Source organism: Arvicanthis niloticus, chromosome 10 (assembly GCF_011762505.2).
Source record: "Arvicanthis niloticus isolate mArvNil1 chromosome 10, mArvNil1.pat.X, whole genome shotgun sequence".
NCBI classification, from domain to species: Eukaryota; Metazoa; Chordata; class Mammalia; order Rodentia; family Muridae; genus Arvicanthis; species Arvicanthis niloticus.
This window is the reverse complement of record NC_047667.1, coordinates 40,558,597-40,671,451: the sequence shown is the minus strand read 5'-3', so window position 1 is coordinate 40,671,451 and position 112,855 is coordinate 40,558,597. Positions and strand designations below refer to the sequence as shown.

Sequence of the window (112,855 nt, the reverse complement as noted above, 5' to 3'; positions counted from 1 at the left end):
ACACCCTAGAGACTCCCCAGTTTATACATCCTGGGAGGGCTAATGTCTAGCCAGGGGGTTGTGTCTTCTGGGAACCAAGCACAGCCCTGAGATCTGTACAGGAGGAGCAGCCTCTGCTTGCAAAGCCAGCTCAGCAGTAACCCTGCTGGAGTGGGAGGTTAGGGAAGTCAGACATTCAAGAGTTCTTATTTCAACATCAGTGATCTTTGCCCTGTCAAGGATTGGAGTCTCAGCTGGCTCACCTCAGGCTCTTAACTGCAGAGTTGCTCTGCGTCGCTGGCTCGGCTGCTGGCCACAAAGAGTGGGCCCTACCACCATAAGTAGCCTTCACTACCAGAGCCAAGCTGTCCCTGAGCTACATCTGTCCACATTTGGTCTTTCCGTTCTGCCTCCTGAATATGTCTTCCACTGCAAGTCTGGCAGCTTGACCAGAGGCTCTAGCTCTTGTGAGTGTACCTTGAATCAGGCCCCAGGATTGCTCAGTTCTAGTTCCTTCTCAAGATCCTGGTCTTTGACAAAATGAACTTCTCTACTATGGCAGAGGCAAAGAAGTCACTATCTCACCAAAGTCCCAGTTAAACTTAATTTAAAAAAAAAAAAAAAACAATAAACCCTATACTGCTAACAATAGGATTCAACAGGGCATCTTGCCTTACTTTCTGTTTTAATTTTTTAAATTTCATTTATTTGTTTGTTTGTTTGTTTGTTGAGTGTATGTGGAAGTTGGAGAACAGCTTGGAGTAGTTGGTTCTCTCCTACCATATAGGTTCTGGGAATCCAACTCCGGTTGTCAGGCTTTGTGTAAGCACTTTAAACCACTAGCCATTTCACCTTCCTGTCATAGTTACTTTTGTATGGTTGTGATAAAACATCATGGCCAAGGCAACTTATCAAAGTAAGATTTTAATTTGGGGCTCATGGGTCCAGAGGGTTAGAACCCATGAACATCAAGGCGGGGAGCAAGACATGGCAGCAGGCAAGCAGACAGATACAGCACAGGAACCGAGAGCTTGCATCTGTTCCATAAACGTGAGACCGAGAGAAAACTAGAAATAGCTTGTGCTTTTGAAACTTCAAAACTCACCCCTAGTGACACACTTCTTCCAGTACGGCCACTTCTAATACTTCTGTCTTAGGGTTTTTTTTTCTATTGCTGTGAAGAGACACCATAACCGTGATAACTCTAATCAAGGAAAAGATTTAATTGGGACTGGCTTACAGTTTCCGGGGTTTAGTCCATTATCATCATGGTGGGAAGGTGGGAAGCATGGTGGCATGCAGGCAGATGTGGTGCCGGAGAAGAAGCTGAGAGTTCTACAATTTCTACAGGCAGCAGAAGGCGACTGTACCACACACACTTCCTTCAACAAGGCCACACCTCCTTATAGTGCCACTCCCTATGGGTCATGTATTCGAAGACATTAGTCTATGAGGGCCAAACCTATTCAAACCACCACAGCATCCCAAACAGTTGCACCAACTGGGACCAAGTATTCAAATACTTATTTATTCATATACTTTGCTTATGGGGCCATTCTCATTCAAACCACCACAGGCCCCCTGCCTTACCTTTGAGTGAGATTTTGCCTTTCCCTCTTCCAGTTAGTGTTGGGAGCCGACTTTAGCAGAAAGCGGCTAGATCAGCTTTGCAGCCATCTGGAACCATATACCCTGATGAAAGATTTGGTTTTCAATAGCCTACAACAGCTGAAGCACACTCTGATATCCCACATATTTTGTGTTGCTGTTTACTGCCCCCAGCTGCAAGGTGCACTTGGTGGCCACGCCTGCAAGGCATGCAGTTCACGTGCTGTCCACGTGCTATCTACACCATACATGCTTATAAGGCGCATGTGCTATCCACGCCTGCAAGGCATTGCGGTGCACGTGCTGTCCACGCTATAGACGCCTGTAAGGCTTACGTCATATCAACACCTGCAAGGCACGTGGTATCCACGCGCCTACAAGGCACGTGGCAAAAGCCTATAAATAGCTCAGAATTCCCTTCAATAAACGAGACTTGATCAGAATCTCTGTCTTGTCTCCATTCTTCGCGTCTCTTCCCCTTTATCCCCACTCTCTCTCTCGCTAGACCCTGACCCTCGGACCGGAACGGGCAGTACGGGCTGCAACAAGTTAGGACCTAGTGCTTACATTGCATGCTGTTTGGTTCTTACACTGTATTGCTTCTCTCTGTCCCTGCACATGTCAGCCGGCCTCACGTTTTCTGATGATCTTTCAATCTTTCTCTCAGGAAACAGTGTGCCTCTGCCTCCTGAGTGGTGGAAGTAAAGGTACGTGCCACTGTGTCCAATGTTTTAATTTTTTTTTTAAAAAAATTCTATTTTACTTTGTTTTATGTATATTGGTGTTTTGCCTGAATGCATGTCTATGTACTGTTTGCTTGCCTGGTGTCTATAGAAGCCAGAAGAGGGTATCAGATCCCCTGGAGTTGGAGTTATAGACAGTTGTGAGTTGCCATGTGGATGCTGGGGATTAAAATGGGATCCTCTGGAAGACCAGCTGTAGAGAGAATCTCTTGTATACTGTATGGGTGCATCACCTGTCAATTTAAAAAAAAAAAAAACCCTATGGCCTATAATAAGTAGAATAGAAAGTGGGGCATCAGTAGACAGAAAGGATTCTGGACTAGAGCCAAGTACCAGAGGATTGCCCTAGGACACGAAGGGAGATGGATACATGAAAGCTGAGACGTAAGCAGGCACGTATCAAACTTAGATTAGAATAAATGTGATATTAAGTTATAGCTAGTTGGAGAATGAGCCAAAGCTTGTGGCCAAGGTGTTCGTAAATATAATAAAGCCTCAGAGTTATTATTTCTGGGAACAAGGGTGCAGCTTACAATAAACGCCCAACAACAATCAGCCAATGCTCTTCACTGGCTGGGCCATTTCTCAGTCCCTACTTTGTTCTCTCTCTCTCTCTCTCTCTCTCTCTCTTTCTCTCTCTCTCTCTTTCCCTTCCTTCCTTCCTTTCTTCCCTTTTTTTTTTAAAAAATGTATTATATTATATGTATGAGTGTTTTGCCACATGTGTCTGGTGCCATGGAGTCAGAAGAAGGTGATGGATCACCTGAGGCAGATAGCTGTGACCCACCCTGTGGGCGCCAGGAATTGAACAAGAGTCTTCTACAAGAGCAACAAGTGCTTGTAACTGCTGAGCCAATTCCTCATTCCTTTCAGTTTGGTTTTGCTGTGGTAAAACACCAAGACCAAAAGCAACTCAGGGAAGAAAGGGCTTATTTGGCTTACAGGTTACAGCCCAGCATCGGGGGGGAAACAAAGGCAGGAACCAATGAAAAGACCATGCTTACTCATTTGCTCCCAGGGCTTGCTCACTTTGCTTCTTACATATCCCAGGACACCTTGTTTTTCCATATTAGCTATCAATCAAGAAAGTCCTCTACAGGGTTACCTACAGGACAATCCAATTTTCTCAATTGAGGATTCCCCTTTTTAAATGACTCTAGCTTGTGTTATGTTGACATAAAAGAGAAAAGAAAGAAGAAAATTATGTGTGGTGGTACAATAAAGAAACTGAGTACATGAATCTTCCATTATTGGGGAAGGTTTTTTTTTTTATTATTGTTACTAGAGGAAGAACAGTTCTAGAGGCATCTGGAAAAATCCGGAACAGAAGACTTGGCCAGGTCTAGGGAAGCAGGGAAGTGGGAGAGAGTAATGAGATCATGGGGCAGCAAGAGGTGGAGAAGAGAGCAAGAAAGAGAGAGTGCAAATTATAAAAAGGGTATACAGCTGGGGGAAGGTAGAAGACTAGGGGAGGGGCTTTGAAATGTGTGACAACAGCTGGAGAAATGGCTCGGTGGTTAAGAGCACTGACTACTCTTCCAGAGGTCCTGAGTTCAACTCCCATAAACCACATGGTGGCTCACAACCATCTGTAATGGGATCTGATGCCCTCTTCTGGTGTGTCTGAAGGGAGCAGTTATGTACTCATAGACATAAAATAAATAAATAAATCAAAAGAAAGAAAGAAAAGAAAGAGAGAGCCGGGCGGTGGTGGAGCATGCCTTTAATCCCAGCACTTGGGAGGCAGAGGCAGGCAGATTTCTGAGTTCAAGGCTAGCCTGGTTTACAGAGTGAGTTCCAGGACAGCCAGGGCTATACAGAGAAACCCTGTCTCGAAAAAACCAAAAAAAAAAAAAAAAAAAAAAAAAAAAAAAAACTGAAAAGAAAACTTTTCAACCAAGATTTGGAAAACAGTAGCTCCCAGGCCCAGCTAAAGGTGGAGCATCATTTCCTGTCACTACTCACTTGAGTAGTGATGTCTGCTAAATTGTGGTTTCTTTTGTCAATACGTTGGTGACATGAACCTATTTGAAACATGGACACTTTAGTATTTTAAGTTAGACAGACGAGAAAAATTTGAAGGATTATATGAAATCATAATTGCACAACTAGTAAGCATAAACCCACAGAACCCATATCCCATGAGACTATTCAGATCTGAGAGATGAACCACTAAGGAAACCATGGCTGATGTGTTTTCTGTGCCACAGCTGGACTATATATACCTCATAAATGTCAGTGTCCTACACTGGAGCCAGATGTTGGGTATAAACATACAGAAGTCCTTGTGAGACTCCTCAATCATCAGCAAGCACATTTTCTAGAGAAAAATACATCAGCATCTTAGGGGTTAAATCCAAGTCCTGTCTACCCCATGCAAGGTTATCCTGAGTATTACTTTTCCTGTAGCTTTGATAAAGGCTTCAACAGGAAACAAACAGAGAGGAAAGATTTATCTGAGGGCCCAGTCCACACAGAGAAGTGGGAGAAGCCTGAGGTAGCAGGTCACATTGCATCTGTGGTCATGAGCCTGATAGTGAGTAATGTCTGAGTTCAGCTCCTTTTCAGGGTTGTTTTATTTTGAGACAAGGTTTCGCTATGTACCTCTGATTAGCCTGAAACTCCCTTTGTAGACCAGGCTGCTGGGTTCACACAGATATCTGTCTGTCTTTGCTTCTTGAGTGTTGAGATTAAAGGCATGCACCCCTCACACTTGGCTAGGCCAACTTTCTTTGTGTGTGTTTTGTTGTTGTGTTGTTGTTTTGTTTTTTGAGACATGGTTTTTCTGTGTAGCCCTGGCTGTCCTGGAACTTCATCTGTACACCAGGCTGGCCTTGAACTTACAGATTCCCCCTGCCTCCCTAGTGTTGGAATTAAAGGCATGAGCCACCCTGACCCAGCTTAGGTTCACTTTCTTAAACAGACCAGGATCTCACTCCAGGAAACAGTGCCACCTACAATGGTTGGGTCTTACTGTCTCAATTAATATTAATTTGATTAATTAATTAACTGGAGTGACTTAAACAAGGCAAGCCAGTAAGATACAGAAGAGTAGCAGAAGATACACTCCAGGAAGAAGGCTCTATAGATTTGAGAGTTAGTGGCTAAAGACTCTGGAATTCAGAGAAATGAATAGAAGCCAGTAGATCTGAGCTCAGTCACCAGGGGAAGAGGTGAGCTTTAAAGGGCAAAGGGCTAGACATAGCTTAACAATAGAGGAGAGCACACTGAGGAGGTAAGGGGAGACAGATCTCTGAGGCCAGCCTGGTCTACACAGCGAGTTTCAGGACAGCTAAAGCTACATAGTGGGACCCTATTTTAAAAAGAAAAAAAAGGAGGAGGAAGAAGAAGAGGAGGAAAGAAAGAAAGAGCACTTGTTGTTCTTGCAAAGGAGCAGGTTCAGTTCCCAGCATCCACATGGTCTCTGGTGGCTCACAAACATCTGTAACTCAAGTTCCAGTACTGGCACACATGTGATGTGTGGTTCACAGGCATGCATGCAGCCAAAACACTCGTATACATTAAAAAAATATATATGTCTTTTAAAATCTTTTTAAGGGCTAGAAGAAGCCACATGATGTTGAGAGGCCAAACCTTTTAAGTTCAGACTCCATCTTAGAGAAACTGACCTGTGAACTCAGGTCAACTAATAGGCTGGTACCCAGCATTCATTTCCAAGTTGCCCCCCAACAATACCAGAGCCTAGCTCCAGTCTCTAGGCTAATCCCCAACAAGACCAGTGTCTCTATGTTGCAGCCTCAACAAAACCAGCCTCTCCAGGTTATTCCCCCAGCAAACCTTGCAGGTTACAAGCCCACCTCCTGCCTAACGACCACCAATGCAGAGGGGAACAGAAGTTAAGTTTATGATATGACTCCCAGTACCAGCCAATTATGTTAAAGGCCACAGTAGCTTTCCAATTAGATACTTGCACATGGACTCCCTGCTTGCTGCTTACCATAAAGCCTTGCCCGGATAGACATTTGGGGCTCTACCACCACCAAAACTGTCCTGCAAGTCTGTGGTGTGTTGGGGGGCGGGGGGGGGGGTGAGCTAGCTCAAATAGAATAAAGACCCTGCTGTGAGTTACATCAGATCGGCTCCTGTCTGTTTTTGGGGACCACTAACATTTCCCTGGCACTACAATGTAAATATAACTATCAACTTAAAAAAATGGAACAACTGATATGTAAATGGTACAGAAGAGAGAAAAGACAGTTTGCAATAAGCTTTCATTTTACTATGTAGTTCCGTGTCATATCAGTATGTCCAAAGGTATAAGGGAGGGTACAGCTAGAGGCATCTGGATGAGTCCAGAGCAGGGAGAGAGAGTGGCAGACTGAACTGGGCCATGGGGTGGAGGGGTGAGGGAAAAAAAGAGAGAAAAGGGAGTGTAAATAAACCACAAGAACTGAAAGAGAAGTACCAAGCGAAACAGCAGAGTCTCATAGGAAAGAGAAGCCCCTGGGCTGGAGAGGTTTAGGGTAGGGACTGTGTGAGAGGAGCCAAGGTGTCACAGGTACTGAGTGAGCCGAGCCCTGTGTGTGCTTTAGTATGCTAATAACACATTGTCCCAGGTTTCTTTGGGACCCGACACAAAGGAAACTCCAATCCTCCAAACCCCAAAAGGCAGTGAGGAGAACCAGAAAGGAGCTCAACCCAGAGTACAGGAGGGTTTCTGACAGCAAGATAAAATCTAGCACTCCTCAGGAATTCGTGAAGCCAGTTCCTCACACCAAAAGGAGTTACTTCCCTTACTTCTGGGAGAGGGACACATGGCCATCTGTGATGCCTAGGAGCCTATCAGAGTCCATGCCGGCCTCCAGGTTCAGTATCATGAATGCCTGTTACACAGTTCAGAGACTTTTATCACCTCCGCCCTACACGAACCCACTTCCTTCCCCCCAGCTTCTCATTGTCCTTATAACCCTGCTATTCTCACTGTGTGTGTGTGTGTTTCTCTCTCTCTCTCTCTCTCTCTCTCTCTCTCTCTCTCTCTCTCTCTCTCTCTCTCTCTCTCTCTCTCTCCAGTTTCTACTCCCTGCTGTTCCCCCCCCTCTCACAGATAGCCTTGACCAGGTCCAGTCTGCTGGCCATGTCTCAAGTGAGGGAATGAGGAGTGAAAAAAAAAATTAGACAAAATTATAACATGATTCCAGTATGTACTGAGGCTTAAACAGGTTTAGTCTTTCCTAGTCTGCTTTTATATGATTCTAGGTACATCCGAAACACATGGTCAGTTATTAGATCAAAGACAAACTGATCGAAGTCGTAAACAAGGAGATCACACAGGAAAGTAATCAAGCAGAGTAGTGAGCAAAAGGATCACACGGGGAATAATTAAGTAAAACAGTAAGCAAAGAGATCACCTAAGGTAGTAATTTAGAAAAGTAGTAAGCAAAGCCCCATGGTCACTGTTTCTAATATTCTTTTGTTGTTGTTGCTGTTTTGTTTTTCAAGACAGGGTTTCTCTGAGTAGCCCTGGCTGTCCTGGAACTCACTCTGTAGACCAGGCTGGCCTCAGACTCAGAAATCCACCTGCCTCTGCCTCCCAAGTGCTGGGATTAAAGGCTTGCGCCACCACTGTCCAGCTTTGTTTGTTTGTTTGTTTGTTTTTCAAGTCAGGGTTTCTCTGTATAGCCCTGGCTGTGTTTCTAATATTCTTATCTGAGCCTACTTCCTCGTCCGAGCCCAGTGAAAAATGCCAAATTCCTAGAAGCAGCACCAAAAGCTCCCAACAGAAAAGTTTTCAGGAATGGTATTATGGAGGGATACACATGTTTACATTATAAATCAGATAATTATAATATCTTTATAATATAATTATAACATTTACTAGTATGATTCTGATTCCTGGGGTTTGATTTTTATTTTAGTAGACAAGGTGTAAGATGGGTCTCCAACTCCCAAGTTCTGTGACTGCAGATGTACACCACCAAGCCCACACACCAAGCTTTTCTGTTGTTTTTGTTTGTTTGCTTGTTTTGAAATAGTAGCTCAGGCTCACCTGGAACTCACAATGATCCTCTGCTTCAGTGTCTACCTGCTGTGGTTGTTCTGTTTATTGGTTGTTTTTGTTTGTTTGGTTTGGTGTGTTTTTTTTTTTTTTTTTTCTTCTGAGACAAGTTCTCCTCTAACCAGACTGGCCCCTGATCAGCTGCCTCTGCTTCTGAGCACTGCAATTAGAGTGTGCACCAGCACAACAACCATTTTCTACTCACTGTAGTCTACAAAAAATAAAAGCCACTTGTAATGGCTAGTCCCCGTCGTCAACTTGACTATGTCTGGAATAAACTACAATCCAGAAATGGAGGGCACACCTGCGACCCAGATCTTGCCGCTGGAAGACACGCCTTTAATCCAGATCTTGAGGCACACCTTTGATCTGGGCCACACCTTCTGCTCAGGCCTACATAAGGACAGTGGAAGAAGGAAGGCTTCCTTCTTCACCTGCTTGCACTTACGTGCCAGCACATTGGAACCTGCTTCTTCAGGAGTCCAGCTTATACAGAAAGCCAGCTAAAACACCAGCTTCGCAGAACTGAGCCACTGTTAGGTTTTTGGACTTCCCATTCATAGCTGGTCATTGTTGGGTTAGTTGGACTGCAGACTGTAGGTCATTCCAATAAATTTCTTTCGTATATATGTATATGTGTATATATGTATATAGTATATATTCATTCTATAAGTTCTGTGACTCTAGAAACTCTAATATACCACTCAAATGTCAAAGTTATAATGAAATAAAAATAGGATTAAGTAACTGTAGTGCATGGTGTGGCGGCACACGCCTTTAATTCCTGCCCTTCAGAGGCAGGTGCGTCTCCGTGAGTTCCAGACCAGCCTGGTGTATATATCAAGTTCTAGGTTACACAGTGAGACCCTGTCTTTAAAAAAATGAAAAGAAAAAAGAAAGAACATAAGAAAAGAAAGAATGGAATGTGGTAAAGGATGTTTAAGTATCTCAACCAAGATCACATGATTATGTGATTTGTGACAGAGCCGGGATATGAATTTTAAGAGTTTTTTTTTTTGTTTGTTTGTGGTTTGTGGTTTTTGTTTTTTAGAGAGCATGTAATGTAGCCCAGGCTAGCCTCAAACTGGATCTAGTAACCTAGTAACCTTGAATTTCTGTTTTTCCTTTACCTCCTGAGTGTTGAGATTATAGGCATATGTCACTAGTTTATGTGGTACTGGGGATGGAACTCGGAGGTACATAACACTAGACAACAAAGAGTCTACTAAATGAGCTACGTACCTAACCAGAAAGTGGATCCATTTATTATTGACCTTTGGAAATAATAAATGGAATAAGAATAAGATCTTACTCTGTAGACCAGGCTGGCCTTGAATTGACAGAGATCTACCTTCCTTTGTCTCTCCAGTGCTGAGATTAAATGTATGCACTGCCACACATGGTATAAGATTTATTTTAGTTTTAGTTTATATGTATGGGTGTTTTGACTGCTTGTGTGTCTGCATGCCGCATGCATACACTAACTGAGGGAACCGGAAGATGCCTGGAACTGGAGTCACAGCTGTTAGTCACCATATGGGGGCTGGGAACTGAGTCTGCGTTCTCTGTAAGAACACCAGGTTCTCTTAACTGCTGGGCCACCATCTCTCCAGGCTCAGACAAATGGAGCTTAAGTGAATGACACCTAAGTGCACTACACACTGCAGACTTAAAAAGATGCCTTCCACTTGTAAGCCTATCTCTTAGCTAGAGTTATTCCTAAGATTTGAGACAGAATCTCATGTCACCTAAGTTGACTTTGAATTCATGCTTGAATCACCTCCTAAACATCACGATGGCAGGTGTTTACCTCCATACTAACTCTCTTTTGAGACATAGTCTCATGAAGTCCAGGCTGGCCTTGGGCACCCTAAATATCTGAGGATAACCTTGAACTTCTGATCTTCTGCTGTACTCTCCCCTCCATGAGCAGGACTGAGAGACCTTGGTTGCCACAAGCAAGGTCAAGTGGAGTTACCCACCTTGGCTGCCCGGAACACAGCAGAACTGCCCCTGGGCTTGCCCTGAGACATCTCCGGCCATGACCTGGAACTGACTATGGATTATCCCACCCATCTGAAACCAGGAGGGGTTGTGGGTTGGGTCTTCCCCTTTAAATTGAGAGCTGAACATTAAAGCTTTGGGCCTTGATCAGAGAACTTTGTCTTGGCCTCATCTCTTCTTGCCCTCCTTCCCCTTTCATTCCCAGCCCCCCTTTCAGGTGAATCCAGTTGACTTGTGGCCGCGGGCGGCTACATTCTGCTTCCTGAAGTCTGGGGTTATAGGCATGTGCCACTATGCTAGGTTCACACAACCAACTGAGCTATATCTCTTTTAGAAATTATTGCAGGTTCATAGAAAGACATAAAATAATTCCCTTTCAGGACAGGGCTGGGTAGCACATGCCTTTAATCCCAGCACTGAGGAGGCAGAGACAGGAGGATCTCTATGTATTTGAGTCTACATAGTGAGTTTCAGGATAACTATAACTATATGATAAATCCCTGGCTCAAATTATATTTTACAACACACACACAATCTTTGTGCTCACTCTGCATTCTTACACATACACACAATCTTTGTTCTCACTCTGCATTCTTTGTTTTCAGCTTTGGCAGCCTGAGGCTTGTAGCAGAACTAAGCCAAGATGCCGCCCTGAAGTGGGAGAGCATTAGGAGAGAGCAAGAAAACTTTAGGCAACAATAGAGGGCTGGGGAAAGAGGGAGAATCTTCAAACTCAGATGACAAAGGGTTCTTAGAGGTTTTCTCAAGGGGTGGGGTGGGTGGGGAAGAAAAAGTTACTTATGACCTAGCCTACGTGCCTCTGAAATGGAGGAGTAAGGCCCTAGACTAGAGAAGAAAGTTACAATTCAAAGTTATCTCAAGGCCTTGCTATCAGTGGGAGAGCTGAGTTTGGGTTTACAGCTAGCTGCAAGGGGGAGAGAGAATTCTGTGAGAACCTCAGGTTGCAGCACAAGGGGATAAGGGAAGAGAGGGAGAAAGTAGTCAGATCTATAACCTAACAGTACTCAGTCCAGGCACTCGCATGGCCCCTCCCCCCTCTTTTTCTCTCATCTACCTTTTAAACACTGAGGATTGAACATAGGGCTTCATAGATGCTAACCAATTGCTCTCCCACTGGGCTACATTCCCAGCCTCCTCACCCCCTATTTTATTTTGAGATGGAGTGTCAGAACAAGTTGCTCTGGTTGGTTTTGAGCTCATTCATTTTGTAGATCAAGCAGGTCTTGAACTTGTGGTCCTCCTGTGTCTGTCTTCCAAAGAGCTGGAATTATAGACTTGCTGTACTGGGCTTCACCTTTCGGACATTATGGATGTGCTGGAAGTTAGGGCCATAGGCATGCTAAGCCCAATCCTTACCAGTGAGCTACAACTCTAGTCTCATTAATTATCTTTAAAATGTTGTATCTACTTTAATATTTCACAGCTTGCATTTAACTATATATTTACACTTAATTGGTGTGTGTGTGTGTGTGTGTGTGCATGCGCGCATAAGCACAACACGACATGTGTGGAGGGCAGAGGACAATTTGGGGGACTAGATTTTTTTTTTTTTTTTTAATTTTACTATGTGGGTCCTAGGGATCAAACTGGGGTTCCTGGGCTTGTTAGCAAAGATCTTTTACTCACTTAGAAACCTCGCCTTTCTTAATTTTCTGGGTTTTGTTTGTTTTTTCTTGTTGTAGTGTAGAGTGAAAAATTATATATACAGGCTTTTCCTTTATCCTATACCTGAACAAGAATGTAAGTTCCAGAAAGAGGAACTGAATGTAAGATTTTCACTACCTCAGGACACTTGCTGGATAAATTACATTCCTCAAGCCTCAAGCAGTAGGTCCACCTATGGGTGGGAGAGGCCCAAGGCAGGAAGACACATTTCTGACCACAGATAAAAGATGCAGCCACCTAGGTGGGGCTATAGCAGGAAGAAGTAAAGATAGTTAATCTGAAATAGTTGATAAATGACAGGATGGGACACAGTGACATGGTAAACCATTCAGGGTGGGTTTCTCTGGAATGTTTCACTATTCTTATGTTATATATCCTTGGCAACCCCCTCACCCCCCCAACCCCACTCCCCTGGTTTGTGGTGTTTCTCTTTAAAACGCTCCACGGACTGGATGTGGGGGTCGAACCCCACTCCTGCACGAGTGCGTGGTGAGACCGCTGGCTGCCAGGCTTCTTCCCTAATAAACCTCTGCTGATTGCATCCAGGTATGGTTTCTTGTGATCTATGGTTGGTCGTGATTTCCTGAGACTTGAGGAAGGGTCTCCCGAGTATGGGGGTCTTCAGTAGTTGTTTTGTGGAAGGGTCTAAGTGTCGGAGGATTGTTGAGGGGTTCAGCAGAGAAGACTGCTCTGACGTAGGTTTAAGCCAATGGAAAGTCTCTGTTAGCCCGGTGGTGACTACTCTGCTGTTCAGGATGACTGTAGTCCCGAGCGAGCCTTGCTCAGGTGCGCTTTTAAACACAAAAACCATGTCCAGAGTTGATGTACTTCAGTCAAAAGCGCAGCTCTCCAGAAGGAGAACCACAGAAAAAGTTAGTACATTTAGTAACTTTTCCATATCTATGGACTTTGATGGAAGGAGACTTTTAGTTTTGACAGGCAGTGCTGTCTACAAGCTGAATTTTACAGCCTGGGTGGTACAATGAATGGTACTTTCATCATGGAGTCAATTGTGCTTGGAAGGTCTGGCACCCTTAAGAGGATGGCCTTAAACTTGTTTAATAAAGATGATGTCCTTGAATCCTGATCCCCTTGGTTCTATATTCTGAATGTAGAAATAACAGACCTGAGGCACCATGCCTAACTTCTTGTAATATTAGAGTTGGAACTCAGGATGTAAGGGACTCCAAGCAAGCACTCTCTCCACTGAGCCACAGCCCCCAGTGTTGTTCGTTTTTTGTTTTTGTTTTTTTCAATTTTCTTATTGGAACCAACAGTTTATACTGCTCTTCTTTCTACCAAATATCAAATATCCCAAGAGATAGAAATTAGGGGAGAAAATAGATTTATTGGAGGCTGTCCTTGGGGATTTGATTTTTTTTCTTTTTTCTTTGTTTTTTTTTTTTTTTTTTTTTTTTTTTTTTTGTCTCAAATCTCTTTCTTGGGGTAAGTTCCGGATGGGAAGGTCATGGAGAGGTCACAGTGAGACAATGGATAGGAAATCCTCTCAATGGCCCTAGTCTTTTTCTCTGCTGGCTTGGGGAAGTTTGGAAGCTTGGGTCAAGATCTGCATTTTTATCTTCAAAGTCACATGAGCTGAGAGGAAGAGGCCACCCCACAGGGCCCCTTTAGAATTTAGAACACCACGAGGAGACTGGTCCTTAAAATAGAGGAAGGGTTGGTGAAAGTGAGCAGAAGTGAAATTTCCCCTGTTCTGTCTCGGATCCCTAGTCTCTGCACACTAGGCAAGCTACCAGCAGAGAGCTGCACTCACCCTCTGGCCTGGGAAGTTTTAAAAACATTTTTTTTCCTTTTGAAGTTTTAATAATTCTGTTTACATGAGTGGAGATCAAATCAGGGCTTGAGGAATGCTAATTTAGCACAAAATAACAATAAACAGACAAACAGGTTGTGGCTGTTGGGTTTGAGGTGTAGCTTAGTAATAGGGTAACCTTGGGCTACTCTTTAGCACCTCAAAACTACAGCACCTCTCAAAACAAGTATTAAGCGCAAAAGAGCCTTCTCACTTGAAGCTAAAAAAAAAAAAAAAAAAACCAGTATTTTGAGATAATTGGGCGCTTGCCTTTAATCCCAGCCCTGGGGGTTGGGGGTGGGGCAGAGGCAGAGGCCGACAGATCTCTGTCCTAGGATAGCCTGATCTACAAATCCAGGACAGCCAGGGCTACACAAAGAAACCCTGTCTTGGGGGCGGGGGGGCGGGGGCAAGAGCTCCCCCACCCCCAGAGATACTTGGGAAGTGGAGTGGAGGAGCTGCATCTTGAGCTAGGGATTTGTTTTTTGTGAGGATTAACAGCGTATACCACCACCCCTGGCAATAAGCCAGGGTTCTCTAACCTCTTTTAGATTTATTGTACTTTATGAAGGTTTTGTTGCCCGTATGTAAGTGCACCTTGTTTGTTCCAGGATCCCTTGGAACTGAGGTTATGGATGGTTGTGAGCCACCATGTAGGTGGGAACTGAATCCAAGTCCTCGACAAGAGCAAGTGCTTTTAACCTCTAAGGTTTTTGTTTGTTGTTTTTTAAGACAGAGTCTTAGTATGTAGCCCTTGGTGTCCTGATACTTGCCACACAGACCAGGCTGTTTTGAACTTATGGAGGTCTGTCCGTCTCTGCTTCCTGGGTGCTGTGGATGAAGGCAAGTGCCACCATGCCGCACACTGCCTGTAGCATTTTGGAGAAGCCGAAATATTTCAGACCTTGTATCTTAAACATACTCATGGCCCCTGGAAATACATTTACTTTGGCATATTTTTAAATGGCCATTCTGATAAACTTCCGAAAGGATTAATCCTGCAACACTGCCCTTATGTAAAAAGACTATCAAAAAGGAGATCCGTGATGGTTATGTCTCTAAAATTTGCCCTCAGAGGTTGAGGCAAGGAGACTGAGTTAAGTTGCGGTCTAGCCTTCTCTACCAAGACAAAGGCAAGTAGACGTAACTTCCTGAAGTCAAGCCTTTTAGCGACTGACAGGAAATTGTAGGCCTAGGCCAGTGGATCTCGCGCGACCTCAGGTTTGGCGCCCGGAAGTGGTCGTAGCCCCGCCCCTCCGGGCGTGCGGGCTCAGGAGTTTGCCTACCGCGCAAGCGTGAGTCGCTGACTCCGCCCCCTCGGTCCCGCGGTCGGAGCCATTTCGCCGCTGCTTCCATGCGGGGTGAGGTGTGTTCCTTCGCCGTTCTTGTGGAAGGTTGGCGCCGCGAACTCGTTTAAGAGGGTCGTGCTCTTGGGCACGGAGAAGCGGAGGAGGGTAAGGAAGCAGCGTTGCGGCCCCAACGCGGGCTCGTTGCTGTGGGCCGACGCCGGCCTCCGCGGCTCCGCTGTGGCTTTGTTGTGAGGCGCGGGCGAGCGAGCGGGTGGGGGAGGGGCGGCGCGGCGGGTACCCGGATTACGGGCCGTGGGCGCGCCGGCCGTGGCGTTCTCGCGCGGCGTAACTGCCGGTAGCCCTAGGCCGTGGGTTTCCTCACACGGGTTGGCCGCTCTCGGCGGCCTCTTCCTCCCTCGGCCTGTCAGGCGGCGGGTGTCCGGCTAGACGCCACACGCGCGTGGGGTCCTCGGTTCTCTGATCCGGGCTACCTGGGCCCCGTCGCGGTGCCCCGCTCTGCGATATGAGGCTTGGTTGCAGTTCCTCCTACTCCACACTGGTTACAGGGGATGGATGGGTGGGGCGGGGTGAGGAGCAGGTGGTAGGAAAATGTTTGCATGATTTAGTGAGTGATGGCGGAATTACACGGCGCAACGGGATCGCCCTGCTTTAGGTAACGGTCGCCCGAAACGGCGCCTCCGAGTCTGAGGGGTACTCGAGCCTGAGCCTGGCTTTGAGGTGCACAATGTATCCTCTCTAAAGATGCAGAGAGAGACAGATCAATTACCCCTAAGGCCTATCTGGCCTGGAGGAAAAGAGGGCCGGTCACGTGACCTGAGGGTGAGGAAAGAATTTGTTTCAGGATGGAAAAAGACTGAAAACACGCCGGTCGGTGGTGGCGCACGCCTTTGATCCCAGCACTTGGGAGGCAGAGGCAGGCGGATTTCTGAGTTCGAGGCCAGCCTGGTCTACAGAGTGAGTTCCAGGACAGCCAGGGCTACACAGAGAAACCCTGTCTCGAAAAACAAACAAAAAAACACAAAATTCGAAGCCGGGACTCACGCCTTTAATCCCAGAACTCGGGTTGGTTGTGGAAGGTAGTCGAAGTTCAGGGCAGCCAGCTCTACTACTCAGAGAAAGCTTGCTTGGAAAACAAAGAAAAAAGGATTTTGAATTATTTCGAGTGAGTGATGTAGTATACCAGTGAGTGGTGGTATATTCTCACTTTATCTTAAATTCCCTCTGTTCAAAGTCATGAAAGTAAAACCAAACAGTACAGTGTGCAGTTTAAGGATTAAATAGTTCCTAAGCCACTAAGGCTAGCACCCAGCACACATTTAAGGATACAAGAGATAACAGTGAAAGATCTTTGGGGATCGGATTAGAATTCCCAATTGTGAAATTGGGTTGCATGGTGCCATTATTAGGGATAGGAATTTTTGGATAGGGTTTAGAATACAATTTAGGAGGTTTAAAATTCTTACTGAGGTGCCTGGTTAGTTTATAGATGGGAATATTCCTATTTTTGAGCCTGAAGGGCTGCATGTATCTGGACTTAATTAGCATGAATATTTACAATTAAATGGATTTTCTAGAGATAAAGCGATTTGATAGACCCTATATTTTATGTCACTCATTTACTTTGTGCATTTACTTATGTTGGCAGTTTTTTTGGTTTCGAGACAGGGTTTCTCTGTAGACCAGGTAGCCTCCAACTCAGATCTGCCCGTGTCTGCTCTCCAAGTGCTGGAATTAAATGCCTGGGCCAGGACACCCAGACTTGTGAAGGACTCTTTATTGTCTTTAGCTTCTGAGTTTGTACTATCTGGCTTTGTCATTTGTTTTACCAAATGACTGGCCAAAGTTTACTGGCCACAAGGTAAGGCTAATAAGTTTATATTAGGATCAAATTTGGTGGGAGTAGATTTAAGTTTTGTGTAGATGTCTAATTACAACTTGTCTACTGTAGTAATAGATCTCTCCCCTGTTCTATATTTGGTCTTTCTTGTTCTTAATTTTTATATGCATGAGTATTTTGTTGGCATGTATATGCACCATTTGCCAGAAGAGGGTGTTGGATCCCTTGGGACTAGAGTTATGAAGTTAGTTGTAAGTCACCTCGTGGTGCTGGGAATCAAACCTGTGTCCTCTGTAAGAGAAATGCTCTAAAACCACTGAGCCATTTCCAGCCCCAAGAGGTTTTTGAGATCCTCACTAACCATAGGTGGCCTAGAACTGGTTATGTACATCAGAGTGGCCTTAAAGAACTGCTGGCCTCTCCCTGGTTTTTGGTATTTTTTTAAAAAATAATTTTATGGAAGCTTTATGTTGGCAGGTTTTTTTGGTCAGTCTAGGCTATAGGTCAAATTAAAGGCTTTATTTAGATTTTTAGATTATATGCAAAATGATGGCCCTTTGGTGTTTTTTTTTTTTTTTTTTTAAAGTTTGTGGGGAGTGCTATATGTCATCCCAGGTAAGCTTTTGTTCATAGCCATCTTCCAGCTGAAGCTTACTGGGTGCTAAAGCTAAAGACATGAGTCCCAGCCTAGCTGGCTTGGTGTTTGTGATGGTGTTTCTTGATATAGTGAATTTGAGTTTGACTACACCATGCATGAGTCAGTCACATGGGACTTTTACTTAAATTTTCTTTAAAAAAAATGCTTTTTATTTTTGTGTGTATGAGTGTTTCTGCCTGTTTGTACCACTTGGATGCCAGGTGCCTTCAGAGGTCAGAACCCTTAGTATTCGAGCCATTGATGATTGCCAGTTGCAAGTGGCTGAATCTGTCATCTTCAAGATAAGCAAGTAATCCTAACCATTGATTGAGCCATCTTTTTCTACCATTTTTACTTAAAAATTTCTCTGAAAAAGAAAGTAATAGAATGTGACATGGTTTTCATTGCTGGGAGGGATAACTTTAAAGCATGTAAGATATTTGTTGTAGAGTGTAGGAAACTGCATACAATATTTGAAGTTAAAAATCAATCACTCCACAACGATAACCATTGTATTGTATAATTCAAATTATACAGCTTTTTATACTACATGCCATAGACTTCAGTCCTATTAAAATCTCTTAAGAGGTAAGCTCAATAGCGATGTGATAGAATGTATGAGGTTTTGCTATCATAATGTTTTTAATTTGTTTTCCTAGGTGTGAAGAAGACACCTGAATCATGGGTGACATCAAAAATTTTCTGTATGCCTGGTGTGGCAAAAGGAAGATGACACCAGCCTATGAAATTAGAGCAGTAGGAAACAAAAACAGACAGAAATTCATGTGTGAGGTATTAAAGAATACAGTTTATATACTTTGTGAAGTTCATCTGGGGTTAAAGGAATGTATTGTTTGGAAAGGCTGAATTGTTGCAGGTTGTGGGAGAGTTTATTTTGACTTAGCTGGTTTCATTATTTTCAAAGGAGCATTATTTTACAAAACTTGGTTAGGAAAATTATTCTGATGCTTCTAAAACTTCCTTGGTGCTAGTAAGTCAGAAGATAAATGCTTGTAATTTTACATTTTGGGGTGTATGGGTGGCTAGAGGCATGCACCTGTCACCCCTGATGGTATTTAAAAGAAAGGTAGAGTTTTCCCTTAGTTATCATAAAGTTATTATTAAATTGCATGGTTGTGTGTGCACAGAAGCATGTGAAAGCTAGAGCAGTTTGTGGGAGTTAATTTCTCTTGCTATACAAGTCTAGGAGAATTCAACTCCAGTTCATCAGGTTGGAGGCAAAGTGCCCTTGCTGAGTCCTCTTGCTGACCTGTCTCCCTCTAAACCTCACGCTTCAGTGGTGGTGGGAATTGGCCTGCCATTTGATAGGCAAGTACTGTCCACAGAGCTTAGTTAGATACCAAATCTTAAAAAATTAAAATCTTAAAAAAGTGTGGAAGCCTGAACCACATAAATTGATACTGTTGAACCAACATATCAATGAACATTTCAGTTCCGTGTGTTTAGTTAAACCACATGTTGCTTGGGTATATTAAAAGTGTATTTACTTATACAGAGAGTATGTCTAAAACAGTTGTTTTTTATCTTTACTTGGCCATTTAGTGATTTATTTTTTTAAATCCTAGAATTACCAAGCTTTAATTCAACTTTTTTTCCCCTTGAATCTTAAAGGTTCGAGTAGAAGGGTTTAATTATGCTGGTATGGGCAATTCCACCAATAAAAAAGATGCACAGAGTAATGCTGCCAGAGACTTTGTTAACTATTTGGTTCGAATAAATGAAGTAAAGAGTGAAGAAGTTCCAGCTGTTGGGGTAAGTATTTATGACCAAGAACTTGAGATACTGTTTGCTTTCACCTTTCTACCCTTGGGTTCAAGTTAACAGACAAATTTACAGGATGTGTACACAAATATACTGTGTGCAGGGGGATTATATGAAAGAATATAGTGGCTATACAAAAATGCAGTGAGTTTTAGAAACACAGCTGAGATTTTTTTTCTACCTGAAATGGTGTAGAACTGACATACTTGGTGTAAGCCATACTTTGAATTGTGAATTTGTCATTTCCTCAGGCTGTCAATAAGCACTAAAAACAGGGCCATTCAGACATGCCCCAAAAGAGTATGAACAGCCAGCAGTTAAAGTATATTGTGTACTGAGCTATGATGCTTAGAAGGGATAAGTACAGGAAATTAATTTTTGTTTCATATATTTTCAGATTATGTGTTTTATTGGGAAATAGCACCATTGTAAGTTGAGCTTTTGCTTCTCAAGAGTGTTCTTAACAATAGGTAATAGTGTATCTAGTCCTGGTGCTAACCTCAGTTTTTCCCTCCCTTCCTCCCTCCCTTTCTGACAGGGTCTCACTACATAGCTCTAGCTGTCCTTGGACTCACTATATAGAATAGGTTAGATCCACTTGCTTTGTCTTCAAGCAAGCCTGGGATTAAAGGCAGGTGCTACTACATACACCCTGCCAACCTTCCATTTCTTTAGTATATTGTGATCAGGTTGTGAGATGGGGAGGGGCAAGAGGGTTTGTTTTGGAAGAGATAGAAGACGTCAACCTTGTCTGTTGTCTAAAATACCCTAGCCTTGAACTAAAAAAAAACACTGTTTTTAGATGGCAGTTATTGAAATTTAATTGTAAGGCTGGGTATTCCCCCTTATAAAGATACGTGTTATGTATTCTAGACTGCCTAAATTTTTTCATGAAGATTGAAGGTTTGTTTTTTGTTTTTGTTTTTCCTTTTTTCTCTAGACTGGGTTTCTTTAGCTTTGGCTGTACTGGAACTAGTTCTTTGTAGAGCTCAGAAATCACCTGCTTCTGTTTCCTGAGTGCTGGGATTAAAGGCCTGTGCCACTACTGCCTGGCTAAGACCAAGGCTGGGTATCTGGATAGCCTAGGCTGCCCTTGATCTTAATCCCCTTGCTTGGGTCTTTAAGAGTAGAGTAGCTAGGATAATTCGTTGGGCCATGAAGTCTGGAGCTACTTTTTTTAAAAATAGATTTGTTTTATAACTTAAGTTAGAAGCATTTGAAAATTCAAAACAGGTGTCAGATACCCAAAGGCTTAAAATAGAGGTGTGTGGCATTTATCTAGTTCCCCCAATTTTTTTGTTGTTTTTTGTTTTGTTTTGTTTTGTTTTTTTGTTTTTGTTTTTCGAGACAGGGTTTCTCTGTGTAGTTCTGAATCACAAGATTCACTCCTCCTCTGCAGCCCCTCCCAGGAGTGGAAATACCATGAAAACAAAAGGCTGTGGCTATCCACAACACCCTTGTACTTAAAATATGTGTGCCCAGGTCTCAGGACAAACTAAAGGAATCAACTTTTCCTCCATTAGGTGAGGTCCAGGGATCAAACATGCAGATCATTAGACTTATAGCAAGTGCCCTTACCAAGTCATTTCATTGGCCCTTTCAATACTGTTGTGTAGTTAGGGGGGTTTTGACATTTGAGACAGGGTCTTAGTATATAGTCTAGCCTGGTTTGCTCTATAGATCAGGCTGGCCTTGAACTCAACAAAGGTCCATCTGCCAGTGTCTCCAAAGAAAGTGCTGGTGTTTAAGATGTGTGTTCTAACTACTAAGACTGGGGGGGGGGGGGGGAGACTATTTCTCAACCAGTTAAAATGTGGAAAGATAATTTGGGCTTGATGGTGCAAGCCTGTGTGGTCTTGGACATATAAGCCTGGAAACAAGATCTGGTTCTTGGCTATATGGCAAGTTCGAGGCTAAGTAGGCTATTGTATGACATCTTAGAAATATTGGGACATTACCTATTATTGAGATTTAAGCTCTCAATTGACTTGGACAGTGTACAGTAAAAGGAAAAGAAAAAAGGTATAATTAACTGTATAAACATTTAGAGATTTTAATACATAGTTCTATGTGAAATTATAAATTGCCTTTATTAATGGATAACTCATATTCCCAGAATTAGTAGACTCAGAAATCTGGGCAATCCTGAAACCATAGATCTTGCCTTAAAAAAATGGAGTTTTCAAAAGAACAGGCACTTATTCAGTATAAGTACTATAAATACTTTATGCTTCTATACAAATTCTTGCTTATATTTATCTTTGAGACAAGGTCTCACTATGTAGACTATAGTTCTGGCACACATGTAGACCAGCCTACCTCTGCTTCCTGTAGTGTTGACTGAAGGTGTATGTCACTATGTCCAATGCTTGTTTTTGAGCTAGTTTAACTAAACATTGCTGTCCTTTAACTTCTAAATTGGAATGGCTTTAAATTTACAGCTATTCTGCTGACCATGCCTTCTAGTTGCTAGAATTAAAGTGATGTACTATACTTGGCACAAAATTTATTTTTTTTTTTAAAGACAGTCTCAATATGTATTCTGCAAGAATTTGCCTCTTTGTCATTATTAGAGTTAAATATAAACATGTGCACTACTGCTTCCTGCTGCCATCTTACTCCTTTAAGATGATTCTATCAACTTTCTTAAAGTTGACTAAGAATTCACCTATAGTCCAGACAGGCTATTTATCAATTTTTGATTGTTTTCTAGTGTCCCAGGTGATGGGGTTCACTACTGTGCACTTGCAGGTCAAAACTGAAAAAGAATGAGGCAAAAAAATATGTGAAGATAAAACTAGAGATTGTAGAATTAGCAGAAATAAAAATAACTTTATGAAATATAACTATTGGGCTGGAGAGATGGCTCAGGGGTTGAGAGCACTGATTTCTCTTTCAGAGGTCCTGAGTTCAATTCCCAGTAACCACATGGTAGCTTACAACCATCTATAATGAGATCTGGTGCCCTCTTCTGACTTGCAGATATATATGCAGAACATTGTATATAATAAATAAAGTCTTTTAAAAATACATATAACTAGTTATGGAAAGATAGCTTAGCCAGGTTTGGTTCCTAGCATCCATGTGGTGGATCACAACCTTCTGTTATCAGCTTCAGGGGTATCTGATATGTCTAGCCTTTAAAGGGTTCCCACACCTCTTTTTACACAGCTTAGAATCTAAATTTTTATAAAGTTAAACCTATATTTACAAATTTGAGTTTCAGAATGTCAAGATTTCATTGGATCTGCTTACTAACCTCTAAAGAGCACAGTGTTAGTGTTTGTCTAGTGTGGGAGACCCTTAGATTCCATATCCAGCACCAGTTTTAAGTGTTACTGCTGGGTATAGTGGATTGTGTATATAATATGAAGTAATAAAAACAGGAAGATTTTTGTAAATTTGAGACATGTTGCCAAATATACCCTTGAAGATAGTATTATCTCCTGATTAGGATGTATGATATTTGGACATCCTTTAAAAAGATGTTCAAACACTAAGGAAACAAATCAAAATGCTACAAACCAGTGCTACATCCAGGCTGTAGAATGCACTTAGGATCCTAGCAAGTGGGGGTGGGTTACAATATCATTCTTTTTTTTTTTTTTTCTCTTTTGAGTAGCCCTGGCTGTCCTTTAACTCTGTAGACTAGGTTGCCCTTGAACTCAGAAATCCGCCTGCCTCTGCCTCCCAAGTGCTGGGATTAAAGGCGTGCGCCGCCACTGTCCAGCAATATTCTTAAGTTACCTGAACCTTTGTCTTCAAAGGAAGCTAGAGATGGGAAGATTGCTATGAGGAAGGATGTTTAACATATGGGAATCGTTGAGTAGTCTTGAAAGACTCTTAGGTGCTGCAAAAAACAAGTACTTACACTTGACTTTTCCTCTTGTAGATTGTACCACCCCCGCCCATACTTAGTGACACCTCTGATAGCACAGCAAGTACTGGAGAAGGCTTACCAGCACCCATGGGAGGACCACTTCCTCCTCATCTGGCTCTCAAAGCAGGTAAGGGACTTGAATATGTGTACTTAACTGAGGGCAACACAATCATGTTTGGTCAGCCCACCTTGTCATTTATAGAAAAATCAATAAACATGTTTATTAGGTGATCCCACTCAAGCAGCCACTGTTTGTTTAATCCCAGCACTTGGGAGGCAGAGGCAGGTGTATTTCTGAGTTCGAGGCCAGCCTGGTCTACAGAGTGAGCTTCAGGATAGCCAGGGCTACACAGAGAAACCCTGTCTCAAAAAAAAAGTATGGGTTAGGGGGTTGGAGTGATGGCTCAGTGGTTAAGAGCACTGACTGCTCTTCCAGAGGTCCTGAGTTCAATTCCCAGCAACCACATGGTGGCTCATAACCATCTGTGATGGGATCTGATGCCCTCTTTTGGTGTGTGAAGACAGCTACAGTGGACTCCTTTAAAAAAAAAAAAAGTACAGGTTAGTGCTGAAGAGAAAGAAAGAACCAAGTATGAATGAGGACTTGTTCTATATGTGCCAACATCCACAATGTGCAGACAGATGGGTCTGTGGGAAAGTTGGCCTACTTGGGAACTTAATGTACTGTTTCTGTGAAGAAAAAAAAGTAGCCCAGTGAAAGCTAGTCAAATGAAAAAGGGTTTATTCTGCTTTGTAGTCCATGACAAGATTCAAAGTTGCAGAAGCTTAAACCAGCTGATCACCTACAGAGAGCAGTGAACTTGTGCTGTTAATTGTTTTCTATTTTCACTATCTAAGCAATGGAGCACTTAGAGGGGACAGGTCATTCTTCTCTCATTAACCAAGACAATCTCTTTAACAGACCATACTACCAGGGGATTTAGAGTAAAGTTGCCAGTTAACTATCAGACTAACCTACTTGACTGTTTCCTGGAGGTTATACATTGGCCTCCACATGCATAGTCATAGATACTATAAAGAAATAGGCTGGCCAATATAGTTCTGATTACTTCAGATGTCCTTCCAGATTATTGAAAACATGTATCCAAACATGGAGTGTCAAATTGTCATTAGGGACATTCTTTAAAATATGTTGCTTTTCTACCCCAACTTGGTTAATTAAAAGAACAATCTCTCTCTTTTTTTAATAGCAGAAAATAATTCTGGAGTTGAGTCTTCATCTGGCTATGGTTCTCCTGGACCTACCTGGGACCGAGGAGCCAACTTAAAGGATTACTACTCAAGAAAGGAAGAACAAGAAGTGCAAGCGGTAAGGAATCTCACATAGTGTTAAGTCCCATTCTTGAAAATGGGATTTGGGATTTATTTCACAGCAGAGTTGAGTACCTACACAAGTTAATAGCACAGCGAGTTGTTGATTTGTTTGATTTCTTTTGAGACAGAGTCTTGAATCTCAGGCTAGCTTTCATTCCAGTGACCCTAGCTTAAAAGCCTATTTTACTGGTTGTTAGCCCTAGCCTGTTGGACATGCTTTTAGTCTCAGCATTAGGGAGAATCAGGAGAATGACTAGTTCAAGGCCAGCCTGGACTACAGGGTTCTAAGAACATAGTGATATTCTATCTCAATGTTCAAACCCCTGGATCTCAGCACTACAAAAATAAAATCTGGCTTTATATTGAAAAAAACTGCGTTATTATTGTTCCTTATGTACATAAAGGAGTGCAGCCAAATTAATCATCATTGATTCTACAGACTCTAGAGTCAGAAGAAGTGGATTTAAATGCTGGGCTTCATGGAAACTGGACATTGGAAAATGCTAAGGCTCGTCTGAACCAGTATTTCCAAAAAGAAAAGATCCAAGGAGAATATAAGTACACCCAAGTGGGTCCCGACCACAACAGGTTTGCTTGTTTCACTATTTTCCTTGTAAAAAGTTAAGGTGGTTTGACTTCATGCTTATTAACTGTTATTTAGTTAATTGTGTGCATCAGCAATGAATTATGAAAAAGATCTAAGAACTACTGACTTGTAGTTTACCTTAATTTTTGCTTAAGAATGCTATTATATAAGAAGTCCTGCAAATCTTTTGCTGGACTTTGACTGATGCCATGGTTTGCTCCTAGTTGACTTAGTTGGCCAGAGGTGATGACTCCCCAACCCCCCAGTAATTTTACTGGCGATAGCTTTAAAATACTTAAATGGTTCTGGTATGTTTTGTTGTCTTAGAAGTAGATTGTGTGTATTACCTATATCCAAATTTGATTTCAGTTTAATGTTGGCAGCTCTTTTAAGGATCCTGTTACTTGAGTACCATGAAGTTAAAGGATCGCGAATTTCTTAAATATGATTTAAATTAGAATGCCTTTTTTTTCTGTTAAGCTTTTAAAACAATGTAAGGGAAGATATGTGACCGTATGTTTCTCAGCCTGCTTGATGTTCTTCCTAAGAGCATTCCAGGGTGTAGTACTTATTACTCCCAGGAAGGCTCATACAGATTAGATTCTTCAGGGAAGCACTGTGTATTTTTATTGGAAGAGAAAAGGAAGTGCTTCTGGAAAATATTTTGATTCGATTTGCTGTCTTTAATTATACAAAATCAATTATCCAAAATAAATTTAAAACATTTTTTCTGAAATTAAAGTTCTCCCTTGGGTGCAAGTAGCAACCCTAAAATTATTATCCAAAACAAAACAAATTGACCACATACTCAAAATGATGAGAGCATGGCTCCTCCTGCTTCCTACTGCTTTGTTTAGTCCTGAATTCTCATATTATATACTTTTTAAGAGTGTTCTCTATTTTGGTGTCAGAATTTTAAAAACAAAACTCCCAGGCTATAAACAGACTTCATTTCCTTTAATAATACTTCGTCTATAATTTATTGCACTTGGCAGCTCCTGGTGGTTTTTCTTTAAGAATAATTAGAAAGGCTGGTGATGGAGTGCAGGGGTAAGACGTTTGCATAGCATGCATGAGGCCCTGAGCTCAAATTCCCAGCCAGCATCAATGTTATTACTGCTGCTATCACTATTTACCTAAGTATACCTAAACTCATTGAATTGCTGACCCCAACCCGCATCCCCCAAAATAAAACCACCAACATTTGATGTCAGTATCTTACTGATTTCTGATGTAAAACAAAGAATTCAGGACAAGACAATGTAAGAGGCAGACAGTTGGAGCTGGGACACATTGCTCCTGTATGTCCTTATTGAAAGGCATAACAGACAGCAACACCAGAGGTCTGTGTTCATATACACATGTGCTGATGCTTAGGCTGAACTAAGCAATCACATGGGAAACTATTGTAAACTGATTTCTGGTGTTGCTGTTCCCCCCTAGGTGGAGGAGAATGAGATTGAGTGCTGACTTTAAGCCTGGCTGAGAAACATACTGTCATCGGTGTCATTAATGAAAGGGTGGATGTTGTTCCCCTGAAAGCCAGTGGCCTTTGACCCCCTTGAAGCCCTTGTGCCTGAAGGTCAGTTGACAAGTTGAGGAAGGAAACTAACATTTTTCCCCTTAAGTCTCATCTAACCTTTTATTCACAGCACAGTCAAGTTTGAATGTGCCCGAGCAGTAAAGGACCTGCAAAAAAAAAAACCTAAAACCTATATTTACTCCTAGAGCCTGCTGCTAGCAGTTTTAGCTATCTATAATGTGGAAAATGACTTTTGTTCTCTAGGCCCTGGTTTAAGTATCTAGAAAAGTAGGCTAAATTTTTTTGTAACCAAGGACTTCTTCCAGCTTGAGATAAATTGGGACTCTGCCACAGGAGCTACTGGTATATAGTGTTTGCATGTATATAAACTACCCCAACAGGTTGCAGTTGTAAATATGTGTGTGTATATATACATTCACACACTTTTTGAAGAGTTTGGTGTTTTTCTTAGCTCTCCAAGATAAACAATTTTCTTTCATTGAAAGCATTCTCATTCAGACTCTAACCTTGGAATAAAAATAAGCAAATCTATAATCTAAAACCATAACATTTTCTTTTCATGAAAGAAAGCTCATCAGCTGATTTATATAACTAATGTCATATATTTGCAGTTTACATACTTTCTGTTCTAGGATTGGACAAAAATAAGTGTTCGAAATGGTTTTTACTATAATTGTCTAATGCAGTGGGAAACCTCCCTGAATAGGGAGATAATGGAGTGTTTTACAGTGGTAAATTCCTAACCTTTTTTGTATATGTTGTTACAGGAGCTTTATTGCAGAAATGACCATTTATATCAAGCAGCTGGGCAGAAGTAAGTGTAATTGCTTTTTGTAAATACTCAAATATTTTTGCAGAAATATTTTCACATTGAAGGCTTGGGCTACTATGATAGGACATGTAACAACAATGTAAAGAAGTTGTAATGTTTTCCATGAAAACAATTTTAGCCTATTACATAAATTGAAAAAAATATTAATGCAAAGGAACAATAAATTGAATACACATAGGGTCGTAGGAGTTATCAATACTGTCAAGCGAGAGAGGGGAGTTGTTAGACTAGGGAAAGTTGAGCCAAGGAGGTGCACAGTGGAAAGCTCTTTGTCCTAATAAGCAGCTGCCACCACCTGTGGTAAATAACTGGTCTAGGTCTTGAAATATGCCAAAGAAATGTACTGATAGCAAATTATAGGTCTTAATAGTACCTGCCACAAAATTAATATTTTAGAATATTTTGATCTTTAACACAGGCTTTATCTCCCCATCTGCATATGCAAAAGAAACTAATATAATATTTTAGTAATCAAATCATTAAGGCTTTTAGAGTTCAGGGTTAAAATAGGAAAATGGAATTTAACAAGGGTTGGATTGGATAATAGAATTAAATGCTTAAAGATAGCTATTTAACTACATGAGAGCGCAGTCAAACTTGGGCATGGTGATAAGTGACAGTATGCCCTGTATGGATTGTTAAGGTATAAGAAGGATAGCTCATAAATTTCAGTCTAGTCTGGGTTTCAGAGTGAAGCCTTGTTTTAAGAAACAAGATGCTTGACAGTGGTGGCACAAGCCCTTAATCCCAGTAGTCAGGAGGCAGAGGTGGCTCAGGCCTTTAATCCTAGTAGTCAGAAGGCAGAGGAAGGTGCATCTCTTGAGTTCAGGGGCCAGCCTAAAGAGTGAAATCCAGGACAGCCTGCACTACAAAGAGGAAAACCTGTCTCAAGGAACAAAAAAACCCCAAAAGGTTTAAGTGTAGTGTAAGAGTAAGTAAATAGGTAAGATTATGGATTTAGAATATTAGTAGACTGTTTACTTTTAAGGCTATGGAGTTTGGTCTCTTGCACCACAAAACAAGCTGAGGTGCTTGCCCACGATGAACAAGTTCCTGGGCTGTTTGTCAGTATAATGTACAAAAATTGTTCTTGTGTATTGGTTCTCAATGGTAGTGAGTTTAGATTTAGAAGACCCTGAAATACATCTTTACTATGAAACAAACCCAAAACCAACATTTAAGTGAGGGTTGGTGGCTTGCTTGTAGCTTAAGTTAGTTGGTGTAGAGTATTTGCATAAATTTGTGGGACTTGGGGTTTATCCCAAGTACCACACAAGCTATGTAAGGAGTTGCAGGTCTAGCACCATGCTGAAGAATCAGAAAAGTCTGTCTAGGCTTTGAGGGTAGCAATGCAGAATACAACAAAAAAAAAAATATCCCACTCTTTGGAGGCTATGCTGTGGCTACCTGAGACCCTCTCTCGAAACAACCAAACAAACTGAGATCATTAACCATGAGAAAGCAAAGTTATTCATGATAGATAGGCTAAGATGGTACCTATATTCTTTTTATTCTTGAGCACTAAGTTTAAGACCTATTATCAGGTATGTTAGGATAGATAGGGGGTATCTCTGTACCTGTTTTACTGACAGACTCTTAAGTAATTTTTACCGTATATAACAGTGGTTCAATTCATTTGATCAGGAGAGTTAGAAGAATGTCCTGAAAAGAATTCTGCAACTTACAAAAATACTTAAAATTCAGTCTATGGAAAACTTTGATGTATAACCTGTAGTCAGTTTTCACTTTTTTTTTTGAATCAAGTTCTTACCATGTAGCTCTCTCTGACTTGGGTAGAACTGACAGTTCATATTCAGTCTGTTTTTACTTTGATATTTTAAAGCATACTGACATAGTTGTGACAGGCTAATGGGCATAATGTTTTTTTGGAATCCTGGGCTCACATAATTTTAAACTTCAGAGCTTATTAAGTAGAAATATCTTGAGATCTAAGAAGACTGTATATTCAATTTTGTCTTAGACCTGTTTTCAATTCAGTAACATGCAAATAGACAGTTTAGGGGCTGGAGAGATGGCTCAGAGAGATGCTACTGGATGCTCTTCAAGAGGTCCTGAGTTAAATTCCCAGCAACTACATGGTTGCTCATAACCATCTATAATGTGATCTGGTACCCTCTTTCTTGGCCTACATGTATGCACAATAAATACATCTTTTTTTTTTAAATGACGATTTTGTGCCAGTCTTTATCAAAATGATTAGTTACTAGGTTGCAGATTGTATTTGGTTAGTGGATAGAATGAGAAGATCTAAGCTATAATTTGTATCAATGGTTCTTTAGTGCATAAATACCTAGTTGCTTCTGATGGTTTTTTACACAGCTCATTTCTGTCTTTGGTAATCTTTATAGGGATTTTTGCACGTGAACATGGATCAAATAAGAAATTAGCGGCACAGTCATGTGCCCTCTCCCTTGTCCGACAGCTCTATCATCTTGGAGTGATTGAAGCTTACTCTGGTCTTACAAAGAAGAAAGAAGGAGAGAGAGTAAGTTCTTAGGCATAAACATAGTATTTGGCTAAATGAGTTGAATTTATAGTTTGAGGAATGAGTTGGAACAGAGGTGTTAGAATAGGGGTGGAAATAGGGCTTTTAAATGTGAGACAAATAGTGCTTTACTTCTGAGCTATATTCTGAGCTCAAAACTTAGTAATGAAATTAAAATTAAAATCAGTACTCTATGAAGAACTTGTGTACAGTGCCCATTAAGTGAGTCATTGATGAAATTCTCACTTAAAGAGTTGTTGGTTTCTGGCAATCAATAATAGCCCTAATGTCAGCTATATATTAGTTTAGGTGAAATTGGTAGTTTTAAATTATATTTGTGAATATGTTGATTTTTTTTTTTCTTTACTCCTTTGTAGGTGGAGCCTTACAAAGTTTTCCTTTCTCCAGATTTGGAGCTTCAGCTGCAAAATGTGGTTCAAGAGCTAGATCTTGAAATTGTGCCCCCAGTAAGCATATAAACAGCTTTGTATTTTATCTTGTTTTAAAGTCTTTCCTTAGCATACCTTATTTTTATTTATTTTTGGTGTTTTTTAATAGCCTGTTGATCCTTCTATGCCCGTTATACTTAACATTGGGAAATTAGCTCATTTTGAACCATCTCAGAGGCAAAATGCAGTAGGAGTGGTTCCTTGGTCACCTCCACAGTCCAACTGGAATCCTTGGACAAGTAGCAACATTGATGAGGGGCCCCTCGCTTATGTAAGTACAATATGGGTTCTAAAATCAGTTCTATATTTTCCTATGTATCTTTTTTTAGGTCAGAGTTAAATAGATTTTGTTCAATTGTTTTCTTTTTACAGGCTTCTACAGAACAAATAAGCATGGACCTTAAGAATGAATTAACATACCAGATGGAACAGGATCATAATTTACAAAGTGTGAGTGTTGGAGAACTTACACATAATTTGTCTAGAGCTTAAATACATTGTAGTTAGATTTAAATTGAATGGCAGGTTTGTACCAAATTGCTAATTATAGTTAACTATGATAGTGGCTATTCAGGACCTATGAGTGAATTGTACTACTTTCTTGTCTATTCAATATTAAATAAGTGTTTTGAATACTTTACAGCAAATGTAAAGTGATAACATTTTTTGGCAAGTCATTATAAGATGGAAAGTACTTCTGTAATGTCTATGGAGACCTAAGAATGAACTGGGGTATGAAGACCCCAGGATACATTCTTTAGAAATTTTAGTGGGGATCATTTTATTAGATAATTTTTTTCAAGTACTAAGCCAGGCAGAAAGCAGTGCTTTTTATGGAAATGATTTATATGACTTAACTTTGCTGAACCAGGTGTTACAAGAGAGAGAGTTGCTTCCTGTGAAGAAATTTGAAGCTGAAATTCTGGAAGCCATTAGTCAAAATTCAGTTGTGATTATCCGAGGGGCTACTGGTTGTGGTAAAACCACACAAGTTCCACAGTACATTTTGGACGACTTTATCCAGAATGACAGAGCAGCCGAGTGCAATATTGTTGTGACTCAGGTAAGTCATTGTATGAGTTTGTCTTTGGGTTTACAGAATTCTGGCAATTGTTTGAGATGTGGTCAAGTACGTTTTCAAGAGTGTTACAACACATACTCTCCTCCCCACCTTCCCTTGGGGATTTGACCTAAAGCTTTGAACATGCTAGACATAAATCCTTAACCACTGAGCTGTAGCATTCACTTTTTAAAATTTTTCTTTTTTAAAGTTTATGTATGTGAGTAACACCAGACACACCAGAAGAGGGCATCAGACCTTGTTACAGGTGGTTGTGTTCTACCTTTTGGTTGCTGAGAATTGAACTCGGGATCTCTGGAAGAGCAGTCAGTGCTCTTAACCACTGAGTAATCTCTCCAGTCCTTTTTTTTTTTTCAAAGGAAGATTTCCTAGAGTTTGCTATATAATGGCTTTGAATTTATTCTATAGCCCCCACAGCCTTTGAACTCAAATCTCATGTATGTGGATTTATAGGCATTGGCCTGCTTTAGGTTCCCTAAAATTTAAATATGTAAACACCCTATAAGAACTTAAGAGGCTCAGGAATGGGGGTGAGGAACAGTAACTATTAGGGGTATCGATTATCAAGGTGAACTGTTGTAACCCTGGACAACCTCTATTTATGACTTGGCAGTAAGATCACTATCACTCCCACATTTCTGCATGGACTATCTATGTGCAAGGCAGACATTCTTGAGCATGCTCATTTATAGATCATTATTTAAACACATTAAAAAATGTTGGACTGGAATATCGTAGGAGAAGGAATCGACTGTTAGAATGATCAGAATTTTAAGTAGATTAATAAAGGGTCTGATCAGTCTTGACTGTATAGTTATGGTTTCTGTAGGGAAGCTATTATGAAACAGGGATTTTTTTTAGCAGCATGATTTAAAGTTTCTTAGCATTCTCAAGGTAAGTGTGGTTAAACCTATCATTTTTGTTGACAGCTAACTTTTAAAAAAAATTTGTGTATGTGAGTCCTTGAGGACAGTAAAGTGAACCATGTTTTGGCTCAAACTCAAATTAAGTATAGTATTTTTAAGAAACAGTTTCTTGTAGGTTTGTGCCTTTTCCTCTTAATCATTTTTAAAGCCATGAACTAGAAGTTAGAGGCAGTTAGTTACTCTTGCCTGAAAATAAAGCAGATATGTATATAATGGAAATAGTTATATATTCTTCATTTATTAAAATTTTTAAACTTGCTCATTTCTATTATTTCACTGTTAACTGAACTGTATAAGACTTGAATATATAATCAGACTGTTGAAAATTTTTTTATCCATATCACACAAACACTATTAAATAATTACAACTAATTTTGTAATTTCATATGATATTTGTGTTCTATTTCAGCCCAGAAGAATCAGTGCAGTTGCAGTGGCTGAGCGAGTTGCTTATGAGAGAGGAGAAGAACCTGGAAAAAGCTGTGGCTACAGTGTCCGATTTGAGTCTATTCTTCCACGCCCTCACGCCAGTATAATGTTTTGTACTGTAGGTCAGTGATATATTTTCATTTGTAGTTAATTGTCAACTTTTTTGAAAGAAAACTGTTGGTTTGGGGGTATACATTTCAATTCCAGGGCTCTCTGGAGGTAGAGAAAAGTGAGTTCAAAGCCTGTCTGGTTTATAGAGTGCCTTCCAGGACAGTCAGGATGTACAGAGAAACTCTAAAAAAGTAAACAAAAACGAAGATGTTTCTACTTGTACATTAGTTATTCAAGCAAGACCTTTTCTATATAATGCACTGATTGTGTTATGTAGTTTACCTCATTGGTTTGTTTTGAGATACAGTTCTCTGTGTAGCCTTATCTGATCCTTTGTAGACCATGATGACCTTGAGGGCAAAAGCCACAACCCTCAGCTAAAGGTTTGGTTTGTTGCTTAGTTGACTCTGTAACAAAGCAACGTAACTTAATGGTTTTGTTTCTTTTTCTCCCAAGGTGTGCTGCTAAGAAAACTAGAAGCAGGCATTCGAGGAATCAGTCACGTTATTGTGGATGAAATTCATGAAAGAGATATTAATGTAAGTAACCTATGCATGACTTTTTTCCTCCAACTGGAGAAATCAAATCTTTGCTTTCTTCCTTTCTCTTACTGATAAGTGATAACTTAGAGAATCATCAGTTAATAGGTTATTTATTCTGATGAGTAAGAGATTTTTCATAACTTAGTAACTGAGTTAGTAATGATATGACTTGTAGCTAGTGGGATTTTATTAGTTTTCCTTTCATAAAATCTATGCTTTTAGCAAAAATGGTGGTGGTTGTTGACAGCTCATTTCAGATGCTAGTGATAGACATGGAAAATGAGAAGAAAATTACAATTATTTCCCATTCTTACTCTTGGTTGCTTAGTAAACCAATATTCAGTTCTGGCATTTGAACTTTGATAATGTAAAACAACTTTTAATTTATTAGTATTTTTTTTCATTTGCCTTCTTTTAGTAAGATTTAATTTATTTTAAACTCAGATCCATCTGCCTCTGCCTCCTGGAGTGCTGGTATTAAATAAAGACTTGCCACCATCGCTTAGCTATAACAACTTTGTATGTTCCTAGTTACAGATTAAAATCATGGGTGGTCTCTTTAAAGTGATGTCATTGAAGCTGTCCCTAGGCTGCTATTACAATAAACCTTCTGACAAATGCTTTTCTGTATGCAAGGCATACACAGGTAGCACATTTTGTTTTACAAATAAGGATTTACATTGTCTTGAAAATCTTAAGTAGGATACTTATGCACACCTTTTAGTACTATTAAATGTATGTGTTTTAAAGCTGCTGGGTATCAAATATTTCCTTGCAATTAAGCAGATGCCCTATCATTTAGCAAAATGATCAATTCTAGCACTGGAATTTTCATTTAATAACTTCACTGTTTTAGAGAATAGCTTCATTCATACCCTATCCTTAGGTAGTTCTGTTCAAACTCTTTACTTACAAGTGTCATATATATATATACAACCTTTATATAGGAAAGAACCAGAAGTATAATTGAGGATAGTGGTTTAGCAGACATTTTAAACTTTTGAGTTGTTTTGACAGCTGATAGTACTAATTTTTATCATGTTTCTAATGAAAGTTGTGTTGTGCAATTAAACTTAATTTGCTGTAAAGTATATGTTATTCATATATCTTAAGATTTTTTTCCCTTAAGGATGCACATATACACACAGAAACAAATGAAGGGCTGGTGATGAAGCTCAGTTTATAGAATGCTTACCTTGGATACACAGAAGCCTGTGTTTGATTTCCCAGTAATGGTAGTACATGCTTTTGCATGATCAGCCCTTGGAATATATAGGCAGGAGATTTACAAGTTTAAGATCAAATGTGGCTGTATGAAGTTAGAACATCCCATCTTAAAAATGGAAATGTGTTTAAAATCTCTGTTGTACTTTTTATTGATTTTATTTCAATAGACTGACTTCCTTTTGGTAGTACTGCGTGATGTGGTTCTGGCTTATCCTGAAGTTCGAATTGTTCTTATGTCTGCAACTATTGATACCACCATGTTCTGTGAATATTTCTTCAATTGTCCCATCATTGAAGTTTATGGAAGGACTTTCCCAGTTCAAGGTAAATTCTGTGTGGGTGTGATAGGAAGGAAACACATTTTGTGCAGAATGGATTTTCAGTTGAAAAATACCTCATTCAGTGTGTGCCATGTAAGTACAGGGTCCTGAATTTAAAACCCCATCTAGCATCTGAGTACTGTGTGTCACATGGTTGGAGTGTTGGTGTGAGGATTTCTAGGATTTGCTGCATTATGAATGAGCTCAGGTTTGGTGAAAAGTAGTTTTGGAAGATAACCACACAAACATGAACATACAATATACACAAAAAGTTACATGTACCTCTGAAGTCGAAGCTAATGTATTTCTTTGTGTATGGGCTTTCAAGTTCTAGTATTTGCTGTGCTTTTCTTCACAAATTCATAAAGACCTCGAAATGGCAGTGGCACAGCCCATAAGGCGTCTGCCTGCCTGCAGAGGGCTCAGGGCCCTCTGCGCTCTCTCTCTCTCTGACCCGTGGGTTTGAATCCCGAGCGTCTCCTCCCTCGACTCATGGGGGAAAAAAAAAAAACCAAATTCATAAAGAGATTAATGGATGGTAGAGAGTAGTCACTAAGATTCTTACAGATTACAGTTGTATATAGTGTAGTTAACTTTTGTCTTGGCTGTGAAGAGACCATGACCAAGACATCAGAAGTGTTTAATTGAAGGATTGCTTATAGTTTTGAGTTAGTTCATGATTATGGTCTGAACAGCATGCGAGCAGTCAGGCATGAAAGTAGTATTAGTAGCTGAGAGCTCACATCCCAATTGGCAGGCAGAAGGCAGAGATGGGTACAATTTGAGTGAAAAGTTAGTGATGGTACTGGATTAAACCCAAAGAGATTTCTTACAGAAGCATTCTAAATAGTATGTATAGATGTTTTTTCTTATAGATGAAACTTGGTTCCCAAACTCAAATGAGTAAATTTGATAGTAATTGGTTCCTGACATGTGTAGCTCCAAGTGGCACAGGAGCACAACTTAACACTGAACACAATTGGTGAACATTAATTTAGGTGGAGGTGTATGTGCCTTTGGTTTGCAATCTTGGTAAGCCAGTTTGTGGTTGAAGATATGCAAGGTATAATTTGACATTGCTTGGCCTTTTAGAATTTCAGATACATTCTTCCAGTGTGTGCATTGCGATCTTTCTTATCCTGGTGGAAAGTATGACGGGAAATATCAGCTATTTTTGTAAGAATATATTCATGAATTACCTTTGTTTTATCCAGGATCCAAAGGGGGCATACTTAGTTTTTATTGTTGAAATTTAATTATGAAATTTCACTGCTGTAATTAGTTTGTGAAGACTCAAGTTGTTAAAGACTAAAGTAGTTTGAACTATGGATTAGCAAGTGAATTTACAGCTGTATCATTTGTAAATTATCGGGTACTTAACTAACTTGATTGTCCCTGACAGAATATTTTCTGGAAGACTGCATTCAGATGACCCAATTCATTCCCCCTCCAAAGGACAAGAAAAAGAAGGACAAAGAGGATGATGGTGGTGAAGATGATGATGTAAGTAGATTTCTCTTTATACCTACAGGACGGGAGAATTTTAATTATGAGGATATCTGATGGAGAACAGTGGTTTAGGTTGAAGTACAGCAGGAATAGTTGTTGCAGGGTTCTTAACAATTCCAGGTTCAGTGATGAGGCTGTCACAGCTATATAGTCTCTAGTATAAAATTCTTTGTGTTGTGTTTTTGTGTGTTAGTCTAATTTCATTTTTATTCATCACGTTTACATGGGATCCTTGGATTCAGTTCAGGACTCTTCATGTTGTGTATTTTATTTGAACCCAGGACTTATGTAAGCACATTACTAACTTATAAAGCTTAACTTTTAAAATTTGTTCATTTAAAGGAAAGCCCTATATTCATATTTATTTGGGATATTTGCCAAGGAGAGACATCAGAAGGCAGCTTTGAAAGGAGTATGTTCTCTCCTTTGCCTTTATTCTGGGAGCAAAGTCAATTTTCAGGCTTGTGTGGCAAGTGCTTTACCTGTATACTGTTTTCCATACTGTTCACTTTGGTTGAGACAGGGTTTCAGTTTCAGGCTCTTTGAACTAGTTGCTCCTCTGGCCTGCTACATAGCTGATGTTACAAGGACTCTACTGCCAGGTCTGCCTTATTATCTACCTTAAAGTTAAACGATAATGTTAGATGCCATGTGTGTAGAAAAAGTAATATAAGAGCTGTAATAATTATGGCAAATAAATCATGTTTCTTTTTCTTACAGGCAAATTGCAATCTAATATGTGGTGACGAATATGGGCCAGAAACAAAGTTGAGCATGTCTCAGTTGAATGAAAAGGAAACTCCTTTTGAGCTCATTGAAGCGCTCCTTAAATACATTGAAACCCTTAATGTTCCTGGAGCTGTGTTGGTATTTTTACCTGGCTGGAACTTGATTTATACTATGCAAAAGCATTTAGAAAATAATTCTCATTTCGGTATGAGTATTCTTGTTTTAAATTGCCTTTGAGTATTTTTGCTTTTGTCCTGGCTGATGTGTCTGATTGAAAGTTTGTGATGGAGAATATTTGTTTTAAACTTGCTTAGATTTTGTTCTATCCTTTGTGTATCGTAGGAAGTCATCGGTATCAGATTCTACCTCTTCATTCTCAGATTCCTCGGGAGGAACAGCGCAAAGTGTTTGATCCAGTACCGGATGGAGTAACAAAGGTAAACATGGCAGGCATCACAGTGAGATCAGATGTGATGCAGATATTAACTAGATACAGATGTTCTAAGAGCTACTAGGAAAATGCTGAAGGATCAAAAATTAAGTAGAAAAAAACCCTTCCCTTTGTATAGTTGGTTGATTTTTTTTTTTTTTTTTTTTTTTTTTTTTTTTTTTAAATCCTGTTGCTGTTTTAAGTTGGTTGAATGATTCTCTGGTGATGGTTCATGAGCAGAAAGTTTTTAGTGAAATTTTATACTGTTTTTTTTTTTTTTCAGGTTATTTTGTCCACAAACATTGCTGAAACAAGTATTACCATAAATGATGTTGTTTACGTCATTGACTCCTGCAAGTAAGTTCCCAGCACTTTCTTGTTATTTTCTTTTTAGTAAGATATGTGTATCAGTGTTTTGCCTGCATATATGTCTGTGCACTATTTGTGTTCATGGTTCTTAGTAACTTGGTGGGCGCTGGGAACTGAACCCATGTCTTCTGTAAGACAGCAATTAGTATTAGCCACTAAAGAAGGTGTTTCTTCAGCCCATAATTATATTTCTTTTGACTTAGTTCTTCAGATTTTTTGTGTTCAAATACTGGAGCTTCAGTTTTATACTGTTACTCCTAAATTTTAAATTTCATTGTCAAATTTTACTTTTTTATACCCATACAGATACCATGTGTTTGTATGCACTGATTTTAGATTTATAAATATTTATCAGGTTTAGTAGACAGCCAGAATTTACTTTTAGCTTCTCATCATAGATCTTTTATTTGCTCATCCCATTGGTTGTTTGCTCACTGAACTTTTCATGCTACTTTGTGTATAATCATTACTTAGCAGACAGTTGACTTGAGGGCACTATTCTCAGAAAACCCTACAACCTGGTGTTGTGAAATCTACTAGCCTTGATTATGTAGTGCAACTCAGCCTTGAATTAATGGACCTGTGTGAGATGAGCCTTGTCATTGTCTATAACTAAAATGAGTGAGTGCACAGTGATTTTGTAGAGGGGAAAATAAAGGCCTGGTTATAGCTGTTGTTGTACACATTTTCTGTATACTAGTATGTTGTGTTGATGGAATTTGATTTGCCAGCAGTTGTTTATCCAACAGTGGATAGCATTGTTTTAATATCAGTTTCATAGTAGTAATAAGTACCTATAGCTATTTTTAAGGTTATTTGTGAATTTTAAGTGTTCATGGAATCTATTGCTCTTGAGATGTCTGATTTGAACTCAATCCCCTCCACCCCCCAAAACCAGTCCTCACATATCAATTAGATCCCCAGTTGTTGAAATATAATCCCAACAGTGCTAAAGTAAAGATTTGGGGGTTGGGTTTATTTTGTTTTGTTTTCGAGACAGGGTTTCTCTGTATAGCCTTGGCTGTCCTGGAACTCACTCAACTCTGTAGACCAGGCTAGCCTTAGAAATCTGCCTCCCAAGTGCTAGGAATAAAGGTGTGTACCACCACTGCCCAGCTGGATTTACTTTGTTTTTAAGCTTACAGTTCTAGTGGGGCAGAGTTTTTTCTGTACATAAGACAACATCAAGGTTGTACAGTCTGTCCTAGAACTCAGTCTATAGATTACAAAGGCTGTTTTAGCTTGTGATCCTGTTGCTTCAGCCTTGCACCACTTGCACCACTAGGCTGGTCTTTTAAATTTAGTAAGCTGTGAATGCATGTAGCTATTAGGATATATTCTGTTTTATATGTTCACATTCATGCCAGCATATTTTCTGAGAAAGTTGTTCACTAAGCTTGGAACTTTCTGGCTGACCAGAGAGAACTTCTAGGATCCTGCTATCTCTTCCAGCATGTCATAATTTTGCTTAGTGAAAGTGGTATAATGTTGGGAAATCTTTGAATCGTATGGCAACTAAAATAATATGAAGTCATTACTGATTTATTAAACTGTCTTCAATAACTACTTTTTCTTAGACAAAAAGTGAAGCTATTTACTGCTCACAACAACATGACCAACTATGCTACTGTATGGGCATCAAAAACAAACCTTGAGCAGAGAAAAGGGCGAGCTGGCCGTGTACGACCTGGGTTCTGTTTCCACCTTTGTAGTCGAGCTCGTTTTGACAGGTAAATTTCTAAATAAATTACATTGGGTTATTGGGATTGGTCATATATACAGGTCAGTGAAGAACTTGGGGAAAGCTGTCATTTGGGTTCTTTCCATTAAGCCATCTTGATGGTTCAGTGAGATCACAGGTTGGTTTTTAAGTAAAGATGGAGTTTTCATCTCTTACACACATTGCATGCATTTCCTACTCTTATTCCCATGACCTACATTCATATCTTAGAGCCCTTAGTAAGGTCTACTTAATAGACCTTACTTGAAAAATGGGATTTTATATAAGTAAGATTAATAAAAGGGTTTGTGGACATTAGTTCTATTGCTTTATCAATTTGGAGTTACTGATGATATTGGAAAGCAAATCTTTTGAGCACTACAACTTAAAATTTCTATTCCTTTGCATTTAAAGACTTGATTTGGGCTTTATAGGCTCTCACCATGAACCTTTGGGAAATCTCTTAGTTCGAGGCCAGCCAGGACTGTACAGGAAAACTGGGTCTCAAAACAAACGAACAAACAACAACAACAACAAAAAAAACATCACCAAAGAAAGAAAACAGTTGATTGTTCTTGGAATTGAAGCAGCCATAGTTAGGGGGTGTGTGTGTTTGTTTTTTAATACAGTAAAATCATCCACTACTTTTTGAGCATTTTAGGTGAGCTTCAATATTGACTGGTTTGTCCCTGGTAGGGGAAGTAGAATATATTGGTAAATTGTTTTTGTTTCTGTTTTTTTGAGACAGGGTTTCTCTATGTATCCCTGGCTGTCCTGGAACTCACTCTGTAGACCAGGCTGGCCTCAAACTCAGAAATCCACCTGCCTATGCCTCCCAAGTGCTGGGATTAAAGGCGTGCGCCACCACTGCCCGGCTTTTTTAAGGTTTCTATTCATCCTATAGAATTGAATTCAAGTGAATTGAATTTAGGTAATGTGAGACTTTTCAGATTGGTCTAAAAATTAAGTTACCATGATATGCTCATAACAGCGCCTGTTCACTTTCCAGTAAATAGTATTAATAACTTGTACAATTTTTTTGTTGTTTCCAAAATGGTTGGCACTGGGGCATGTTGGAAATGGTGACTTGGTTTGTATTGTGCTGAACTTGGCACCAATTTTTTTTTTAGTCCATGCTTGTTAATAAGCAGGATCAGTAGTAGCCATAATTAGAAGTGACAACATTAACTTTCTATCCTCCTTATCAGTTAAACAGTGATCCTGGCTGTGAAGGTAAAGTCACGAGCCAGTTTTCAGTCAACTAGGGTTAGTTTTATAGTGAATAGGAAAAGTGTGATATAGACCAGGAAAGGTCCATTATATACACAGTTTCTCTACGCAAAGATTTTTGTTAAGTTGTCATGTTTGACTTTTCTACTTCTAAATTTTAGATTAGAGACCCACATGACACCGGAGATGTTTAGAACACCATTGCATGAAATTGCTTTGAGCATAAAACTTCTCCGTCTAGGAGGAATTGGCCAGTTCCTTGCAAAGGCAATTGAACCTCCACCTTTGGATGCTGTAATTGAAGCAGAGCATACTCTAAGAGGTAAGTGTTATTTTCTAAGTCTGTCTTTACCTGATTAATCCTGTTTAAGGAGTGAGTCAGATAAAAAAGGGGGGTCGGGGGGGCTGTATTAGGAAGAATGTGTAGCTATGCATCACAATTTCCACCAGGAACTTGATGGATGACGGGGCATAAATGGGTCTCATTTAGTAAATATTTAAGGTAATAGAGAATGCTAACCAGAACATGGATTCTTGCCTGTATTTAATATTTTAAATGTGTCCTTAGATTTTTTGTTTTGTTTTTTTGTTTTTAAATCTCAAATTTGTTATAAAAGTGGTATGGTGTAAGAAATAAGGCATTGAGTTCAGATGGTTTTGCATTGAATCTGGTACTCACCTGCTTCTCACCACAAATGTATGTGGGTCCTTAATGCTACTGTATCAATGGCTATAGTCCCAATTTGTGTAGAACATACTTTTTTTTTAATAGATTATTTTAGTTCAAGTCTCAATCATCCCCCTTCCCTTCTCTCTCTTGTTGCTTCGGTCCCTCTTTTAAGTACACTGTAGCTGTCTTCAGACACCCACAAAAGGGCATCAGATCTTATTACAGATGGTTGTGAGATAGTGCTCTTAACTCTCAGCCCCCTAGAACATATTTTTATAGCATCTTTTGTCTTAGGTATTCCTGGTCTTGTTTCTTTTGACTGAATTGTTTGCTCCAGGCTTCATATTTGACTTGACACAAAATTAAATACTAATAATGTATTTATTGACATCACTCACAAGTATTTTCCCACAGAACTTGATGCTTTAGATGCTAATGATGAGTTGACTCCTCTTGGACGAATCCTGGCTAAACTCCCCATTGAGCCTCGCTTTGGAAAAATGATGATAATGGGGTGTATTTTCTAGTAAGTTCTTTGTTTTATTCTTAATAGTTAAGATTTAGAATGGGTTTAATAAAGGCAAGATGGCCTGGCAGTGAAAAAAGCCTAAACTAAAATTGTTCATAGTAAATATTTATTATATTTAGTATGTTATTTATTATATATATTTAGTATAATATTATAGTAAATATGACAGAGTTCTTCCCTGATGAGCGCAGGGATAGATGCAGTATCACAGCCAACAGTCCACATTTGAAAATCTTCTAACAAAGACTTAACTGTTATTGTAATGTTGTTTCAGTGTTGGAGATGCTGTCTGTACCATCTCTGCTGCTACCTGCTTTCCAGAGCCCTTTATCAGTGAAGGAAAACGCCTGGGGTACATACACCGGAATTTTGCTGGAAACAGATTTTCTGATCATGTGGCTCTTTTATCAGTATTCCAAGCCTGGGATGATGCTAGGTACGGGTTTAAAAGCATTTCTCTAAGAATTTAGTGAGCTGTTTGCGTTTGTAATTCAGCTTGCTGAGCCTTTGAAAATGAACGCTTTTTCTGTTTTGTTTTAGAATGAGTGGAGAAGAAGCAGAAATACGTTTTTGTGAGCAAAAGAGACTTAATATGGCTACACTAAGAATGACTTGGGAGGCCAAAGTACAGCTTAAAGAGATTCTGATTAACTCTGGTTTTCCAGAAGGTAAGACCTCTTCTATTTATAAACTGGTCATTGTGTCTCATGTTGGTAACTCTAGATCTAGGAGGCTAACGGCAGAATAAAGTCAGTGAGAATCAAATAAGGAAAAAACTCCCCCAAAAAGATAATTTGTGAGCCGTTGTGTTAAACTACAGGTACATTGGCTGAAGAATATTTTATAATTCTCATCTATTTGAACATAATATATTTTTATATGATGGATGAGACACTTAATCCAGCTTCGTATCTCTTAGTAGTAGGTTGTCTTTTCCAAATGGATTAAACTTTGAACGGGAGTGGGCTTAACCAGAAACAGAATATATGTTAGTACCAGAAAGTAGAATTTTAAAAGGTTGAAGCCTGAATTGAAGTAGGGTTTTTTGTTTGTTTGTTTGTTTTTTGTTTTTGTTGTTGTTGTTTGTTTTTTGTTTGTTTTTTTGTAAACTGACAGATTACTTTTTAAAAAATAAAGAATTTTGTAAATTCCGAAGATTATAATAATCTTAAGATGAAGCTATTACCCTGCTTTACTTGGATTCATTCACACAAACCTAACATCAAGGCTGTCAAGCCCATTGCTGTCATTTTTTTTATTTGGAAATGAAAATATTGCTAAGGTATATCTTGGTTGAAAACAGCCATCATTGCAGTGACTTCCTGGTTTGTCTATATTATCTGCTCTGCTATAATAAGAACAGCTGGTGCCTTTGATTGTAAACTCTACTCAAAAGACTGTGTTGGGAGAGTTCTCAGAAAGTTGTCAGAGGGCTTTAAGAGTCAGGCTATTTTTCTTACCTGATTTTTATAAACCATTTAAAATTTTTTTTAACAGATTGTTTATTGACACAAGTGTTTACTAACACTGGCCCAGATAATAATTTGGATGTTGTTATCTCTCTGCTGGCTTTTGGTGTGTACCCCAATGTATGCTATCATAAGGAAAAGAGAAAGATTCTTACGACTGAAGGGCGTAATGCACTTATCCACAAGTCATCTGTGAACTGTCCTTTTAGCAGCCAAGACATGAAGTACCCATCTCCCTTTTTTGTTTTTGGTGAAAAGGTAAGAGGATTAGGGAAGTCTGAAAGATCAGAGTTGTGATATGACTAATTACCTGTCTGTGTGACATTTTACATTTTCTCTATCCACAGATTCGAACCCGAGCCATCTCTGCTAAAGGCATGACCTTAGTGACCCCGTTGCAACTACTTCTCTTTGCCTCCAAGAAAGTCCAGTCTGATGGGCAGATTGTGTTTATAGATGACTGGTAGGGCCTTTCAATTATAATCTTCAAACTGAATTTTTAGAATAAAGATTTCTTAGAATAATGTGTTTAATAATAGTCCATGTAGATGTTGTTAGGCTGGTATATCATATACAGTTTTGTACTAAGGACTGGTCATTTTTGAGATTTTTTTATTATGGTAATACTGAATGTTACTGTTACCTAGGTTTGGTGAATTCTAATGTCTAATTCTAATAAAATAGTTTTATGCCACGACACATGGGAGGGAGTTTGACAAGTACTCATCCATCTCTTTCTGTATATGTTTCTAGCTTTAAGTCTTGTTTTCCTTCATTTTAGGATAAGACTACAGATATCACATGAAGCTGCAGCGTGCATCACAGCCCTCAGGGCAGCCATGGAAGCTCTGGTGGTTGAAGTATCCAAACAACCAAATATTATCAGCCAGTTGGACCCTGTAAATGAACATATGCTAAACACAATCCGACAGATTTCTAGGCCCTCAGCTGCTGGTATCAACCTTATGATTGGGAGTGTAAGGTGAGTACACTAATTTTTGCAAACCTAGAATTATTAAAGTTAGTTGGTAGAGTCCTTGCTACTTAGATTAAATGTTAATTTAATCTAAACTCTTGATACACTTTTATTTATTATTTCTGGCTTCTTTAACATAAGTGAAGACATGTAGTCATGAGTGGGTATAGTTTCCAACAAAGACATTTTTCAAAATTGTACAGGAAAATACTTGATAAAAAAAAATAATAGCGAATTAGAGGAACTTTGAGGTCTATGGAAAAATATTAAAAGTGCTGTTTGTACCACACAGGTCTCATTATTTGGTCAAAATTCATTCACTGTGGTTCTTAATTTAGTGTGTGCAGAGAGCACAGCTAAAGTAATTTTTTGTTTTTCCTAGGTATGGCGATGGTCCAAGACCTCCCAAGATGGCCCGATATGATAATGGAAGTGGTGGATATAGGAGGGGATATGGTGGAGGAGGATATGGTGGAGGAGGATATGGTGGTGGATATGGTGGAGGTGGCTTTGGGGGAGGCTTTGGAAGTGGTGGGGGAGGCTTTGGAGGAGGCTTTAACAGTGGTGGGGGAGGTTTTGGTAGTAGTGGAGGTGGGTTTGGCAGTGGTGGAGGTGGATTTGGTGGTGGTGGGGGAGGAGGCTTCAGTGGAGGAGGAGGTGGTGGATTTGGTGGTGGCAGAGGAGGAGGCGGTGGTGGCTTTGGGGGTAGTGGAGGCTTTGGAAGTGGTGGAGGAGGCTATGGTGTTGGAGGTGGTGGCTATGGAGGTGGTGGCGGTAGTGGTGGCGGCTATGGAGGCGGCAGTGGAGGGTATGGAGGTGGTGGAGGGGGCTATGGTGGTGGGGAAGGTTATAGTATGAGTCCCAACTCTTACCGTGGAAATTATGGTGGTGGGGGGGGAGGATATAGAGGAGGTGCCCAAGGAGGCTACAGAAACAACTTTGGTGGAGACTATAGAGGATCCAGTGGAGATTACCGGGGATCTGGTGGGGGCTATAGAGGATCTGGAGGATTCCAGCGAAGGGGTTATGGAGGTGGTTATTTTGGACAAGGAAGAGGAGGAGGAGGGGGTGGTGGTGGCTATTAAGACTGGACTGTGTCAGAGCCTATGCATACAGTTTAAAAATGCATGCTGTATGTTTTTCTAAGATGTTTATTTGCACCAAAAAAGTAAATCCATTTCCCACTCAATCTGTAGTTCATGTGTAGTTTCAAGCAACAAATGTAGACTAGTGATTTTGTTTATATTGTGTAATGTAAAATATGACCTGTTATACAAGTATCACACATACAGTTTGTATTTTTTTTTTCTTGAAGGGGTAAGGTTTGCCTTTTAACTTAACTTGACATTTTCTTGGTTTTCATTTAATAGAAAATAAAAGTATTATACTGAAAATTGTGTAATTGGTGGTGGTGTTTTTTTTTTTTTTTTTTAAACAATAAGAGTTGAGCCCATATTTCCCCTTTAATGTTAGGGTCTCAGTATATCCTGGAACTAGTTGGTTTGCCTTACCCTCAGAGATTCACCTGCTTGTGTCTCCCAAGTGGTGGGATTTAGGTGTAACTCTGGTGCAACATTTGACCTTAGCTAAAACATTTGTCTTTGAAAACAGACTAAGGCCAGCATTTTCTGTTCCAAATTAGTTTCCAGGGGTTGGGTGGGTCGGTCAGGGAAAGTAAGGCCAAATAAACTATAGAGGTCTTGACCACTGTACTGGTTGGTTTTGTGTATCAACTTGACACAAGCTGGAGTTACAGAGAAAGGAGCCTCCCTTGAGGAGATGCCTCCATGAGATCCAGCTGTAAAGGAGTTTTCTCATTAGTGACCAAGGGTGGGAAAACCCATTGTGGGTGGTGCCATCCCTGGCTGGTAGTTCTGGGTTCTATAAGAAAGCAAGCTGAGCAATCCAGTAAGTAACATCCCTCCATGGCCTCTGCACCAGCTCCTGTTTCCTGACCTGCTTGAGTTTCAGTCCTGACTTCCTTTGGTGATGAACAGCAATGTGGAAGTGTAAGCTGAATAAACCCTTTTCTCTCCAACTTGCTTGGTCATTATGTTTTCTGCGGGAATAGAAACTCTAAGACACATTTATTTAGGCAATGAATAAAGGTGAACTCTAAGTGTTTAGGTGCAGAGAAGAGCTTGGCCAGTTCTTCCCATTAATGTGTATTACAAAGTGTAAGAAAGTTACAGGTGCTTTTGATACTTTTTGAAATTTTTAATTTCCAGTAAATTGCTGGAGTTCTTTTGGGAAAAAGGAATCCTAGAAATCTAACATCTGTCACAGGACACAAATTTTTATTGGTGCTAATAAAATTGTTTTTGACTTCTAAAACAGTTACTGAGTTTGGAGGTTTTAGGTTTAAATTACTGTTTGGAAGTGCAAGGGTGGATCTGTATGCCTTTTAATTGTAGCTGGGACAAATGGAAGCGAACTACTGAGTAAAGCCTTGCATATGTCTAGACTTGGTGATCCTTCAGGTTTTAGCTGTATGAAAGACCTTGGTAATCTCTTAGTGCCCAGAACATCAACTTTGTGGGGTTAGCAAAGAGTGGATGGGGGTTTCAAACAACTTAAAAGCCAGTGCATATGTGGAGAGAAATATGAAGTCATCCCCTTTTGGTTAAGGGGTGGGGGGGTACCTTGGGGTTTCTATTGCTATGGAAACTGGTCAAAAGCTTCTTGGTGGAGTGGGTTATGAAGGAAGTCAGGGCAGGGACTGAAGCAGAACCCATTAAGGAAAGCTGTAGGAAAGGACTGCCTTGCTCAGTCTTTTCCTAAGTCCGGAACACCTGTCTGGGAGTGGCATCACCCATCACCCATCTACATCAATCAGCTGACTTTTCTCAGCTGGGTGCGTCGGACCAAGCCATTAATCACTGTACTCAAGGCTGGGAGGCAGGAGGATTTCTTGAGATCAAGGCCAATGTTTACAGTATGAGTTCTAGGATAGCCAGGGCTGTTACCCTGTCTTGAAAACCACTCAATCGAGGTCCTCTTCCTCTTACTTATCAAGATGACAAAACATTAGCCAGCAGAGGGAGTTAGATGTCAAATGGTAGAATGTGTGCTTAGTACATGGAAGGCTCAGGGTTCTGTCCCTGGTTGGAATGCACACACAAAGATCCAAGTTGGGTATTGCTCCTTATCAGGGAAACATCCCACTGAATTTAGATTTCCTTGGCTGAGGAAATACAGGTTGTAGGCAAAATAGTGATACTAGTTCTCCGGGATTGTCTTTATTATGGCAAGACTCAATTTGCTTATGTGATTTTGGTTAAGGTCCCTAAAATGGGGAAATATTCTGGATAATCCAGGTGAACCTAATTAGCCAAAATGGCTCAGGCTGGCCACTAACTCCATCTCCCTGGTACTGGGATTATAGGCACATGCCAGGCCCTCAGCTACAAGTAAATTCCTTGGCATATGACTCATCTTAATAAAGCTAGAATTTTATACAACACATTAAAAGAAGTAATTGAATGAAAGTGTTTAAGCATTTTAATCTTTGAATTTAAAACTACAATTTCTGAGATACAAGAATCATTTATTATCACATTCCTGAACTATAAAATACACCTATCCAGATGCTTTATCCAGTGACTATCCTAATATCCCCCTTTAAGTTTGCTTCTATCCTGTTGTTGTTCATTTCCACGTTCAGAGTTTGCATGACTTTGGAGAGCATTTTGTCATCTTTCTTATCTCCTGAAGCAGCCCCTTTGTTGAGAGCTGCTTCTGCTACAATAAAGAACTGTTCCGATGGCTGAAGAATACTCACTCCATAGCCATTGTTGCTGTAGATATGATTGTTAGTCATCTTCAGTTTGGGTGCTGGAAGAACCTGTTAAATTGTTTGAGGAAATCAGCTCTTAAGTGATTTGATACAAAGACAACAAGCACTAACATAAGATGGCACTGAGACTTACTCTGGAGTCAACAGGGTTCTTTAAAGCTACAACAGTTAGCTTCAGACAAGTGTGTGTTCCTCACATTCATCAGCCTTACTACAAATGTGAATGAAAAAGTATAGGTTTTTTTTTTTTTTTCATGTTTTATCCTAAACTGATATAAATTGTAGGTAGGGGACACAGCCTGCTAACATCTGTAACATGATCAAACATGAAAATGACTACAGACAAAGTGGAAAAATACAATAGGCCAATGAAACAGCATGATTTGATAAAAAGACAGGCTGCCACTCAACTAGAATGCTCATTACAGTAACCACGTCTTTGAAGAACAGTGATAATAATGGAGTTTCAGGTAAAAGGTTAACATGAACATACTACACAGGGGATTTGGCAGGGATCTAGTTTAAATCATACTGTGGAATAAGGCTCAAGGACCTGCAGGGTGTTGTTGGATTTTGCTTGCTATTTACTTTGCCATCCTCCTGCCTCTGCTTTCTTGGCTCTATGCACGCTGACCATCAGGATGCTGCAGTTCCACGCACCCACCAGGTGGTGTCAGTGTTGTGCTAGTCTATGGTCATGTTGATCGGTGGGTTTATGTTTTAGTGACCAGTAATTTCAACATCACTTTGGAAACTGACAAGAACAAATTCTCAGTCTTTACTCCAGACCTACTGAATTAGTAACTAGGTTGTACCTCTTCAAGAATAGTTAAAAGTGGTCCTGATGCAAGCTAATCCTTTTAAATTTATTTAAAATTTTTTAACTGAAAAATACTTCAGGAAGGAAAAAAGGGAAGGAGGGAGGGAGGGAGGGAGGGGAGGGGGGGAAGAAGGAGGGAGGGAGGGGAAGAAAGAAAGAAAGAAAGAAAGAGAGAAAGAAAGAATTATTTCAATAACTGACCTTACAGTGCTCCCATGTACACTTTTCCCCCTTATCAACCAGTTACCCGACTTTATTGAAAACTCAGGGGGCATTGGTGGCATGGGTGGTCTACTGGTGCTGACTGAACATCCTTATCTGGAAATCCAAAATCTGATACTTTTCTTTGAGACAAAGTCTCACTATATAATAGCCTTGGCTGATCTGGAACCAGGAACTCACTGGGACCAGGCTGGCCCGACTTCTAGAGACCCATCCGCCTTTGCCTCCAGAGTAACTGGATTAAGGGTATGTGCCACCACATCAAGCCAAAAGTAGCCGTTATTCCTGTCCTTCCTCCCTTTTCTTTCCCTCCTATGTGCCTTCTTTCTCTCCTCTCCCATTCCTTCTTTCCAAGATAGTCTTATAAACTTCTGGCTAGCTTGCTATTTGTTATATTATTTGGGCAGACCTGGAATTCACACCAGCTCTCCTGCCTCAGCCTTTTGAGTGTTAGGATTATAGGCATATACACTACATTTTACCTCAAACGTGTTTTAACATATTCTTAATTTGCTGCTTTGAGTTGGGGGTAGCTGACATAGAATCTCATATATAACCTAGGTTGGCCTCACTGTATAGCTAAAGATCTTGAATTCCTGATCTTCCTAGCTTCTAAATGCTAGGAATACAGACCTGCCTACAATAGTCTATTTGCTTTACTTACCAGAAAGTATTATATATCTAGTCAATGAAAAGACTATTACATAAGAGCAAAGCCCACCTCTTTTCTCATTTAGAATTACTTTATGCTGGGCCTGGTGGCCTGTGACCCCAGTTACTCAGAAGGCTAATGCATGAGGACTATAATCTGAGGCCTGATTAGGCTATAGAATCCCAGGCCAGCCAGGGCAGCTCTGTCTCAGAAGATAGTTGGGACACTGTCAGTGGGAGGGCTGACGTGTGTGCATAACAGCCTAAATTTAATCTCCACCTTGGAGAGGTGGAAATATGCAGGAATAGGCTTGTTTCACATCAGCTATCATTTATGATGTTTTATTATGTGTAGGAATCCTTTTCAAATACAAATAGCATTTGAATAAGATTATTGCTATTTTAATATTTGTATAGTGTTAATTTTCAACTGGACAGAATTACCAAGCCTCTGGGCACATCTATGAGGGATTATTTAGCCTCTGGCTATGCTGGTGAGAGATTATACTGATTAGGTTAATTGAGGTGGGAATATCCATCCTAAAAGAGGGCACCATTCCCTGGGGCTAGGTCCTAGACTTCATAAAAAGGAGACATCAAGCTGAACAATAAGCATTCAATTATTCTTCTTGTGACCAGCTGCCTCAGGCTCCTGTGGCTTTGACCCTACTATGATGAACTATATCCTAGAACTGTGAGCTAAATAAACCCTTTCTCTCAAGTTGCTTTTGTCACAGTATTTTATTACAGCAACAGGAAAAGAAACTAAGACCTGACCTACCTAAAACTCTCAGAACATTTCTCCAATAAGAGCTAAGACAAGCCATTCGTGGTACACACCTTTAACCCCAGCACTTGGGAAAGAGGCAGAAAGATCTTTGTGGGTTTGACGTCAATCTGGTCTACATAGAGTTCCAGGCCAGCCAGAGCTACATAGTGAGATCCTGTCTTAAAACAAACAAAAAACCAATACCTTCATGTTAACACCACCTAAGGTGCTTTTTGAACTGTCACTGGTTCTGAGATTATTACAGTGATGAATCTCATTCCCTTCCAAAATGGCTATGCTCCCAGGATATAGTTCAACACCAGCACCCTGAAATTCAAAACAGACAACACAAGTTACAAAAAGTTTCCACCTCTTGGGAGCAGGAATTCTAAGTGTGCCACCATGCCTGTTATATCTCCCTTTAAAAAAAATGTTATCTTTAGTTATGCATGTTTATGTATGTCCAGGCACATGTTTATACTAACACAGGTGCTTCCAGAATACAGAAGAAGGTGTTGGGTCACTTGCAGTTACATGTGGTTGTAAACTGCCTGAAGCAGGTTCTGCAGAGGAACTAAACTCAGATTCTCTTTGTGACCAGTGCACTCTCTCAACCATGAGGCATCTCTCTAGCCCTTTATCTCCCTCTTTCTGAGTTATTCTAGTTTGTGAAAAGCTAAGAAACAGTCTTTTGGGGGCTGGGGAAAAGCACTTATAAGCGTGGGAACCTGAATCCAAACCATAAGAACTGATGGCAAAGCCAGGCAGGAAAGCACGCTGTCTGTAGCCCTGGTGCTTCTATGGTGCTATGGGAGGCAGAGATAACAGAAATCTAGACAAGTGGTTCTCGAACGCAGTAACCTTTAACACAGTTCCTCATGGGATGATGATACCCAACCATAAAATTATTTTGTTACTACTTCCTAACTGTAACTTTGCTACTGTTATGAATCGTACTGTAAACATCTGATAAGCTCTAGACAATTACAAAGTACCCTAACCTGGTGAGTGTAACAGCAGTGAACAGTTCTGCCCAGAGCTCATGGTAGCAAGGCAGAATCAACTACTAAAAATTGATCTGTTACTCACACACAGAGCACACACAGCTCACAAATGCACGCACACACACAAATGAACGCACTCAACAACAACAACAACAGAACAACTTTAGGCTGGGCTTGCTGGCTCACACCTTTAGTCCTAGCATTTGGGAGGCAGATCTTTGTGAGTTCGAAGCCAGCCTGTTCTACAGAGCTAGCTCCAGGCTAGCAAGGGCTATTACATAGGGAAACTTTGTCTCAAAAACCCCAGAGAAATAAATTAGACAATTTTAATTACAGACGTCCTGTTTTTCAAACAAGGTAGAAAGAACAAACTCATACCCAAGGTTGTCCCTGACTTCCACATGTGTTCCCTGAGAGGTGCATACTTACACTCCCATACTCAAACATGCACATAATTCTTATCTTTGGGAGATTTTTATTGTTGTTGTTGTTTTTGTTTTTCAAGACAGGGTTTCTCTGTGCAGTCCTGGCTGTTGTGGAACTCCCTCTGTAGACCAGGCTAGCTTCCAACTCTGCCTGTCTCCATCTCTCCAGTGCTGGGATTAAAGGCGTGCACCACCACCGCCTGGCTGTTACCTTTTGTTTTCAAGTCAGGATGACTCCAAATTGTTACTTACAGTCATATAAAGCTACACTGTTATAGAAGGAAGTACCTGGGCACCAGTTATTTCACTGTTTGTGATCGTCAGTGAAGCCCCTGTAAGAACGCACACTCCTGTCCCTTCACACTTTAGCAAGCAGTTTTCAAGAGTCAGGTGACCAGACTCTACCACCACAATGCCATCAACTGTCCCTTGTTGTATCAAAGAAAGCTGCATTAGTTTCACATTATCAGCCTTGGATACCACAAAACTGTCATGCGAAGGTTCAGAAGTGATCATAATTTCTTCTCTCTTTCCAACTCCTAATACATAGAGAAAAACAAATTAGTAGTCTAAAATTTCCAAGTTCTTTAGTAATTCAATAATTACTGTTTATTTCCTTCAAGACATACTATACACACACACATACATATCCACTATCAACTAATTGGCTATTAATGTATAATGCAATCGTGCATACTCACATACACATGTAGATATGAAGTTGTGCTCACCTGTGTGCGGAAGCCAGAGGTAAAGATCAGGTATCTTCCTCCACTACTTTCTATGTCATCTTTAGAGAAGGCCTCTTGTTATATGTGGAGTTCACTGTTTCAACTAGACTAACTGGCCAGTAAGTCCCAGGACCTGTCACTACTTACCTAGCTTTGGGTTACCGATGTGCCCACTGCCACTCCTGGTCGCATGGCACAGGGGACCTCAGGATTCTCATGCTTGCACAGTGAACCCTTTATCCTCTGAGCTATCTCCCCACCCACACCTATAAAATTATTTTTGGAAATTAAGTTGATGACTTGATGTTGGAACCTATGTTTATAATCAACCTAACTACCCTTGCAGCATTTATTCAACATACTCATTCCACTAGTTATTTCCAGTAATAATAGTAATAATAACTATAAATAACAATTACAAAGTTATAAATTCTTACTCTTAACCCAGGCTGTTTTAAAACTCACTATGTAGCCCAGGCTGGCTTTAAAGTCATGGCTCAGCCTCCTAGTGTTGGGATTACAAGCATGAGACATCATACCTACCCAGCTTCTAAATCTCATATATTTTCATATAATCAACAGTTATGTACAAATGTCTATGACAGAAGATGCACTACATCTTAACTGGCTTTCCAATCCATAATCAATTACCATAGTGATGACTCAGTGGTAAAGGCACTTGCTGCCGAGCCTGATGGTCTCTGTTCTATCCCTAGTGCTCACACGGTAGAACAAGAGAACAACCCCCCTCCAAAACAACCAACCAGAAGAGAACTCTAGGGAGTGCATTCTCTCATTCTACCGTGTGAGCTTCTAAGTACACAGTTTGGCTAACCTATGTTGCTGTAAGAAAAACTGTAAAGGACTGCCTGCTCACCCTTTATAGTGATGTCATCAGTCAGCAAAGCAAGATTTGAAGCTTGATATTCTCCTGGGAAAATGACTACTATGTCTCCACTATAGCAACTGTCCAAAGCCAGATTCAGATCATCATGCTGCTGGAGAAGTGTGTCTGAAGACAAGTTCTTTACCTGAAAAGGAAAGGAAAGGCGTGCACCTTCACCAGCACCTGAGCACGCTTCCTGGACAAGTCGTTCTCTCCAGAAGACTGACCTAAAGAGTATGCATTCATCTGGTGACCATTAATCCTCTATCAAGTGCTGGGTATGGATTATAGGCCAGAAAACATTTTGAATATTACATATTACCTTAAGCAGTGAAATTAAATGAACAGCTCAAGGTTGTAGGGGAGTGCCATGGTCAAGCCTTAAATATGAGGCAAATGACACTAACACTGAACTCTTTCTTCTTGTCACCACCACCTCCTCCCTCTTCTCCTCCTCCTCCTCCTCACAGTCCCCTCCTTCCTGTTCTTCATCTTCATTATCAGCTTCCTCCTCTTCTCCTTCTCCTTCCCCTTCTTCTTCTTTGTCCTTAAATCAAAGTTCCCCTAAGCCATACAGGTGATCCTGGAACTTGAACCCTGTCTCATGTTGAGATCATGTGTATCACTGTGCCCAGTTACTTTTTGTTTTGTTTTTTAACATTTATTTTAGTTGATTGTGTGTGTGTGGTATGGTGTGCTATGTATGTATATGTGTGTACACATGTGTGAAGGACAACTTGTGGCAACTGTTTCTATCTATCATGTGTGTTCTGGGGAGCATACTCAGGTTTTCAGTACTCTTACCTACTGAACCACTGTTAGCCCTGACTTTCTTGCTTTAGAGCTCAGTATTATGAGAATTCACACAATTTCATGTATGGAAATTCTAAAGTTACAAACAAAAAGTACTGAAGACTTGCATTAGGGATAGAGGGAACTTCATTATTTATCATGAAAAGCAATGCTATTTACTTATGCATTGGTTTGGTTATTGAGATAGCAACTCACTGTGTAGTCCTGGCAGACCTGAAACTTGCTAGGTAGACCAGCCTGGCCTTGAACTCACAGAGGACCTCCTGCTTTTGTTCCCTGGTGCTGGGATTAAAGGCATGCACCACTGTCGGTACACAGTCCAACAGTGGATTCATGTGAGGAGAATTCTGAATGTTTATGAGAAAACTCCAAGAATAGAGTCTTGAGATCTGTTTCTTAAGAGCTATGGCACTGTTTCAGGAATGTGCTTTTGGGCCCTCCTCTGGTACAGAAGATAGGAGTGAGTTTACTTCAGATTATTCACTACAACTGCCTATGTCATTTGTTTCTATGCCTCTATGGAAAACCATGTTTCTGCCACATGCAGCTTGTCTGCCTGGTCCTTGGGATTATATACTTTACTTATGTGACCTTTCTCAACTCTCAGAATATAAATTGTCTGAGTCTACTGCTTAAGACTTTAGCAGGGGGGTGGGGGGTGGGGGCTGGAGGAATGGCTCAGCAGTTAAGAGCACTGACTGCTCTTCCAGAGGTCCTGAGTTCAATTCCCAGCAACCACATGGTGGCTCACAACCATCTGTAATGGGATCTGATGCCATCTTCTGGTGTGTCTGAAGACAGCTACAGTGTACTCATAAAATAAACAAACAAATACATAAAACTTTTTTTAAAAAAACCCACCTCATTTTTTGGCTCCATTTCCTAGGTCACACTGCTAACTAGAGCAGTGAACACACAACACACCACCATGCCTAAGTAACCAGTAAGACAGGGAGTGAGAAGGGTCTCTTACTGCCCTGGAACTTGTCAGTAAGCCAGGCTAGGCCGGCTAGCAGTAAATCTCAGGTGCTTGTTGTCATCTCCCCAGCACTGAGGTTATAAGCAAATACAACCATCTTCACCTTAGTGTTTGTTTTGTTTTGTTTTGTTTGTTTCTCTTGGAGCTCACTGAGACCAAGCTGGTCTCAAACTTCCCAAACTCACAAAGATTCACCTACCTCGTCTCTGAAGTGTAGGGATCAAAGGTATACTCTACCACCACCCAGTGATAATGATGTTTGTCTTTTTAATTAACTATATTACTTATTTAAATTCCAAATGTTGCCCCCACCACCCTGTCCCTACCTCCCAGAGTTCTTCACCCCATCCCCATTCCGTCTGCCTCTGAGAGGATGCCCCCCTCATCCATCTTCCCTGGAGCATCAAGTCTTTACAGGATTAGGTGCATTCTCTCCCACTGAGGCCAGACAAGGTAGTCCTCTGCTACATATGTACTGGGGGCCTCTAACCAGCCTGTGTGTGCTCTTTGGTTGGTAACCCAGATGTCCCTCAACCAAAGAAGGAATACAGAAAATGTGGTTCCTTTATACAATGGAATACTGTTCAGCTATTTAAAAAATGAGGACATGAATTTTGCAGGCAAATGGATGGAACTAAAAAATATCATCCTGAGCGAGCTAACCCAGACCAAAAAAATCCATGCATGGTGTGTGCTCACTGATAAGTGTATATTAGCTAGAAAGTACAGAACACCCATGATACAACCCACAGACACTAAGAAATTTAACAAGAAAGAAGGCCCAAGTGAGGATGCTTTAATCCTCTTAGGAGGGGGAACAAAATAATCACGGGATGCAGAGGTAGGGAGGGACCTGGTGGAGAGGGGAGGGAGAGGAGAAAAAGGGGGGCCGGATCAGGTATGGGGGGGGAGACAGGGGTGAAGCCCAGAGGGTCAGGAGAATGAATAGAAATATGCAGCTTTTTGGGGTAGGTGTTAGGGGGGAACCTCTAGAAAGTTCCATAGACCTGCGATGTGAGAGGCTTCCAGGACTCAATGAGGATAACCTTAGCCAAAATGCCCAACAGTGGGGAGATGGAATCTGAAGGGACCACCTCCAGTAGATAGACAGGGACCCCAGTGGAGGTTAGGGTCACCAACCCACCTTCAAAATTTTTGACCCAGAATTAATCCTGTCTAAAGGAAATGCAGGGACAAAAACAGCAGAGACTGAAGGAAGGCCATCCAGTGACCAGCCAAACTTGAGATCCATTCCATGGGTTGGCACCAAACCCTGACACTATTACTGATGCTATGCTGTGCTTGCAGACAGGAGCCTAGCATGGCTGTCCTCTGAGAGGCTCTACCAGCAGCTGACTGAGACATATATAGATGCTCACAGCCGAGCAATGGACTGAGGTTGGGGACCCCTATGGCAGAGTTGGGGAAGGGATTGAAGGAACTGAAGGGGATGGCAACTCCATAAAAAAAACAAGTGGCAATTAACCTTGAAGCTCCCAAAGACTACGACATCAACAAAAGAGCATGCATGGGTAATGATGGTTTTAAAATCAAAATCTGCTCCTGTCTGTAAGATAAGCAAACCATATGAGGAACACAAGAAACACATGCCCACTCTGGTGGCCTCATCTGTGCCCCAGTACACAGCTTTTTATTTTTTAACATGGGTTCTGTGGATAGAACCCAGGTCCTCATGCTTGCCTGGAAAGTATTTTACTAAGCTGTTTCTTCAGCCCCTCTACAGGACTCTTTGCAGAAATGCAAGGAGTTATCTTCAAATCCACATGGAATTGCATTTGACATTGCCAAAAACAAACAGCTACTGAAAATACATTTCTGATCTCAAAACTTACTATGAAGTCACACTGATCAAACAGTGTGGTGTTGGGAGAAGGAAGACATCATTAGTGGGATACAAACAACAGGCTAGAGAAAGAATACCCCGCTAACAGTCAACAGGATGTCAAGACAATTCAAGGCAGAAAGAAAGGTCTCTTCAACAAATGATGTTAAGACCAAAAAAAAAAAAAAAAAAAAGAAGTAGAGGACACAAATCTGGTTTAACTCTAGGTTAACTTACACCATGGGGAAGTGCTTTCTTAGTTTATTTTCCTTTTTTTTTTTTTTTTTTTTTTTTTTTTTTTGGTTTTTCGAGACAGGGTTTCTCTGTGTAGCCCTGGCTGTCCTGGAACTCACTCTGTCACCAGGCTGGCCTCGAACTCAGAAATCTGCCTGCCTCTGCCTCCCAAGTGCTGGGATTAAAGGCGTGCACCACCACCGCCCGGCCTAATTTATTTTCCTAAATGCAACAATCACACATTATTGGTGATGCTGCGTTTAGCACTAATGTATTCAAACCAAAGCAGTAATCCCCACACTGCAGGGACAAGAAGGTCCTGGCAGTTACTGGCCAGCCAGCCTTGCCAGTCAGAGAACTCCACGTTCAGCGAGACACCCTATCTCAAAAACCAAGTGAAAGACTGTGGATACAGCTCAGATGGTACGGTAGGCTCTTAGCATGCATTAAGCACTGTCTTTGGTCCTCAGTACCAATAAACAGGCATTGTGATATATGCCTGTGATCCTAGCACTTCACAGAGAGACAAAAGGACCAGAAGTTCAAGGTCTTCTTCCACAACTTGATGAGTTTGACACCAGCCTGGTTTCATACTATGAAAAGACTATCTGAAGAAGAAAAAAAAATGAAGATTACTGAGAAGACATCTCTTACTGACTTCTGGCCTCCACATGCAGGTACACAAGCATCTCCACATGCACATGCCTACACACATGCACACAAGTGTGTGCACACAAAAGAGAAAACCCATCAGTCTCCTAGAATAAGGCAAGAAAGTAAATCTCCATGGCCTTGAAGTTGAGAATGGATTGTATTGCCAGATGGTGGTGGCGCACACCTTCAATCCCAGCACTTGGGAGGCAGAGGCAGGCGGATTTCTGAGTTCGAGGCCAGCCTGGTCTATAGAGTGAGTTCCAGGACAGCCAGGGCTATACAGAGAAACCCTGTCTTGAAAAACAAAACAAAAGAGAGAGAGAGAGAGAGAGAGAGAGAGAGAGAGAGAGAGAGAATGAATTGTAGTATACCACCAAAAGTCAAGTAACTAAAGAAAAATAGGAAAGTTGTACTTGATTCAGACTGAAACCAACTAACTGGTGGTCACATGTAGCCATGTGAAAAATGCCAATGGCAGTAAGTTTGCCACAGATTTTCAACATTTTTGTTACCAGCATAGGCAAAACACTAGAATTTTCTTCCCTGAGGAAAAGGACTCAGCTGCACAATTTCTAAGGAGTGACAGAGGGTGGTAGCCAACAAGCAGTGGGTGAAATGGATGCGTTGGAAGGAATACATCTTTGAAAATATAGTACACTCACTTTCCAGAAAAAACAACCACACTTTTGTTACAAATAATAGAAACCAGGAGCTATCCAGGTGGCTCAGGTGGTGAAAGCGCTTGTTGCCATGGATACTGAGTTCAACATCCAGACTCACATGGTAGAAGACTGACTCTCACAAGATGTCCTCTGACCTCCACATGCACACTGTGACACACATGTCCCCTCCTCCACAAAGAAATAAAATGTAATAGAACAGAGAAAACACTCGAGATAGATTCAATGGCAAGCAGGATGAGCCTACCTCACCTTGATCCTGATCTCTCCATACACTCCCCTTGGTGCTGCATCCCAACCTGGGCAGACTTCTCTGACTTTCTCATATTACCTTATTTTCCTGTCAGACACTAACTTATTGATTCAACAAAAACTGTTGTTTGGTATCTACAATGTGCCAAGATCATGCCTGGTGATTGGATGAGAGGCAAACACATTTATAACGAAACAGAATTCAAAAGACAGCCACAAGCTGGGTGGTGGTGGCGCAGGCCTTTAATCCCAGCACTTAGGAGGCAGAGGCAGGTGGATTTCTGAGTTCAAGGCCAGCCTGGTCTACAGAGTGAGTTCCAGGACAGCCAGGACTACACAGAGAAACCCTGTCTCGAAAAACCCAAAAAAAAAAAAAAAAAAAAAAAAAAAAAAAAGACAGCCACACAGCAGGCACGAGCAACCATCCTTGATTCCAGCATTCTGGAGGCTGCAGCAAAAGAACCTTGAGTTCTAGGCTAGCCTGGGCTGCAAGACTCTGCCTTAAAAATAACAAAACCAAAAAGACAGGCACAGAAAGTACCATTACACTTGCCAGACGGGGAACGTGTGGTGCTGTAATTGAGTTTAACAATGTAACACACTCTCCAAGGTAGAGAAGGCTCACCCCCTGGCACAACCCTTTCAACAGCTGCACAAGATGAGGCCCAGGATACCTTTGAATTCACGATCCTCCTCTCCAGTCTCCCTGGGTACTGGATTGAAGATAACACTGCCACATTCAATCCCAGAAAGACTTTTTCTGTGGAAATGTTACTGAAATCAAATTCTGAACAATGGAAGAAACAAGTTTGCAGGTCACTGGGTGCAATGCTACAGTGTGTGTGAAGGTGATCAGGACTATTCACATAACTCCTGAAAAATTATAATTAGCAACTAAATACATGCTGGAACAACCCAGTGCATACGATCTTGAATTGAATTGCAGATGGGAGCTGACATACTTGAGAGTAACAGGCAATAGTAGGTTTGGATTTAGAACAAATATCAGACCTGCATATGTGCTTTGGATCACAAACGTATACAAGTGACATTATAACAAGAGACTGATAAATAGGGATAAGATACTGCAGGAGTGCGTTGGGAGGTCAGCACAAGGGCAAAGGCACCTGGAGACAATGAAAGCCAGGCTAGAGCTGGGGCCAGGCAAGGCACAATAGCTCAAAGTGAAATGCTGTTAAGCCTCAAATTAGGTGGAGATTAACAACTTGTATTTGTTCAGAAGCTGGCTAAACATATCCACTCAGGGCTCATTCATTTGATGCACAATCCAGGTTTCAGTTGGGTTAGTCTTCCCAGCCAGCATTGTCAACGTCCTCTGACCTGTGGCCATGCACACATGCCCTGTACAGAATCCTGTTACAGTATTCAGTAGTCTATGCTGTGGCTGTGGCTGCCTCTTTACTTGGCTGTATCTTCATCTTGAAATCTATGAAATATATGGAGAGCCAATACTTCATGTCTCCCTGACTGCAGCCTCTCTTGTGGGTGTGTCTCTTGCTCACTGGCAACAAGGCCGCAGTCTGTGAAGAACTGTCAGCACTTATCTAGGTGGCACACACTGAGTGGACACTCGGGAGGTGAGTCTTACCATGTCGGTGGTCATCACTTTGGCTACAATATGGGTTATAGTCTTCCCAAAGTCTCTCTTCCCTTTTCTACGTCTCAGAATCCTCGGAAAGAAAGGTCCGTGAACTCTATAGTAAAAAATATTTGTGCATAAATTAACGTAGAGAAAACTCAACCTATCTTCACTTTGTAAGCTACCATGTTTTATAAACCATACACATGTAAGAGAAGTGAGCAACTGGAGAGCAATGAACAGAGCCCTCTCATTTCCTTATTTATTTGAAACAGTATCCTCTGTAGGTCTGGCTGCCCAGAACTGTACTTGTAGACTAGCCTTGCCCACAGCTCACAGAGATCCTCCTGCCTCCACCTCAGTGCTAAAATAAGTGGTTCACTGTCACACATGGCCAACGAGATCTTTAAGATAACTGATGTTTAAACCATTACATTCTAAAATCTTTGCATTTTAAGGGTTGCTCTTTAAAATGGAGAAATCTGCATATAACCCACTCTAACCTTCATCCCTCTGACTTCCCATCACAGTAGGAGAGAGATCCTTATTTTCTTTCATAATCTACTCTTGTAGACTTATACAAAGCAGAGGTGGGTTGTGCCTTGGGATCCGGAGAAATAAAGTTTTGGGACATATATTTCCTTTTTTAAAGGCTTATTTTGTCTTTGTGTGTAGATATGTGTCTCTGAGTGCAATGCCACAGAGACCAGAAGTGGGGGGTCACCTCTTCAGCCACTTCCTGAGCTGTCGTTAAAGGAGGTTCTGAGCCACCCGACGCGGGTGCTGGGAACTACATCCCAGCCCTCTGCCAACACAGCAAGTGCTCTCAACTGCTCAGCCCCCGTGGTTCTAGAATCATTTGTGAGCAGGTTGCTTTGCTTCTAAGGATGTGACCTATAAAACCACAGCCCGCTGCCCTCTGAGCAGAACGGTCTCTAGATCGTTGGCCTCTCTCGGTTGACTTTTCTTTCTGTGTCCTCTTTCCCAGCAGGGAGAGCTTCAGTGTAAGCACTGACTTTATCATTCCCACCAGCTCAAAGTAATGCCTCTTTTCCTGCAGAAACACACATTTACCAGTCTCTGACTCGGACTTAGTCTTTGGGGTTCACTGAATCACCTTACTGCTTGATGAGAAGAGAAATAGCTAATCTTACAATATTTTCCCAATGTACTTAACTTATTAACAAGGCATTGCTATTACTATTCTAATTACTATTTTGTTGTTGTTTCTGACACAGCCTCCTATGATTAGCTCAGGCTTGCTTCTCTCCCAACCCTCTGGTTCCATCTCCATCGGCAGGGTTGTAGGTATGCACCGTCTCATGCAGCCTCCTAAACTGTTTTAATCAAGCTAATCTATGGGCCAGAAACTAGCACGGCAGAGTGCCCGTGTGCTCCACTCGTCTGCGACCCTTGCGACAGACCCTCCCCTACCTCAGCCGCAAGTCTTCCCACATCTTCAGCAGCCCGCAGAGCATCACTATCTCGTAGTACTTCTTCCAGCACTCGACGGCCTCGGCCGCAGACGGGTCCTCTTTGATGTTGCTCTGGTACTCGATGAGCTCCACGCGCTTGCTTTTGTATTTCTCCAGCGTTTTCTTGAAGCGCTGCGCGATGGGGCCGGGGATGGTCCCGTCCTGTATATCACACCACCTGGAAGGTGACATGAACTTTACATGCTCCTCCGCCCCCAAGCAGCTCAGCCTTTTCCCATTCTACTTACAGATTAATTCTTTCTTCAATAAGGGCAGTATAATTCTCACAATTTTCTTCATCATCCCAGTCTCTCCAAAGAAAATCATAAAAAAACCTACAATAAACCAAATTAGAATGACCATGACTAACAGCATGTAGACCATGCTCAGAAGTTTCTAAAAAATTTCATGCCAAGACTTAATGATTCTTAATTTTAAAAAATTACATTTAATTACTGTGTGCACTCTCTTGTATTCACCACAATGTGCAACTGTAACTCAGAAAACAGCTTGTGGGAGTCTGGATCCTCCTTCCACAATAAGAGTCCTAGGCTTTGAATTCAGGTTTGATGGGGCTCACTGTCAGACTTAGCACCAAGTACCTTTACCCCCTGAGCCATCTCCACGACCCCTCAATTTCATCTCCCCACACCTTAATTTTTGCCAGAGTAGGAGTTGAACTTAGGGCCTCACACATCCCAGGCAAGCACTCTATCCGTGAGCTATAGTCCCAGCCCAAATCTTCATTTTCTTAAAGAAAATAATTTTAACTAGTCTATAAATGAACCAATAATAAGAGATCAAACTTTTAAAACTAAACAGCCTGGACTATATTTTAGGTTACAAAAGGTAAGAAAATAGCTGGTTGGTGGTGGCGCACGCCTTTAGTCCCAGCATGGGAGGCAGAGGCAAGAGAACTTCTGAGTTTGAGGCCAGTCTGGTCTACAAATCAAATTCTAGGACATGTAGGACAGAAAAAAACTCTCTCAAAACAAACCAAACAAACAAACTAGAGAGAGAGAGAGAGAGAGAGAGAAGAGAGAAGAGAGAAGAGAGAAGAGAGAAGAGAGAAGAGAGAAGAGAGAAGAGAGAAGAGAGCAGAGAGAAAAGAAGAGCCAGGTAGTGATGGTGGTGCACGCCTTTAGTTCCAGCACAGAGGCAGAGAGGCAGAGAGAGGCAGAGCCAGGTGGATCTCTGAGTTCAAGGACAGCCTGGTCTACAGAGTGAGTTCTAGGATAGCTAGGGGCTACACTGAGAAAGCCTGTCTCTAAAAACCAACCAACCAACAAACAAACAAAATAAAACAAAAAAGGAAGAAAAAAGAAAGGAAGGAAGGAAGAAAGAAAAGGAAAAAATTATGTTTCTGAAGTAAGATTATAAAATTCAAGTTTTAAAATTTCATAGATTTGAGCTATGACTTTGTTCAACAAAGAAATAATTTGTAAGATTTAACACAATATGTACAGGAAAATAACATTAGAAAAACAAACATGTCATAAATAGTTCTGTTCACAGTTAGCTCTGCTCAAATGACATCAGCTCATAACAACCAATCACACTGTGTACACTGACATCTCGTGTTTGTAATGTCCTCATATGCTAAAAAAATGAAATCAAACATATTTCAGATGCTCTCTTAGTTACTTAACTATCAACTTGACACAGCCTAGAGTCGCTTGAGGAAGGAATATCAGTAGAGGGATTGATTGCCCAGATCAGACTGGCCTGTGTGCATGTTTGTGGGGAATCAGCTCAATTGTTACCTGCTGTGAGGGCCCAGCTCACCGTGGTCTAAGAAAGCTAGTTAAGCGGAGACTTCAGGAGCCAGCAGGCAGCACTCCTGCGCTCCTCCCTCCTCCCTAGTGTCTACCTCCAGGTTTCTGTCCAGTCTTCACTTCCATGACAGGATGTGTCAGACAAATAAACCCTTTCCTCCTCTAAGCTGCTTGCACTTACAGTGTTTCATCACCACACTAGAAAGGACACTAAGACAGATGACCAAACACGAATACAAGTGGGTCAACTGTCTGGAATGTGTTTCCTCTTTGAAATAGGGTGTCACAAGATGGGGCTGGGTTTCAGCCTCCTACACCGCTGATGAACCCTAAGACTCTGGGTCCTCCTGCCTCTACTGCTCCAATGTTCAGACCACAGATGTCTATCACTGTACCTAGCTTAGAATTTGGGGGTTTGTGTGTGTATGTGTACGTGTGTGTGTGTGTTTAAATTTAAGATTTAGTTATTTGAGACAGGGTCTCACTATATAGCCCTGGGTGGACTGGAACTCACTATATAGACCAAATTGGTCTCAAACTTATAGAAACCCACCGGTCTTTGCCTACTGTTAGGATTAAAAGAATTTACCACCACATCTGGCTTTATAAAGTACAAGATAAAAACAGGGCAGAGCTTTTCCAATATCTAATACTTATGTAATTTGTAACCAACAGAGTTACACACGTATTGTGTTAATTAAGAACGGGTAAATTAGCCAGGCGGTGGTGGCGCAGGCCTTTAATCCCAGCACTTGGGAGGCAGAGGCAGGCAGATTTCTGAGTTCGAGGCCAGCCTGGTCTACTGAGTGAGTTCCAGGACAGCCAGGACTACACAGAGAAACCCTGTCTCGAAAAACCAAAAACCAAAAAAAAAAAAAAAAAAAAGAACAGGTAAATTTAATCCATCAGTCTCAAGTAAATCAATAAATATAAGGTGTTAGTATGATCAAAGCTTACGCATCAACAAGCTGCTGGAAAAACTAACTGTAGAAGTAAGAAAGCCCTGTTACCTTACAACTTCCAAGGCCAAAGCAATGTCTCGGACATCTGCATCTTGCCCTTCAACAGGATACACTTCCAGGAGAGGTGCACTGTACTCCAGTTCCCCCAGCACCTCATCCACCAAGTCCCTTGGGATGTTTGCAATGTTAGAAGAAAACGGCTCAGCCACAGAAACTGTCACTTTGAAACAAGATGACAAGTTCTGGCGTGGTTTACATGTCACCTAGAGAAAATGTTAATACAGTAGGTAACTGCATATTCACAAAAGCCACCAAGGTTTCTCATGTATGAGCTACTCACAATGTTGATTCTTCTAAATTCTTATGACTTTTCTTGCACCCAACATACTGAATAATTCTGGATAGACATTAAATACCAACAGTTTTTCAAGTACCTCCTTTTTAATATGTATTTATTATTGTTTTTTATTTTGGGTTTTTCTGGACAGAGATTTTCTGTGTGGCCATGGTTGGTTATTCTGGAACTCACTCTGTAGTCCAGGCTGGCCTTGGACTCAGAATTCCATCTCCCTCTGCATCCAGAGTGCTGGGGCTAAAGGCATGCACAACAGTGCCTGGCTTCAAGCATTTCCTTAAAGGCACTAGCTTTAAAGTTTCATAAAGAGAATATGTTGTGCTGGATAGCTTTATGCCAATTTGACACGAGCTAGATTCACTTGAGAGGAGGGAGGGATCCTCAACTCAGAAAAAGCCTCCATAAGATCAGGCTGTAGGTAAGTTCATGGAGCATTTTCTCAATTAAGATCAGTTGGGGAGGGCCTAGTTCATTGTGGGTAGGTCCATTCCTGGGCTGACGGTATTGGGTTCTATAAGAAAGCAGGCTGGGCAAATGACAGTGAGCAGCACCCCTCCATGGCCTCTACATCAGCTCCTGCCTCCAGATCCCTGCCCTGTTTGAGTTCCTGTCCTCACTTCCTCCAATGATGGACCACGATGTAGAAATCCTCTCTGCTCCCCAGCTGCCTTTGGTCAAGGTATGTTTAAAGAAATACTGTTTACATTATATCATTTGTAAATGAAAGACCATTCCAAAAGGACATTAAAAGTCCTTGGGCTTAATATAATAGATTTAGCTTCATAACTTTGTGGAATTGGTTCTCTTCTTCCAACTTTGGGTCCCCAAGATTGAACAGGTTGTCAGGCTTGTTCACAACTGCTGTTACCTGCTGAGCCAGCTTGCCAGCCACTCAAGTTTTTAAATTTCATAAGCGGCACTGTGAACACCTGTATTAGCTAGCTACTTCTTGTTGCTGTGATAAAATCCCATGACCAAGACAATTTATAGAAAGAGGAGTTTATCTGAACTTGCAGTTTTAGGTTGTGCAAGAGGCATGGCAGTGGGGTGCTGGATGAAATCACATTTCTAACTACATGCAGGAAGCTAGGGGATCTGGAATTCAGACGAGGCTGTAAACTCTCAAAGCCTGTCTCCAGGTATGTACTTCTTCCAGCAAGGCTCCACCTTCTGGATGATCCATAACCTCTCCAAACAGTGCCACCAACTGAGGTCCAAGTGTTCAAACACATGAGCCCATGGGGGATATTCTCCTTCAAAGCACCACCACCTTGAAAAAAAGCCATTTTGTACTTTGAATTACAAGCATGGGTGAGTGCAGGTGCCCACAGGGGTGGGGTGTTGGATCCCTCTTAAAGGTGGAGTTAGAGGCCATTACAAGCTGCCTCACATGGGTGTTGGGAATCAAACCTGAGTCCTCTGAAAGAAACACAAGTATTGTTTCCAAATTCTGTTCTTCAATGTCTGACTGTGGTGGGTAAAATAATGCACCCCCCCCCCACACACACACAGATGCTTGGGCCCTAATCTTTGGAACCTGTGACTGTGTTGCCATTTCAGCAAACTGGGCCTTGCAGATTACACTGGAGGACAGACATGAAAGTTGTTCTGGATGACCCAGCCAGGTCCCATAAGTCCCTTAAGAGGGAACAACCCTTCTGGCCTGAAGAGCTCCACAGTGCTGCAGTGTCAACTTGAGGATGGAGAGAGGTGCCACAGCCAGAGAACACAGGAAGCTTCTAAAGTTTGGAAAAGGCACAGAAACAGATTCCCCATCCCTGCTTCTAGAAAAGTCTGCCGTTCTGTCTGCACCTCACTACCAGCTCCATTAGGCACACAGCACATTTCTGTTATTTTGTGGGTTTTTTGTTTTGTTTTGTTTTTTTGTTTTGTTTTGTTTTTTCCAGAGCTGAGGACCAAACCCAGGGCCTTGCACTTGCTAGGCAAGTGCTCTACCACTGAGCTAAATCCCCAACCCCAACACAGCACATTTCTGATCTACAGAGTTAGGGGATCTAGGTCATGAAAATGGCTCAGTGGCTGAGGGGCTTGCCAATGATTAACTCTGTGACTTTGAGCTCCAGAACACACACAGTGGAAGGAGAGAAGCAACTCCTGAAAGTTGTCTTTGAACTTCCACATACCTGCTGTGGTAGACATGCAAGCACGAGTGTGCACACGTGTACAATTTTTTTAAATGTAAAAAAAAAATTGAAAAAAAATCTGGAGGATAGAAGCACCAGTCATTGAATATAATATTGATATTAATTTCTATACAAGAAGCCAGGCAGTGGTAGTGCATGCCTTTAATCCCAGCACTTGGGAGGCAGAGGCAGGTGGATTTCTGAGTTCCCAGGGCTATACAAAGAAATCCTGTCTCAAAAAACCAAAAAAAAAAAAAAAAATTTTTTTTTCAATAAAAGAATAATTACCTTTAAGGGCCTTATGATTCCAATGTGCCACACCCTCCAGCCTGTGAACTAATGCATCTGAAGCTGAGGTGTGGCCTGTAGGTCAGTCACACTAAAAAGGTCACATTTGACAGCAGTTCCCTCATTTTATTTCCTCATCTCAACGGCTGTATACGAAATTCAGATAAATCAGAGGATGGAGTATGCCATTTGTAAAAGCCCAACTTTATTAGTTTTTCAAGAAATACATTTTTGTGGTTGGTTGGTTTGTTTGTGACATGTTTTCTCTGTGCCACCTGGTTATCCTGGAATTCACTATGTAGACCAGGCTGCCTTCTAAATGCCTGCCTCTGTCTCACTAGTGTTGGGAGTTCATGCCGGGCAAGAAACACATTTTTGTTATTTTTACCGTATTTGGGCAACTGAAACTGGCTAATGATTATTGTTCAGTGCTAGCAGATCCTAGCTCACTGTAACTGTCCCCAATAAACCTACGCCAGTGTGCATCTCGGCCGCCTCCCACACGCCCAGTTTGATATCTGTATGAGTGCTGCAGCTCCAGATGAACAGACTCACAGCTCTGTCGTAACAGGGGCTGCTAATTCATTCAACAAACAATCGAGGAAAACGTACCTCGACCAGGATACCAACAAAAGGGATGGAAGCCTCTTCGTATTTCTCAAAGAAGAGTTCCGGGTTACTCTTCCAGACTCCCAGCCATCTGTCCTTCACTCTCAGCTTCTCTGACAGGTATTTACTCATAGCTTCGTCTGCATCTTCTGCCTAATGAGAGACAAGACACAGCTGTGCAGACGACCACTCGCACCTGGAGAGGCGGCTCTGAGGGGGAAGAGCTGTAGAGCAAGCCTGAGATCCGAGTTCAATTCCCAACCCCCCCATACAGGTAGACAGAGACAACCAAGTGTGTTGTGACACCTCTCTCTTCCTCCCTCTTATACACACACAGATAATTTTTTAATTGAATTAAGTCTTTTAAATAAATATATAATAGCTTGTAACAAATATTTTTACCTGAAAATATAACCAATATTGCCTTAAACAGTGAAAAATCTGAAAATTCATATATTTTAAACTAAAACTGTGTTTAACAGTAACTCATAAACATGAAAAAAATAAAGAGATCTATTCACTCACTATGTCTTCAGGTAGCTTATTAATCCACTGGGCAGAAAGAGTGTGATTTTGGAAATCACAACAGCAGTTTTGAAACCCATAGGAATGTTTGATGAACTTGAAAAATGGCATTGACTCTTAAAACATTCAGACCCATGCCTTCGATCCCAGCACGGAGGAGGTCGATGCAGAGAACTGGGTCCAATGGCCGTATCCATTACAAAGTGAATTCAAGGCCAGCCTAGATTGGCTCAAAAACCAAACAAACAAAAAAACTCAGCACATAAAAATTTTAAATTTCGGCTAAGTTTTAGAAGCTATGCTTTGTGTTTCCCATAATTTCAGTTAACTCAGTCATTCTGGATTTCTGATGGGGTTGAAGACTTATGGTCTCATAGCCAATCCTGGCTATTTACTTTGAGAAAAGATTTGAGAGGATGGTTTTCAGCTGACATTCATTCTAAAGCCAAGAAAAAAGCCAGGTTCAGAACTAAGTCTTTTAGGAGAGATGACAGCAGTTCTGGTTAGTCAACAAAATGGACTGGGTATTAGGTCTATCTTGTACCTTACTGACACAAATTGGTATAGTTATGCTCTAATTGTATTTGAGAGAAAAGTTTTATTTGAACAGGAAGGGTGATGTGTAGGAGGAGCTAAGGTGGGAGGAGTAAAGAGAGGAAGAGGAGGAGTAAGGAGAGGAGGAGGAGGAGATGAGCTATGAGAGGAGAGGGAAAGAGACAGAGAGAGAGAAAGAGAGAGAGGGAGAGAGAGAGAAACATGGAGGCAGATGTTCTCGTGTCTCCGCCAGTCAAAGATAGTTGATATATCTAGGTTGGGTATTGGGTTACACTTCTGATTGTATGGGCATCTTGTTATTGAGCATTACCAAACTTATAAAGCCCTTGATTAACATGAAAGCAAAAAGGAGGAGGGGGGATGGGATAGGGGTTTTCTAGGAAGGGGAAGTGGGGAAAGGAGATGGCATCTGAAGTGTAAATAAAATATCCAATAAAAAATTTTAAATTGCATTCCATTTTATAAAACAAGAAGTGTATTAAATACTAAGTAAATATTTGCCCATTTGATTTTTAAATTTAAAGTCAGCCATTTAAAGAGTAAGTAATCTACACTATTATGAAATTCATTAGACCATAATCAATGATGGAACAATTTGTACAAATATTTCTACATATTTTTAGCAGGCCTGGCCTCCAGTTCTCAATATTTGACCAAAAATAGGTCATTTATGCAGTCTGAGTTTTATGGAGATGATGTTCTTAAAATTAAAAATTTCTCCTGTCTCTAAGATAAGCAAACCTTATCAGAAACACAAGAAATACATGGTCATTATGGTGGGGACATCTGTCCCTTCCCCTTTCCAGAGACAAAGGAAGGAGGGTCACCACTAGTTGAAGGCTAGACTGGACTACTCAATGAGATTCAGGCTGCCAGGACATCATAGTGAGAGTCTTTCAAAAATCAAAAGGGAGGAAAAAAGAAGGAGGAGGAGGAGAAGGGAGAGAAAGAAGAGAAGGAGGAGGGGGGAAAGAAGAGGAAGAAGAAAGAGGAGGAGGAAGAAGAGAAGGAGGAGGGGGAAAAGAAGAGGAAGAGGAAAGAGGAGGAGGAAGAAGAGGAGGAGGAAGAAGAGGAGGAGGAAGAAGAGAAAGAGAAGAAGAAGAAGAAGAAGAAGAAGAAGAAGAAGAAGAAGAAGAAGAAGAAGAAGAAGAAGAAGAAGAGGAGGAGGAGGAGGAGGAGGAGGAGGAGGAGGAGGAGGAGGAAGAAGAGGAAGAAGAGGAAGAGGAGGAGGGGGAGGAGGAGGAAGAAGAGGAAGAGGAGGAGGAGGAGGAGGAGGAGGAAGAGGAAATAATAATATGGGAAATGCAAAAGCAATGCTTTAAAATCAGCCCTAATCTGGCAAGAAGGAGCATTGCTGACCTCACACCCTGTTTCCTTTCAGTAACTTTTCTCTGTGTCTATTCACCCACCCACCCGTCAGGTCCACCTCCGGGCTTCTTGCTTTTTAACTTAATTATAGTATAAGCATGAATATACAACTGCATAGCTCTCCACTGTGTGAAGCCATAGAAGCTCTTTGTGGGTTATTTTTGTTTGAGATAGGATGTTCCTGGGTAGCTCGCACTAGCCTCAAACTCAGGGCCATCTCTTGCCTCAGCTTCTTCCTAAATCCTGGGATTACAGGGGTGTGCCATGATGCCTGCCTCATTGTAGTTCTTTATGGCTCCGTCCTTTCTTTTTTTTCCAGGAGTGCAGGAACTGTGTCAATAAAAGCAGGGCATGCGTGCAGTATTGGGAATCAAACACAGTGCTTCAAACACTCTGCCACCACTTGATCTAAAACTCCAGCTATTTCTTTACTATTGAAACAAAAATCTCACTATTGAGATTGACCTAGGTTGACCTTAAACTCACAATTCTCCGGCTCCAGCCTCCTCCCAAGTACTGGGATGGGCAGATGGATCTTTTTGAGTCTTGGCCTAGCCTGGTCTACATAGCAAGTTCCAGGACAACTCTGTCTAAAAAGAAAACAAACAAACAAACAAAACCAGGATAAAAGAAACTAGGCACAAGTCACCACGCTCAGCCGTTTTTATAACCACTGCTGCAATGAATATACTTGTACACAAATTCTTCTGCTATACTTTAAAAAGTAGTATTAAAATGTACTACTTTTTAAAGTATACTAATGTTCTGTTTGGTGTTACCAGGTGCCTTCCATACAAAACATCTGTCTACACCTTGACTTGCTGACTGGGAATCATTCTTGGGACATCTTACATCTGTTTTTATTTTATGTGCATCCGTGTATTCACACCACCTTTGCACCTGATGCCTGGGCAGGCTCAGGAGAGGACCTGGGATCCCTTGAAACGGGAGTGGAGGATGGATGTGAGTCACCTGTGGATTCTGGGATAGGAAAACTGAGCCCTCTGCAAAACCAGCAACTGGTCTTAACCAACAAGCCCGTTTTTAGAATTCTCGTGTAAACTTAGCTTCATGTTTGGGCCAAAATTGCTACTGCTACCGAATACCACATGAACTCTAAGATGTATTAAAAACTGGGGTGTGTTAACGAGACGTGTGGACACTAGGGTATGCGGACACTGAACTATGTGTATTGAAGTGTGTGAGTGGATAGTGAGATGTATGCCCAGACTGTGATGAGCCCTCCATGGCCTCATCTTTTAGGAGGTGTCATTTTAACTGACAATTTTGTATGACAGGCTAAGTCATCTCCTTTAGGGCAGGAGCTGAGGGTCTGGGCAACGACTAAGGTGGCCAAGGTGTCCATTCTGAAGCCCTTGAATCGGAGACTGTTTTGAAGAGACAGATTTGCTTTCCCGCTATGGGAAGGATCCAAACCTCCCCGAGCTGTCCCCTCTGTGGCCTCGCACCTTCGAGCCCTGTAGCACCTGGTCACAGTACAGAGCCACCTTCTCGCTGCGCCACATGCCCCTCATAGGGGATGCGCAGATCGGTGGCAGGGGCTGCGCCTCTTCCTGGTCCTCAGGCACTGCGGGCACGGGCTCCTCGTCACTTGTCTCGGCTTGAGAGACGGGCGGGAGCTGGAGCCGTCGCCGTGCTGCCTTGCCCTTCACGGGACGCGGGGAGGCCACTACCGAGCGCACGGGGGACATGAGGCCCTTGGCGGGCGCAGCCGCTGAGTCCCGGAGGGTGGCTAGGACGGCCTGCTCCGCTGGCGAACTGACACTCCCGACCGCGGCCTCGGGCTCGGAGGTCGTGGGATCCGACTCCATGTCCGCGCCGCAGCCGTTGGCCGCCTTCCCCTCGTGGGACGGCGCAGCAGGTGCGCGCTCCGCGGGCGGGCACGTGCGCAGGCGGGAAATGAGGGCAGGTGCAAGCGCGCCCGGAGCGCGCTATGCGGGGGCGGGGCTAGGGGCGGGGCCCTACATCTGATCCCGCCCATTGCTCCTTTGAATCGCCTAATGGCAGAACCCAGGAGCTTCCCCCACCCACCTTAGATCCTGAAACGTCAGGGCCAGGCAAGCCCTTAGGTAGCCAAGAATGACCTTGAACTTCTGATCCTCCAGCCTCCACCTCTCAAGTGTTGAGTTCACAGGCCTGCCCCACTCAGTGGGGTGGCTCATTGCGTGCTAAGCAAGCATGCTACCAATTGAATCATATCCCCAGCCAAAGGGAACGTATTTTTATTCTAGGAAGCATTTGTAACTGGAACCAGCTGGTTATGACTAGAGAAAACTCTGTGGATAGATGTAGGCACCTGGGATCACCTTTCCACGTGGATCTCACTTTAGGCATTCCTTCATATCTTAAACAAATTGCTTTTTTTTTTTTTTTTTTTTTCGTCAAGATGTGGTTAAGCCAATGGGACAAATTAGTCTGTGGAGCTGCTCAGAATTCTCCCTGATGGGTGTTTAATAGTACTGCAACCCTTAACAACACGGATTTCAGCAGCGGCGATGCAAGCTGCATTTTCCTAAAGGCTGCTCAAAACCTTTGAAGAACATCAGAAGTCCAGTTTCTGGTGTCTGAGACTGAATGTGCATTGAGCTAGTTGGAATATCATCTGTTTACTCTAGCTGAACTCTGTGCTGGGGCCCACAGTTCCTGAGCTGAAGTGCCTTGGGAAAACACCTGCTTTCCTTCTTGCTCACTTGGAAGGACAGTGTGTTAAGTTGTGAGTTTATTTTGAAGAAGACATTCCCATTCATATCATGTTACTGTAGTGCGGAGAATAATTATGACTTGAATTATTCTGTATTCACATTTCACTTCACTGTATTTGTCTGGAGCCTGTGACCAGATTCTTTAAAGTGATGCTGTTATAACTGCCCAAGTCCACCCATTCAAATAAAATCTAATACTGGGCTGTTTTTCTCCTCTTTTAATTCATTATCTCGTGTGTGTGTGTGTGTGTGTGTGTGTGTGTGTGTGTGTGTGTGTGTGTGTTTAGGGTCTTATTGTATAGTCCATGCTTGCCTGGTGTGTTGTGCAGACTGGGTCTCAAGCTTGCAGGACCCTGCATCTGTCTCCTAGACATCCATGGCCACTTCCTGCTTACTCTTCTCTTTTTGTTTGTTTTACTTTGTTTCTTATTTCTTTAAAAAATAATTACTTTATTATTATTATTGCCCTTAAGTTTAGCGTAATAAACATCACATGAACTAGTTTAAAGTGTTTAAAATTCAAACACAGCATCGGTTTTTGTTCCTTCCAGAAACAAACAGATGTTTCATAGGATCTACTAAGTGCCAGGCAGGCACTGTGTAGAAGCCAAAGGCATACAGATAAAAGACACAAGGCCTCCTAACCCTAGAAAGTGTACGAATGAGCCAGTAGACAACACCATGTGTGAGGACTATGATTATTACATACATATTTTTAAGCTATACTATGTTGGGCTGGAGAGATGGCTCAGCAGTTAAGAAAACTTGTTGCTCTTCCAATGCGCTGAGTCCTCTCCTATCCAGCACTAATTAAGAAAATGTTCTCGGCTGGAAAGACGGCTCAGCAGTTAAGAGCATTGACTGCTTTTCCTAAAGGTCCTGAGTTAAATTCCCAGCAACCACATGGTGGTTCACAACCATCTGTAACGGGATCTGATGCCCTCTTCTGGTGTGTCTGAAAATAGCTACAGCGTACTCATACATAAAATAAATAAATCTTTAAAAAAGAAAAGAAGATGCCCCTTTGGCTTGCCTACAGCTAGATCTTATGGAGACATTTTCTTTTGTTTGTTTGTTTTTTTGTTTTTTTTCGTTTGTTTGTTTGGAGACATGTTCTTAATTAAGGTTTCCTCCTCTCAGATGATAATCACTTGGGTCAAGTTGACATAAAAAACTAGCCAAGACATTGGGCCACAGATGAAAGGGGAGCAACCTACCCCCATGGCTCTTAAAATTCTCATTCAACAACCTTATAGCCTCCAGGAATACCCCTCTCTACTCACACAGTGTGTAACTTGAATTTTTGCAAACCTTATTTTAATGACGGTTCTTAAATAACCTCCCTTTTAGCCTACCACCCTCCATAGGTAATAGAAAAGAATGGATATGGGAGAAGTGGACCTATTTTAAAAGGTTCTTTGGAGCAACTCCCATCTGTGTTGTCTGGAAATCAGTTCACAGGTTGGCAGGCAGTGGCAGCTGAATCCACTCGCAAACACCTCACAGATACACCAGCAGCCCAGTCCAGTAGAGTCCAGTTGGTAACAACGGTGGCATGACCTAGGCAGAGACAGCCAGACCTTGGCTCAAGTTGGGTGGGACCAACAGGAACACCAGGAGAAGTTCTTGGCTGTCTTTCTCTTGGGGAAACAAAGATCAGCAAAGACTTGAGACCCACAAGCTTTACACAGCTAGCTGTACTATCAAGCCAAGCTCTGTCTCCCACTGCAATCCCTTCACCCTGATGGGCTTGTTCTGTTAGGCTCACGTCTAAATCCAAGCACCATGTTCGAGCCTGCCACGCCAGCCTCTAAAGCCAGATCCCCAGTTCTCACAGGCTTCTGGTGAACACTGTGGGCCTTGACTTTTTATTGGCCACATCCAGCTGAAGGGCTGGGTCAGTAATTTAGACCCTTAATATACCAGCTTCTCCCCCCCCACACACACCCTAAGGAAGAAGAGTATACTGAGTACTCTGGGGGTAGTAACTGCTCCACTACAAAGTCTGGCTTAATCTTTTTTTTTTTTTTTTTTAACTTGTACTCCTTTAGCATTCAAATCCCTTAGGGCTGCATAACCCAGTCCATCAAGGACCAACTTCCCTACATTCCCAGTTTATGTGTCTTTGTCTTGGAGGAATAGGTAGATGTATTACTCAGTTTCTCTGCCTCCACAACACTTAGATTGACCCCATCCACTCCCACGTTCCATAGCTTCATGATCTGGGCTCTTCCTCTGTTTGTTCATAAGTGAATTCAAGAGTTCAGGTTCCAACCATTTCCTGAGTGTTACAGTTTCCTGTACTACGTCATTGTCAAGTTTCAATCTGCATGCGTCGTTGGGTTTTTCTTCTTTCAGCTGAAGGTTGAGCTTCAGGACATAGTCCATCACTTCTCCCTGGCTTTCTTCTTCCTCACTATCCAAGTGTTTATGTGATACCTAGTGTCTAGAGAGTGCTAAGAATCCCATAGCTGGAGGGATACAATGGATACAATGGAGGGTTTCCAACTTCTTTGTTGCAATGGGTATTTGTCCTTCCTACTAGGTTGTTCCCTTTCTGACACTGCTTATCTGTATGTCAGCAAAGACCTTGCTCAGCACAGGGCTGTCACGCTATGGGCTTCCAGTCAATGCGCAGCTACTAAATTCTGTAGCTCAGTGAGTCTATTTTATGCTATTGTTTTTTGGGGGTGTTAAAGCATCTTCAGGGAGGGGGCCTCTACAGGGAGGGAGACTCTGAGTTGAATCTACAGGCTGTCTTTTTTTAAGTTTTTATATATATATATATATATATATATATATATATATATATATATAATATTATAATATAGTATATTATAATATATTATATTATATATGTACATATATATATGTATATATATGAGTACACTGTAGCTGTCCTCAAACACACCAGAAGAGGGCATCGGATCCCATTACAGATGGTTGTGAGCCACCATGTGGTTGTTGGGAATTGAACTCAGGACCTCTGATAGAGCAGTCAGTGCTTTTAACCACTAAGCCATCTCTCCAGCCCCTACAGGTTGTCTCATGATGAACAAATTTCTAAGATTTTACGTAACAGTTACACTCCATTTCCATTAGAAAAATACTTCCGGTCAAAACATTTTTCTTGCCCCTTGTGAAGCCAAACTTAGGCCTTGTAATCCTTCAAATCTGAGGTCGCTGGGCACATAGTTCTTCTGGATCTTTTTTTCCTCTAAAAAGAAAACACAGAACAAGGACATGGAGTGTCAGTTGGCTCAAGGCAAAACAGAAAATAGGTAAGCATTTCACAGGTCAGAGGTCAGAGATCCACTCAGAATGAGTTTCCTTAACACTTCCTTTTTATCTAAGGAAGAACGAGGGGTTCAAGAACAAAGCAGAGTCATTTGACATACACACCAAGGTACAGGAGTGGCCCCAGGGCAACAGAACCAGGTCTGGAATTAGGGGAAGGCACCTGGGAGGAAGCAAAGACCTGGAAGATTTGCTATCCTGTTATCCTAGTGATGACTCCTGGGCTCCAAATAGGTCTCACTATATAGTGTAGCTGACCAGGAACACGTGCCGTGTACATCAGGCCCTCCTCTTGTCTTCCAAGTGTTGGGACCAAAGGTAAGCGCTACCACGCCTGGCCCTAGTTGTAACTCTTAGCATGGCTTTAGGTGAAACAGTGGGGCCATAGTGAATGAGAACTGAAAGACCTCAGCCCAAGCAGGCTTGCTATACAGAGAAAGGAGGCAGTTAGGATGGTTTACAGATAAAGATTAAGTACCTGCTCTGAGGGCAAGCTCCTGCTGGTGCGTTATCAAGGCACACAAGAGTCTCTGAGCTGAGTTCTTGTTGAGGAGAGAGACACTAAACATATTATTTTAAAAGAAGAGTTATCAAGCAAATGGGGATAGAAATCACCCATAAGCCTATATATGACAGTTAGAGGCATGGCTCAGTGGGTAAAGGTGGTTGCTTGTTAAGCAAATCTGAAAATCTGAGTTCTATCCCTGTATTTCACATAAAGGCACTGTATTATATGCACACACCACACACACACTGCAATAATAATTAATAAAAAGAAAAATTATAAATATGTCACGGGCACCATTATTAGTGTTTTAGGAGTTTTATTGCTGTGATAAAACACCATAACCAAAAGCAACTGTGGAGGAAGGGTTTATTTCAGCTTACAACTCTCAGGTCACTTGTTGTGGCCTGAGCTGCCCTATGTTTGGGGGCCAAAATGTCTCAGACCACTCTGTCAAAAGCCTTGGGGGCTAAATTGTTAGAGCCTGCACTGCCCCAAGCAGCTTTGGTCAGAGGGTCGGGGTTCAGCAAGAGAGAGAGTGAGGACGGATGTCAAGAATGGAGACCAGACAGTGCGATTCAATCCCGTTTATTCTTCAGTCTCTCTTCCTAGTCCAAATCCCAAGTCTTGAGTTCCTAGTCCTTAGTTCCTAGTCCCTAGTGCCTCCAAGTTCTTTCTCCAAGTGCTAAGTGCCTACTACCTAATAATTATCTGTTCCAAGTTGTACTGTAGTCTTCTGTCTGCCTCTAGCCTTTCATATGTCTCACTTCTAAACCACGCCCTTAAGTCACACCCTTAGTTCTTATCTCTAAATCTGATCTCTAAGTCACACCCTTAAGTCTAAGTCACAGCTTTAAGTCTCATATACGAAGATCCTGGGTATCTAAAGCAAGATGTTATCAGAGTGTGCTCAGTTGTTGTAGGCTATTGTAATCAAGTCTCTTGTCAGGATATATGGCTCAAGATGGCTGCAAGGATGATAGCCGCCTTCTGTCGCTCCCCACAGTCACTGAGTGAAATCAGAGGAGGAACTCAAGACGGGAACCTGGAGGCAGGAACTGAAGCAGAGGCCATGAAGAAGTTTAATTAGGGGTACTTACACGGTGAAAGTTTGTGGCCAGTGTCTGCACCACTGAACAAAACATCTCTCCCTCTCCCACCAAGCCCCTCCCCTTCATGACAAAGTGATGATGGTCTTGATCGTGTGCAGGTTCTCTGTGTACTCTACACTCAAGATTGCAACAACCTTGTCAGGCAGGGAAGCCACTCCCAGGCTCCCTCTGGCTCTTACATTCATCCCTCCCTCCTTTCAAGATGTTTTCTGCACCCTGGTAAGGGGACATGTATGTCCCACCTGTGACTGGGCCTTCAACAATCATTTATTCTTATTCTTATCCCTTCCGCCTTCTCTCCCCAGACAATGTTTCCCCATGTAGCCCTCACTGTCCTGGAACTTGATCTGTAGACCAGACTGGCCTGAACCTCTCCTGAGTAATTGGGATTAATGGTATACATGTGCCACTACCCCTGGGCCAGACATTTATTCTTATACCAAATCTTTGCAGTCACCACTGACAGCACGGTCAGAAGGTTCTCTGACCAAAGCTGACCCCAGTGCTAGTCTGTGAAAACAAATGTGGTTATTTAGAAGGTAATTTAGCAGGCTATATAACTTTTGTTTTGGTTTGTTTTTTTCCAGGCAGGGCTTATCTGTGTAACAGAGCCTTGGCTGTCCTGGACTCGCTTTGTAGACCAGGCTGGCCTCAGAGTCACGGAGATCTGCTTCCCTCTACCTCCCAGGTGCTGGGATTCAAGGGGGGCACCACCATACCCAGCTGCTTCATGTTTTTAGTGGTAAAATTTATAGTGTGAAGCCTGGTAAGCACTCTGGAGAATGGCACATTCTGGAGGGTGGTGGGAAAAGCCAGATGGCAGATAACTGGGGGGGGGGGGGGTAAGGCTCACCCATAAGATGACATTTGCAAGCTGGGCTGTGGTGCTGCACGCCTTTAATCCCAGCACTTGGGAGGCAGAGGCACTCGGATTTCTGAGTTTGAAGCCAGCCTGGTCTACAGAGTGAGTTCCAGGACAGCCAAGGCTATATAGAGAAACCCTGTCTCGAAAAACAAAACAAAACAAAACAAAACAAAAAGATGACATTTGCATACGGATTTGGAGGAGGACAACAGGAAAATCTTGGGCTTTGGGGACTGCAAATATAAGGGGCTCATTTTTCCATCAGCAAGTCATCTGTAGGCACAAAACCGCATGAGGACATAAGGAACAACTCCAGTTTAGGGACTTTAACATTGATATATTATTTTAATCTCCACTATATGAGAAAAATTTCTTTTGCAGCAGGATCCCATGTAACCCAGGCTAGCCCCAACTCACTATGTACCTGAGAATGATTTTGCATTTCTGAACTTCCACCTCCAAAGTGTTGAGATTAGAAGCATGTGACACACACCCCCCAAGCCATTTTATTTGGTGCTGGGCATGGAACCCAGGGCTTCCTGAATGCTAGACAAGCCCTTTACCAACTGAGCTACACCCCAGGCAGAAAAAAAAAGTTGCATAAGGTATATGTTTTCCAAAGAAGACACAACGAGTGCATCTGGAGAGTTAGGAATTCTCAAGTTTTGTTTTGTGGAAACTTGCTTTTTATTGTTTTGGAGATAGATGTATGCAAGAGAATATTGGGAAACATTACTGGATTTAGTTTTTGTTTTTTTCAATTAAACAGATAAAAAAACTTTCAAAAACCTTTCCAATTAGCAACGGATTACTAGTCTTTTCCCCCCACTCCCCCCCCCCCCCCCCTCGGCTCATCAGTTTCTTCCTTGCCCTGAACTCTGATCATACTTTATAAACAGGAAGGTGGGACACTTCAGAATGGCTCTCTAGTACATGTAGCTCCTTCATCGGACCACAGGGGGGCACTGGAGAGCTTTGGGGGCTAGTGCAAGCCCCAATCCCAAAGGGCTGGGCGCACCCTGAAGCGTTCCGGCTCCAGCTCTGACTCAGAAGTCTGCTCTGCAAGCTCAGACTTCTAACCACCGTACTTTAACCTTGCTGTTCTGCCGAGGCTTCAGCCTTTGACGACGACGTGTGCTGACCCCTCCATACTTGTTTAGCTTCCTCTTTCAGTTCTTTTCGAGACAAATACAGGTTCTAAATCTCATTCTACATAAACTACATAAAGGGCTCGCCATACTTTAAGGGCACATGGCACTAGAGAGAGGCAAGAAAGGGCACAAACTAATCTCTGACTAAAGCTAGCCCAGAGAAAAGCCCACGCAGCTCTTCATTAGTTAGCAGGGTGCTTGCATTTCTGTCTTCATGGAAAAGATCTCTAAGGACACCAGGTAATTAGTCTAGTATGGAAAAGAGCAGAAATTCCTAATAACAGAGAAAACACTCAGATGAAGTGGAGAAGCCATTGAGGGAGCAATTGACATTAACATACACACGCGCGCGCACACACACACGTGCACGCGCACGCGCACGCGCATGCGCTCACACATGCACACAGTCGGACACTCGTGCACGCGCACTAAATATTTGTACATATGGGCAAACATAAGAAAAGGATAGGAAGACATAAGACAGCATTCAGCTGTAGTCTTTGCAGAGGAGTGGTTTTATCATCGAGAACACGGTTGTGAAAAGGAACCTCATATTTCCCTGTATATAATTCTATATTGTGGAAGTACTCTAGAGTAAAACGTTTGTTCAGCTCGACATTGTTTTGTTTTTCACTTTGAAGCAAGGTCTTGCTAGATTACTAAGTTTTCCCTCAAAGCCAAAAATCCTCCTGCTTCAGTCCTCCGAGGGCTGGGATTTGGGGTGTGTGCCACCATGCCTGTCCTCCCAGGAACTTTCTCTTGTTTCAGCTTCTTAACCTGGTAAAAAAAAATATATATCAAAAAAATGAGTATTCATTACTTTATGATGTGTATTTATGGCATTTAAAGACATTTTGGACCAGCTGGAGACAGGCTTAGTGACCAAGAGCATTTTCTGATCAGAGAAGATCCCAGTTCAATACCCAGCACCCACATGGGGTGCGAGCTTCCAACTGTCTGTAATTCCAAATCCATCCAGAGGATCTGCCCTCTTCCAATCTCTGAGTTTGCACTAACATGGACATACCTACACTCAGACGTACACACACAGACATACAAACAAACAAGCACTGGCGTTCACTTGTAATCCTGGCAGTTGGTAGAGGCAGGGCCATCGGGAGTACAAAGTCAGCTTGGGCCACAGGCACGCACGTAGGCAGAATGTTGTATGCATAGTGTACATAATAAATAAATAAATCTAAAAAAATAGAAACCAAAAGGGCTGGGATATAAATTGGGTTACAGAACCTGCCTACCATGTTGAAAGCCCCAGGTTCACCCCCACAGCACAGGGGAGCGGGTATCAGATTGTAGCTCTTTGTCTCCATTTTGAAGCCTATTGAATTGAATGGAAAAGGAAGAGGGTCATTACACTGGAGGAAGTGAAGTGTTTCCTGGAGGGAAAGGCTTAGGTAAGTCGGCTCTGTTCCTGATGCAGAACCCTAAGCCTGGAATTCCCAGGGAAGAGGCTGCTCAGAGGACATTGATGGAGACAGATGCCTTTTGACACTGAACCAGAGGACATCAGGGAACACCAAGACACTTGTCAGTACACACTCAAGGCTGACTGTGTGAGCACAGCCCACTGTTAACTATGTAACCTTGAGAAATAGATTTGTCAAATCCAATTGTTCCATCTGTCATGGGGAATAATGATAGAACCCACCTCATTGGCTGGCTGTGATAATTAAGTGGCATACAATGTTCAAAGACCTTAAAATTGGGATTGGTCCATAGGTGTGTTCAGACGATGCAGCCTGCTCCCCAGGTTGGCAGAAAAATGGAATTTTTAACTTTCCTATCTCTCAGTTAAACACATGGACCCACCGAGGACTCAGGCTGTGCCACCGAGAGAACGCTTCCATGCCACTTCAAGCAGTAATGCAAATCAACTTATTGGATCAGAAATAGAATGAGTCTGCATTAAAATATAAGAAATTGGGGCTGGAGAGATGGCTCAGTGGTTAAGAGCACCGACTGCTCTTCCAGAGGTCCTGAGTTCAATTCCCAGCAACCACATGGTGGCTCACAACCATCTGTGATGGGATCTGATGCCTTCTTCTGGTGTGTCTGAAGAGAGCAATACATAAAATGAACAAATAAACCTTTAAAAAAAAAAAAAAAAAGCCAGGCAGTGGTGGCGCACACCTTTAATCCCAACACTTGGAAGGCAGAGGCAGGTGGATTTCTAAGTTCGAGGCCAACCTGGTCTACAGAGTTCCAGGATGGCTAGGACTACACAGAGAAACCCTGTCTAGAAAAACAAACAAACAAACAAACAAAAAGAATTTGAAAATGATGCATTAGGGGCTGGAGAGATGGCTCAGTGGTTAAGAGCACTGACTGCTCTTCAAGAGGTTCTGAGTTCAATTCCCAGCAACCACATGGTGGCTCACAACCAACTGTAATGGGATCCGATGCCCTCTTCTGGTGTGTCTGAGGACAGTGACAGTGTATTCATATACATAAGATAAATAAATCTTTAAAAAAGAAAGAGAGAAAAGGATAATTAGAAATGCCCTTTCAAGCTAGGTATATTAGCGCTCTCTCTCTCTCTCTCTCTCTCTCTCTCTCTCTCTCTTTTCATGACCAAGACAACTTAAGGAAGAAAGAGTTTATTTTGGCTTGTGCCTCCAGAGGGATATGAGTCTATGAGAGCAGAGTGAGGCATGGTGGCTGAGAACTCACATCTTCCAACTTCAAGGAGAGAGAGAGAGAGAGAGGAGGGAGAGAAAGAGAGAGGAGAGAGAGAAAGAGAGAGAGATTCCATTCATGTGTGTCTTATATTCTGACCACACCCAGTGATAGCTACATCCTCCACCTCTCCCCATTCCCGCTCGTCCTGTGCCTTTCCCCAATACTCTGTCTTCTATGGAAACCCACAGATAAGAGAAATGTGATCTTTGTCTTTTCCAGTCTGGCTTCTTTCACGTCACACTTTGGGCTTATTCCCAGGAACGGTATAGCGGGATCACGTGGGTAGTTCTAATTTTAATTTTCTGAGGAATCTCCATATTTGCTAGTGGCTGGTCTTTCTCATTTTCTCATTATTCATGTCTAAGGGATTCCTCTTCTCTGCATCCTCTCCAGCATTTGATACACACACGCTTGCGTGTATGTAGTGTATGTAAGTTAATGTTTATGTATGTGCACACATGCACATGGATGAGCCTGCATGTGGAGGCCAGAGATCGATATCAGATATCTTTCTCGGCCGTGTTCCACTTAAGGTTTCAAGGCTCTGCTTACTAAGCCTGGAGCTTGCCAACTTGCTAGACTCCTTAGACAATGCCCTCGAGGGACCTGCCAAGAGAGCATAAATTTGATAGGCACATATTGAAGGAAGAGAGAGAAACAGGCTCTTCTGAGCAGGTGTAGGGCAGCTTGAGCAGAAGCTCAGAAGTCAGAGAGGGTATGAGGCAAGCCACAGGTCCATGTATGGGATAAAGTTCGTCTGGCTCAAACTGTGCCAAGCTTTGAATTCTGGTCTGGGGAGATGCAGCTGGAAGCAATGAAGGCTTCGATTTTTGGTGCCAGGGAAGGCCAGGCACCATCCCGAGTCTGTCCATTCCAACCCGCTTCAGGTATTCTAGCCAATCAGTAGTTAATGCTCAGATTTTAAACTTCACTCAAAACCATTAACTTTTCAAGGATGCGAGACAAAATGAAGGACATTCATAAGATAAATTGAAACCTGCCTTGAACTGGCCTTGACTGGAGTTTTCTAGTTCCCCATTACTGCATTCTTGCCTGAGTTAACTAAAGGTGGCTGTCATGATTTTTCCAGGCAAAAGCCCAGTGAAACTATCCAGAGGCAAGTTGTTTTCAGCGTAGTTAGTACTCACAAGGTAAAGACATGGCCACTCTTTCTGTTTTCCCTTCTACTTAGAATGATTCTTTCCCCTCACCCTCTGAGATCAAAGAGGCAGTGAGGAGAGATTATATTTATGTCAGACAACTTCATATCTAAAACATAACTCATGTCCTGTTTCCTCACTGTTCGGTATGTTCCCTCCAGAAGCGAGGCCTCAGGAGAAAAGGATGACTCCCCTTGAACAGCACTTGTTCAACAAAATCCCCTTGGGCCTTTAGTCCTTTGGCCTGCCCAGAAGTGCAGGGAGTCCCAGTCAGGTCTGGACTACCAGCCTCTCACCTGGCAATAATTCTTTCTCTGGGTGAGCCTTCCAAATCTGCAGCTGGCAGGATGACGAGATAAATGTGTTCATCAGTAAAATGCATGGCTTATCCTTCTAAGCATCTGCAATGGGTCTGCATCAAAGCACATCCTGTAGCTGGGTGTGGTGGCCTACATCTGTCATCCCAGCACTGGGGAAGCAGAGGCCGAAAGATCACAAGTTGGAGGCTGACTGTAGCTATCCAGTGAAACTGTCTCAAAGCAAAAGAGAACCAAGTAGATGATCTACATTCTGAGGAAGAGAGAATTTCGAAGGAGAAAAGGCTTACAAACTAATACTAAAACCTTGGCGTGCCTCTAAATTAGTTCTCCTTCCATGAAGTTGGTCCTAGGACCCAAAGTCAAAGCACTAACCTCACTCACTTACCACCAGATACCTGGTTGCCTTGCAGTATACATAATAGAAAGCCTCTCTCTCTCTCTCTCTCTCTCTCTCTCTCTCTCTCTCTGTGTGTGTGTGTGTGTGAAGTGTTTATGTATATGTGTTTGAACCTTTGTGAGTGCACATGTGGGTGTACACAGGTGTGGATATACACACACAGGTGTGCTCATGCACGCAGCAGCCAGGACTTATATCTGATGTTTGTCTATATCACTCTTCACCTTACATACTGAGATAGGATCTCTCACTTGAACCCTGAGCTGGCTGATTCAGTTAGTCTAGCTAGCCAGCTTGCTCCAGAGACTCCGTCCCTGCTTCTCAAGTACTAGGATTAGAGGTGGGCTCCCACACCCACCTGGAAATGATATATAATGCTGGGGACCCAAAGACTGGTGCTCACCTTTGTGTCCTGATGCTTTTGTTCTATGGACTCTCTCTATATATATTTCACTTTTCTTAAAAAAATTATTTATGTATGTGAGTACACTGTCTCTGTCTTCAGACACACCAGAATAAGGCGTCATATTCCATTACAGGCAGTTGTGAGCCACCATGTGGTTGCTGGGAATTGAACTCGGGACCTTTGGAAGAACAGCCAGTGCTCTTAACTGCTGAGCCATCCATCTCTCCATCCCTCATCCCACATTTTTTTTTTTTTTTTTTTTTTTTTTTTTTTTTTTTTTTTTTTGGTTTTTTGAGACAGGGTTTCTCTGTGTAGCCCTGGCTGTCCTGGAACTCACTCTGTAGACCAGGCTGGCCTCGAACTCAGAAATCCGCCTGCCTCTGCCTCCCAGGCGCTGGGATTAAAGGCGTGCGCCACCACTGCCTGGCCATCCCACATTTTTTAAGTATAGAAACTTATGAGCCTATGAGTCTTTGGGGAGCTGTGGAGCTTAAGGCCCAACTGGATATGGATCCTGGCTTCTTATCTTTGTACCTTTAGTCACGGTGGGTTTGTACCTAAGTTGCCTTCCCTAAAAATTATCAGACGATGTGCAGCAGTGGAGCTCTTATCGAAAACTCAGTTTTCTGATTCCATTGTAAATTTAATGGATTGTTTCACTTTCATTCAAATTCCTGTAGTGGCTGCGTTATATCCGGGCTATGTGTTTGGCAAATGGTATTTCAAAGCTCTGAACTGTAAAGCTCAAGAATACCGGTGCTGTATGAAGAGAGGTATTACGTCATCTGAGTATGTCCACTGTGGACATACTCAGCAACCCAGCCTATAGGACTTGAACAGCAGCCCTGCTGGTCACATGACCGGGAGCACTCACTAGCATTTATGCCTTGCTAGTTCTTGAGATGAACCATCAGGGCAGTCTTCTCAGTTTGCTACACGGGAAATTTTCTTCAGAAATTGGTAAATTATCTAAAAACACGTAAGAAAGTTATGGAGGTAATTCCAGCACTCAGGAGGTGGAGGCAGGAGGATTAGGAATTTGAGGCCAGTTTCAGCTACATGAGACCAAAGAGTCAGAATGTTACAGGTGTGAGACAGTTACTATGTTAGTCAGTTGTCTTTGAAACAAATACTTGGGGTCACTAGTCTACAAAGATGGGTTTATTTTAGCTACTTGTAAGTAATCAGTCAGCATATTGTATATGCTTAATTTTCAGGCTGCCGGTAGTTCTGTGACTACTACAGACCACCTATGTTATTTCTGGAAAATCTCTGGTCTTAAGAGGTCTGCTTCTTCAACATAAACATCTCAGTTCCCTGAGGTCCTTTGCAGCCAAGGACACAGGCCTTGTTTCAAGAGGCACGTTAGGAAATCCTCTCTCTTGAAGACATCCATGTTGCAAACATGGACAGAGAGAAGACAGATGTAATCCTCAGACTGAGTTCTTATCTGGGAATCAGCTGCGAGGCCAACAGAGCATCGCTATGGTTTTCAGTGCTGTCCAGAGTGTGACCTGAAGCTAGTCCTTACAGTAACTGTGTGAGACTTCCGCATTCTGCTTTGTCCTTTATGGTCTACTAAGCTATAATTCACCAGCTATAAGCTCACCTGTTCTTGCCCAGTATCCTTCTAACAATTTGAATAAACTGCTTACACTACGGTCAGTTCTATGTAGTAAAATGGCATTTTCTTTGAAATATTTCATTGCATCTCTTGTTGTCACTGTGAGACATTTGTCAGTTTCTCTTCATTTGTATTTCTTTGTACACTTTATATGTGTATATAATTTTTATTTTTAGGGCATGGTATTCGGTAGCTGAGGCTAGTCCACATACTTGAGGTAGCCCAGGCTGGTCTTGAATTTTCCGTATAGTTGAGGATGATTTTGAGCTCCTGTCTTGCTTCTTGAGGTCTGGGGTTACAGGCATATGTTACCACCGCTAGTTTTTTAAAAGTCGGTAACAGGGGGTCAAGCCTAGGGCTTTGCATGTGACTGTAAAGTGTCCTACCAACACACACATACACACACACACACACACACACACACACACACACACACACACACTGTCATGCTTGGGTATTAGGGGCACATACTTGTAATCTCAAAACTTGGGAGGTTGAGGCAGAAGAATCACTGCAGTTTCAGGGCTAGCCTGGTCTACTTCAGAGAGTAGACCCTGTCTCCAAAAAAAAGAGTATCATAAAAATGGTTAAAGTCAAGACTGAAGTGAATTTGCTTAAGGGATCTCCTTACCTCAGTCCTTAGAGACAATTCTGGCCCTTGTCACTATAACGTAATCTCAGAGGAGCGTTGGGGTAAAGGCTGTCTTTTTATCAGTGTTAGAATCCTGGGCGTTCAACAGTTGTGTTTTGCTTATCACTAAAAGAGAAACTGAAGATCCAGAGATGCTCGGAGGAATTCAGGCCTTTTATTAAAAATTGACAGACCTAGCAAAGCAGCAGAAACCGTCCTCCAATATGAGAATGTGGTATCTAACCGATAGCAAATTGAATTAGAAATGACACAGGCCAAACTGTGTTGTTTTATGGTCTCTGTTTAATTTGCAATGCGAGGGGTTTGCCTAGGAATCTTGCCTACAATTGGACTAGGGTGAATTCAAGACCCAATAAGATAGGATAGGATTATTTTAGATAAATTTAATCACGCTTTTACAAATTCAAAACCCACCCACATTCCCGCTCATTGTGATACCTCTGTGAACAAAAGCGCAGAATGGAGTGAACACTTTTTTGGAGATTCCTTCTAACCAGAGAGTAAACACAGCAGGACAATGAGGGAGGGCAGTGGTGTTTTACTGGCATGGGCTAGATTCTGCCTAAGCTTTGTATCACCATACTTACCATCAACCTTTGAATTTAAAGCTGGGGGTGGGGAGGGGTGGAGCCTGCGTTTACCTTCATTTGGAGGAAGAAGCAAATGTTACTTTTCTCATTTTAGAGTTTCTTTTGGATTTTAAGGCCTCCCTGGCTTCTGAGGACACTGAAGTCAGACAAATTTGTTCTGCCTTCACCGTGCAGTTACAGTAACTAATGGGCTGGGGGTGGGGGAGTGTGAAAGATAGAGTCACAGCCATCCAGCTGTGAAAATACACTGTCAGTTAAATCCTGCTCTACAGCTGCTGTTGAACTGCTTCCTCCCCTCCCTCCCCTCCATCCCCTCCCTCCCCTCCCTCCCCTCTCTGCTCTCCCTCCCCTTCCTCCCTCTCCTATATTCTTTCCTCTCCCTTTCTTCTTTCTTTCTTTCTTTCTTTCTTTCTTTCTTTCTTTCTTTCTTTCTTTCTTTCTTTCACAAGTAGCTCAGGTTGGCCTATAGCACAGGTTGGCCTGTAACTTGTTTAACTTCTGGAAGTCAGCATTTACAGACTACACTAGGTCTCCCTTTAGGTTTTAACAAATTATTTCAGTTCTTCATTTTCAAAAGCTTAAAGTGAAATCAACTTATGAGAATGTTCTTGGTTTTCTTTATTTTTTTTTTAAGATTTTTTAAATTATTTATTTATATGAGCTGTCTTCAGATACACCAGAAGAGTCCATCAGATCCCATTACAGATGGTTGTGAGCCACCATGTGGTTGCTGGGAATTGAACTCAGGACCTCTGGAAGAGCAGTCAGTGCTCTTAACCGCTGAGCCATCTCTCCAGCCCTGTTCTTGGTTTTCAAATTGTGAATTCATAATAATTTCAAGAGAATTGCTTATCTTTTCCCAATACTCAACCATGTCTTTTTTTTTTTTTTTTTTTTTTTTTATGAAAATATTCCAAGGAAAACTGTGGGGTTTTGTTTGTTTGTTTGTTTGTTTGGTTGGTTTTTGTTGTTGTTGTTGTTTTGTTTTTAAGAACTTCAGAAATATTTTTATTTAAGCCTGTTTGTTAAAATTTTGCCCAACAGTGGGAACTGAAACCTTCTAACAGTTGTTGTAGATAGCTGGCAATAACTACCCCAAGAAGGTCATGCCTCCAGCTTATTAATGGCTGGGCTCTACAAGACTGTTTGCTGGCAAAGGAGTCATTCATTCACAAAACTGGACCCACCCAACCAAACAGAGACCCTTGGTGGATGTTCAGTTAGATTCCAAACCAAGAAAAATAATTGCCTCATTTCCTCACCGAACTTTGATCAGTGCTGTGTGCTGTGTGGCCAAGTTAGAAAGTAGATGGAATTTCAAACAAGGCTTTAATGGCATCCTGGGAGCTGCCACCAACCATCCTTCAACCAAGGAGAAGCATACCAAGATGAGATGCATCAGACAGGGATTTATTAAAGGAAACCTACCTCGTTGCCATAGTGTACATCCACCATCCGGACTGCCCCATATTTTACAAATGATGGTAAATTATTGGAGGTGTTGACATATCTGGGATATGGTGTGACTCTAATTCTTTTCTATCAAGCTTGTGTGTTTTATGAGAAGAGGCTCTCTCTGCAGCCCAAGCTGGCTCGACTCACAACCTCACCCTCCCTGTTGCTGGGATTACAGGAGTGAGCCACCAAACACAGCTCTAGTAACTTCTTGAGTTTGCCAGATGCTGGGATACAAAGATTAGCAACAACTTGCTCCCATGGAAGAGGCAGACAGACAGTGAATCAATTTTTAAGAAATGTTTAAGGGCTGGTAAGATGGCTCAGAAGGTCAAGGCACTTATTGCGAAACCTGAATGCCTGAGTTCAATCCATAGGACATCCATAGTACAAAGAGAGACCTGACTCCCATGGTCATTTCCATATATGCATGCATATGTGCATATACTACACACAATAAATAAATTAAAATGTAATAATAAAGTATAATTAATAAACTTTACTTAGAGCCTAGTGCTAGCAATTTATAATCTGAGACCAGATGATCAACTAAGCTTGTGAGTTCAAGACCAGCCTGAGCAAGATAGTAAGACCCTGTCTCAAAAAATGGAGTAGAGTACAATTTTTAAGATGTGGTTTTTATTTGAAGGAGATGGAAAATAACAGAGGGGAACTAATTAAAAATTCTTTGTGGGTTAGAAACTTAACTTGAAACCTATTCAAAATCTGATCATAGGACCATGGTGGCCATATCCTGCAAGGTAGAAGTGTGTGGTGTCCAAGAACAGGCAGAAGCCAGTGTGACTGCAGTCTCTGAGCCAGAGGAGGCAGGAACTGTGGGAGTGTACAAACCATCTAGGGCAGTGGTTCTAAACCTGGGGGTCATGACCCTGTGTATTAGGGGGTGTCAAATAACCCTTTCACAGGGGTTGCCCAAGGCCATCCTGCATATCAGATATTTAAATTATAATTCATAACAGCAGGAAATTCCAGTTACTAAGTAGTAATGAAATAATTCTATGGTTGGGGGTCACCACAATGTGAGGAGCTGTACTAAAAGGTTGCAGGACTAGGAAGGTTGCAAACCACCGATTTAGGCATCTCTTCCCAGCAGTGTTTGACCATGGCCCCCAGTAGCAACGTATCTTATCTCTTAGGTTCTCTAGACAACAGATGCAGCTCAAGGCCGTCTTCAGCCTCAGAGTAGGATGGAAGTCAGCCCAGGCTACGGGAGACCCCCGTACATTGTCTTACACAAGTAGTTATCCTGATTAACTTGCTTAACTTCTCCCATCTGACATCCTACTTGTTACAAATCTGCTCGTGTTTGTTCGACTTTGCTTCACCCTCCATTGGACTCTGCTTCTGCTTTTTATTTCATAATGTGAATAATTATAGGATAAATCAGGTCTTGATAGGTAGTTGGGCAAATAAAGAAGGCTTTGTTTTTACTGTGAAATCAGAACACATTATTAGAAAAGAAAGAAATTAAGTTGAGGAAGGAAGAAAGGCCATGCAGTGCAGTAGTGTAGGCCATGTCTAATAGTCATGTTATGACTCTACTGGGGCTGTCTGGGCTTGTTTGATTTCCTCTCCTCCTCTTCCTCCTCCTTCTTTATTGAGACAGAGTCTTTCTATTTAGCCCAGACTGTCCCAGAACATACTATGTAGACCAGACTGGCTTTGAACTCCCAGAAATCTGCTTGCATCAGCCTCCAGTGTGCTTGAATTAAAGGCATTGGCTACCATGCTTGGCTTGATTTTAAGGTGTTTTCTTTGTATCTGTCCCACCAGTGGTTGACAGTACTTCTTGAATCTGTATCGGAATTTTTTTCCTAACAGTTTTAAAAAAAATCCTCATATTTCCCATCTATCTCTCCATTTCTCTGTTTATAAATACAGCTTCACATGGTAGCCCTGACTGGTCTTGAGCTCACAGCCACCCTCTCTGGTGCAGGTATTATAGCTGTAAGCTACATCCACCTCTCTCTTGGTTATGATACACTGTACTCACTGCTAACTGCTTAGGTTCCTGTAAATGGGAGTCACTGGTAAATGACAAGAGGGTGGGAAGAGGTGGAAGGGAAGAGATTTTTCACTTTTCTGGATCAACTTGAGATGATACCTACAGCCATCACTGCCATGTCCGAAGCTGTGTCTTCTACAGGGTGTCTCTCTCCTGTTCGATACAACCCAGCTGAAGTAGCACGTCCCTGCTGTGCTCAGGCATCTGTACCCTCGAAACTCCATCATCCTAGATGCCAATGCCTGTGTTGTCTCACTAACCCCAGGGGTGGGGAAGATGCTCAGTTTCCCTCTCATTCAGAGAACCCCTTGGTTGTTTTAAAATTCCTTTGTTTGTTAAGTCTTAGCCTCTTTCTATTTCTGAACTGGGCCTGTTGCTATGTACTTACTTACCATGGTGTGTGCTTCCTCCACAGGATAGAGTTACAATGTTGCCTAATACCAAAAAGAGGTCTTAAATCTGTGTACTCTATTATGACCCATGTCTCTTTCCTTTTCAACACAGGGTCTCCTTTAGCTCAGGCTGGCCCCTAACTTACTACATAGCCAAGGATGACCTTGAACTTCTGATCCTCTTACCTTACACCCTCTGTGTGCTGGGGTTACAGCATCGGCCTGTGTACCACCACACATGGTTGGCAAGTACTCTCCCAACTGAGCTAACATTCCCAGCCCCAGGTGCTCCTGGGTTTGGTGTGGATTGATTTAATTCCTACTGTAAACCTTGGAAGTCTCAAGTCAGTGTTTGCCAAGGAAATAAGTACATTGGTGGGTAGGGGAAGGAAATGTCATTGTTAAAAGTCTACGATACATATTTAACACAATGGAATGCTTAAAAAAGAAAGCCTCAAGAATATGTACAAATAAGCTCACTTCCTCTGAAATACTTCAAATCATTACTTCCCCTATAAAAAATCCAGCCAATGTATATTTAGAAAATAGAATTATTCAATTGTGCTTTATAATAAACAAATTTAGGAAAACCAAATATGACCAAAAGACAAAATATGAAATGCTCAGAGAATTAATACATGGTTATATTAAAATTTTAATTTGACTTTTAACATTAAAAAATTTAATTACTAGTAATTAATTAAACCTGTGAGGTACCTGCTATGTGTTATGACACATTAAAAAATGATAAGGGGAGATGTGTATGATGGCATGCCCCTGTAATCCCAGCACTTGGGAAGTTCAGGCAGCCATGTCCTTAGCCCCTGGGCCCACATCCCCCAAGGTAGGGTCTTACACATCATGACTCCCAAGGTAGGTCATGAGTGACTGTAATCTACAGAATACCTAGCTGTGGGGGATAGTAATAAAGTGCTTGTGTTATGTTCACAAGGATCTGTGGATCTGTGTTCAATCCCCATAACACACTAAAATAAGAAGAAAAGGAGGAGGAGGAAGGGGAAGAAAAGGAAAAGGAGGAGGAGGAAAAGAAGGAAGAGGAGGAGGAGGAAGAGGAAGAGGAGAAAAGAAGAAGAGGAAGCAGAAGCAGAAGCAGCACTGGGAAGGATTCTTGAGGTTTGCTGGCCAAATGAACCTGCTTAGAAAATTGTAGGCCAGTCTCTGAGCCTATCTTAAATAAAAAGTTGGACAGTGCCTGAAGAAGATCATCTGAGATCATCCTTTGGACTCCACACAGAGATCATGCACGTGTGCACACACACATTCATCTCACTTCCACCCAAGAAACAAAAACAAAACCCACATACATACATGGACACACATCAGAGAGATAAAACACTGGAATGGGGGTGCATATCTAGAGAGAAGAAAGTCCAGGGATAAAGTCACCCATCATGTAAGTTAAATGTCACTACTCTTTATATGATACCTATCGTATGCTGGAATCAGAAGGAAGGTTTAAATTTGGGCTACTAGTGATGCAACACTGGTTTCCTTCTCTATCACTTCCCTCTGGTGCCCCTGGCTTGTGCTAGCCTGGATTAATTGCTGTATCTGGAATAAGCGAAACATGGAGCAGAAGCAATGGGAAGATGGTTAAACAACAACAAAATCAATCAAATAATAAAAACCATTAATAATAATGGACGCCTCAGTATCAAGGAAAAATAGAAAATGGACCTAAGGGAACACTTTGTTGTTAGGATGGAATTAGAAGTATTGATGTGAGCGTGTAGGTTTAACATATAGATAATATATGTGGAGATGACTGATAGATAGATAGATAGATAGATAGATGATACGTGGATGGATGGGTGGGTGGAGTGATGGAGGTATAACTACATTTCTAAGTCTAGGGCAGAACAGCATCTTCCCCAAACATTCTGCACACACCCAGACAATGGCCTGTAAACGTCACCTTCCGCTAAGAGGAATTAGGACTTCTCATAAAACTGTCTGACTCCAGGCTTGCTGCAGGGAGGGAACAGGATAAGCCTGGAATGTTTTATTGTGCTTAAAAGGAAGGAACTACTCAAAAGATGATGTAGGGCAGGGCGGGAAGGAGGCTCAGTAGATAGAGTTTGACGTGCAAGCCAACGAGTGGACCCCCAGCACCCACATAGCAGCCTGTCTGTAATCCCTGTGCTGAAAAGCGGAGAAGACTGGATGCCTGGAGCAAGCTGGCTAACTAGACTACCCACGTTTGTGAGCTCTGGATTCCGTCTCAGTAGATAAAGTGGAGAAGGATTGAGGATGGTACCTAACATCAAATCCTGGCCTCTACACACAAATTCATTCCTGTGCCCGTACACCCGCAGACACAAGACCCCTCACAAACTCAAAAATAAATAAAGATGGAGACATGTCAGAGAGAAAAAAAAGCAACAACAAAAAATCCCAAGATTTTGGTAAAGCTCCCTTTACACAATACTTAATGATAGTGGAGAAATCATGACCCACCATCTGGTGGAGAAGTTTGGATGACATCATCTAAATCAATGATCAGAGTCACACGGATTAGATGAAAATTCTCTGCTGCCAATAAGGGTGGACTGAGAACAAGACAAGATAGACACACAGAAGAAGAAGGAAAGGAAAGAAGGAAGGAAAAAAGAAAGGGAAAAGAAAAGAGAGAGGTTAAATGAAAACAACAACAACAGAAAACTAGGTGCAGTATCATGTGATTTTAATCCCAGCTCTTGGGAAGCAAGGCAGGCAAATCTCTGAGTTCAAGGCCAGCCTGGTCTACACCAGAATAACCAAGACTACATATACATATAGAGATCTTGTCTCAGAAAACCAAAAACCAAACTAGTGTCTGCAAAAGAAAGATAGAAAGAGGAGGACAAATAATTGCTTTTAATTTGGTCTCAAAAAAGGCAGGCTTAGCAGGCTTACCAGGGAGTGCTGGCAACCAATACACCAAGAATGTATTTAAGTTCTTATCTCATTGAGGAGGGGTCAGCTAGTTCTCTTCTTTTCTTAGGTCTTCAGGTACATTGTATTTTTTTTCCACTTTATGGCTTCAGGCTGGTTTTCTTTTGGTTGTAAAATAAGATTTTTTTCCTTATCAGGAAGTCCTTGTCTGAGTAGAGGAAGCACCTGCTGTCTACATCAAAAGAGTATTATCAACCACTGAAAAAGCCATTTGTTGGAGAGAACTATTGACTATCAGCTATGCTATTTGTACGAGAGTATGTCACCTTGTTGGTATTTATGTCTTAGAAGGTGGGCACCAGGCTGCCCACATCAGAGGATGCGTTCAGCTTGGAGCATGCCATTTTTACCAGAGCAAGCTGACATAGACTGCATATGTCTCAAATGGTACACAGGACAGCTGGCTCTGCAAGCAGCCCTTCACACCTTCTGTTCTTGCCTACCGTGCCCATTTAAAAAAATAATGTTTATCTTACTTACTTTATAAGGATAATGTTTTCCCTGAATGTATGTATATATATACACGTCATATTCCTAGTTAGGCCCCTGGGTTGTAGTTACAGATGGTTGTGAGTCACCATGTAGGTGCTGGGGATCAAGATCTGCAAGAGTAATGTGTTATAAATCACTAAGCCATCTCTCCACAGCCCCATAGCATCCTCAGTATGGCTTCTCAGGTGAAGTGAGACTTAGGTGGCCAAGAGGCTGGCTGCAAGTTCAAAGCATGCTTTGACTACACAGTGAATTCCAAGCTAGCCTGGGCTGCAGAGTGAAACTCCGTGTCCAAAATAAAACAAAACAACTACCACAACAAAGTAAGCACAGAGAAAATCATAGGCAGGCAAGATGGGTCATTGGGTAGGGGCACTTGCTTTCAAATCTGATGGCCTGAATTTAATCCCTGGGACCCACATGGTAGGAGGAAAAAACTGACTCCTGGGTCATCCTCTGACCTTATGTGCTGTGTGCTGTGGCTGGCATTGTTTTAACAGACATCAAATGATCAAATTGCCAGACCTGGAAGAGACCTGTCTCATCTACATATCTTAAGACTCAAAGATCTTCATGAAGCTAACATGAGGAACAGAGATGAGTGCCAAGCCAGCAGCAGAGATCCCAGCCATGCTATCCAGGGAATGCTGAGGAGGATGGTGTTGGCTCACTTTCTTTGCTTGCTGTGAGAACTGACTGCTCTACACAAGCCTGTTTGCATCCAGCCTGGGAGGGAGCTCCTTTACTGTCTGCCCCCAGGTAAGGACATTCCTAGGCCCGCTCTCAGAACCTCTCGACAAAGAGAGAGCGTGCTTGACACTTGTTCAGAAGAATCTTGGTCTGTGTTGCCAAAAAAAAAAAAAAAAAAAAAAAAAATACTTTTAAAATGCTTTAATAAAGTGAGTCCAGTGGCCCCAAGCTACTCATAAGGTTGAGGCAGGAGGATGACAAGTTTGAGGCCACCTTGAGCAACATAGCAAGACCCTGCCTCAAGAACAAAGGACAAATGAACAAAGACAAACCCACAGGGGGTGGGGGGAAATAGATGGTAACTGAATGAGTGCCAAATTATGAAAATTGAAATATGTGAATTAGCTCTTATGAATATGAATGCAAGGGGCTGGTAGAGATTGTTAGGTAAAAGGGTAAAGCTTAAAATATAGATACAAGTAATTTAACTTTTAAAGAAGTTGTTGGGCCAGCAAAGTGGGTCAGTGGGTAAAGGTGCTTGCTGCACAAATCTAAGCAACCTAAGTTCAAGTCTCAGAACCCTTGTAAAAACGCAAGAGCAAAACCAACTTCACAAAGTTGTCCTCTACTTTCTACACTGTGCAAGCACAAGAGAAAGTGTGCCACGTGTGGGAGAGCACACACACAAACACACACACATAATAATATGAAGAAGATAAAATAAACAAACACATTGCAACTGCAGCTACGGTGAACTATATCTACAATACCAGCATCTAAGAGGTTGGAAGCAGGATTTGGGATTCATAGCTGGTCTGGGCTATATCGTAACAGTATTCTGTCTCAAAAAACAAACCCAAACTACCCCCTCTTCAAAAAAAAAAAAAAAAAAAAAAATCAGAACAGCAGCTGCTATTGAGGATAAAAAGCTACAGAGACAGAAGTCAAAATAGCAAACACTTATAAAACAGGCCTATGGAAGTGGCTCGGGTGGTAGGTGCTTGCCTGACATGACCAAAGCCCTGGGCATGATTCTCAGCATCACAGAAATCAGGCATGATGGCTCACACCTGTGATATCAAAATACTCAGAAAAGATGAAAAGAAGAGACTCCAAAATTCAAGGTCATCCTTAGCTATCTAGTAAGTTTAAGACAAACCTGAGCTGATTTAGACCTCTGTCTCAAAATAACAACGGACTATAAACAGATTTTGTGGGATGATCAATGAAAAGAAGGATTTATACTTGGCTGTATTCTGATAAGATGATGAATTACAAAGACATTTTATATGCCTCAGGGACGGTTTAGAAAAGGAAGATTTTCATAGTGGCACTGGATCCTGTCAATTATTCACAAAGAGACATGAAAGAACAAAACAGGATATCAGAAACAAATTGTCCTTTAATGGTGTCAGCAGGATCTAGCTCCCACTTCCCCTTGGATCCTAGTAAATTTGTACAAGACCCAAAGTATAGTGTAGAAGACAGAATTTATTATAGAATAATGAATCACTCTCACGGGCAAGAATAGACAAAGACTTTGGGACCATTGAATCAGAAAACGCTTCCTGAGAGAATGTGGGTAATGGCCAGAGGCCACCTAGTAAGAGTGGACAATGGCCCGAGGGATCAACTCCTATTTCTAAGGATGTTTAATGATTTCTATTCATTCTTTCCTTGGTCGTTCTTGTCGGGAGTCTTTTTTTATTTCATTGGTGTTTTCAATGAGACAGTTTTGTTTTTCATAATTAAGATTACTTTTTAAAGTGAGGTATGGTGACACATACTTCTTGGCACCAGTATGATATAGAAGAGCTTGTGTGCTTCCCCGATGATCTGGATTCAATACCAGGACCTCACAGTGTTAGGAGAGAAGCAAATCCAGAGAGTTGTTCTCTGACTTCTGCATTTGCATCTTGACTGCATTTGTAAGCACCCAAAACACACACACACACACACACACACACACATCCTTAAAAAAAAAGAACCTAGGGTACATAATGGATAGTGTGTATGTGTGTGTTTTAAAGAACACTGAGGTTGCAGAGACCAATGCCTCCTACTTTCTCCTCCCCAACACAGCACCGAATAGAACCCATAGAACCTACTAGAGCCAGAGAATCTGATACCCTCACCTTTCAATTCAGCACAGCTGTGCCGGCAATGCTTCTTTCCCACTCCTAATGCTATTAACTAAAGTCTTGGTATACTTCATACCCTCCTTGGTTGTTTATTATTATCCAATGGTTACTGAAGTCACAGGGACCACCATTGTAGAGCAGCTAGTATGACAGTTGTACATTGGTAATATCAAACCCCTGTTGTTGCTCTCCCAGTTAATACCTTACTCAGAGTAGAGCATGGAGCTTACACCTGGCGCCAGGAGCTCCTGCTTTGAGAAATTATTTTCTGAATTGTATGGTCAATACTGCCACATCCAATTTCTATTTGAACATTATAAACACTTGAGTTGAAAGTCTATAGTTGATAAAAACAAAAACAAAACTAAGCAAAGAGACACAATCAAATGTATGTCTCAATGCAGTCACATAACAAGTGCAAAACAACAAGGCAACATAACTCCTTCTAAAGTTATTATCCCTACAGCAATGGTATCTAGTGAAAGTGAGTCAGGTAAAACCCCCAGACAGAAAACTCAGAATAATGAGTATTGATAGGTTCAAAGACACAAAGGGCTATATAAAATAATGCAGGTGATGAATACTATGAAAGAGAATTCAATAAAGAGGAAATACTGAAGGAAAGCCAACCTGAAATGCTGGAAAGAAAACATGGTAAGTCAAATAAAAAAAAACAGAGAAAAATCTCAGCATTAGAGTGAATTAGGAGAGGCCAGAAGATCAGAGCTTAAAGACAGACTAGAGAGTTGAAACCACCCAATAAGGACAGAGATAAAATAAGGTATTTGGCGAGAATTTCAAGACATACACGACATTATGAAAACAGGCACAGAAGAAAGGGAAGAATCTTGTTCTAAAAGCACCAAAAATCATTTTTAAAAGAATCATAACAGAAAATTTCCCAGAGATGGGAAGAGAGATGCCAATCTAGATAAAGGAGGCTTTAGGGTACCAAATAGACAAGACCAGAGAAGGACCACCCTCATCATTAAAACACTACTATCTAAAACAGAGAGAGAAACACCAAGTCACTTGTACATGTGGGCCCATCATTATTTGCCTCAAACTTTAAAAGCCAGAAGTGCTTGGAATGATATACTTCAAGTTCTGAAAGATAACATCTTCCAACACAGACTATTATACCCAGCCAAGCTATCTGTCGGAGTTAAAGGACAAAACAAAAACTTCCCCTAACAAAAATAGATGAAAGGAATTTATGACCACTAAGCTCTACAGATGATACTTGAAGGAATCCTTCAAACTGAAGAGAAAAACAAACCCATCCACGAAGGCCACAGGACAGAATAAGCCACACTAGAACTACAGTTAAGCAAAAGAGGACAGTCCTTCCATGTATATCAACCAGCCATGGCATAGCAAGTTGCAGTGAGACTAGGTACCTCCTCTTCTATTAAGACTAGACAAGGTAATTCACTCGGGGGAATGGGTCCTAAAGGCAGGTAGCAGAGTCAGAGACAGCACCTGCTCCCACTGTTAGGAGATGCACAAGAAGACCAAGCTACATCTGTAACATATATGCAGGGGGTCTAGGTTAGTCCCATGCAGGCTCCCTGGTTGGCAGTTCAGTCTCTGTGGGCCCTTATGACCCCAGGTTAGTTGATTTTGTGGGCTTTCTTGTGGTGTCCTTGATCCCTCTGGCTTGTACAAACTGAGCTTTCTGTCTTCTGCATGATTTCCCAAGCTCTACCAACAGTTTGGCTGTGGGTCTCTACATCTGTTTCCATCAGTTGCTGGTTGAAGCTTCTCTGGTGACAGTTGGGCTTGACACCAATCTATATGAAAGTGGCAGAATATCATTAGGAGCCACTTCATTGATTTTTTTTTCTAGTCATGTTTGATTCTATCCTAGGTTGTTGGGCTATCTAGTGTCTGGTCCCTGGCCCTCTAGGTAGTGTTAGAGATGGGCTCTGTTTCATGGAATAGACTCATTCAGGACATCTTAAGCTGAACTAGTCATTGGTTGATACCCCCACAATTTCTATGCCACCTTTACCCCAGAATATCTTGTAGGCAGGACAAATTGTAGGTTGAAGGTTTTATGGCCAGGTTGGTGTCCCAATCTGTCCACTGGAAGTTTTACCCGGTTACAGGATAGCTTGTTCCCCCTACTTATCCCCCATTGCTAGGAGTGTAAGCTAGCATAACCTTCATGGATTCCTAGGAGTTTCCATTGCACTAGATTTCTAGCTCTTCCCAGAGATGCCCCGCAACTACAGTTGTCTTTTCCAGCACTCTCTCCCTCCATCCTCTCCACACCTGACCCCTTCTGTTCCCATCCCTCCCCCATCCAACCAGGATTTCTATTCTATGTCCCCTTCACAGTGAGATTTGTATTAGTCAGGGTTCCCTAGAGTCACAGAACCTATGGAATGTCTCTATATATTAAGGGGAATTACCAGAATGATTTACAGTCTGCAGTCCAATTAACCCAACAATGGGCAGCTATGAATGGTAAGTTTAAAAATCTCATAGTTGCTCAGTCTCACAAGGCTAGTTGTTTTAGCTGGTCTTCTGTATAAGCTGGAATCCTGAAGAAATAGGTTCCAACAAATGGGCTGGCAAGTAAGTGCAAGAAGGCAAAGAAGGCTTTCCTTTTTCCATTGGCCTTATGTAGGCTTCCAGTAGAAGGTATGGCCTAGATTAAAGGTGTGTACAATCTATGCTTCAAGATCCAGATAAAAAACTCTCATGTCTTCTAGCCTCCAGATCTGGATCACATGTGTGCCCTCCATTTCTGGATTGCAATTCATTTCATATATAGTCAAATAGAAAACTGGGAATAGCCATCACAAGATTCACGTGTTCCCCACTTAAGCCCTCCTTGTTATGTAGCTTCTCTGGGTCTGTGGGTTGTAGCATGGTTATCCTTTACGGTAATATCCATTTATAAGTGAGTATATACCATGTTTGTCTTTCTGGGTCTGGGTTACTTCTCACAGGATGATATTTTCTAGTTCCATCAATTTCCTGGCAATTGAGTAAATATGCCACATTTTCTGCATTCATTCTTTGGTTGAGGGACATCAGGTTGTTTCTAGTTTCTGGCTATTATGAGTATGAATAAAGCTGCTATGAACATAGTTGAGCAAGTGTCCTTGTGGTATGGTGGAGCGTCTTTTGGGTATACACAGAAGGGAATTCATGCCTAGTACTGTAAACTTGGTTGTTTTTGTTTGTTTGTTTGTTTTGTTTTGTTTTGTTTTTGAGACAGGGTTTCTCTGTGTAGCCCTGGCTTTCCTGGAACTCACTCTGTAGACCAGGCTGGCCTCGAACTCAGAAATCTTCCTGCCTCTGCCTCCCAAGTGCTGGGATTGAAGGCGTGTGCCACCACTGTGGGTAAACTTGGTCAAAAGTTCATAACTTGAGAAATCATAGACGCTGTGCGGTGGATGGGTGGGCGAGAATCTACTACTTGTGTTTGCCAAATACACATATCGTCAAACTGCCTTCAAGATATTTATGTTCAGACTTGTAGATAGGTGCTGCCTTCAACCTTATCCAACCTTATCAGAGAAATGTTTCTGTGCAGTGCTCATCAGTCAATGCAGGGACTTAAAACTGGTCAAAGTCCTGAGAGAAAGTGAGTGCTGAGTGCCCAGCCCTAAACTGGACTGCTATGTCTTCACTCCCCAGCACCCAAAACCCACACACCAGAGGTTAGGAGACATTCCTGAAGAAGAGGGTGGAAAGGATGTGCAGGATGAGAGGGGCGCTGTGCTCATTGCACCTGTGAACCCATTGTTGCTATGGTTACCAGCAAGACCTGTGCAAGACTGAGCCAACAACTCAGTCAGTATCTCAGCAGGTAGCACTAATTAGACTCAGTGGGTTAAAGAAGGAGATAGAGAACATGAAGCTGGGAAGGGGATGTGTTGGAGATGCCTGGGGAGTAATGGCAGAGGGGAGTTGGGGATGGATATGATCCTAATATATAGTCAAATGTATGAAAATGTTGATGAATAAAACATAATTTATTTAAAATTTTTAAATATTAATTAAAACAAAGATTTCTTTTGTTTTGGTTTTGGTTTTTGACACAGAGTTTGGCTGTCCTAGAACTCACTCTGTAGACCAGGCTGGCCTTGAACTCAAGAGATCCACCTCCTTCTGCCTCCCAAGTGCTGGGATTAAAGGCATGTACCACCACTGCCCAGCAGATTAATTAGAAGATTAATATCTTTAAGGCATATGTCTGCATGTGGGTATGTGCTCTTGAGTGCAGGTGCCTGCAGAGACCGGAAGCATCAGATCCCCTGGAGCTGGAAATACATATGGCTGTGAGCATCTGCCTGGTGTGGGTGCTTGAGAACACTCAAGTTCTCTGGAAGAGCAGCAAGGGCTCTTAAACACTGAATCATCTGTTCAGCCCCTAAAAAATGTGTAAAGGAGCCAGGTGGTGGTGGTACATGCCTTTAATCCCAGCACCTGGTAGACAGAGACAGGCAGATAGCTACAAGCTGGAGGCCAGGCTGGTCTACAGAGCATAGTTTCATGACAATCAAGGGCACACAGAGAAACCCTGTCTTGAAAAAGCAACAAACAAACAAACAAACAAACAACAATGTAAAGGTTATTCCGTTTTTACAAGCTGTATCTTATGTGTATGGGTGTTTTGCATGTGTGTATGTCTGTGCAATAGTACCCAAGGAGGCTGGGAAAAGGTGCAGGATCCTCTGGAATTGAATGTACACAGATGGTTATAAGCCACCACGTGAGTGCTGGGAACTGATCGCAGATCCTCTGCAAGAGCAACAAGTGTTCTTGAGCCATCTCTGCAGTCCCCACTATTTTTTTTTTTAAGATTTTTTTTTTTTTAAAGAGTATACTGTAACTGTTTTCAGACACACCAGAGGAAGGTATCGGATCCCATTACAGATGGTTGTGAGCCATCACTTGGTTGCTGGGAATTGAATTCAGGACTTCTGGAAGAGTAGTCAGTACTCTTACCCACTGGACCATCTCTCCAGCCCCATGTCCCCACTTTTTAATTTTTGAGAACACTTTTGGTTGTTATCAGCTTGCTTCATCCCTCCTTACTTTTTTTTTCACTTATTTGGAGGTTTTGTTACATCTCTCAATAATTAAAAAAAGGTAGTTCATTTATTCATTTGTGTATCTCTTTTGTGTGAGCCTACATGTGGATATGCACATGCCTATGGAGACCAGAAGATGAGTTTCAGGAGGCCGTTCTCTCATTCCATCAAGTGGGTCCTGTCACAAATGTTGAACTCCAGTCACAAATGTTGGTGGTAGTAACCTTTCTCTGGTAAGCCACCCTGATGGCCCAGTTTCCCCCTAATTTTTGAACGAAATGCTCAATTCCTTGACTTTTCCCCCCTCCAAATATTAAATTTCAACTTTTTATTTATATAAAATTGATATGTACAACAGTATAATAAAATAGCAAGCTCATTCACTAGGGATTAATCAGCAGTGTGTCCTTGCTACATCAAATGTAGCTCTAGGAATAGGTACCATTTCCACTGAGTTTAGCTGTAAGTTTTCCTATTCAGATACATCTTGTTTGATTGTTTTTATTTTTTGGTTTTTTTTTTTTTTTTTTTTTTTTTGATACAAAATCTCACTCTGCAGCCTAGGCTGGTCTGGTAACTTTGTAGCCATAGTTGACCTCAAAATGATGGTGACCCCCTGCCTCAGCCTCCTAAATTGGGATTTTAAGTGTGAGTCACCACACCCAGGTCAGTTCCATCTCTCTAAAATTATATTTTTATTGCTGTTTCTTGATTTACCATTTTAGGATCTGTTCATTATGCAGTATTGTTACTGGTGGTCAGAATATAGACCAGGTGTATCCAGGCTCTTGTCGTTTAATTAAAAAACTGAAAAGAAAGACTTACACAGATTTGCAAAAGAAGCAAGACACGGGCCAGAGAAAAGGCTCAGTAGTTAAGAGGACACATTGAACTTACAGAGGACTAGAGTTCAGTTCCCAGCATCTGAGATTTTAGGCTCACAACCATCTGTAACTCTGCTCTCAGCTGAGTGAGACCAGAGCTCCATTACCGTGTAAGGTCAGAGGGAGGCCTGGTTCCCAGGGATGCTGTTTGGGTGGTTGTCTGTTAGACTGATCACAAATTAGAGCATGCCTTCATTTTTTTCTACATTTCATGCTCTTTCCCACAACACATCTGATCTTAATCATCTGCATAAGCAAAAGCTGGTAAGTAGAGGAATTCTTCCTGAAAGAATATTAGATAGAAAGCACCATTTTTGCCTTACTTTGCATGCACTCAAAACCAGTTCAGGCCAGTTTGGCCCTTCTGTTCTTCATACCCAGACATATTAGGAATATACTTGAATAGAAAGTGTCCAATTTTGATTCTTTTCAGGGGCAAGGAAACTTAGACTATTGTTTAGAGATGAGAGTGTGTTTAGCCTGATGCAGGTTGGGAGGGAGATCAAGTTTTCACTGTATTTGTTTGTTTGGTTTTTTTTGTTTTTGTTTTGTTTTGTTTTTTGTTGGTTTTGTCTTCAAGGTACTGCAACAGATCACTAAACACCTAAGCATCAATCTTTCCAAGGCTGGCTCATAATCAATGTGTCGATGGCTGGCTGACTCCCAGCATCCTCCTGATAGAGCAATGATTTCCATTTTTATCTTCCTGTAAATCTTTGTCCCCAAACCATACTTTCTGCAGCAGCCTTCAATACTGTAAGTCAGGAGGACGCCTGGGAATCAGCCTCCTACAGTCACAAGTGCTGCTGTAGAACTAACTGATTGCTTCCAAGGCCAGTATGTCTCAAATCTTAGTGAGTTCAACCCCAAGTCAAATGCTTTCAAATGCAGCTTCACGGGTGTATTAAAATAAACTGATGGGCTGGAGAGATGGCTGGAGAGATGGAGTAGTTAAAAGCACTGGCTGCTCTTCCAAAGGTCTCGAGTTCAATTCCCTGCCAGTACACAGTGGCTCCCAACCATCTATAATGGGACCTGGTGTTCTCTTCTAGTGTGCAGGCACACATGTTGGCAGAACACTGTATACATAGGAAATAAATAAATCTTAACAAAAAAAAAAAATCCTCATTTTGGAAGTGTTGGCTCAAGAGATTCAGGGATGATTGGCTTCTAGCTGGTTTTTATGTTACAGAGACAGTCTGGGGCAAGTTGAACTGGGTATGTGCAAGGCCCTGTTGTTACCCCATATTTACCCCCTTCCTTTTCTTCATACTTAATCTTCCACTTGCACAAAACACCTGCTGTGATGGTTTGTACAAATGGAATTATCTTCATCATCTTCCCATAGGAAGAGACTCAAAATCTTGGGTTACTGCATCCATTTCTGAGTGATGTTCTTCTTTCTTTCCTCCTCCCTTCCTTCCAAGTCCAGTCATAATCCTTCTCCTTAATACCCTATGACCTGTGGATTAAATCAAATCACTCCCATGAACATACACTATGTTAAAACTATATTAAACAGTAGGGGGAAGAAAATTTAAAACCACTATTATTATAGAAGTTTGTTTGTTTGTTTGTTTATGGTTTTTGAGACAAGGGCTCACGTATCCCAGGCTTGCTTCAAGATCATCATGTAACTGAGGTTCACGTGCGCGTGTGCACGTGTGCGCGCGCGCGCACACACACACACACACACACACACACACACGAACATGCATAGCTAGCACTGTCTACAACCCATCCTGATGCTCATGAAGAACAGAACTCATTAGCATTTACATTTCCTATACAGTGGTTCTGTAACCTTGTTGCTTCCACAGTTGCTGAGAGGTTTCTCCTAGAGGTGAAAGCAAACCTTCACTTTTGAAATGTCTGGGGGTTTTGTTTTTGTTTTTCCTTTGTGGTCTGGTCTGTGTTGAGGTGCTTCCCATTAAGTTTTTGCACCAAGAGGAATAGCAAAAGACACAGCAGAGAATGTCTTTAGTTCTGGATACACTCTTTCCTGGCCCAGTGTGTGATATTCAAGGCTCATCAATGGAATTATTTTCCTTCTGGGCACTGAGACTTCAAACCCAGCAGAGTCCAGAGCTACAGAGGTAAAAAACAAAGGTTTTGTAAGTGAGTCACTGAGTGTAGAAATAAATGCCACTCTCACTACCTTGGTTCTAAGGTTGGGTTTACTGGCAATGGGAGAAATCACGTCAACTTTCAGCTTAGCGATTAACTCTACCTCACTCTCTGTTCCACTATCCTGTAAGGCCAGCCTACATCGAGCGACATTTACAGGAGGAGAGATAAAGAGATCTTAATATCAGCTCATTGTTCTTTTGAATAGAACGAATTATCTGCACAGAGTGTACTGTGTGACTATCAGGGCGAGGAGTTAGACCTCCAGTAAACCCGGAGATAGTATTGTTGACAGGAATGTGTTAAGTGGTAACGAGAAATCTAGTTATTCTGACCCTGACTTACCTCCATCCTTACCACAGTAAAAAAATGTTCCTGGTCAGCCGCATGAGCGGGAGCCCTTTCAGGCTTAGTACTGGAGTCATTCAGCAAGGAAAGCATTGATGGCCAGAGGTATTTTCAATCTATTCTTTATTGACTATACAATAATCACAAAATAAAAACAACATTTCTCATCTGCCCTTCCTTGCATTCTTGGCTGCACAACTAAGTTACAGCAAATGGGCTGAGGGCAGCGAACAGTTTTCAGTTTAAGCCATGAGAGGAAAGTTCTGAATTTTCCTTTCCCCTTTTGGATGTCAGATGGCTAAAGTGGGGGGACCTGCGAGTGAGAGCCAGAGCAATCAATCACCTTGAACTGCAAGATGAAATCCAGAAAAGAAAGCTACACGATGGCATCCTGAAAATGGCCGACAACAAGGAAGAGGCCCAGCTCCTTGATACTCGAGAAGCACCATATTATCCAGCATTTCCTACCGGAGTTCACTCATTCATTCAGTGATTCATGTTTTTGAAACAAGGTCTTATGCGGCCTGGGCTAGTCCTAAACTTGCAATATAACTGAGGCTGACAGTAAACTCCAGCTGCCACACCCTAAAGCTGGAACGACAGACTTGTGCCACATCTCTTGCCTTCTGGCGAAAGATACACTTTATCCCTGTTTTGTGTGTGTGTGTGTGTGTGTGTGTGCGCGTGCGCGCGCGCGTGTGGGCTTGTGTGTGTGTGTGTTGCTAGAGCCACCATATTTTCAGCCTAAACTACGAGTTAACTGGGACAGGCATCTAGGAGTAACAAACATACGTAGCTCTGAAAAGGAGATGTTCATTTTGTTGTGCTTATATACAGTCTCTGCTATTATGACTGCAGCTAACTTCTTCATCCCTGGAAGCATCCATTAGCATAGTGAGGAAGGAGTTTGACAGCCAAGAACAGACTTGTGTTCAATTGATTTTTACAAGTGCTCTGTTGGGTGGGGTAGAGAACTGAATGATCTGTTCTCCACCCACTCCCAAGCTACATCCATGTATTCTTTTGTCCGTTTGTTTATCTTGTGTGACACAGCACATATACAGAGGTCAGAGGACAACATGTGGGGGCTCCCTGATCAAACTCAGGTCACCGGACTTGTGGCAAGTGCTTTTACCCGCTGAACTCTCTTACCGTATTTGGTGGGATACAAATCTCCTCATATTCTGAATCTAGCCTAAGAAGTTCGTATATCGTCAGTAGCTTGTCCAAAACTTCTGGTGGCTAATGTTCGCTGTTCATGATTCTTCAAGTTCCTGACTGAACCGTTGGGTCCTATTCGCAAGTCTCTGATGGCTGTGAGGGGATTCCAAGGAAGCAGGGAACTATACTTCTGAATAAAGTTCTCCCCAGCAGGAAGGGGAGCGTTTTCCAGGGCCACTCTGGGTGCATCTAATGCCAACTCGATCTGTAAGTTGGTTAGAGATTTTCTTCCTCACTTTATTGTGCCTGTGGCTTTCATGAAGTTATGTATGTGGGGTGAGGAAGGGGAACCAGTTTGTGGCTAATGAGAAGGTCTCAGGTTTAAGGACCTACATCAGACTAAACTTTTAATTGCTGCATCACTCTGTGATAAAATGCTGCTGGCCACTCCCCACTCCAAGGCACTATCTTGGATTAGAGAGAAGGAAAATCCCACCCAGCTGGTGATAAGCAACCTGACTAGCTAATCTCTGTGTGTCTACAGTCAAATAGTTGTTATCTGATCTGATATCAAAATAAGAGCTATTTATCAAAAAGAGAATAGGTATTTGTTGAAGAGAGAATGTCTTTGTGATAAAATTGGGTCCTTGATAGGATATTCTGGTTTAGGCCTGCCACAGGCTATAGAGAATTCTAAATTAGCCACGCAGACACTAGAGATTGTCACACCAGTGGAAGCCACTGCCAGCTTTCTTTCATCGTGGGTTTTAACACCAGTGGATTTATAGGTTGCTTGAGACATATGTTAACCACCACATATGTTCGTATGTTCTGCCTTCTCAAAGCAGTTTCCAGGCACAGCGAGATATCCTTTTGTAGGGAATGTCCTGATATATCTCAGTCACTGGAGTCCAGAAGCCTTCTGACACAGCAGGATCCTGAACACTGGTAAGAGCACAGTAGGTGCTTCTTCATGGACAGCATCTGTTCACCAAGATAGGAATGGTAGACCCATCTCTGTGTCAGGGAGAATATATTAGTTCTGGTATTCTCAGCTTGTTGCCATAGGAAACATGTATCCAGCAAATACACAAGAGCTTGTGAGAAGCCTCATCTTATTGATTTGGCCCCTTAAAGAAATGACAGCTATGTATTATACCTGAAATCCCAGCTGAGACAGAAGAATCTTGAGTCGTCGCTCTGGGCCCCAAGGCACTTTTTCTCATTTTAAATGAAGCATAGTGGGAGTTTATTGTGAAGAGATTTTAGCATTGACTTGAGTGTGGAGGTTAAGACAGAAAGAGACATTGAGAGAAAGACACACCCATGTGTGAGTGTGCACTTCTCCTGGGCACATCAGCAGCAGTCACTTCTAAGTACTTTTGGTTTTCAATCCCTCCATAGAATGTTAGAACTGGTCCCATTTTACAGACGAAGAAGTCACAGTAAGTGACTAAGGAGCTTACCCAGGTCACACATCAGTAATTAAATGTAAGTGGTTTAGATCCAGACCAAGTCTTTCAGACATCACTTCCTTGTGATGAATAAAAAATTAAACAGGAAAACCATGTCTTTCCTTACACAGCTTGCGTGGCTGGAAAGCTGTGAAAATTATTCATTGAGAAAGGAGTCAGGGGAACCCCTGGATGTTTTTGTAAAGCAGTTAATTCAGGTAACTTCTCAGTGCTTCAGATAGAACCTAGTCCTCAGGCCATGCTGGGCCAGCTGCAGCTCCAGCCATCAGGCAAACTGAGATTTTTTTTCCCTCTTTTTTTTCCTTCTAGTATTTCCCTTGGCCATTTATGAAATTGTACTCCCTGATGCTCCCTTACGAGTTCATTGTTTGTCTTCCTCCTAAGATAGGGAATTCCTTGAAGGGGGCGATCATATTTCTTTTCCTTTTTACCTTCAGCAAAAACATACAATGGAGGATTGCTCACCATAAAGACAGCAAATTATTCTATTCAAAAGAAATAGCACTAATTATTTAAACTCAGTGTTTCTGAATACCTTCTCCCCAAGGGCACAGGCTTATTTCAGAGCCTTTGATTGAACAAGCCCCATACTATTCTTCTAAGAGTTAAACATTCTTTTCCTTGTTTCGCAATAAGGACCTCACTGTCAAAAGGTCAAGTGACTTACCAAAAGTTATAAAGCCAGTCGCTGTTGGGAAAAAAAAAAAAAATGAAAACCACCCAACCATCTAGGGGGTTGTCTTATGACAGAACCATTCTCTACAAGCCGAATTAATTCACAAATATTTTTAAAATACTTTAAAAGTGTGTTTGAGGACAACAAAGCCAATCTTGAATACAAAACAGTCACTTAAGTTAACTTTTTTTTAAAGAATTATTTTGAAAACTGATCTCAAAGAGCCTCCAAAACTTTCTTTTTGTGCTATCTTTGTTTTCTGCACATTATTTCAGTAAATAAGGGCTGCATCCTCCCAGGAGAGCTGCAGGGCGGAGGTGAGATAAAGCTTCACAACACTTAACTTGTTTTGGCCTTAGTAAGGAAACGTGGCCACTCCAGATGTTTCCACGGTCTGAGCGCATCGGATCCAGTGGGTAGGCGAGGCTGGGCCAAGACTCAAAGACAGGGGCTTTCTTTTTATCCAATAACAAAGTCCCTGCTTCCGCTGACAAGGACCTCTTTTTTTTAAAGAAGGGATATAGTTGCTACTCAGTTATAGGTGAGTTCTTGCAAATGACGATCCGGGAACTTGAATTTCCAAGCGTAGAAATAGTTATTTTCTTCCTTATGTCTTCCCCAGAGACTGTCCTGTCCCTCAGACCTTGTTAATAGCATCAACATCCACGGAACTGAGTTGAAAACATCAAGCTCATTCCGGAAGCTCCTTCTCCCTCACCTTCCTGCGTCTGTCTGTTCACTGTACCACCTCCTCTCCTGTGTAATGGATCTGCCATCACCCCACTGCTTCTCTGCCTCTATTCCGGATGATGGCAAGTCCCCCAGATGCCTTTCCTGCCTCCACTCTATTTCTGACCATTTTCCTCACCAGTTTAACACAGTTATTTGTATATCTAAAAACAACCTACGGCTGTCTTTGCCTTTGTTTAATTTTTTTTTTTTTTTGAGACAAGTAGTCTTGGCTGGCCTGGAATTCAATATGCAGATCAGACCAGCCTTGAACACACAGAGATCTTCCTGCCTCTGCCTTCCTAGTGCTGGGACTAAAGGCATGTGACACTACTCCCGAGATGTTATGTTTTTATTAGTAAGTATTAATTATACCTAATAATGAATTTCATTATGACATTTTCATACATGTACATAACATGTTTCAACCACATTCACCTCTGTTACCCTCTCCTGTCCCTCTCTGTCTCACTAATCTCTTTTTCTTTATTCCTATACCCCTTCCTGAGTTGCTCACAGGAGTATGGGTGAGAGGTTATTTACAGGAGCATAGGTATTTTGCTATTAGCAACACTATTGAAAACAGTCTCTCCCTTCCCTAGCAACCAGTGATCCTAGCATCCAGATCCTCATGGATGGGGGAGTCTCAGGAATCTTCCCTGGCTACCATTAAATGTCTGCGTATCCTCAGAAAAGGGAGGGTTTTGTTGTTTTCCACACTCAAATTTAAGTATTTATTTCAAGTCCCCTCCTCCATTTTTTTAAAGTAGAGTCTCGCATAGCCCAGGCTGGCCTTGAACTTGCTGTATAGTAACGGATAGTCTTGAACTTCTGCTCTTCTTGCCTTTACCTTCTCAGTGCTGGGATTACCAGGGTGTCACCACACCCAGTTTGTGAGGTACTGCTGACTGAACCCAGGGCTTCGTGTTTGCCAGGCAAACACTCTATCACTTGCACACTTCCACTCCACGGCTTTGAAAGCAGGGTCAGACTTACGAAGTGGTCAGCTTCTTCGAGGCTTTGAGGTTGGGATATGTAGGTTAGCTCAGTTCCTTGTGGGTGAGACTCTCCCTAGGCTAGTGGTCTCCTGGGTTCTATAAGAAAACAGATTGAACAAGTCATGGGGAACAAGCCAGGAAGCAGCACCCCTCCATGGCTTCTGCATCAGCTCCTGCCTCCAGGTTCCTGCCCTGTCTGAGCTCCTGTCCTGACTTCCTTTGATGATGAACTGTGATGTGGAATAGTAACCTGAATAAACCCTTTTCTCCCCAAGTTGCTTGGTCATGGTGTTTCAGCACAGTGCTAGTAACCCTAACTAAGATATCCTCAAAGGATCAGTATTTGAACACTCAGTTCCAGGTTGGGAGAGCTATTTAGGGAGGTGTATGTGGCTCAGCCTTGCTGGAGGAAGTACATCACCTGGGGTGAGCTTTGAGATTACATACCCTTTCCCCACTTCCGCTTCACTCTTTCTACTTAGTGCTGGCAGATGAGGACATGATGATTTCTAAACCCAAGAGTCT

General features: G+C 41.8%; 2 protein-coding genes across 5 annotated transcripts; one reads left to right on the top strand and one right to left on the bottom strand.

Moving 5' to 3' along the window:
* The first annotated feature begins 15,137 nt into the window (after positions 1 to 15,137).
* Positions 15,138 to 46,207, top strand: Dhx9 (DExH-box helicase 9). Of its 4 annotated transcripts, none has more exons than XM_034513386.2 (28): positions 15,138 to 15,303; positions 18,293 to 18,425; positions 19,266 to 19,406; positions 23,308 to 23,422; positions 24,510 to 24,625; positions 25,070 to 25,218; positions 27,527 to 27,573; positions 29,961 to 30,097; positions 30,475 to 30,564; positions 30,656 to 30,817; positions 30,919 to 30,996; positions 31,418 to 31,609; positions 32,963 to 33,104; positions 33,550 to 33,632; positions 35,030 to 35,186; positions 36,585 to 36,685; positions 37,412 to 37,625; positions 37,763 to 37,857; positions 38,134 to 38,207; positions 39,797 to 39,949; positions 41,331 to 41,491; positions 42,254 to 42,365; positions 42,643 to 42,804; positions 42,909 to 43,036; positions 43,866 to 44,095; positions 44,185 to 44,300; positions 44,619 to 44,819; positions 45,196 to 46,207. In XM_034513386.2, exons 2-28 carry the CDS (start codon positions 18,315 to 18,317, stop codon positions 45,896 to 45,898), a joined length of 4,170 nt encoding a protein of 1,389 aa, XP_034369277.1. In that variant the 5' UTR covers positions 15,138 to 15,303; positions 18,293 to 18,314; the 3' UTR covers positions 45,899 to 46,207. The 4 variants fall into 4 exon arrangements, with proteins under 4 accessions (XP_034369277.1, XP_034369276.1, XP_076797460.1 ...); XM_034513385.2 differs by having other exon boundaries at positions 24,507 to 24,625; XM_076941345.1 differs by having other exon boundaries at positions 15,158 to 15,215; positions 24,507 to 24,625.
* A 2,084-nt stretch (positions 46,208 to 48,291) lies between these two features.
* On the bottom strand, positions 48,292 to 73,116 carry Shcbp1l (SHC binding and spindle associated 1 like). Its single transcript, XM_034513388.2, has 10 exons — positions 72,698 to 73,116; positions 68,784 to 68,933; positions 65,433 to 65,647; positions 62,896 to 62,982; positions 62,607 to 62,825; positions 61,182 to 61,287; positions 54,109 to 54,262; positions 52,789 to 53,039; positions 51,276 to 51,398; positions 48,292 to 48,657 (listed from the first exon to the last, which is right to left on the bottom strand). Exons 1-10 carry the CDS (start codon positions 73,058 to 73,060, stop codon positions 48,406 to 48,408), a joined length of 1,920 nt encoding a protein of 639 aa, XP_034369279.1. The 5' UTR covers positions 73,061 to 73,116; the 3' UTR covers positions 48,292 to 48,405.
* Positions 73,117 to 112,855: the final 39,739 nt, after the last annotated feature.

Coding starts and splice junctions, on each gene's coding strand:
- Dhx9 (XM_034513385.2), top strand. CDS start 18,315: ATGGGTGACATCAAAAATTTTCTGTATGCCTGGTGTGGCAAAAGGAAG. Junction 42,805..42,908: donor CAAGCCTGGGATGATGCTAG/GTACGGGTTTAA, acceptor GTTTTGTTTTAG/AATGAGTGGAGAAGAAGCAG. Junction 44,096..44,184: donor TTTTTGTTTTTGGTGAAAAG/GTAAGAGGATTA, acceptor CTCTATCCACAG/ATTCGAACCCGAGCCATCTC.
- Shcbp1l (XM_034513388.2), bottom strand. CDS start 73,060: ATGGAGTCGGATCCCACGACCTCCGAGCCCGAGGCCGCGGTCGGGAGT. Junction 62,983..65,432: donor TTGGCCTTGGAAGTTGTAAG/GTAACAGGGCTT, acceptor GGTTTATTGTAG/GTTTTTTTATGATTTTCTTT. Junction 51,399..52,788: donor GTGAAATAACTGGTGCCCAG/GTACTTCCTTCT, acceptor TTTGAATTTCAG/GGTGCTGGTGTTGAACTATA.